Below are 144,179 nucleotides of genomic sequence, written 5' to 3' on the forward strand. Positions count from 1 at the left end.
ACTCCATTACCTCTGCCAAGAAAACCCCAGATGGGGTCACAGAGTCAGACATAACTGAAATGACTGAATAACAACAGCATGCCAGACAGATCTCTTCATTCCACTCACTGCAGAAATTTCCTTTAGACCCAGCAGATGCCTAGTGCAGTTAACAATCCATAGACATTATTACACGTCATGTTTGGGTTTATGTGGGTAATCGGGAGGTCATCTCATTCTAGGCTGTCCTCTAATCCTTTTTTGTTCCTTTCTTTTTCTGTAATAATCTTGAATGAGGTTATGGAGGCAGAATAAGTTACTGAAGCCCAGATCTGTATTGCTATAATTAACTTTTAGGTACTTTTGTGAAGATGTTGACTTTAACTTGAGAACCAACAGCAGTGGTCTGCTTATTTGCCGATTTAACAACTTCAGTCTCATGAAAAAACACATCCAGGTTGGAGGACAAAAGGACTTCAACGTCAAACCAAAAATCAGTGTAAGTTTTTCAAGTTGGAAAGAGCAAATTCTTTTCTTGGGAGTAAAGACAACAGTGTGCCTGTTAATATCTTTTATATTAAATGGTTGTGTTTTTTAACAAGTGAAACAACAAAAGGGGAAATTTCATTACTATTATGGAGACACTGAGCAGTATTTCCAGTTTCCAGTACAGATTAATATCATTCTATGGCAGATTTTTACTGAGATACAAAATATTTGCTACCAAAAGTCCTTCCTTCTGACACTGCTTTCTTCTCAGTGCCTAGTCCAGGCCCCTTGAGCTTCAGAAAACTGCTATGATGGGGCTGGACTGACTGTGGTAGAAGATTTAAATGTGACATTCTATTCCTTTCCTTCCTGGACAGAAATATGATAAAATATGAAAGAGAGAGAAGGCAGAGATATCCAACTACCATTTTATTTCTGTGTTCTTTACTGAAAAGGAAAGCAGTCTTCAGACTGAGCAAGGTGTAGAACAGAAATAGTTTCACAAGTAATTGAAAACAAAGGTAAATGAGGAGATGGTCAGGGAGTATCTCTCTGCCTTCAGTAATCTTAAATCACTGGATCTCTATGCATTACATCCTTGGGCATTGAAGGAACATGGGGATGTGACTAAGGGACCATTATTGGTGATCTTTGAAAAATCATGGAGAATTAGAGTTAAAGGTACCACACAACTAGGGATCAGCAAATGTTTCCATTTTCAAAAAAAGTGAATTGCCTGATTTGTGGCAAAATTCTAGAATGAATTATTAAAGGGATGATTTATGAACACTTAAAATGGAAAATGATGACCGCTATGAAGCAGTATATGTTCAACAGGAACATGCCAGTCTGATTTCATTCATGTCCTTTTGACAAAGAGGTGACTCTGATAAATTAAGAAAATTCCATAGACATGGCAGTCTGAATTTCAGCAAGGCCTTTGGTGGCATCTCATGATATCCTGATGGATAAGATGGAGAGATGTGGGTTGGAGGATCATAATACTGTTAGATGGATTTAGAATTGGTTTGAGGAGCAGTGTGACCTCTGAGGTCCCACAACTGAGATATAAGGCAGCTTGGGTTATGAAAAGATTACTGCTCTTCAAATCACAAGATCTGCAGTCAGTTCTTTGCTATTACACTTGTGACATTATGGAGATGTCACCTCTCTGAGCCTTAATTGTCTCACCTGTAAAATGGGGGCAATAATATTTCCACTACCTATCTTATGGTGGACAGTTTGTAAACATCATAGTACTCTATCACTGTGAGTCATTACTGGTAGCATTGCCGTGGTGGGATCAGACGTGAACACACATGGTAGAGGGGCACACCTCCCTCTGTACTTGGTCTCTACTTAATAGACCTTGTTGGACATTCTTGCTTGATACACTCTTTGTAGATTACTACCAAATGCAGTACTTTTCGAAAAAACTGCCTTTTTGTTACCTTTCTCCCCTCACCATTCAGCCCACATTAAGTCCCATTCTTCCCCAAACCCAAGAGCACAGAGTTGCCCTGGACAATAAGACTGTGCTACAGTTGGTATCTGGGTAGGTGATCGCGAGAGGAGTATTTCTTCACCTATTCCATCCATTTCATTGAAGGGACATCTGATGTATTTTAAATATTCCTGTTGCATCTGATTACAGCTACCTGAAAGTGTAGCACCCATCTTGCCTCTTCAGTACGTCTGCGCTCCAGACAGTGAGCATACTCTCCTAGCAGCTCCAGCCCAGTTTCTCCTTGAGAAGTTCCTTCAGCATGCCACATACAAACTCTTCCCAAAAGCCATCCATAATTACAGGAGCCCCATCTTGGCCATCGATTGCTACCTGAACGTTGGACCAGAGGTAAAAAACGCTCTCCTTCCATCCTCCCTCCCTATCTCCGTTCCTTCCTTCCTCATGACTGTGAGGTGGCCAGGCATCCTTCCCCAAAGTTCCTATTATCTGGAATGATGTGGACATGAAGATCACTGGAATCTTAGAATTCTCTAGGATGTTACTCCTGTGCCAAAGGTTCTGGGAGGCTACCAAGATGCACCTGAGACTGCTGTTGTGGTACTAACCCACCCCCTACACTATTTCCTTTTCTGTTTTCTGCTTTTCTCCCTTTTTAGTTTTCTTTCTGCCTTCTCTCTTCCTGTGTCCCACTCTCCAGCCTCTCTCAGGCCTTCCGGGGGGACCTTGAGGCTTTGCTTAGTCTCAGCAGCGTCCCTCAAGTAGTAGAGGTGACTGAGCCTTGTGTGGACACTCCCCATGGCTTTCTCATCTAGCATTTGGTAGTTTTGAGGTTTGGGAAACAATCTACATTATGAGTGTGAATCATAGAATGGTAAAGCTGGATGGAGGCTTAGAGATCACGTCTAATCCAAACCTTTCATCTTACAGATGTTATTGAAAAGGTAAAGCCAGAGAGAACTTGGTCAAACTTACACTGAAAGCTAATTGGTGGCAGGGCCAGGACCAGAACCCGGGACACTGGATTTCAGTTCATTAAGTGTTTCATTCCTAGCTGCCAGAGAGAGGCAGGACAGTCTGCAAGCTGGGGAAGCATCCACTAGGAGCCCTGCACTGTGCCTCTTTGCCTCTGGTGCTTCTGCAGAGTTCATCAGCATTCTCCGAAATCCCTTTTCTAGAGTTTGTAAGAGTTTGACATTCCATTCTCATGAGAGTAGAGCAGTCATAACATTTTAGTTCACACTTCTTTCTGTCCATATGAAGCATCCTTCCTTTACTCAGAGTGATGTTTAAATTTTATTTGATAGCTTTCAGATTGTAACGAGGCATTTCATTTTACAATTTCTCAGAAATTGCCTTTTTTGGGGAGGAGGAACGAGGAAGGAAGTTACAGAGGAAAACAATATTTTAACTCTTTGCTTACAGTGATTTAGGTTTTTTTCCTCTCCTGAGTCCTCTATTTCCCTCACACTGGTTATACAGGGTATCCCAAAGGTCTTAGTGTGGTTTTAATCTATTTATTTAATAACTTACAACCACACTAGAAGTCTGGGTCACCTTGTATTACATGAAGCTGAAAATGTCGTGTGTCCCTGTGAATTCCTCTCTTCGAGTCTTTCTTGGGAAGAACCAATCCTGATTTTCTCTACTCTAGAAATTTAGTGCAGGCAATACTGCTCCATGCCATCTGAGCCCAAATGGCATATATATACATACATACATACATACATGTGTGTATACACACACACCTTAGTTATTTTTTGAAAGTAAAATATTCCTCTTTCTTTTGGTGTTTCAGGTGGCCATATGCTATGTGAGCTCAAGACCACACTCCATCAATGTCAACTGTGAAGGGGTATTTTTCAGCGGACTTCTTTTGTACCTCTGTGACTCTTTCGTAGGTGCTGACCTTCTTAAGAAATTTAAGTTCCTCAAAGGTAGGTCTGCTTTAGTACTTTGTAAATTATCTCCTCCCCTGCCTTGTCCCTCTCTCCCCACAGACTAATTTAAAAAGACTAATTCCTTCTTTACAGTTTCTGAAGTGTTTTACATACTTTATCTTATCTGAGTATATCAACTCTGTGAGTTACCAGCTACAAGTGACATTATTCCCATTTTACAGATGAGAAAACTAAGGCTCAGTGAGGGTAAGCAACTTGCACATGGCCACACAACTAAAATATTCAAATCCAAATTTGTTCTGACTTGAAGTTTAGCATTCTTTCCATTTCTCTGTATTTCCTCTTAAGACGAGGCCTTCCTTATAAGAAATATTGATCTTGGTCAGTAACATTTTGTCCAAACCCAGAATGTAAATTGTTTGTTGTTCAGTTATGTTAGACTCTCCATGTCCCCATTTGGGATTTTCTTGGCAAAGATACCAGAGTGGTTTGCCATTTCCTTCTGTGGCTCATTTTACAGATGAAGAAACGGGCAAACAGGGCGAAGTGACTTGCCCAGGGTAACACAGCCTAGTAAATGTCTGAAGCTGGATTTGAACTCATATCTTCCTGACTCCAGGCCCTGCATTTTATCCACTGTTCTATCCTAACGGCCCTGGGATATAAAAAATAATGTGTTTATTATTGAACTGGAGAAGGAAGGACTGTGACAAAAGATAATGTAATTTCTTCCCCACTGTATGGCCCCTACATTAGTTTTAGTACTGAAATAACCTGACTGATCTGACTTCCAGTCCATGCACCACTCTCAGATTGATCTTTCTAAAACCTAGCCACAATCATTACTCTCCATTCAAAAACCTTTGGTGAATGCTGTTGAAAGTAATGGCACGTGATGGAGGATAACTAGCAAGCATAGCATGACCCTCTAAGTCTAGTGCTGGGGATAATAAGGACCAGGATGACCTTAGACTGATGAGGTGAGGTTTAGCTATAGTGGGGAAGAGAGGGAAGATTAAAGAAGAAAGAGGAAGGCCACTTCAATTGTATAGAATTATAATGGTGGATGACAGAGAAAAGGGTCAGATCTTTGGTATGCTTTTTTTCCTCTGCCAAGAAAAACTATCTTTGGAATTAGAAAGATGTAATAAAATAAGTAATGAGAAGATGATACCTAAAATAGCAAGGAGATAAATAAGAGAGCATCTGGTAGCCCTGAATGAGTTCTAGTGACTTAATGCAGATGAACCACAACTTAGGGCACTAAAAGGCTGGCAGGTGTGATGAGGAATCACTATTATTGACCCTTGAAAGATCATGGAGAATTAGAGAGGTACTACAAGTTTAGACAAGGGCAAATGTCCTGAGTTTCCAAAAGGGGGAAGGGAATGGAGCCTGCAAATAGTAAGCCAGTGAGCTTGACTTTGGTTCCTAGAAAAGTTCTAGAGTTATTATTAGAGGGATGGTTAGTGAACATTTAAAAAAGGAAAGCATAATCACAAAGAGTCAACATGGCTTCATCAAGAATAGGTTATGTCAGACTAACTTTTGATGAAGTTATTTAGATAAAGGCAGTAGTGTAGATGTTGTTTACCTAGATTTTAACAATATACTTGCTAAAGTCATTTACAGTTCTTCTGGAAAACATGAAAAAATGAGAGCAAGTACACTTACGTAGATTTGGGACTGTTTCAATGCTGGATCTAAAGAAGTCATTAATAGATAAAGCGTAACCAGCCCAAGACCAAATACAGATTCTGGAGACAGGCTTCCAAGCTGACATTTATTAGTGACTTGGATAGAAACATAAATGGCACAGTTACCAGATTCACAGGTCACACAAAGCTAAAAGGGATAGCAACATCTGGGACATGAGAGGGAAGATTCAAAAAAGATTTTGACAAGCTTGAATGAATCTAATAAGATTAAATTTAGTAGAAATCATCTTACACTTAGGTTAAAAAAAATCATCTTTACAACTTGAAGATAGAAGATACATCTGTACCACAGTTTATCTGAAAAATGCCTGATGGTTTTTATGGATTACAAATTCTATATGAGTCATCAGGATGGTAAGGCACCTAGGAGAATTAGTTTAATCTTAGAGACATAAAGTAAGGAGATGCTGGTCCTGCTGTGCTCTGCCCACGTGAGTGTTGTGTTCTGTTCTGGGCACCACATTTGAGGAAGACATGGAAAAGCTAGAAATTGGCCAGAGGCGGGCAGCCAGGATGGTTCACCTCAAGTTTGTGCCACATGCAAATCACTTGAAAGAACCTTGGGAATATTTAGCTGGGAGAAACTTGGGGCATATTATGCGTTCCCTCTTCAGAAAACTTTTGGTGACTTAGCAGGTATGTCAGGTGGCACAGGAAGTAAACAGAACAGAATAAGGAGCAGCGGGCGGGGTTTGCTCTTTTCTTTGCACCCTCCCTGTACTTTGTGTACCCTTCATATGGCACTTACAATATTTTACATTATATCATAGTAAATTTTTGTACTTGTCGTATCCTCCTGCTATATGATAAGCTTATTTCTCTTCGGATCCCAGTACTTAGCACAGTGTCTTTCCATACGGTGTGAGTGCAACAATTAATTTAAGTTGCCAGTTATGGCCATAACTTCAGTGAATGCTACTGCTTTTAGAAAAAAAAAAAGTCATATTGACTCCCTAGGATTCTTAAATCTGCTAAGTAAATTTAAGAGAAATGAGACTGGCACACTGCCATACAGAAATCCACCGGTAATTCTTTTTTAATACTGTTATTGTAATATAGTAAAGCATAGGTGCCAGGTGTTCAGTGCATACAGTTAAGCGTTGAATAAACATTTATTGCTTGCCAGGGCAACTAGGTGGTGCAGTGAATAGAACGCTGGACCTGGAGTCAGAAAGACCCGAGTTCAAATCTAGTCTCAGATGTTTATTAGCAGTGTGACCCTGGGCCAGTCACTTAACCCCAGTTTGCCTCAGTTTCCTCATCTGTAAAATGAGCTGGAGGAGGAGATGGCAAGCCACTTGAGTATCTTTGCCAAGAAAACCCCAAATGGGTTTCAGACAGGACTGAAAGGACTAACAACAAAACATTTGTTACGTGCTACATTTCACTGCCTTTATACTGTTCAGTCATGCTTTTGCTTCAGTATCATGTGTAACCCCAAAATGGCTTCAAGGAAGCAGGAAATAAGAATGTAAATATGCATAGTATGACCGGGTCAAATGTTACTGAATTTCCTTAATAACACACGATGGTTAGCAGCCTAAGTAATCTTGTCAGTGGAGAGAAATACTTAAAGCCATGAGCTAATGGTTCTGCAGTTCCAGGGAGGAAGTGAGGTGCTTTAAAAGAGGCCTGTTGATTCAAATACCTGCTGTCTAACATCAAGTTTCTACCTTTCCTTGAAGGTGCTACCTTGTGTGTCATCTGCCAAGATAGAAGTTCTTTACGGCAAACAATTGTCCGCTTAGAACTAGAAGACGAATGGCAGTTCCGACTTAGGGACGAATTTCAAACAGCCAACAGCAGCGAGGACAAGCCTCTCTACTTTCTTACTGGACGCCATGTCTGAGCGAGAGAAGGACCAGAATTGAGGTGTGGGAGGGAGGAGGCAGATGATCAAGTGGGATTTCTTTTTCTTTCTTAAGTACAATCACTGTGGAGCAAAGTGCAACTGTTGTGACTTTAGGATGCCCTCCAAAGACCCACACACACCTGACCTGGATACCCCAAGGGCATCAATGCCACTTCAGCTCCAATACCAGGACCTGGGATTTTAGGGTGACTCCACCCTAGACAGTTATGCAAACTACTTAGAAAACGGCCTGCCAGCTGTGACTGAAGTGACACACTTTGGACAATGAAGAGCTTGAGGCTCTCAGAGTCGTTTTGTTTTGTTGTTTTTTTGAGGGGTGTTTTGTTTCATTTTTACCTATCTGTGCTAGGAGAAAAAAAAATTGATTTTCAGCATCAGCTAGCCTGAATGTGTTACATGAGACTCACACCAGGGGTGTGATGCAGTGAAGATTAACGTCCGAGGCCTGAATCCTCAGTTTCTCTTCAAATCTGTACTTTGGTACAGTATTACTCAGGGGTTTGAAATGACAGAATGTAGAAGATACTTGTATTTAAAAAAAAAAAAGTAGCATTTGTTCTCTCTGTGCAGTGTTAGTTTTAAGATTTGTAATTTTATATGTATGAAACTTTTGGCAAAATTTCCACAGGAGTTAAAAGTTTACTACTTAAACCTGAACAAATAAGGCAGTAAATGCAGAGCAGGCGTCCTGTGCACGCCCATTTGTGCAGCTTCTACTAATCTCGTTGCTTCGCTCGTCCCATTGGCTTTAAATTTTCAGAATCCTTTGCACGTTGCATTAGCATGGATCTATAACAAGCTGTTTGGTTTGACAGTGATACTACTTCCTGTGCAAAGAGTAACCTGAGAATTTTTTGGCGTCATTGAGAGACTTCAGCTTCCCCATTCATCCTCTTCTCCCCCTCTCCGCCCCCATCCCAAACTGCTGTCCTTCATGGTTTGAGTTTCTGTATAGTTGGGCACCAGCAAAACCAATTTTACTTGACTTTGATTTCTTATGAAATGTCATGTTTTAGTTTTGTACATAGCGGAGCCAGTGCAATTTTGTTTCTTCTCACATCCTCATACATAGCAAGACTTAAAGACAGGTTTGATTGAATGTATCAACTTTATGCTAAATGGAAACTACTCCCTCACTCCCCCCTGCACCCCCAACTACAAATACCAAAGCAGAATGGCTGTTGGGGAGCCAGGATTCAGGCAGGAGGAGAGGGCAGCAGAACGGCTAAGTCTGCTACCCCTTTTCTCCAGCTCACAGAAAACCCCACTTCCATGGAAGCAGTAACCCCAAATGGCTTTGTTCTTGATGTGGAAATGAATGCTTTATTTTTAAAAAAAAAAAATCCAATTTGCTCAGGTAGTGGTGAGATATGTCTGTTATCTACATAAAGATTTCCGCAGTTCTTCAGATTCCTGAGTCATCCAATTATCCATTTCTGGGTTCTAGAACAAAGTCTTGGGGGTTAGTTAATAGTTCTTAAGCCAAGGTGCTGTGGAAAATAAAGACTTCTCATTTTACAGAATCAGTTTGGATTCAATCTCTCAGAACACCCAGTTGCTACTTTGTCCTGCACACATTTTTTGCTGTTTGTAAAGTGATAAAAGTAAAAGTGGCAATCTTCCTTTGAACACACCGTTTGTAAATGGCTATCTCCCCTTAATGAACCCTTGATCCCTGACCTGAAACTACTGAGAAGGGCCTGCTACAACTGCATTTACTTAGAACAAATAGTGTTAATCAAGCAGCTTTATTACTTGTGAGAAAGAGATGTTTACATCACAAAACAAAATGTATTTGATTGAAGCCTGAGGAAAAATAGTTTGCAGATCTTTGGGGTTTAATAGAGCTAACTGCAATGCTGCAAATGTAGCACATTTCAAATGAACAATTCTTTTTAAACATTTGTTTTTAACTGTCCTTGAAAGAGGACCTGCCTTATATATGCTTAAAAGATACACCTTAATTTGTGCATGGCAGAATTTCTGATATAAAGGTACGTTCTGAAGAGTTTTCAGTGTAGATATGAATGTATTTCAAAAGTTCCAGTTTTGCTGGCAGGGCTCGATGCTGACCAAATCAAGTTAAGCTGTTGTTGTGCAATACTGCATTTCGAATATTACCTTATTTTTACTTTAGGGTAAAGTAAGAAACCATTAGAAATAGTCTTACCTGGGAAGAACCTCTCATGGTTTCTTCTGGCTCCAAGATCTTAGGACATTTTCCAGAGTTATTACTGTACATGTAGGACTCCTTAAATGTTTCTAATATGGGCTGAAAAGTCCAAGCAAATAATCGCAGCCCTGTAGCGTCGCCAGAATAAAACCAAAAATCAAACCATCCCAAGAGGAGAATGCCCTTACACATCCAACTTGGCCTACCTTCCCTTTCCAAAAATTTTAAGCTTTTGAGCCTTTAAAAATTTTTTTTAAATGTCCTATTATCATTAGAATTGTTTAGTGTTAGATCTTAGTAGATTAGGGAGAAAATTGCACAAGCACAGGACACCATGATCTTATCAGCTATGGTTTGGGTTGCTTGGTGTGTTTAGCTGTAAGCCTTGCCGTCACTGAGAACACTGATGTGGTATGAATGTATTAAATAGGCCAGCAAATAATACTTTACCTGTAGACATGTTAAATCTCGGCATGTTTGACAGTTCACAGGTTAATACTGAATGTAAACTAAAAAATCAGAATGAGAATCATTGTATTCAGTTTTTTTCTGTAATTTATGTAATTGCTTTCTGATTTTTTTTTCTTTTGGAAAGGGGGGCACCTGTGTTACTTTATTACTGTAAAATTTTCTTAACCAAAACTTGGTGAATTTCACTAGTCAGTCTACCTCACATTTTATTGTTTATGATTTTAAATTGTCTGACGTTGTGCCTACAGTATGTTTATAATGTGCTTTCATTTAATTTGGTGAATGTATTAAATTTTCCTTTAATAAGATGTTGCATTTTCTTTAAATTATAAGGCCCCCAGAATAAGTTAATCAGAAAAAAAATCTATTTTTACTTTTACCACAAAGATTGAATGCATTGTCTGAAGGAAAGAGAACCACCCTTTATGTAATTCTGCTAAATTTTTAGAACAAAGGGTTTTTATATATATAAAAGCACTGGTATGTGTGTAATTCTGGCTCAACATAACGAATTTAAATACTGTCAACTCTGAGAAGTGATGATTCTAATTTAATAGCCCAGTAGGTCTCTGCCAAGGTTTATTATATATCCATGTCCATTTGCGTATTTGAATAACTCCACACATATAGATGACGAAGCCAAAATTTATTATATAGATTAGGGAAATTCCAAGTCTGCCTTCTGAGGCCCCTTGTCATAAGGAAAAGTTAGTGTCTGTCACGGCCCCGTTGAGGCTGAATCCCAGGCTGAATCAAACATGGGTGGATTTATCGATAGATTTCTGTAACTTTCAAATATGAAGGCACACATTCTCAACTCTGGCATGGGAGAAAAAAAAACTTTCAGGGCATCAATTTTCTGACTGGGTAAGACAATGGTAGTTTTTGGTTTTTTCCATAGGTTGCATTGCAGGTGAGTGTTCTTTTCTAAGAGTCTTAATCATTTATCATTTCTGGTCTTGGCCTTTGCTTTAGCTCTAAAAGGTCAAATAAGGTCAGTCGTTTTGGAACGTGTGATTTTACTGAAGGATGGCAAAGTTTTGTATTTAACTAGAATTAGTAATCCACTCTAGATTAGCTACAAATCTGTCCAGATTTTGCCTAGGTACCTTTGGTCCTACCCTACCCACTTAACTTTATAACCATGGGCATCTGCTTTTTCACCAGAGGCATTGTTCTGAGGACAAAGGAATTATCTTCTATTTAGGTGTACATAGTGAAAGTTGGGGGTTATAGAAAAAGAGCCCATTTAGACTTCTAGGGTGAGTGGAAAAACAGCCAAGAGACTGTGAATTACAGGCACAAGAGAAATGCCCACAATATTCTAATTCCTCAGCCTAACAAATGCCTAGCTTCCCCGGCCCTACCTACCAACCTAGAGTCACTGGGTGGGGTAGTAGTTGTGCCCAAGTCACTGGAAAAGGCCTAGGATGATAAGCAGTGAGGCAAGTCAGAGCACACATTTATACAGTAAAGTGCATTTTCCAAATGAGCCTGTGATTCTCCATTTGGAGGTAACTGAATTGTTTTATCCAGTCACCTAATTAGCTAAGTGGTGCAGCTGCAACACACACTCCAGTCTTCTGACTCCTGCCTGATCATGTTGTAACATTGGCTGTAGGTACTTATTTGCATCAACATGGTACTATGAGTCATTTTCATGAAAGTGGAAACCACGCAAACTTACTCCACTCAGGGATCCTTTAAGGTGATACTTGACTTGAGTACGTACTGCCTAGTCTTCTGGCCCATATGGGATTGAAGCATATATGATGTTGGCTTAACACGATGTTCTAGGCACAAATGCATATTTTATATAAAACAAATTTCAGTCTGTATTTAAATGGATATGATTCCCAGCTAGTGAGGTCATTAAGCCAAAGAAGGAGTAATTTTTCCCCATAAACTCACTGATCCTCCAGGAATCACTTAAAAGGGTCTTGTCTCCTAAATATCTTTACTTCATCCCTATACCTTAAGACCCTTAGAAGATGAATGTGTTTCATCATTCTGTGAGGCAGCTATGTGGCACAGTGAAGTCCTGAGTTCAAGTCCAGCCTCGGATACTGACTGACTGGGTAACTCTGGGCAAGTCATAACCTCTCCATCCCCTAATTTCTTTTCTGTAAAATGAAGATATATGAGGATAAAATGAGACAATATTCGTGAAGCCCTTTGCAGACCTTAAAGTGCTATATAAATGCTAGCTATTACCATTCCTGACCTCTCTCTCCATTCATTGAACAAGTGTTTGATTACCTACTACATTCAAGGAATTAAGAAGAGTGCTTATTCTATTAGTTTACTTCAACAGGAACATAATAATAGTTGGTATTTATATGCTCTTTGAGGTTTACAAAGTTTTTCACATACTTTTCTCTCATGGGACTCGACTACCTTGTGAGGTATAGTACAAGCATCATCCCAATTTTACAGAAGAGGAAAGGGTGGCTTAGAAAGATAAGGTATCAGAGCCACAGAGACAACTAAAAAAGCAGGAATGAAAATACATTAAGACACAAATATCTTAGGGAGTTCAAAAGAGGCAGAGAACCCTTCCAGTTAAGTGACATCAGGAAGTTGCACTGACAAGCATTTGAGCCGTGCCTTAAAGGGTGATTAGGATACACTTTAGATGAAGGGACAGTGAGCAAAAAAAAAGGTCAGGAAAGCAAGTGAGGCATGGTGGGAGATGGGCAGTTGGATTCCAGTTTGATCCAACATTTGAAAGGCAGAGAAAGCTGACAAGATTCAGTAAATTAAGATGTGAGCTGTGGATTACTTCATGCTGCAGCACCTGCACTTGAGCAAAATGGTGGCAAAGACTTTGAATCATCGAATTTCAAGGGGTTGAACTCAACCACTCAATTCAAAACAATGACAACATATATTTAACATCATGCCAGCACCGGTATGATTTAGAAAAGTCTATCAAGTTATTTATTCTTTTATTCTACATTATATACAGATCAAGAAAGGCCACAGCAGTTTTTCAACATATAAACCCTTTAAAAGTGGAGGGCATTATACAGACAAGTATACAATTGAAGTCCAGTAATAAAGGCATATATCCAGTGCAGTATTTCTGAGGAAAAAAAAAAAAAGCAGATACCAGGGCCATTCTTACTTAGCTTCAACCTTATTAATAAACTACAAAAATCTTTTCGAGAATTTGGTAAATTTGACATAACTGGACTTTATCTTCTTGTAGGATATGCAGAAATGCACAAGTGGGAGCAAGGTATACAATAGTCTGCTCCTACAGCTTGTTTTTTTCCCCATTAAATTCTACCCATAGGAAACTTTCCAGAGGGAAAGGCCCAACCCTCTTTTGACCAACTCCAACTTCACTTTTCTTTACCATCAAGGAAAAAAAAAAACCTAGCATCTCACATACTTCCTATTTCCTCGGTGCATGTGCAAATGACAGCAAGTACACACAAACATCCTGGAGCTTTTAACTGCCACTGTTTTCTAAAAAACAATGTTGTCCCTCCTTTAATAATATCCCAGAAGCATTTAAGTTTCATTAAAATACAATCTTTAAACTCTTATGCTTCAAAAGCAAAACTAGGATCAGCAGTTCAGTATAAAAAAAGATACAGTACCAAGCAGCACTGATATATTACCATATTAGGAACTTCAATATATACTCATCACTGAGACCATAGTCCTTGCATTAGTTTACAGTCCACTATGAACAATTAATTATCTGCTGCATGTAAACATGACTAAATAACTATAGATAAAATACAATCATAAACTTCTGTAAAAGATAACAAAATATCTTCTTTTAAAAAAACAAAAAATTAAGCTATTACTGCATTGTTTCCAATTTTATTAAAATGGAACAACCTTTTGGTTGTTACCAGTCCTGAGTTCATTGTAATAAAAATGGCCCTAGTTCCTGGTTAAAGTTAGTAACCAATCCATAATATCCAGCAGATGTAGTCAAATCAACATAGACAAGATTCTATTAAGAGTTCTTTTGTCCATTAATAAAATTATATACCAGAAACTGGCCAGTGCCACAGTACTGTGTTGCAAAGAGTTTCCCATCAGGTGTAGGATCTGAAAAAGCAATTTCTTCTTTGCTCAAATATGAGCCATATATAAAGTTGCTCCTAATTTAAAAAGAAAGAAAGAAAAAAGGGGTGAGGAAACATGGTACAGCATAAAAAGTACTATATTATAAAAAATCATAAAAACTTTTTTAAAAGAGCATATAAATACCTACTATTATTATGTTTCTGTTGTACTGTAAACTAAGAGAGTAGGCACCCTTCTTAACTGGGAGACTCCGTAGATAATAGAATACAATTCCAATTCCAAAGTAACTGCTACAAATGCATATTCATCACACATATTATTCACCTCTTAAATACTTAACAAGTTTGCCTAAATTTATTACTTTCCAATTAGCAACAATTTTCTGTCGTGTGCGCAGCCCCACAGAATTGTTAAGTGTGCATGTGTAATTGCAGCACTCGATAATAACAGGAGAACTAGCACAAGAAGAACAAGGAATGGTTTAGCTCAGGGCTTCATAAACTTAAACTACAGTTTAAGAAGTGCTGAGGGAGTTGCAAGTGGAAAACATCTAAAAAGCCCTGGTTTAGCTGAGAAAAGTGATAGTGAGAAGAGGGAGAAGGGAAAAGAGCTTGTTAGCTCATAACTGTTTGGAGGTCTTCTGACTGCACCTGCATGATTTCCAATTTTAATAAAATGCAACAACCTCTTGGCTATCACCAGTCCTGAATTCACTAGTATAAAGGAAAGGCAGGATTAGTTAACTCCCTCAGAATAGGCATCATGCCATTCTAATGAACTGGAAGAGACCTCAATTTTGAGAAACTAGAATGAATATAAATAAGACAAATGGCACGCGAAAATATCTGTGGAAATGAACATCAAGGATAGTATAAATGAAATCCATAATAATTCTAAAGAAAAATTGAGCAGAGTGAACACATTTGGAGTGAGAGGAGCTGGATTCAAATCCCACCAAAATCACTACTCCAGGGGTAACCGTGGACAAGTCACTTTCTCTCTCTAGGCCTGCTGCCTCATCTGTAAAATGAGGAAGATGGGCCACGGTTTCCACAATCCCTTCCAACTCTAAATCTATGATCATTTTAGTTAACAATTTTATCTTCTTAATTCACTAAAGCTGTTAAGAGAGCAGACTTGCCTAGGAGTTCTCTCTCCCCTATCACTGCTACCCTCAGAAAGAGATTTTAATGAATAAAGCTATGCACGGTAAGTAGAGCAAGGAGAAACAGAATGAGCAAGCAGCTAAGATAAATCTAAGACCAAGTCTGCATTCATTTCCACCAAGTGGATTCATTCTCAAAAGGCAAAAGTACAAGCAACAATTCTGTGAGTACCATGACTCTTGCAGTATCTACACGTTTACAGGTCTACTGTGATCAGGGAGGCAGAAATTCTGTGCAGGTGACTAACTGCCAGCCTTTTCTTCCTCACACTTTTCCTTCTACATCTCTACCAATAAAAGAAGCAAGCTAACATAATTTGCTTCCTAACTCATCTTTCTGAGCCTTCTGAATGAGCTGCATCTACAAGTCAGTGTGGAACAGAACAAAACAAAAGTCACTACTTTTGACCAAATTCACTCAATTCCACCCCCTTAAATTTACTGACATCAATAACAAGAAGGTCACAAGCTGATTTCCCAAATTTGGAGGAAATAATGTTAGACTTCAGGGATTAAACCAGTTGGACCTTCCAAGTGTAAGACCCTTTGGCCCTTTGGAGTTTATTGAGAAGGAGGTGACAGCTATTCACATGTATGTCCTGCCCCATGAGGGGAAGACCTAGCAGGAAGGGGTAGAATTGAGTTCTATTGAAAGCTCATGGGTTCGCTTGTACACTTCTGTGGTCAGAGCACGGTGGTTAGGTGTTGAGTGAGAGGAATTATTAGCCTTTTCAGTTGTTATTTCATCAGATTTTTATCTTGATTGGGTTCTTGGTGTCCTACACTATGGAGACAGCTAAAATCACTTTCTTTTTTGAACAATTCCTCTTTTGTAGAGATGTGAAAAGTTGTAAAGACTGGAGAAAATGTCTAGTCCTCCATCTCTTTGGTCATGTGACCCAGAAGTCTTAACTTTTATTTTCTTCTAGGGTGTATTTCTTCAGAAACTGAGACCCAGTAGGAATTTGTTAACTCTTGGCAGCAATCTAAGAAATACATGGTTTTTAAAAGACATGGAAACCACTATCTAAAACCACTTATTTCAAAATAAAAATTCACTAAATATGGCATAGAAAATATGGACTATTAGAACTGTACCTTGGCAACAAAAGGGTAGATTTTCAGTCAGTAAAAGGGAAAAGGGTGTGGAATAGTCATTTTTCATTTTGGCCCACTGAATCACCATGACCACAAATTTAAATGGTATAAAGTTTATAAACTGATCGAGTTTACATGTTTCTATATGGACAATAAAAAGAGCATCATTGAGCTTTTTTTCCTCTGTGTATTTCAGAAATATTAATTTAATGTGTATATACACATTATCTAGATGAGTTTTAAAACAAGGCATTACTGTTCTCATAAGGGCTAAATTACTTATTTTGGAAATTAAATATCTGTGTTGTAAGTGCCATGAGCAACAGTAATGATGGGCTGGAACCTTCCCAGGATAATAACAAAAGCTAGTGTTTATGTAGTACCTTACGGTTTGTAAAAGCACTTTACATACTACTGGTAGGTGCTATTATTACCCCTATGCAGAGTGCTATTATTATCCCCACTTCAAAGATGAGGAAAGTGAAGTTAAATGACTTGTTCAGGGTCCTACAACTACGAAGTATCTAAGGATAGATCTGAACTCAGGTCTAACTGACTCCAAGTCCAGAACCCTCTATCTACTATGCCACCTAGCTGCTTAGAATTAGTAAACCTGGTTTACATAACTTTAATTGAAATTTAAATGTTCCCATTACTTCCCAAGTCAACAAAATTTTAAATTAGCTAGCTTGCTTTCCTTAATTCCAAAGACTTTTAAAGTATAACCTCTTAAATAACTTTCAAATGTTGTTTTGTTTTTGTACATATCAAATATCTTACTTACATTCTGAAGATTATTTACTATGACGGTTTACTATTTCAAAATATTAAATTCAGAGGCAAATGTACATTAAAAAAAGCCAAACAAAGCAAACAGAGTATCCGAAACAAAGAACTGTGAGTTGAAAATTGTACTATTTTAAGTTCATAAGATATTTTATAGGATTTTGGTAAATACTTTTTTTAAAAAAACTTTGTAAAGCAAAATAGCTTTTAAATGAGACTATTATTTCATTCAATATTTTGAACAGAGCCTAGTATGAAGTCTAAAGCTGGTTTTACTCAGGACAGCCAATATGTTTCACCTGCCTCAGTGCTGAAACCTTTTGAAGAAATATTCACCTTTTTTTGGTTCAGATACAGAGCTGCTTAGCTTTGCAGGACTATCTGAGAAATGACCTTAGTATCGTAACTTTATAACAAAGCAAAGAAAGTCTGTTGGCCTTAGAAGATAATTCAGAATTTCCTGACAGAAAAAATGTCTCTCTTAAAAAAAAAAAATGTCTTGAATTCCTGCACATAAGTAAATGGACACTTTTATGCTCTACTTTGAAAGATGTATGTTCTTTGAGATTCTGCTATATTGTGTTTGTCCTCAATGATTTGATTCATAGTAACTACTTTCATGTTATCAAACTGATTTGCATTGAAAACAAACTGTAAATAATAAGAAATAAAAATAAATACTTTTCAGATTCACATTTCTAAATTATTTACCTTAGACATTCAATCATTCGAGAAGCTATTTTTCTTCGACGCATCATGCTGAATACCCAAATGCGACTAATCCCACAGACAGCAGGTTCAGGAGAGGTTGAGCAGCACCAGGCTTTTTGCCGTTCAAATATAACTTTCTCATTTTCCGAATTAACATCTGGGACTTTATCTTCTATAACTCTATAGCCCTATAATTAAATTTAAAATACATTATGACATGTCTCATTTTGACCTAGCTAGGTTTACAAAGTAGTGTGTCTGGTATCTTGCCAAATTCCACTAAGTTTAAAGACTACGTTTCCATCTCTACAATCCCCAGCTTCCTAACATAACTGGGCTATTGGATATAACTACTATGTAAATAATTATTATCTCCTCTGTTCAAGAGCTCAATGGAATATTCCCTACCCCAAACTAACCAATAAATTTAGAACAATGGGGACTAAGTTCTTAAGAATCTAGAAATTATTCCTTTTTTAAAAAATCTTCCTTCACAATCTTGTGAATCATAGCAGCCCATACCAGCCCAACTATAATGATGGGATAAGGCAGAGTACATACAACAGTAATTAAAGTCATAAAGCACAGAAAAAATTATTTTTTTTATTAAACTTTTTTCAAAGTACCGTACAAGCAAATACACACAGACACACACACTCGCGAAAATACACTCATACATGCAAAAAATACACACACACACACACACACACACACACAGAAACAGATAATTTCACTAAAAATAGTGTTGAAAGGAAGGAAAAGTAAGGACTGGTCAATGAAATTAAAACATAGCTTTTCAAAGAGAAGTGGTCCTCAGAATATTTACACATAATCCATCATGTTACAACTCTTTTTGCCCTAAGACTATTACTAAGTTAAGAGCCCTAAACCTCAATAAAGGGAGAAGTATGAGTTCCCTTTACAAAGAATCCTCATGGTGCATAAGGGGGGAAAAAAAAACTGTATATGAAGTCAGACCTGGCCTGTAGTACTGGCTTTGCCATTTGACTGAGTCACTTGGATTTTTAAATCATTTAACTTGAGTTTCACCTACAAATCCTGTATATATCTTGTATGTACCTAGTTATTTCACATGTGTCTCCCACTAGAATGTAAGCCCCTTAAAAATAAGAGCTGTTTTCACCTTTTTTTGTATTCATAGTGCTTAGCAGTGACTAGAACAGAGTAAGGGATTAATTAGTACTTGTTGACTGATTACTACTTGAATTATTAGTCTCACAGCATTATTATGAGGAAAGAGATAATTTAACCATAAAGCACTATATATAAATGGGAGTTACTTATTTTAGGTCAGCAAATTGATAGCTAGAGCAATATGTTTAACTGGTCTGCCTTAAAAAGCATTTAATAACCAGAAAATGAGCCTGGAAACCAAGAAGACCTGGGTTCAAGTCCTGCCTCTGTCATATAACAGCTGTGTGTCTTGGTGCTTTGGGCAACCCTTTAAGGCTTTAAGATGCAGAGAAGGTACATACACCTGAGGGTTCCAAGACCAATATAGAACACAGGTCCACTGTTTTTTTCCTACTCCTATCTTTATATCTTTATGTTCAAGACATAAGCTGTATTCTAGATTTGTAAAGGAAAAAAATGCGATACACTGACTGCCCTCAAGGAGATTATATTCTACAGTGAACACATTCATAGATGATTAAACACAGGGCATTATGAGCAGTGGGAGTGCAGCACCAACACCGGGGAAAGAACACGTAAAGATTCACAGATGAGGTGGCTCATGAGGTGAAAATGTGATAAATAGTGAGTGCTTAACAAATGCTTTTTGATTAAAGACAAACATTCTACTCAATATTTAATAAACCTAGTAGTTTAAACAAGTTTTATCATTTAAATAATATCTAGAAAATCTTGGAATTTTAGGTTAAATAGTTTTTAAAATATTCTAACATCTATTATAATCAAATCAAGATAGAATTCTGTTTCCTCATGCTGTAATATTTTACCAAATGAGTGTTTTTACCAACTTGATGTAATGTATTATTAAAACATTAAAAGAGCAATGACATATTGTATAGGATATTTAGTTAAACTAAAATGTCTAAGCAGACACTTTCTCGAAATATAGCAGGTTTATCTAAACTGTACTGTTCAAAATAATCTATAAATTAGTTCATTATACTCTAAATTACACATAACCAATTTTTAGCAAATTACTCACCCACTGGATATGTTCTGCAATTAAGCAGCCAACAACTTTTTTGTCATTAGAAATAAAGAGAAGAGTCTTAATTCTAGAAGAGCACATGAGTGGAGCTTGTTGGAATCCCAAGTCATTGTCTACCATCTCTCTAATTTCTTCAACCTGCCAAACAGAGAAAAATTTTTTTTAATTGAGAAAGTCAGCATGGTATACTAAAGAGTGCTGGGTTTGGAGTCAGATCATTTGGGTTCAAATCTTGGCTTTACCTCTCACTACCCACATGATCTTCATAAATCTCTTAAAGCAGTAGAATTAACATTCGCTGTATCTTAAGGATCACAGAACTTTTCCATCTTACTTGCAGCTGAAACTTTCCATGTGTTGTCCCTCCCATCAGAATTCAAGTTCCTTGAGAACTGAGCTCATCTTTTTTTTTTCTATTCGTACCCTCACTGCTTTGCACTGTTCTTTACACATAACAACTGCTTAATAAATGCTTTATTCAGCCAGTCATTCAAACCCATTTAATTTTTCTGAACCTAAATCTTCTAATCTATAAAATGAAAGGATTAGACTAGATCAGAGGTGTCAAACTCAAGGCCTCTCCAGTGGGTCCACAACCAGATTAAAATGCAATCAGGAAAAGTTTAACAAAACAAATAAAAATACAATACAATACAGATAATGCTAATTTGTGATTTGTAAGTCAATATGCATGTGCAGGGACTGGTTTCTATTTGAGTCTGACACCAATAGACTAGATGATCTTTAAAGCTCCTTCCAACTCTCTATCGATGAACTTAGGAACTTATATGAAAATATCACATGTGTACAAAGGAATACTATATTGAATTCAGTAAGTCATGTATAATTGGGATAACTGCGATTTCACTGGTATTGGGAAAGTCCCTCTATTAATGTATCTAGGCAGATAAATGCTATAGAGGATAGAAGGCCAGGCCTGAGGTTAGCAAGTTCTGAGTTCAAATCCAGCTCAGATACTTACTAGTTGTGTGACGTTGGGCAAATCACTTAACTTCTATCTGTCTCATAATATCACCTACAAGATTGCTGTGAGGATCAAATGAGATAATTATTTATAAAGCACTTTGCACACCACATGGCACATAGCACACAGTAGGTGCTATATAAGAGCTATCACTATTATTATCAGTATTATTATTAGTCAGCACTTCTCTGCAACTTACAGCCTTACAGCTGGAGTTCTTAACCTTTCTGTGTCACAATTTTGGCAACATAGTGAAGCCTATAGACCCCTTCTCAGAATAATGTTTTAAAATGCATAAAATAAAATACATAGGACTAAAAAGGAAACATTATGTTTAATTATCAAAATATTTAAAAAGCAAAAACCTCTTGCCCATTAGAGTTACCTAGACCACTGAAAGTATAACCGACTTGCCCAGGGTCCCTAGGTTATGGAGGTTTTCTATTTCTGTATCATATATAACATGTAATTTGGTGCTTACTGCTTAATGCAACAGTCATACATAAAGAATTAAAGGGCTTAGCATATAACAAAATTTTTTAAATTTCCTTTTTTTCTTGAGACAATGAACACACACACACACACACACAGTTGAAACATCCTTAGTGAGCATAGCCTTGAAAGTTACATTGATAGGCAGGGAGAACTGTGAATTAGTCCAATCATTCTGGAAGGTATTTGGAATTATGCTAAAAAAGTGACTAAAATATCTATACCTTTAATGTGGAGATCCCATTTCTAGCCATATATCCCAAGGGAGTCAAATATAGAAAGAGAAGTCTCATATGAACAAAAATATTCAAAGCAGCGCTTTTATAGTAGCACAGAATAAAAACAATATAGGTGCCCAGCAAGTGGCAAAGTGTTGAACTGGTGGCAAATGAATGTAACAGAATACTAATACACAGAAAAAATATGAATTCAGAAAAGCACAGGAAGACATATGAACTTATTAAAAGTAAAATAAGCAGAACCAGGAAAACAACGTAAATAAGGACTATAACAACGTAAAGCGAAAGAAAAAAAGAGAACTCAGTGCTATATAATTATAATGACCAAGCTTGGCCCAGAAAAAATGTTGAGAAAATACATCTCCCTCCTTACAGTGCAGAGGTATGTGGAATAGAGTATATGCTTTCAGATGATCACACCTGATCAAACATGTATATACAAAATTCCAATGTACTGATTGGCTTTAATGAACTTCCTTTTTTCTTTTTCTTCTAAAATTTTTGTTACAAAAGATGGCTCACTGGGTTAGCAGGGAGAGGAGGTGGAAGGATTATATTCAGGAAGAAAGGTGATGTAAGAACAAAAAGCATCAATAAAAAAATAAAAGTAAGGAGGTTATTTATACCATATAACTTTCAAAGTTTCCTATAGCCTTCTAATTGGTCTCTCTGCCTCAAGTCCTTCCACTTTGCTCCCAAAGTGATTTTCCTAAAGTATATGTCAAACTCCCTCCCTTCCCCCACCCCAGGCCAAACTCCAATGGCTCCTTATTATCTCTATGATCAAAAAAACAAATCCTTTATTTGGCATATAAAGCCAAAGGTCCCATTTGAACAAGAAAGACCCTTTCCTTTCCAATTTTCTTACACTGAGCTCCTTTCCAAAAACCCTAGAATACAGCTGCACTGCCCTCCTTACATATGATGATCTATCTCCCAATCCTCCACTTTTTACAGGCTGTGTCTCATGGCTGGAATGCTCTCCCTCCTCACCTCTGCCTCTCAGCTTCTCTGGCCCCCTTCATGATTTAGCTTAAATCCCACCTTCTTCAAGAAGACTTCCTTAGTCCCCATAGTAACTAGTTCCTTTCCTCTGAGATTACCTTCCATCTACTCTGTTTATAGCTTGTATGTGCAGTTACTTATATGATGTCTCCCTCTTTAAAACATGAGCTCCTTTAGAGGCAAGACAGCATTTCTGCCTTTTTTTTTTTGTATCCTCAGAACTTCACACAGGCCTTGACACATTAGTAAGTGCTTTATAAATGCCTGTTGACTATTACAAATCCTTTTTATCTGTGTATCCCCAGCACCTTGCACATAGTAGGCAATGAATCTGTGAGAGGTGGCAGTAAAGTGTGATGTTCGTGAAGCCACAAAAAGATATGTATCCAGAATTAAGAAAATAATCAGCTTCTCCACTATTATTTGATATAATTCTGAAAAATGCTAGCAAAAGAAATAAGACAAGAGAAAGAAATTAAAGGAAGACAGGTAAAGAGGAGATAGAACTATCCCTATCTGCTTACAATACAATGGTATATTAAGAAATTTCAGGAATCAGCAAAAATATTAATTGAGACAATTAAAAGTTTCAGCAAAGTTGCAGGCTACAAAATAAATCTTTAAAAATCAATTGCATTTGTACATAGCAACAAAGTCCAACAGGCAATAACAGAAATGGAAATTTCATTCTAGATAACCATAAAATGCATAAAGTATCTTGCAAACAATCTACAAAAGCACACAAAAACTTGTTCAAATTCAATTACAAAGTGCTCCTTACAAACATAAAGAACAACTTAAACAGCTGAAGGAATATTCAGTGCTCATGTCTAGGCTGTGCCAATATAATAAAATTGACAATAATATCAAAGTTAATTTACATTTCTAATCCTACACCAATCAAATTATCAAACAAATGCTTTAGGGAACTTGATAAAACAACAAAATTCATTTGGAAAAGCAAAAGATGAAGAAAATCAAGGAAAATGGGATAAATGGTGAAAGTACTTCAAGATCTCAAATTGTATTATAAAGTATCAACAAAATCATCTGGTGTTGATTAAAAAAGAAAGGCAAAGTCAACAAAACAGACTAGACTTGGGAGAATTAGAAATTATGGAACTCAATCCATGTTTGGTAAATTGAAAACATAAACTACTCAAGAAATCACCCTCTAGTTGATAAAAACTACTGAGAAAACTGAAAAACAATCTGGCACAGAGTAGGCTCAGGCTAACACTTTACCCCATATTCCATAATATGTTCTAAATAATAAATTCTAAATGTGACCATATGTCATGTATGATTAAAGATCATACTATAAAAAAATTACAAAAGATATTAATAAAAATTTTTTTTCTAAAAGAATACCTCTCAGAGCAATTGATAGGAGATGTATTCTTAACCAAACAAAGAATAAGGCAATTACAGAAGATAAAATAGATAAATAACTTTGATTACATGAACCCAAAAAGCTTCTACTTAGACAAAATTAATGCACCTAAGATAAAAAGAGATTATCAATAAATTTCTCTAATTAGGAAATGGTATGCATGATACATAAACAATGGATAGATACACATAAAAGAACAAGTCATTCCCCAATAGAGATATGATCAAAGAGTATGAACAAACAGTTGTTAAAAGAAATGTGCCAAGTATTCACAACCATATAAAAGAATGCTCCCATTAGTAATAAGAGAAATATAAATTGAAACAATCCTGCAGTTTCACCTTATGCCCTGCAAATCAGGGAAAAAAATGACAAAAAATAGCAATAATCAACTGGAAGGGCTATGGAAAAATAGACACACTAAAACATTGTTGGTAGAGCTATGAAATGGTTAAATCATTTCAGAAAACAATTTGGAATTACGTAAATAAAGTAACTAGAATGTCCATACCCTTTGAACCAGAGACTCCATTATGAGCTTACACACAATGAGTCCTTTAGTAAACAGAAAGTTTCCACATAACACCAAAAAATTTGTAGTAAGACTTTTTGTGATAGCAAAGAATGGGAAACAAGTAGACATCCATTGATTGGGGAATAGCTAAAAAAAACTGCAATGCATAAATGCAAAGAAATATTCCTGTGCTCTAAGAAATGAAGAAAGTGTTGAAAGCAGAGAATCATGGGAAGATCTACATGAATTGATGCAGAGTGAAATAAGCAGGGCCAAGAAAACAATATACACAGTTAAACACAACAATGTAAATGGAAAGAAAAACACACATACAAATCAAAAGTGAGTGTTACAAAACTATAAAGATAAATATGGCTCAAAAAGAAGAAACATGAGTGAACGATCCCAACCTACTCCTTCACAGAGGCAGGGGGTCTACAGGTGGTTACACTTAACAAATTTTTGGACTTTTTCAACATGCTAATTGGTTGTGCTAATTTTTTCCTCTTTTTCTTTTCGTCTTTAATGACAAATACCACTTGTTATATGGGATGGCTCTCTAAGAGTGGAAGAGTATGGATAGTAGGGTAAACTATGACAATGTAAAAAACAAAAGATATCAATAAAAACTATTTTTCTAAAAGAAGGTAGTCAACAGTGTCTAAAGCTGCAAAAGTCAAAGAAAATGAGAAATGGGGTAAAAAAAAAAAATAAAGGCCACTGGATTTGGCTACCGGGGGGCCAATGGTGAAATCTGAGAGAATATTTTCAGTAGAATATTAAGGACCAGAAACCAAACTGTAGGGACATGGGAGGAGAGAGACGGCACTGGCCAATATGAGTGGAAGAAATTGTTGCATTCAAGAAAAGGGATGGCTGCTAGAACAAGGCCCAAGAAAAGATAGGAAGGAATGGGATCAAGGGTGTAGATGGGGGTTTAGCCTTAGAGAGGAGAAAAGATACTTCTCATCATCTATGACCATAAAAGAAGGGAAAGTATATAATGATCCTGAGAAGTTCTGAAGAAAAGAGGGAACTAAGGAAGCTCTTGTCAGATAGCTTCTATCCTCTGCATGAGTAAGTGGGGTAAGCACATGACTAGAACTACAAGAAGAGCTGCTAGGGAGAATGAAATAGAGAGCTGATAGGGACAAAGTAATTTGCACTTCAACAACCAATAAACACCATCAGTGATTTTTTCAAAAAGAGAGGCAGAAGGGCAGCTAGGAGGCACGGTGGATAGAGCACCGGCCCTGAAGTCAATCCGGCCTCAGACCAAACACTTGACTCGTACTAGCTGTGTGGTGACCCTGGGCAAGTCACTTGACCCCAATTGCCTAAAAAAACAAATAAACAAACAAAAACAAAAAGAGAGGCAGAGAGACAACAGAGTGAGTTCATAGCTCTTTTGCTTTTGATGCATCATTTAGCTGCTTAAAGAAATTGGAAAGCAAATAGAAAAAAAGTCAGTAAGCAGATACATAAAAACCTAGTTACTATTATAAAACCACAAAGGAAAACATATTGCCTATTCAACAATAAATTATAATGAAAATTTACCTTTTTAAGTGCATACTTTGGGTCTTCAGGAAGAACCATTATTATCTTTCCATCAGGGTATTCAGCTAAAATTCTTTCCTTTTTCCACCCCTAAACAAAATGGATACATTCATATACTTTATTCCACATAGCCATTTAAAAAGAAGATAGTAGCATCAATTTATCTGGAAATTTTCACCAATATCAATTATCTTATACATTAACATTTGTCTGCAAGGGCATGGCATAATTAGTTTGCCCATTTAAACACACATATTAAGCACAATGCAAGTTCCAGTTAAACTCTACTTATACAAACATACCCTCCCACTTCCTGATATAGCTAAAATATCAATATATCATTTCCCACTTCAAAATAATTCTGAAAGGTCTCAACTCACATTGCATGAAGCCCCTTAACAGTTACTGGTCCCCCAATGTAAGTTACCCTTCCCCAGATTCTTGTGAAAAGAACTTAACTCTTAAATTTATTTTGAACATGGTTACCTCCACAAACACACACTCATGGTTTTATGTCTGGCATGCGAAAGACCTCCAGGAGGTTTTAAATGAACTGATTTGCATGCAGTAGCCCAGTATGTAAGGTATAGTTTTTATTCTTATTGATCACAACTATCAAGAGTCACAAGAAGGAGACTATAAAAAATATAACTACCTTCTAAGAATCTAATGGGGAAGGAGGCTACGTTGTGTGTATCTGAAGTTAAACATACTCAAAAAAATAGAGGTAATTAATTCTTCTTCAGATCCACACTCGTGGTGATTAATGAGCAGAACCTGCATGAAAAAAAAAAAACAAAAAGCCACTTAAATCTAGTAAGATGGGACTGAACCAGAGGTTAAACTAGGAGCTTTGAAGTTCGAAATAAATACAGAAGGAATGAGCTGAATGGGTTGTTCCACTTGTCTTACCCAAGCAAAAAGGCCTTTGGAGAAGCAATATTAGTATTTCCTATAAGAATAAACCATCATCTTCTTTTTGAGATCTGTACTTTCTAAAAATGTTAAAGCTGAATGAAACCAAGATAGAGGCAAATGGACTTTTTCACTTAATTTCATTTAATACTGTTGACAAAGATTAGAGTAGTTTTGTTATTTAATGAATTGGGATGTTTTGTTATGTTGGTTAGAAAGATTCTGTTAACAAGGCTTGATGATATGACCATTTGATCATACATGAAATTTCTGGGTAAAACCTAATATTTCTTTGCTAACTTTAACAGTATCTGTAAGGGCTATACAAGTTAAGATCCTGTAACTCTGCCTGGTATGCTGTCCTCAAATTTTAATTTAAGGAAAAAAGAAAAAGCAGAAACAGTTTTAGAAGATTTTCTTAAAGAGGAAACTAAGAAAAGTTACATCACCACTATACTACTTTCTCTCTCTGTCCCTCTCATCCATCTATCTATCTATATATATATACACATACATATATACATATATATACACATACATATATATACACATATATACATATATATATCCCAATACAAAGAATCAGCAAATCAGATGCATCACTCTTTATTAACACAGCATTTTCACAAATAGCTTGATAAGTTTTATGAATTTTGAAAATAAAGCTCATTTCCACCAAAAGCTAGAAGTTTTTCACTTGATTAAACAATAAATTCTTTACTAAAGAACAAATAATTTAAATAACTTTTTTTTAAATGCCACACTTTCTAAGCTATCTGAAGATAATCTAACCTGCACTTTTCTCATTTGGTTTGTTACTTCAATGTCACTCAACTGCTATTATATGATTTGATAAGCCCTTTTAAAAAACAACATTAAAAATATAACACATTTTATGGTGTTATTTTTCCACATGTATTGAGAGCTTCTTAAAATAATTTCATAGTTAAAATGCAGACCAAGATTAGTATAAAGATGAAAAGAATCAGAGCTGGAGTAGACCTTAGAGGTCATTTAGTTCAAGCTTCTTCTTTTATAATATATGTGGAAAACTAGGTCTAGTTCTTTCACAATGAATTTGAAGGGGTTATCCAAATTATTCTCTCATTAGAATCTTATACAGATTTAATGGAATAAGTAGATAGAAGTTTTATCATATTGAGATAAGACTTTATTTATATTTTAAGAGTATAATTTTTCCTTTCCAGGTATCTGACAAAAAAGCCTTTCACAAATGAAAAAGGGAAACAACAGAAAACAATAAATATACACTACCACCTATATGACCAATGGTTTTATCTGGATTAAAGAATATTATATTATTTGTATCACTAATTAATATTTTGAAATTAGAAAAAATAGAATGTCATCAAATATATCAAAATAAGAGTAAAAAATACTAAGAGAATGGATAAGCCTAATCTCAAGGCTATGAAATTGCCTGCCTCTGTGCTCTAAGATCATCCTCTATTGCTCTCTTTTCAACTGATTAGTCATATATTCATAAATACATACATACATACACACACACACACACACACATACATACAACTACACAGACAATGAAGACTGAAAGTTATTAATGGTCTCCAAGTAAAACTGTGAGTTCAACTCTGCTGTCCAAGATTATCTGGGGACCGTAAAAGATGTGAAGGAAGGACAGCTCTGAAGGACACAGACACACAAACACAGACACACACAGACACACACACACACACACACACACACACACACACACACGTTTAAAAGGAGATTGACAAGGACTTTAACAATTTTAATACCTAATCTGAAATAAATTTATTTAAGGATTTAAAAATCATTGTCTCTGCTAAGGGAAAGGAGTGAGAAATGATGTCAAAGTGTCTTTAAAATGAAGACAGAGCTCATGTCAAATAGCCTGAATTTGAACCACATATACAATGGCAACAACACAAAAACAATTTTGAACGATTCTGGTCAATCTCTGGTCAATCAAAACTCTGATCAATGCAATAAGCCACAAGTCCAGAGGACTGAAGAGAAAACATGCTCTACACCTCCTCACCAGAGAGGTGATATGCTTAAAATGCAGAATGAGACACACATTTTTGGACATGGCCAACACAGAAATTTGTTTTATGGGTTTTCTTTTCCTTTTTATTGTTCAATGAGGGAAGAAGTGTCTGTGGAAGGGAGAAACAACAAATGCTAATAAAATAAATTAATAAATTTGAAAATAAAATCAATGTAGCTAATAATTAGCACATTCTGGGTTAAAACTGATGTTTATATATTCACACAGTTCAGAATAATTGTATTATTATCTTTCCTTATAATGTTTAGGGCTTCAGAAGTCAGATGCTGTAAGCATTAAATTCTGTCATGTCTTATTTGCCAGCAGTTATGTCAACTCATTGGTCATATTTATAGTCTAAAAATATGCAATCCTTAACACTCTGAGCACCTTTTTGAATTATTCCTCCACAATCACTACAAAAGCACAAAGAGGTCACATAGGACTGATGGTAATATTTAATTTTTTGTTGTAGAGCAGTGAACCAGAAATAGCACTACAAAAATTATCAAAGAGCCAAATGATCAGAAAAGGAGGTGGGCCAGACATGTAGAAAGAGAGAAGAACTAACTAATAGCGTGCATTGTTGCTTTGAAAGCCACATAAAGCAGAAAAATCTAACCAAAGGCCTCCATATAGCAAAGAGAACAAAGAAAAACTGGGTTTGAATTTCAGCTCTGCAAGTTTCCACTTATGTTGACCTGGGCAACTACATTATCCACTCTCCTAGGGTCTCAATTTCCTCATTAAATTAGGGAGTTGGACTAAATGGCCTCAAAGCCCTTCAAGCTCTAGATCTATCAATCGATCAACAAACATTTATTAAGTGATTACTACGTGCCAAGCCCAGGGGGGTAGGTAGTGGGGGGGTGTGCAAAAATAAAGAATGATATATCTATAATCTCAAAGAACTTTCATACTATATGATCCCTATGGAACATTTACAGGATACAAACAAGCATCTCACAAGAAGTTAAAGCATGGATAGCCTGAGAGCTACATAGCTGGAAGAAATACAGATCCATCCAGCTATCTATTTTGAAGATAAGGCAGAAGCTAATATATAAAATAATTACACTAAAACTGCCTGTTAGGGGCAGCGAGGTGGCAGAGTGGATAGAGCACCAGCCCTGGATCAAGGAGGACCTGAGTTCAAAACCAGCCTTGGACACCTAACACTTACTAGCTGTGTGACCCTGGGCAAGTCACTTAATCCCACTGTCTAGCCAAAAATAAAATTTTTTTAAAAAAAAGAGAGAGAGAGAGAGAGAGAGAGAGAGATAATTGGTTAAGTGACAAGGTCAGAACTCAACTAAGAAACCAGGTGTTCTTTCAACTACCCCATGTTACTTTCTCTTGAATAAACAAACCAGAATGTCTTGTTAACTTAATCATCCAAATATAAGTGCCTCTATTTTATGGCACTGGTATATTTTAAGTAACTCTGATTCTCTCAATATTAAAGATATTCAATAATCTTCAAATATCAGGTATATGATGCTAGAGAAAACACCTCTCTATGGCACTGACCTTTCATGTCTCTGATCACAAGTGATCAGATTTCAAATGACCAGAATTTAAGAAATGACATGTTAGATCAAATGAAGGATCCATCAAGCTCATTTTCTATCTGAAGTAGTATTAAACATCTATTGGGAAAGAATAACAGTACGATATTTGCGAAGTCACACTGAAAGGTAAGGAAACTATAATAAAAAGAACTCACATTTCTACATCACTTTAAAGTTCACCAAGTGCTTAGCTTACAATTCTTTCACGGCTCTATGATCTACAATTAATTACTATTTGGATGCTCTTAGCACTTTAAAAGAAGACAGGAACCAAGTTAAAGCAATGGGCTGAATATAATAAAACACAATTCAATAGGATAAATGTGAAATCTTATACTTGGGTTCCAAAAAATACAGCTTCATAAGTATAAGATGGGGGAGGCATCGTCCCACAACAGTTTGAATGATAAAAACCTAGGACTTTTAGTGGGCTCAATGCTATAGTAGCCCAAAAAGGTTACTGCATCTTAGACTGCACTAAGTATAGTTTCAAGAAATAAGGAGGTATTAGCCCTTCTTATCTGGTCAGTCCACAGTATTCAGGCAGATCAGGGTACCAGAGTTTAAGATGGATATTTATAAATCAATCAATCAACAAGGACTATATTGAGCACCTTCTACATGCCAGTAGACACTTCACTAGGTATTGGGGATACAAGTATAAAGGATGAAAAAATCCTTACTCAGAAGTAGCCTTACATTCTAATGAGGGAGATAAACAAGTACATATGCAACATAAATAAAAAGTTAATCAATTAAGTACGTACAAAGTAGTTAAATACAAAGTAGTTTGGGAGAAAAGTCACTTGGAGTTTAGGACAGCAGGAGTTGAGGACAGCAGGAAAAGCTTCACACATAAAATGGTCCCTGACTTGCATCTTAAAGAGAGAAACACTCAAAAAAGAAGAAAAGGAATGAGAGTCTGAGGGCAACCAGTACAATTCTAGAAAGAAGAGTGAGAGTGTCTGAAGTAAGGAACAAAGAGAAGGCCATTTTGGACCACAGAGAACAAGAGGGGCAATAATGTCCAATGAGACTGGAAAGATAGACTACATAGGCCGCGGCAGGCCAAAGTGGGTGATATCACCCCCTGAGTGGTGCTTGAACAATGGGGGGGAGGGGCAGAGCAGTGGTAGCCTCAGGTGCAATTGGGGGGCATTGAATAAAAGTAAGGGGGCGGTGGAAGCATAAGGAAAGAAGAGAAGAAAATTTTGAAAAACCATTCATATATGTTTCATCTGTTGTGTAACAGAGTGAAAGTTGTACTGAGTATATTTTTTTCCAAATACATAAAATGGAAGTTACAACCGATCAATGCTCAAGTTCACTGACAGGTCTTAAGCAAATGTTGGCAGGTAAGCATGTCATGCATTGTCACGAAGTCCAGCATGCATTGGCAGAAATATGTGCATGTAATGACTTGTTTACAATATGTTACTATATGGTTACATGACACAATATTGTCATCAAAATTTCAATGCAGGAAAAAACCACAAATTTACAATAAATTATTAAATTTAAGATGTCATTTTTTAAAAAAGTATTTTATATTTTTTGAAATGACACAAATCCCTCCCCCCCCAAATAAAACCAATCCATTAAAGGATTAAACAAAGGTTTGGGGGAGATGGGCTGGTGATGAGTAAATTTTTTTTTAAAAGTGGGCAGTAGGCCAAATAAGTTTGGGAACCTCTGGTATAGTAGGGCACTGAAAACTAAGAAGAAGAGTTTAAATTTTAGCTTAGAAGTTGATTAAGAGACTCACATGGTGAGATCTGTGCTTAAAGAAAATTACTTTGGCAGCAATGTATAGGGTGGACTTAAATAGAAAGACAGTTGAGGCAGGAAGACCAATTAGGAAACAGTTGAAATAATGTAGGCAAGGGATGATAAGAGCGTGAACTAAGGCTGCTGTGTGTGAAGACAAGGGGTTAGATTCAAGAGATGTTATGAAGGTAGAAATGGCAAGATCTGGCAACTGACTGGATATGTAGGGCAAGTAGATGGAAAAATCAAGGATGATACCAAGATTATGAACCTGAAACATTGAAAGGTTGGTGGTACCTTCAAGTAAAGTAGGGATGTTTGGAAGAGTGTAAGATTTAGAGAGGAAGGTAATGAGTTCCGTTTCAGACATAATGAGTTTAAGATATCGCTGGGATATCCAGTTTGAAATGGCAAAATGGCAAATGGTGATGTAGGACTAAAGCCAGGGGGACAAACTGGAGCTGGATATAGCAATACAGGAGTGAGCGGTATAAAGATGATAATTAAACTCATGGGAGCTAACAAGGATACCACAAGAGGGAGAAGAGAGCCCGGGACAGGATCATCCATAGTGAGGGGATACGATGTAGATGATGAGCCAGCAAAGGAAACTGAGAAGTGAATCAGACAAGTAGGAGGTGAACCAAAATAAACTAATGTCATAAAAACCTAGAGAGGAGAGACCACCCAAGAGGAGAGGGTGGTCAACATTGTCAAATAAAACACAGAGGTAAGAAGGATTAGGACGGAGAAAAGGCAAACTTTTTGGCAATTTAGAGACCAAATTGTAACTGGTAACTTTGGAAAGTAACTAGTAACTTCGGAAAGATTTCGCTGTTTCAAATGAGTGGTGAAGTTAAAAGGTAGATTCCAAAGGGTTGAAAGGACTGAAAGGTGTGGAACTACAGGCAATAAGTATAGCCAACTTTTTAAAGGGATCTGGCTGAGAAAAGAAGAGATAAGTGATGATAGGCTTAGGGGGAGCTAGGTGGTGCAGTGGATAGAGCTCAGGCCTTAGAGTCAGGAGTTACCTGAGTTCAAATCCAGTCTCAAGACACAAGATACTTATTAGCTGTGTGACCCTGGGCAAGTCACTTGACCCCCATTGTTCACCCAAAAGGAAAAAAAGGACTTAGATGTATAGGCAGTAGGGAAAGAACCAACGGTTAAAAGAGGTTGAAGATTCAAGGAGTGGATGAATAAGGATTCAATCTGCTGGAGAAGAAAGGGTCCAAAACAGTGCGACAAAGATAGTGAAAAGGTCTTGACAGTTTAAGGAACTAAAAAGAACTTATTGAAGGAATTGGGAATAATTAACTGAAAAAGATTGGCAGGGGAGGGGGGAGGTGGAGAGTATGTGTGTGTGTGTGTGTGTGTGTGTGTGTGTACACACATGTACGGGGCACCTAAGTTTCACAGAGACTATGTCTATGGTTTCTTTGCATCCTCCACAGTACCCTACACACAAGTATATAAGTACTTGTTAATATGAAAGACTTAAGAAAGAAAAAAGTGTAAACCAGGAGCCTTCACAATGAATCCAAATGCTACTCTGATTAATCACCAGGACAACTAAAGGTGATTCAGGGCATCCAGTGGGAGTTTAAGATTACAGCTGAGAATGGGGATCTGGGACAAATATCTGACTTGGCCATGTGATGCAAAGCTAAATCTGTCCACAAGTCACCCTGAGCTCCTTTTCCTACAGGAACCAATATCTCCATATACTGAGGAAGCTCCTACATCTCTGTCAAAAAGCAAAGTCTCTCCTTGATGAGGGAGAAGCTACCTCCTAAAGAATCTCCAACAGTTTAGTCCAAATATTTCTCTCCAAATGGTATCCAAAATCAGGAAGAGAGTTTTATAAAGTGAAGAAAGGAACAATGAGAAGACTGCAATGATTTTCAAAGAACCTTTCTAGCTCTAAAGTACGATCTATTGTTTTCACAGAAAGGGATAAGAAAGGGAGACACTAGAAGCTTAATGTTTCAGTAGGCCAAAAATTATCAGAAAAACTAAGAATGTGTTTACAGGTCTTTATTACATGCACATGATTTAAATATTATTGATCTCACGGGAAAAAAAGCCTATTTTAACAGTACTAATCCAGCTTCTAGAGGAAATCTTTTATATTTCAACAATCCAAGATTTCACCAATGAAAAACACATCTACCTTTGCACTTTAGGAAACAGTTTTATTAGTTGCTATTAAAGAAAAAGAATTCAACACCTGGTGGCCCAATACCTGCTAAAAAGTCACTCTGGACTGAGCTGCGCTGGTCCTCAGACCACAAACACAATCTGTTGACAGAGACATACCTAAAAGCCTTTCTATTCATCTTGGTTACTATGTACAACTTACATTTACATAGGAAGCTTTAGGCTTTGCAAAGGATCTAGAAAGAGTATTCACTATACTAACATAACCTTAAAAAACCCAAAGCCACCTAGATCTATAACACTATGAGGTACAGTATAAGTTTAGGGGGAGAAATTCTTATCATAAGAATACTATTGAACTTCAATCTCCTTTGAAGACTGTTTTATTATGGCACTCTCATCAGTATAATATCCATAATCACTACTCTGGAGGACTGATGGGGACGACGGCTTCCCACTTCTCAGCAGACAGACAACAGGTGGAAAAGGAGGTCTAAATTAGCAGACATGGCCAATGTATTAATTTGTTTGGCTTATTTTACCTGTTACAAATAAGGGCATGTTCTATGGATTAAAGAATGAGAAGAGTCACTGGAAAGTGACAATATAAAACAGAGGCATCAATAATTTTTAAAGGTTGCTAATTAAATAAAAATAATTGAATTATCCCTTTTAATTTATTTTGTATTTTAATATTCTTTAGTGTAACAAAAAACTGAATAGTTTGAAAAGTATTTTACTTTTAACATGACTAATAAGGCCAGAGCACTAAACTTTTTTTTTAAGCACACTCCACACCTGAATAAACACACAAAAAAGGCAACACAGAAGATAAAATAAGGACAAAATTATCTAAATTCATTTTGATGTTATAACTAAGAAATTAAAGCTGTGTGCTCCCCTTAACACATTTTGGGCATCAATATTTTCACCTTCCTAAAAGCTAAAAAATTAATTTTTATTTTTCAGACTACATATATATGAAATGGAAAACATACTTATAACATAAAAAGGTAAATAAGAATTTGGACTTCAGTGCAAAGGAAGACCATCTACTAAACTCAATTCCTTCTCTCAAGGTTAAAAACAAAACCAAACAAAAAATTACATTAACCAAAAAACCCAACAACAACAACCCTTAGCTCTGTCCCATCAATTAAAAAAAGAAGAAAAAAATATCCTTGGATTCTTTTTGGAGTCTTATCCCTCCCCCTTCCAAAAAAAAAATCATAACTTATTAAAAAAGTCAATTTCATTCCTTTTTACATAAGACAATCAACTTAGTTATTAATAAATTATAGGAGATATGAAATAACTATTACTAAGTCCAATTCTTGGTCCACTCAACAAAATGTTTTAAAGCAAAATCTTCAACTCTGTTCTTAGAAATGTACTCTTAGTTTTTACCTCAACGAGAATTTAACACATTGCATTAGCATTTGCATTTGATTGTAATGGCTTCAGCAGCAATTTATTTATTTATTTATTTATTTTTAAGGCAATTAGGGTTAAGTGACTTGCCCAGGGTCACACAGCTACTAAGTGTCAAGTGTTTGGTCTGAGGCCACATCTGAACTCAGGTCCTCCTAACTTCAGGGCTGGTGCTCTATCCACTGCGCCACCTAGCTGCCCCCTTCAGTAGCAATTTAAATCAAGTTGTGGCCAAACTTTAAACTACTTTTCAAAGCAAAATCAAGTGAAATATTTTCACTGAAAGTAAGCTAGGATTAACTACATCGCATATATATGTATATATGTGTGTATACATATTTATACATGCATATACACACACACACACATATGTATATTGTATGTTTTGCTTTCTTAGCAGGTTACAAAAAGGATTCTAGAACTGAGAAGTCCCATGCTAAAACATCATTTTGCTGAAGAGTATTGATATAAGCAAATTGGCAAACAGCAGGTTTCAAGAAATAAATCTGTATCTTTTAACAGATTTTCTGCATATATGAATCTTAAAATTTGCTTAGCATATTTCAGGAGAAAAATGTTAGAAGCAGAGACAGTCTGAAGTAACTTTAGTATCTTAGATAAAAAAGTGAAATTTTTATCTGAGGGAGAAAACTGGTTGACTGAAATAATGATAATAGGTCTTTTCAACTTAAGGCAAAATGGCTCTAACTTGGGCCAGAGTAAGAATATCTGAATAATTATCTAATGCCTATATGAAATGAGTTGGTGATCTCAGTTCAGATATCCTGGAGGTCTTGTCTATGTGAGTGTACAGTACTGAAGGTAACATGTATGTAAATATGAATTCCAGTTTGTATTTCAGATTATGTGGGAACACCTTTGGTATAAAATCGCTATTTTCACAAGATATCTAAAATAGTTCAAAATTGCTGAAAACTTTACGACATTAAACTCAAATTTTAAAAACTACCCAATAGACCTAACATGCATACAAATAAAGAAAAAAATATACAATTTCCGTATCCTTATACTAATATACAGGAAAAAAATAGGAACTTTAAACATACTTTTTTTAAAGCAAGGTTTCAGAGATTCAAACTATTAGAAAATTATTTTTCTACACAGTAGTCCTCTTATAAAGAAGAGAGAATATAAAAGAGAAATAAAAGAGAAATAAAAATTCAAAAATCATCTAGATGTCATTTTTCAGAATACTATTATGTAATTATAAGATACAAAGTTGTTCCAAGCCATTGGACTATTAAGTAACTCAGGATTTTGGTATCTTTCTAAGCTCATAAAGAAAGCAAGAATTGCCCAGGCAGAACAACATAATTTCTTCAGAGAAGTCCAGAACAAAGGTAATAAAAATGCTTATTTAAAACAAAAACTCCACCAATACTAACTGATTGACATTAAATAAATTTCTTTAAAAAAAAAAAAAGCCAGTTTATTCCAGAAATGTCATGTTTTATTTTATAAAACTATAACTGGAAAACGTGTAAAATATTATTTTAAAAACCATTCAAGTGAATGTTGAAAACTAAAAATAAATTAATAATTTAAAAGAATAAAATAAAAACCATTCAAGAATTATTCTTTTTGAGAACCCATCTCACTAAAAAATCTGGCCATTTACCCTTAAAGAACCATGAAATCTTCTTACCACATATTTTACAGCACTAATAAATTGGTTGTGGAATAGCAAATGTTGCGTCTCATCTTCTGGATTTGAAGCTGTGTAAAGCATCCCACAAATATTACAGGAAACTGCTCCAAATCTTTTTTGTCCTGCATCCTAAGAAAAACACGATATATTACTCAAATATTTCTGAAAACTGAACATAATTCATAAATCTGAATATAAACTACATATAAGATAAAATGTGGAGAAAAATCTATAATGTCAAAACTGAACTCTAAAATTAAAGAGTAATTTGAAAACTAATAACTGAACTGGCAGCTGTGACATTTAATATGTGTGCAATTTTGTACACAAAGAAAACCAGTTTTAAAAATATGATTTATCTCTCATCACACAGAATCCTGTAACAGTTTAAATGAAGAAATACAAATAAAAATTGTAGGGTTTCATCATCAAATTTTTTAAGTCCAAATATTTTGTAATGATGAGAATTAGTGCTTCCTGAAACAGTTTTATGCATATCTACAGTGCAAAAAATTACAATCAAAAGAATAATTTTACTACTACATTATGGATTCTCCATACAAAACACTTTAAACTTACTCCTTTTTTAATATTTTTTATCTAAAGGAACCTGTATGGAATGAAAAATGATAAATTCTGGAGGGGATGTGAAAGAGTTGTGAACAGCTCCAACCATTCTGGAGACCAATATGAAATTATGCCCAAAGGGTTATAAAACTTTGACCCAGCAGTACCACAACTAGGTCTGCATCCCAAAGAGATCAAAGACAAAAGAAAAGGATCTATATGTACAAAAACATTAATATCAGCTCTTTTTATGCTGGCGAAGAACTGGAAATTGAGGGGATGCCCATCAATTCGGGAATGGCTGAATAAGTTGTGGTATATGATTGTGAAAGAATACTATTGCACTTGCTATAAGAAATGATGAGCAGGATGGTTTCAGAAAAACCTGGGAACACCTGTATGAACTGATGCAGAGCAAAATAAGCAGAACCAAGAGATCAATGTACACCACAACTGTAATGATGACTAACTGTGAAAGACTTAGCTACTCTGATCATTACAATGATCCAAGATATTTCCAAAGGATTCATTATGAAAAATGTTATCCACCTCCAGAGAGAGATCTGATGAACTCTGAGTGCGAACTGAAGTATAATTTTCTCATTTTATTTTTCTTGCCTTTTTCTTTCCAACATGGCTAATAAGGAAATATGTTTGCATGATTTCACATACATAACTGATATACTGCTTGCCTTCTCAATAGGTAGGGGAAGGAGAGGAGAGAATGTGGAACTCAAATTTTTTTTTAAAAAAAGTGCTAAAAATAAAGAAATAATTTTATAAAATGTGATTAAGAAAATAAAAAAATTAAAGGAAAACTGCATATATTCAATAGTTTTCCCATGTAAATTGTACTCTGATATCACCAGAAAAACTTTCATTAAATATATAAATCAATTAATCAACGAGTATTTATTCTTTGTATTTGTATCACCTGGATCTACAACAGTGCCTGGCAGTAGATATATAACATTTGCTGGTTGGCTGACTGAAACAATCCCTACTCACAAAGGAACTTACACTCTAAGGGGGAGGTATCAAGTGGAGTATATATCAAATATATATACATATATACATACATACATACATATATCAAATATATATATATACATACATATATATCATAAGATAAAGTAAATAAATACAAATATATGCAAAGTAGTTAAAATACAAGTTAATTTGAGAGAGAGGACAACAGCAGCTGGAGAGATCAGAAAAGGCTCCATACTGATGATGGTGACTGACTCATCTTAAAGGAAAAGTGAGATTCTGCGATGCAGGTAAGGAGGAAGTGAATTCTAGGCATAGGGAATGGCCAATGAAAAGACATGGAGATATGAAATGGAGTACCCTGCGGAAGGAAAGCCAGTTTGGCTGGATCAAAGAAAGGCTGTACAGACAGGCTGTACAGGCTTCAAAAGTTAAGCACAGGAGTTTGCATTTTATCCTAGAAACAAAAGGGAACACTGGAGTTGGATGAGACTTGAGTAATGATTCAATTACAAACCTTACACAATGGAAAGACTTTTGACAAAAATAGGGAGGTCTGGAAGAAGGAATTCAGAGAGAAAGATAATGAGGTCAGTTTTAGACATATTAAGTTTAAGATATTTGTAAGATAGTGCTTACTATACATTGTGCTAAGTACTAGGAATACAAATACAAGCAAATATAGTCTGTGTCCTCAAAGAGCTTACATTCTACTCGGGGAATAAAACATATAGAAAGAGCTGATGGGGAGCTGAGGGAGCTAGAAAATAGTTACAGCATGGTGTACAGCACACTATAGTGACAGCTGGGAAGTGGTATGAAAACCTAGTCCTGGGCAAGATAAGGTGAAAGCTCACTTGTCATTATTTTAATTTTTAACCAATGAAAAGATGGGCCAGAAAAACCCATAAAAGCTCAGACCGCTCACCTGGTCTATTGTGGAATACAAATCATTACATACTAAATTTTTCACTGCCCTCTTTAATTCTATCAGGTAAATTTCAATGACAAAATCAAGTCGTCAAAAAAGTAAAGTAAAACATGCTGGAAGGAATATGAGAAAACAAATACATAAATGCATGGTTAATGAAGCTATGAAATGGCCGAGCTATTCAGGAAAGCAATTTCGAACAATGCCTAAAAATTCACTAAACTGTACATCTTTTACAATAGCATTACTGGGCCTATACTACAAAAAAAAAAAATCAAATAAAGAAAAAGGACACATATATACAAAAATATTTATAGCAGTGCTTTTGGTGGTGGCAAAAAATTGGACAATAAAGAGCTGCCCATCAAATGGGAAAGTGTTGAACAAATTATGATACATGAATATAATAGAATATTACTATGCTGTAAAAGATGATGAAAGTGAAGACTGATAAACTTCAGAAGTCTTATTTGAACTGATACAGTTAAATAGGCAGAAGCAGAATAAAAAATTTATAGAAAAATATTATAAAGACAAGCAACATTAAAAGACTTAAGAACGTCAATCAGTCCATGATCAACCACATTTCCAAAAGACTAATGATTAAACATGCTATCTACTTCCTGAGAGAGAAGTAATAAGACTCAAGGTGCAGACTGAGACATCTATTTTTGGACATGCCCAATGCATGAATTTATTTAGCTTGATTATGCATATTTGTTACAAAGTTTTCATCTCTTTTTTTCCCCAATAAGAGGAGGTTTGGAGAGGTAAGTCAGAGAGAAAACAGATTTCTTCCTTGAAAAAACGAAAATTTTTTAAAAGAATCAATAAAATAAACTTTTAAAAATTCAACCATATCTGAATATGTATTTATTGTTACAAGGATTAGCTGGGAAAGTATAGAGACATATCTGGAAATGACTAAGATATAAAAAGGTAATAAAATTTTAAAATAACTTACTATGATCAACTGCTTATCACCATCCTTCTCTGCTTCTTTTAATTTTAAATCTTTTGAAATCTTTATTTCCAAAGGAGAATTGCACTTTATTGATGATGAATGGTTCAGCAAACTCACCCTTCAAATTTAAAAAACAGATTACACTGAATTATGTAATAACTCCAGGTAATTTCAAACTTTTTTAAAACAATGTAGCATTTACTATGGTGTTCATATTAAATAATGAATTCTAAGAAAAAAGATTTTTCTAGACAAATTAGTAAGCCTGAATGAGCATGCTAATTAAGAATCTGAAAATGATACTGTGGATGTTTTAATCCTGTAAATTGCTTTATACTTATTTATTCCTTCAAATACGCGAGATAGTCTTTCAAAGTATACATACATTTATATATGCTTATAGCACAAAAATAAATATGCTATAAAAACTGAAAAAAATTCTACAAAATCTGCAACACTTTTTATGTTTTGAGTTTTTAATGAAAATTTTCTTTCCCTTTTCACTGTGATCAAATACATTAACTAATAATGAGCTCAACCATGACTTTTTTTTAATTGAACATATGGGTTTAAATGGTACAGCAAGATGATAGTTAAGAAACTCCCTCTACCAATGCAGATCAAGAAGTCTTCTTAAACTTCTAATTTTAAAAGAGTTACTTGTTAACACTACAAAATTAAGTGACTTGCTCAGTATCACCCCAGCCAGTCTGAAAGGGGTCTGGGTTAGTTTCAACTTCTTTTTTTGAACGTGATTTTTCATTTACCTAATCTGTCAATTTGCTACGAGTATTTTCTTGTCAAATACTATTATTATAATTTTTTTTTTTCTGCAGGAATTTACACTGATCTTGGGGGGAAAAAAGAAAAAGTCTTGTCGAATAAGCTAAATGGTAGTCTAAACTCTAGGACAGGAAGAATGGTATCAACTGGAAAATAGGTTTGGATCAGTTTCTCCTCTGCGAATTACCAAAATACAGGGTTAGAGTTGGAGAGTTACTCAATTTTTCACTTTTGTTTGATTCTGTAATACATTTTACAATACATAACACAATGATTTATCAAATTTTAGACCATACAAGAGGCAACATGGCATAGTAGATAAAGAACTAATTCTAGTCAAGAAGAGTTGATTCACATCCCACCTTTAACAAATACTGGCTCTATGAACCCAGGTTAATCCTGGATTAACTTTGTAGACCCCTTTATCTTGTCAGTGACCTGGTAAGACGATAAGATACAGGGCAGCTATAGATCTCCATTAGTGAAGGGAAATTACTTACTAGGAGTTCCCTATAAAAGTAAAATAAAAAACCTAGTTGTGTATAAGACACATTCCTCCACCACCCCAAAACTTCAATTTCTCACAAATATCTTAAGAATTCATCATTTCATCTAGATAAAGGTAATACCATACCTGTTATCACTGGTCTTAGATATTTGGTTATTAAAAGTGCTTATCAGCTGTTTAGGAGTTATATCTGTAATTTAATAATAAAAAAAGATCACACTCTTAGCTATATAACTGGTCAAACTTGGACATACAACGTCAAAATATGATAAATTTATTACTGTTTAATAAATTCATTTAATAAAAACCAATTAAATTCTCTTCCTCCCTACTTATAGCCAATAAAATTATCCTTGCTTTATACACTGTGAATTTTAAGAAAGGAACAAAGGGTAATAAATACAAGATTTTATCCCAAAATACAATACTTAATTTATTATTGAGTTATTTACTTATTGAGGAGTTTAATACGCAATTTTACATGCTGATGCACAATCAGTGGAATTGTAACCTGTACCAACTGTTCTGGAAATCAATTTAGAATTATGCTCCAAAAGTTAGTTACTTAAGGCAAGCCCTTTGACCTACTGATACCACAACTAGGTCTATAACCCCAAAGAGCAAAAGATTATATATTTACCAAAAAAGGACTTATAGCAGCTCCTTTTGTTGAGGTAAAGAACTGAAAGTTAAGTGGGTACCCATTACCCAGGTAATGGTTGAACAAATTAAGGCATATGAATGTAACAGAACATTATCGTACAGTAAGAAATGAAGACTGTTTCAGAGAAATCTGGGAAAACTGATATGAAGAGTGAAGTTTTTTTTTTAATCAATAGTATTTTATTTTTTTCCAATTACATGTAAAGACAGTTTTCAAAATTCACTTTTGTAAGATTTTGAGTTTCAAATTTTTCTTCATCCCTCCTCCTCAAGCAATCTGATATAGGTTATACATGTATAATCATATTAAAATCATATTTCCACATTAGTCATCTTGTGAAAAAAGAATCAGAACAAAAGGGAAAAGCAAGGAAGGAAAACAAACAAACAAAAAAGGAAAAATAGTATGCTTCTATCTGCATTCAGATTCCATAATTCTTTCTCTATATAAGGATAGCATTTTCCATCATGAGCCCTTTGGAATTGTCTTGGATCACTGTGCTGCTGAGAAGAGAGAAGTCTATCATAATTGATCATCACACAATGTTGCTGTTACTATGTACAACGTTCTCTTGGTTCCACTCACTGATGAAAACTAAAGTAAGCAGAACCAGGAGAACAATTTATATCCTAACAAAAATGAGCTATTCTGAAAGATAACAACTATGGTCAATGCAATGACCAACCATTCCTCCAGAAGACTTATAACGAAAAATGTTGCCAACTCATGTCACACTTGTGAAATAAACACATTTTTGGACATAGCCAATGTGGGAATTTGTTTTACTTAACTATGCCTATATAAGAGATTTTGCATTTCTTTCCCCGCCCCACCCTGGGGTGGGGGTGGAGGGAGTACATAAAGAAAATAAATGCTTAAAAACTGGAAAAAAAAGTATTAAAAAAAAAAGCAAATGGCAATGGGAGGCAGAAGAGAAACAAGGATATTTAAGCCATTAAAAATACCAAAAAACTAAACAAAAAAGCTACAAGTTCAGTTTTACATATATTCTTTTTCTATTCTTTAGAATGAAATGTATTTGTTCATCATATTGAAGTTCATAATAAAAAATAAAAACCTGTCTACTGAACTAATGTACCAATTTTTGGATTTACTCTATATTTTTTATGAGAACACATCAAAAAAGATGAGAGATAAGAAATATAACTGCAACTGCCTAGGTCTTATCTTTAGTACTTTCCTTTAGCAGAATTTCTTTCTCTTTATCTGCCAATACAGTCAAGAAAACAATGACGAAAAGTTTCAAATAAGATTATTTTATAAATGGAAATAGGTTTCACCACAAGTCTTTTGTAAGATGTCATGCACATTTCTATGATAAAAGTGGAATAGATGGCAACATTTCTTAAATTGATCAGGAACCTAATACTGAGTTAGCAGCGTTAATCAAATAGAATTTCAGTAACTGAAGGTTATGAGTGAGGAGATGAAATAAAGAAAAATAAGGAAGTCCTTGTATTCTTAAATTGCTATTGACTACCTTTAAGAGTATTAATCAATTCTTGAAGATGTGAGCTATGGATATCCTGAAATAAAAACAAAATAAAAAGCCACTACAATAGAGGCTAAGAAGCTCCAGGAAAAGAATCAAGAATAATAAATGAGTTATATTAGAACTCTTTAGATAAAACCAAATCACCACATTCTAGGAATGCAAAGGAACAGATAAAATGTTTAATCTCCTGGAAAATAAAATCTCACTATAAGAGACTACACTTTATCTAGAAAGAACTTGCAAGTCTAAAAGATTTGAACAATGCTTAGTGAAATGAACAATTATTATGGAGGAAGACTTTTTTTCGTATTCTGACAAAGTATCTCTGAACCTTGACAAATTCAAGTAACTTAATTTCAAAGTATTACCTGGAGATTTATTTTCTCCTGTATCATTTTTGGCTTGATTAAGAAGAGGTGGCACTGCTGCAACATTTTTCATTGGAGTGTTTTCTGGGCTAGATTCCAAATACAAGCTGAAACTCTGAACATACACAATTCAAAATTTTAATACATTCTGAATCAAACCATTTCTCCCTCTGCATTAATTTCTGTCCCCTAATCCAAAGCACTAGATGCTAAAACTGATGAAAAGAGAGCACATAAAGAGAAAATTACATTTTATATTCACAAGGGACTTTATTTGCTAATATTAAGGAGCTCCCTCAAAAGTACATGGTTCATGAGTTACTCTTACCTTAATAAACTACAAGTTCAGACAACTGATTCATTCAAAAATTACCAGCCATGGGGGCAGCTAGGTGGTGCAGTGGATAGAGCACCAACCCTGAATTCAGGAGGACCTGAGTTCAAATCCGCCCTCAGACACATACCACTTACTAGCTGTGTGACCCTGGGCAAGTCACTTAACTCCACTGCTGGCAAAAACAAAAACAAAAATTACCAGCCCTACAAAAATTCAGCACAGCCTACAAAATTTACTTCAACTTTGGCCAATGTTGCCTTTTCCCAACTATCACTTCCTCTTTCTTCAAGGGTTAGTGGTCTATTGCACAAGTGACAAAGGACCGCATTTGAAATAACCAAGTGATTCTGTATAGGTTGGACAAGACTGAATGAGCTAGCCTTAGAAGTTAAGGGCTGACTTAACAAGCCTTTATCATTATTAAGAAAGCAGTTTGTCTCTGGCATTTTTTACTTTCCTATCCTTCCTGATGCCAGCACATCCCATTCCTATCCTCTTTCTACCTACATACTATGTGCCAGTCTTACTTCTATCTAGCTGAGGCACTACTATGGAGTCAGATGATTCAGATTAAAATCTCAGTTCTGACACTTCATAGCTGTGTGACTTCGGGAAAATGACAAAGAATGCTCTTTGAGACCGTTTCCTTTTCCATAAAATGGCAAATAATACTTACACAAAATAATTAAAAAATTGAGAATAAAAAGGTTTGAGTATGTTAACTACAAAACCTTCTTGTGAATGTTAGCTGATATAACCTGTCGGCTTATAAGGTAGTGCGACAATTTACACAAATATCTTGAAAGATGAGAGTAAGACTACTACAATGCAATCTAGCATGGTAACTTTTGTGATGAAGTCATCAATGAATAACGATCCCATTACCAAAGTAGAATGGCCACCACTTGCGTATCTCCAGCTAGCATCCATTTTTTAAAGGTTGTACTCTACTTCCTTACTAATTATGATGGAAACTAAAAAAGGAACAGAAAATAAGAGTATATATTATGTTCCTTTTTGTCCCTTTGTGAAGCATCTTAGGGCACACTGATTTATATTTCAGGTTTCCAGCAATAAGACTCAAGCTCTGAATTACAAAGCCAGATGAATGTACACAGGATTTGAAATGACATGAACTGAAAATCAGATGAAGGAAATGGAAGATTATTTCACCTGAAGAAGAAATGAGTTAGGAGGAAGTAAGTTCACCCTTCACAAACAACATCTGGACTAGATGATGCCACTTATTTTGCTTGGCACCAGAGGTCTGAACAAGGACCTTTTTTCTGTCATACGACAGTGCTATCTGTATCAATGAGGTTTTTTAAACCACTTTCTACAATATAACTATGTAAAAATTTTGACAAAAATAGGCTTGTCCCAATTTATATTAGGTTTAGACAAACAGGGTTAAAAACAACAGGGATTAAGAGTATGTGGGAATGTGTTAAATGAAGCAGGAAACAATCAGGTTTTCTGCAGAAAATTGATAAATAAGGAACCATCAAAAAAAAAAAAAAAAAGACTGAATTTCCACGGAAACTTAAAGACTATAAAGGAAGTGCCTTATATTGCCTTCCACTGCTTTTATGATTATCTCCCCAAGTTAGTAAAGACCTTTACCTGTCCATATCTTAATTAGCAGTTGGTTTATACTTCTCTAATGTACATAACCTAATCTTAACAAATGACTTTTTAAATTAAAGCATTTTAGCTAAACAAAATCATGACATGATTATTTGGGCCAAACTACTTTTTTACAAAGTACCCGTATCCCTTTGAAATTATACACAATGAAATTGATTACCTCATCAAGTGTTGGTTCAAGTGAATGTTTCATCTGATTATCCAGTGATGGCTTGGGAGGAGGTTTAATTTGATTATCCTGTTGACCATTTTCAGTAGCCCTTTCTGTAGTTCTGTTCTTTTCAGTTGTTTTACCACTTCTGACTTCTTGAAAATAAATCTCTTTTTGTTTTTCCTCCTGGCATGCTAAATTTTTATCAGCACACGATTTCAGCATTAGTGACTGGCTTTGACTTTTTGGATGATCCATTTCTGAAGCTGTCAGATGAATTGAAGCTTGTGGAAGTTTAGGTTTAGTTTTTAATGGGTCCACTTTAGGAGCATTTGGAGAACCTAAACTATTCTGACGTAAATGATTGGCTTTTCCTAGTTTAATTTTGGTCCATTTGGATTTCTTACTAGCTAGTCTGTTTAAACCATTTAATACACATTTTACAGGATTGGCTTTTCTACTGGGGAAGAAACGTTTGCACTGAACATTTTCATCTGGTTCCTTCTGAGTAATCACTTGTGTTTCAATTTCAGTCAGCTCCAACTTTGTTGGCTTCTCATCCTCTTTTCGACCTTCAGTAAATGAAGATTCTCTCTTCACCTCAACTGTATCTGACTCAATTTCACCTGCAATTTCTTCACATAGTTCAAGGATGCTAACACGTTTCATCTTTACAACTTCCTCTGAATGTTTATCCATGTTTCCTTCAGTTATTATTGGTTGTGAATTTTTTGATTTTGTTTTACTTTTCATTTTTGGATGAACTAACTCCTTCTTGTTAATTTCCTCATTCCTTTTTGAAATCAGAGAAGTGGCCATTTTTGCTTTTTTGTCTTGGGAGGAGATGACAGGCACTGAGTTTTTTCCTTCTTTTTTAATTTCGTGCTGATAACATTTTTCAGATCCTTGTTTGCGCTGAGGACCACAGGCACCATCTAATGTATTATTTACCCTGCATTTTTTTCCTTTTGGTGAATTTGATACTTCACTTGCTGTGCTTCTGTCTTCTTTAGAGTCAGAGCTCACGAGTTTTCGTTTCAAATTTTTCTGCACAACTGTAATTTGACTAGGTTTAGTTTTAGCTTTGCTACAGGTCTCTGCTCTATTAGTTGATGTACTTTGCTTTACTTCTAGAACTTGACTTTTAATTTCTCTGTTTCGCAAGGTCTTTGTTGAAATATCTGCTAACTGTTGTAGTCTTTGTGATCTCCTATTAAGCTGTTCATTCAACTGAGTGCTACATTTTGATTTAGCGGTTGCTCGAGCTGATTTTTTCTGAGGTTTCCTATTTTGTCTTGGTTCTTGTGAATGTTTCTTCACAGTCACCTGTGTTTTGTGAATGCAGTTGGTAGATTTCTTCTCATCAAAGAAAGCCTTTGTTGACCTGGTGGCCATGTGTGTTCCTAGTTCAGATTCATTTGTGCTACAGTCACTGAAAGATTTAGTCAATGGTTTTTCTAATTCCTTGCAAACTGATTTTGTTAGAGCCCTCTGAGAATTTTTAACTCCTTGTCCTTTTTTGTTGTTATTTTTTACTGTTTTAGTTGATGTAGCAGAATTGTTTTCTTTTGATTTTCCCCTTGCAGATTTCATTTCTGACTCAGGAATCTTTTGAGTAGTTTTAAATGTCCTTGTAGAATCTAATACTGAATGCCTACTATTTTTGACGCTCTGGATTCCAGAACTGTTCATAAAATCTGTTTTCAACTGATGTTGACATTCATTTTCAAAATCAATTTTAGTTTCACTCAAATTAGTTTTCTCTGTCTTTCCTGGTGCATTACTAGAAATAGTATGATTGGACCCTGAAGGATTCTTATGTTTTACTTTGGAGGATTTGGGGGAAGCCTGAAGAGAATTTATCCTATTTGGAGATTTTAGTGCTGATTTTGTTAAAGGCAAAGTTTTATGGGTGGTTCTATTTAATTCAGGTTCAGATTGTGACTTTTCAACTAATTTAGTCTGATAAGAAGACCTAGCAAAATTATTGGTGGTTTTATTGGTCACTGACCTGTCGGCTTTGACAAAGGTTTTGGGAGATTTTTTCTTCTGTACTTTACAGTTATTTGACTTTGATTTATTTGACACATGTCGTGTTTCGAAGTTTCTCTCTCTGTTTGCTGAGTTTGTCAGTTTGCTGTTGTTATCTAGTTTCCTCCGTTTAGCAGAATGTTCTACCAGTGTAGATTTCCTTTTCTGTGCTGCCATTTCTGCAAGTTAAAAAAAAAGTTTATAGCTCATTCTAACCAAGGCAATGGACATAAATAGCCTCAATTTACCAACAACTGAAACTTTTAATTTTGACTTACTCTATCCATACAGGGTTACATAGATATTATATATACTGATGACCCTCATATTTAAGCTATAACTTTTCTGATTTGAATACAATTTGGTTTAAGTTCAATATATCAAATGTGCTTTACTTACAGTTTCTCCCTAAAGGATGTAACTTCAGCCACCTTAACTTCTGAAAATACGACAAAAGCATTCCTTATAAATTTGCTCTTGACACATTACATTTTACCTAAAGGAAAGATCAGGTATGAAAACATTTAAATTTAATGAAAGAAGACAATAGCAATATATCTCCTAAGACAGTGGGGAGTTGGGGGGAAGCACTAGTTTATGAATTACCACCTGGCTTCTAGACCCAGGTCTGCTACTTCATAGCTGTAAGATTTTGAGGCAAATCCTCTATTTATCTGAGCTCCAATTATCTAGAAAATGAAGCTAATACCTTCATGATCCAACTCACAGATTGTGAGAATCAAAAATGATCAAATATGTGAAAAGTGTGCTCTGTAACCTGTATCACAGTATTAATAGTAGCACTATGTGGTTCCACTAATACTGTTACTGACTTCTACATGACTAATTAGTTAGTATCGGATTTTTTTATGCTCATTTAGAATAATAATTTTTTTGCTATGGAAATTCAGTTAATGAGAGGCAGTCGTGTAGAATGGAAAGAGCACTGAGTTTGAAAAATCAGAGGAAACTGGGTTCAAATATCCTACTTCTATAACTTACTACCTGTGTGACCTTGGACAGGTCACTTAACCTCATCTTTAAAATTATAAGGCTAGTCTAGATAACTTCTAATGTCCCCATCATGTCTCTCCTGGTCTTCCTCCTATCTGACTGGTCTTTCTCAGTATTCTTTGCCAAATAATTAATCCAAGTCACATCTGCTAACCATGAGCACACCACAGGGTTCCTCCCCCACAGATTCAATTAACATCTGTAAGCTAATGATTCTCAAATCTATTAATCTAACCCAAACCTCTCTGCTAACTTCTAGTTTCACATCTCTAACTGCCTATTAGGTATCTCTAAGTGGATGTCCCACAGACATCTTAAACTCAACATATCCAAAACGGAACTCATTATCTTTCTTCACTTCTTCCAAACTTCCTTATTGCAAAGGCACCACCATCCTCTCTCGACCCCCAAGCCAACAATCTAGATACTATCTTTGACTCAATTCTCTCTCACCTTTCCATATGTAATCTGTTGTCAAGGCCTGTCAATTCTATCTTTGTATCATCTCTTACAAATGTCCTCTTTTCTCTTCTGATAATGCCATCCAGGTACAGGTGCTCATCTCCTCACACCTGGACTACTGCAATAGCCTGCTTGTTAACCTTCCTGCCACAAGCCTCTCCCCATTCCAGTCTATCCTCCACTCAGTTATCAACCTGATCTTCCTAAAGTACAAGTGCCATCATATAAACTTCCTACTCAATAAACTCCAGTGGCTCCCTATCATCTTCAGGACCAAATATAAAATCCTTTGTGCGGCAGGACATAATCCAATGATATATCAACAAATTTTGTTCTCTGTTTATGCCATGCTAAGCAGTACATCCTATTCACCATCAGTCAAATGTTCAGATTGGGTTCAGAGGAAGGGAGAGGTCCTGTTGAAAGGATCTGGTCTGGATGATGCAGTATTATGTCAAGCCTTGGGAAGAGGGTACAAGAATAACAAATTTATTTACCCCACAACCCTCTAAATAAAGAATCAGGAAGTTTTCATTTGAGTAGATGTAGGACCTACAAATATTTAGTAATTACATTAACATCTCCTGGTCTCTCAAAAGCATCAATCTGACATGATTTTTCCTTGTGACCAGCAAGGACAGTAGTGAAAAAAAAATGCCAAAACATCTGATGAACATGGGAATCACTTCCATGATTTAGGAACTTAAGAAATCCTCCAAAACAAATATAGTTAATACAACAAACATGTTCAGAAAATTTCATGATAATGATTCAAGGTAAAAGAAATACAAGTTAATTTTAAGATGTCACCAAAGCAACTCATTACAAAGAAATAGTAAGTGCTTTTAAATCTTTCTCAAGAGCTAAAAGCTCTCAGGAAATACTCTATATGTTTGTATGCCCATTTGACACTAAATCCTCATTTGATAGCTATACTAAAATTTTCAACAACATTTTTTTAGAACCACAAAATTTCATCATCGGGAGGGACCTCTAATGTCACTTAATCCAACTCATCCCTGAAGCAAAAATAGTCTAATCAATATCCCTAATAAGTGGTTATCCAATCTCTATTTAAAAGATATCCAGAGACTGAGAATGACAGATTCTGTGCCTTTATGCTAATATTTTAATAGCTAAACTACTCGAGACTAAAATTCCAAATAATGTGGTACCTTATAGTTAATATTACTTTTCATATTTGTTTTAGTAGTTCTAAATTATATCTGTCAACTATCTATAGAAGTACAACTACAAAAATTGTGTTAACAGTTTATTCTATTTCAGTGGTGAATTGGTTAAGAAGTGAATTTTTCTTCTCTGAAAATCTCAATAAAGTAGTATAAACAATATATAATATATTATATATAATATAATAATAAGATATAATAATATACCTGACCACCAAATAATTCGTCCTGGAAAAGACAATTATTAGCTACTTACCTCACAAAAGGGCTGGAGATCACTTTTTAAAAACTGGATAGCCAATTTTTTTTTAACAATTCTATAAAAAAAAAATAACAGAGGGGAGAGGGTAATTATTAATGTACATCAATGAACTCTGTAAAAGAAAGCCATCATAAAAATATTTGATAATTTTCATTTAAATGATTCACTAAGGCCCTTAAAAACTAAGCTGAATTGCCCATTGGCTTGACATTGTCTACCATAACTGTGCTCAGAAAATATAAGCATATTTCAATCAGACCCAATGTCCCATTTTTATACAGCACTGCCGTTTTTCCCCGGAGGTTTTCCCAACTTAGCATAGACTAGACTTCAAGGGTAGAATAACTTTGGAAAATGCAGAAAAAGTTCATTTAAATTTTGCTTCAATAATTACATTACTACTAAACATTTAATACAAAATGCATTAATTTGCACATTGTTCTATATGAAATATTTCTGGTTAAATTAACTCATCTAATGGCTTAGAAATTCGAGTATTTCTAGACTAAAGAAATATGGATAATTCCCTAATTATCCATCAAAATTGTTAGTTACATAAATTTCACCCCACATTTTAGTACGTTATCTTCTCTAATTTATTTAATATTTAATAGCCTTCATTTCTTTTTCTTTTCTTTTCTTTTTTTTTTTGGTAAGGCAATTGGGGTTAAGTGACTTGCCCAGAGTCACACAGCTAGCAACTGTTATGTGTCTGAGGTCACATTTGAACTCAGGTCCTCTTGACTGCAAGGCCAGTGCCTCTATCCACTGCGCCACCTAGCTGCCCCAATGGCATTCATTTCTTTTACAGAGTATGTTACATTCAAGAAAGTCAAATTGTTTGGTAACTAGATCATGGATCGATAGCTGTCAAAAACAATTCATACCTACCAAAACTTATCCATGACCATTTCTCCAATCAAAAAACTACACAGAAAGTGAATACTACAGGAAAGTCATGATACTATAGAGTCATTTTAAAAAGCAGAAAAAAAAAGTATTTTCTCACAGAGTTAACAAACAGTTCAGGAAACAGGGCTGAGATTATCATGGTCTCTAAAATTCTATGCTCATTAATTTGATGCTCTGTAAGTTTTATAATAAACAGTGCTAAAATTTATTATAAACTGTAATTATTATGGCAATAATTTAAATGAGCTGCAACCACCCACCTCTAAGGCCAACTGTTTACCAAAGATTTTTAAATTATCTTGCTGCAAAGTTTCTGGTATTGCTCTAAATTCTTCAATGATAATAGCACTTCTCTGGAACCAGATGCTTTTACGCTTCCTGTCCTCACCCCTCATCTATTGAGTAATTGATTATCCACAAGCCTCCTCTCTTCTCTACAGGACGGAATTTGTATTAACGCTATATACTAGCTAGTATGTTCAAATATAACCTTCTTTCATTTTTCTTAATGAACTCTCTACCCATAGAGAACAGAAGAGTCTTCTTTTCTATTTCTCTACCTTCCTCTAAAAATTACTATGATGGGAGCTGATAAATGCCTAGGAACTTGGATTTTTCATCTAATTTGAGGACCTACAGATCCAATACTATTATGTAACTATTTAAATTAACTTCCTAAATGATCATCTTTCAGTTCACTTATACATACATCAAAGTTAACAGCAGTTGCATTGTAGACTAGCCTCAAAACTGTCCACTTATAAAACTACATTTCTAGCCAAGCATCTGATTGGTAATAAGTGCTCTCACTAAACCTTAAATTGACTTACTAGAACACACAAGCAAAGTAATGTGAATTGTGCACAATAATTTTTTTAAAATTAAGCTATAGGTTGACTGCACCCAACATCTTACTGATACAGCTCAATGATGACTTACTTTCTTTGTCAATGATGACAAAGAAAATAACTAAATAAAAAGTTAATGAGAAATACCATAATTAAATCTTTTAGTTTATCAGCTGCATAATATTCTCTACTTTATTAACATTAATTTGGTATTGCTACACAATAGCCAATATGTAGATTACAAACAAGTAGCCTAAAATTTACTCATAAACACTTACATAAAATACTCACATCTGAAAAGAAGCTCCACGAAGAAAGCTCAGCAAAATATGAAGTATCTAGTTTAAAAGCATAAAAAAAGTCAAAAATATTCAGACCTAGTTTAAAATGCACAAACTAAATTCTATTTTATAGTATACAATCAGCATGAATACAGTTATTTTGTTACTTTGTGGCTTTGCCCAGGCAAAGAAAATGAAATTGTTAAAAATAATTCATATTAAACTTTTGGAAACATTTATTTATATTGTGAGCCTTAGAAAAAAGCAGTGTTTTTGGTTAATCCATTTTCAACAACTAGTATGTGGCTCCAAGTTAATGAAAGAAAATAGAAAATAGAAGCAATTGCTAAACGAAGGATATCAGCAAGGAAAAACTCGCCAAGAAAATGCCACTTCAACTACAAACACCTGACAGAAAGTAGTATCCAACCCAATCTGGATCTGGACAAAAATGTCTTAAATCCTACCCTCCAATCACCCAGAACTAAGACCCCCAGAACTCTAAGATGATTCCATGGACAATCACAGCTTTCAGATCTAATTCTAAACCCCGGATAGGATGACAGAGAAAGAACTGACCAAACTCCTGAGACAGGCCAAAAAATAATTTGATATCTCAGAGGGCCTTTAAATTTAAAAATGTTTTTCAAGTATGCATTGAATTATTTCTAAGATTCATTACAGTGTGAACTAATTGTCGTATTATGATTTTAGGAAAAATAAATAGGTGATACATACTATTCAGTTTTTAATAGATTCATATAACACCATTTACCTGGAGTAATAGATTTGCATTAAGAATAAGCAACTTTTAGGTGCCCCGTTCTAGGAGCACTTCTCACAAGAAATGTCTTTTTTTATTCATTCATTATTTCTTTACTTTAAACTTCTGATCCAAAAGCTAGTTGACATGGTTCTGTTTTCCTAAGGGTGAAGGTTGTAGAAAGAATGTAATAGACACCATAATTCACATCTAGTAGTAATTATGAGGAGCTTTTACTGTACTGTCAAATTCAAATTCTGGTTCAAACCAGAAAACAACAGATCTCAAGGCTCAATAACCTGACAGAGGTTGAAATTGTGTTGTTTCAAGTTATATGACTTTGAAATCCACATAAGGGTTTTTAAAGGAAAATAGACTTTTCTAAAAGGTAATAAAGTAAATGTATCTGAACTCAGAATCACAGACTCTAGGAGCTGGAAATATTCTCAAAAGGCTATATATAGATCTCCAACTCATATCTGAAAATCCATGAATCTCCTTTTACAATAACTTATGTCAATGAAAAGTGATAATTCATCATCTCCTTAAAGACCTGAGGAAAACAGCGTACCCTCTGCTACTGTGGACAGGAACTCTAGAGTATCCTGTAGGCTACTCTGGAAAAAGCTCATTCCATTCTTTGAAAAAAGGATAATGGTTAAGAAGTGGTTTTTTTACATTAAAATTAAAGCTACTTCTCAGTACCATCCAACATTACCACAGTACCTGACACATCTTAAGCACCTAATAAATGCTTATTGATTTGATTTCCAGTCTTTTTTTCCTATTTCTGCCCTCTGGGATGAAGCAAAACATGTGACAATCTTATTTATGTGACAACATTTCAAATACTTATTGTGAAATCCTTGTGAACAATATGGAAGAATGTGGGCTGAATCAAAGTACAGTGAGGGGAACTGAATTCACAGCTGGTTGAAAACTGTACTGAAAGTGTTGATTAATGTTTCCATGTCACCCTGTAGGAGAGTCTCTAGTGATATGCCACAGGACTTCGTCATCTTCTCTGACCTGTTCAATATTTTATCAATCACTTGCATGAAGACAGAAGACACCTCAATCAAAACAGGAAAGGAGACAAAGCTAAGAGGAGTAGTTGGATATCTGTATGCTCTTGACAGTGATTCATGTTAGATGGCAAAATCAAGATCTAAATTATCTTAGCAAGCTAAAATGGTGGAGAAAACTAAGAGAAAATGTAATTGGCAAAAAACAAAAAGCACTTTACTTCAATCCAGACATTTTATTTAAGTACAGAATGATGGAGACGTGGTTTTACTACAGCTTGTGTTGGAAAAAGTTAGTTCAGGTTTGACTGCAAGCTCAGTATGGATCAAAAAATGTAGTGTACCTAACAAAATATTAAAATCATTTTAGCCACATTAGAATATTTTTTGAAATCCTGACTGAATTTTAAATTATTTGCATTTTGAAAGTAACAATCAGCTCAAATGAAGGTTAAATGTGTGACCACAGAGTTGTTTATAATTAAAACTCAGGGGATGTGATTGCTAAATATCTATGTTATAGCTTAATATTTTTAAATACAAGCATGTAACTAAAGTATATATCTTTTTCTTTTTCATGCGAATAAAATAGAGAGACTAACTTCTACCACATGGAAACATGTCCTCTGTTCAAGTTATTTATATAGGAAAAATAAAATATGCAAATACTATCAAAACATAGGACTTCAAAGACCATCGAGGTCAACCGTGAAAGCATCTTCTTTACAACATCCCCTTTACACTTCAAAATCTCCAGAGACAGGAGCTTGTTTCCTAAAACAAGGCAAACTATTCTGGGGTTTTTTGAACAGCTTTGCTTATTGTGCAGCTTTTTTTTAAATTACAGAAAATCTACATCCTGTAACTCCTACCCATTAGTCTGAATTTTGTTCTTTGAGCTGTTAGGACAGAATAAGCATGGTTTATCAACAAGAATTTATTAAGTGCTTACTATAGGCCAGGCACTGTGCTCTGCAACTGGGGATACAAAGAAAGTCAAAAACACAGTCCCTACTCTCAAGGAGCTCATTGTCTGTAGAGGAGACAACTAAATATATGCACAAGATTAATCCAGTGTAAATGAAAGGAAATCTCAAAAGGAAGGCAGTGAGCGAAGAGAGGGGGAAGAGGGAAGAACGGCTTCCTACAGAAGGTGGGACTTGAGCTGAGTCTTTGAAGGAAGACAGGAAAGTTATAAGTCTGAAGATGATGAGGAAGAAGCCAATGCAAGTCTTAGTTCCCAGCATTTTCTCTGGCTGTACCCTAGGATGGCAATGTTCTCTCTCCCTGCTCTGACTACTGATCTCCCTGGCATCATTTTAAATCCAAACAAAAATCCCATCCTCTGCAAAAAGCCTTCCCTAGCCCCTCGTAATTCTAATGACTTCCCTCTGTTAATTATTTCCTATTTATCCTATATATAGCTAGTTTTGTATATACTTGTTCCCTCGTAGTCTCTCCCATTAGATTGTAAGCTCCTTGAGGGCAAGGACTGTCTTTTGCCTCTTTTAGTACCCCAAGCTCTTAGCAGTCTCTGGTACGTAGTAGGTACTTACTGAACGTTTGCAGATGGTTGGGGGGGGGGCCTCCTCCCCCCCCCCCCCCCCCCCGCGGTGTAACCCAGTGTAGCCGGATCATAGAGTATGTGGAGGGAGTTCAAATTTGACAGGACTGGAAAGGGCCCAGATCTGAGAAGGGCTTTAAATGCCAAACACAGAATTTTATATTTCATTCTAAAAGTTACTGGGAGCCACTCAGTAGAGCTGGGAAGTGAGATGGCAGAACTGTACTTCAGTAAAATCACTTTGGCAGGATAGTTGAGGACAGATTGGAGACAGAGAAAACAATTAGAAGGCTAATACATGAGGTCCAGGCATGAGATGTTGAGGGTCTCTACAAGGGTGGTGGCTTTGTGAATGGAAAGAAGAGGACAAATAGGAGAGATGCTGTGAAGGTAGAAATGACAAGATATAACAATAGATGGAATATGTAGAATGATAATGAAAAGTAGAGAATGACACAGATTGTGAGGCTGAGTGACTGGGAAGATGTTGGTATACTAGATAGTAACAGAAAAGTTGGAAAAAGCACGTTTAGGGGAAAGTTAATGAGTTGTTTTGGCCATGTTGAGTTAGAGATGCCTATGCAACATCAAATCTAAGATGTCTAAGAGGTAGTTGGTGATATAAGATGTGAACTCAAGAGAGATTATAAATACCCATAGGAATCATCTCCATAAAGATGCACCCATGGGAGCTGAGGCAATCAACCAAACAAGATAGTACAGAGTAGAAATTCTTTACTATTTTTGTGTCATGAACTCCAACTGTAGTCTGTTGAAACCCATGTACTCCTTTCACAGAATAATGTTTTAAAACGTATAAAATAAGCATTGTGGGATGTAAAATGGATAATTTTGATCAAATGAAATTTACAAGTTTTTGTACTAATAAAACCAATATAGCCGAGATTAGAAGGAAAGTCAAAAACTGGGTGAAAAAAATATAGACAGTTTCTTGGATATCTCAAATACATAGAGAACTTCATCAAATTTATAAGTATATGTGTCATTCCACTGTTGCTGCAGTTGTGAACTGATCCAGCCATTCTGGAGATCAATTTGGAACTGTGCCTAAAGATCTATAAATCTATGCACACCCCTTGACCCAGCAAAACCACTACTAGATCTGTATCCCAAAGACACTCCACCACCATCCAAAAAAAAAAAAAAAAAAAAAAAAAAGGAAAGGAAAGGAAAAGGACCTATATGTACAAAGATATTTATAACAGCTCTTTTTGTAGTAGCAAAGACTTGGAAACTGATGGAATGCCCATCAAATGGGGAATGGCTGAACAAACTGCGGTCTATAACTGTACTGAAGCACCACTGTGCTATAAGAAATGAAGATTTAAAAAAGAAGAAGAAGAAGAAATGAAGCTTTCCGGGGCAGCTAAGTGGTATAGTGGATAGAGCACTGGCCCAGGAGTCAGGAGTACCTCAGTTCGATTCCAACCTCAGACACTTACTACCTAGCTGTGTGAACCCTGGGCAAGTCCCCCATTGCCTCCAAAATTTTAAAAAAAGAAAAGAAAAAAGAAATGAAGCTTTCAAAAAAAGCTGGAAAGACATAATTACATAAACTGATGCCAAGTGAAGTGAGTAGAACCAGAACATCGTACACAGTAACAGCAATATTGTACGATGATTAACGATGAATGAATTAGCTAGTCTCAGCAATATAATGATCCAAGATAATTCCAAATAGATGGAATATCTATTCCAAAGGACTCATGATGAAAAATGCTATCCACCTCCAGAGAAAAAATGGATGGAATCTGAATGCAGATTGAAGCATACTATTTTTCACTTTCTTTATTTGTGTGTGTGTGTGTGTGTTGTTGGTTTTTTTTGGTCTGTGTTTTCTTTTACAACATGACTAACATGGAAATATGTTTTGCATGACTGCATATACATAATCTATATCAAATTGGTTGCCATTTCAGAGAGGGGGGAGAGAATGGAGTGAGAATTTGGAACTCAAAATTTTTTAAAAAAAGAATATTAAAAACTGTTTTTATATATAATTGGGAAAAATATTATTTTTTAAAAACTAGGAGTTATTCCTCAATTGATAAATGGTCAAGGGATATAAGAAGGCAGTTTCTGGAGGAAGCAATCAAAGCTATATATATAATCATAAGAAAAAATGCTCTGAATCACTACTGATTAGAGAAATGAAAATCAAAACAAATTTGAGATACCATTTCATACCTATCAGATTGGCTAAAGTTATAAAGGGGGAAAATGACAAATATTGGAGGGGATGTGGAAAAACTGGGACATCAACACACTATTGGTGGAACTGTGAACCAATTCAACCATTTTGGAGAGCCATCTGGAATCATGTCCAAAAAGTTACAAAACTCTATATACCCTTTGACTCTTTCAATACTACTATTAGGTCTGTTTCCCAAGATGATCAGGAAAAAAGAAAAATAACATGTATGTTCTAAAATATTTCTAGCAGCTCTCTATTTCTTAAAAGGGACTTAATCTCATCATTTCCACATAATAACAGAATGAAAGAATGAAGTCTCATGTAAACTAACAAATGATAACCTTTCTTGTGGAAAAGTCATATTTATGACCTTGATTCATAAATGTGCTAATTATCCTTCCCTTTTACAGTTGTTACAACCAGTGACATTTTCATTCTTTTCTTACCCATATCAATTTAAGTCCATAGTATCGAAGAGAAATCAGAAATAACAAACAGATCTAGGAAACCTAGACCACAGAACTTACTGAAAAATGCCATGGACAATTCCCAACAGAATGTTCCCAGTATTTATCAATGGCCCTTATTGCTACCTACTCAAGGAATTTTAGAGATTTCTCTTTAAATTTTAACTTTGAGGATTGCAGCCTGGCTCCTTATTTGGATTTGGTATTCTACAAAAATGTCGTTCAGAACATTACAAAGAATATGACAAAGAATATGACCATTTGGAATATGCAAACTAAGAGATGGCATGATGTTAAGAGTGCTAATCAGAAGACCTAGGCATTAGAATCTTAGCTGTTACTAACCTTGAGCACAAAACATTTTTTCTCTGGGCCTGTTATCCTTTGTAAAATGAGGTAAATGACTAGTTGATTACTAAGGACCATTCCGAATCAATCTAAAGACCATTCCAAATCTAAAGAGGCATTCAATATATGTACTCAATATAATATATGTCCATGAAAGCACACAATAATTCTTCTTAGAAGTTGTCCTAACCTCCAAAGAAGGCATAGCCATAGTAACTATTTCTGGTTCACTTAGACTACTTCAACAAAAATGTTTTTGCAGGTTGAAAACTAATTTTTATACATTATTTAACCTACAAATCTAATCTAAAACAAAGAGAAACAGAACTACATAAATTTCTCTATAATTAAATTTATTTAACTTTAGATTTTAACCAAGTGTTTGGTACATAATAGGCACTTAATAAACACTTGCTGACTGAATGAATGACTGGTTGATCAGTATATTCCTAAATGGAAGTAACTTTTGACCAGCAGAATGGCTTTCCCAAAACTGCAGGTGTGAACTGAATTCACATTGTACATTCTGTCTGCCCAGCACAATATTATCTTCTTCCAAAATACCTCAAGAATACTGGAAAGTGATGATAAAGGGAAGACTACAATGGGGGGGGGGGGGAGAAGGGGAAGAAGGGAAAAAGAGCCCTTGGCTGTTGAGAATGTTGAAAGGTATATTCTCCTTATTCCAATTCTCAAAAAAAAAGAGATATGGCTTATTTTCAACACCAAACATAACCTTGTTTTACACTTCTGAAAAATATCTTGGTTCAATTCCTAATTCTCAATTCTTAATCTGGCACCTGCAAACACTTCCAATACTATTCCCATTCCTAATTTCAATGGCACAGGCATTATGTTAGGCACCCAAGTAGGATTCCAGTCAAGTATATTTAATTGAAAGGTTGAGTCTTCAAATGTAAGGAAGGGAGATAACCATAGTTCTAACTTCTCTACTCTCCTCCCCCCAGTTTTTAAATGCAGGAGCAAAAAATACCTATAACACCAACTACCAGCCAAGTACACTTCCTTCCTATTTTGTCTTCTGAAAAAAATGTTCTTTACATACTTTCTGCACGACTAGCAGTTATTCAGGAAAATCGTTGCCAATCAGCCACACAAATACCATTTAGATGCCAAGTGCTGCAACCGAATATTGCTGAAAGATGTTACTCAAGATACCCAATTCAGCCACAAAACAATCTAATCAGAATGCCTGAAAACTAGTGCCCCGTCCAAGCTTTTTAACTTTTAAGTTTCAGAGGAGAATGTGTATGCATTGGTCAGCGGCATGGTTCTCCTAACTGCCATTCCTTAGGGGTAATGGGGGTAACCCCGTCTGAAGTGTGACCAGCCCTCCATTCATCAGGACTACCCCGCGACCCCAGGTAGGAGGGCTCTCCCACACCCTCCCTTCCCCACCGCCCCGCCGTGACCTTGGCCCAGCTCTCCCGGGCTCCTTAATCCCCCCGCCCCCATCCCAGCCAAGCCGGGAAGCGTCCTGACCCGCAGAGCAGCAAAGGCCTCCTCGGGGCTCGGGACGCGGCCCCGACACCTCGGGCGTTTGGCTGGGCTGGGGGCCAACACCGCGGGACGGAGGCGGAGAGAGAGCCGGGAAAGGAGCCCGGCTCCTCGGCCGGGGTCGCCCCCATCCGGCCCGCGGCGCAGCCCCTGGTCCCGGGCCCCTTCCTGCCCACGGCGGCGGCGGCAGGTGAAGCGGCCGGGAGGCTGCCTACCTCAGCGGCAGCGGCGGCCCCGCTCCACCACCACCCCCGGAGGCAGGCGCGAGGAGCCGGCGACCGCGGGGACACGCGGAGGGGCGGCGCCGGGCGCTCTCGCGGGGCCCGGGGGAGGGAGTTCGGGAGGAACGCGCACCTTCTTCATCCTCGGCCGAGCTTCCAACGGGAGCCGGAGGGTCACCTCACATCCGGGTACCGCGAGCTAGCCCCGGGGGCGGGGGTGGCGGCGGCGGCGGAGGCTGCTGCTGCTCCCGCTGCGGCTCGTGTAAGGCGCGGAAACCCCAAACTTCCGGCGACTGCGACAACGACGGCGACGGCGACGGCGAGGGCACCGCCTGGTTCGCTAGTCAGATGGAAAGCTACCTGCAAGTTTCCCGGGTGCGCTTGCGCAGCCACTCATCTTCGCCTCCTAGACCTTTCTCAGCTGACTGCCTTGACTAGGGGCTAAAGATGGCCGCCACGCGGGATGCGCGTCAAACCGATTTTCGCCCAGTGCCGGGCCCTTTCGACACTCCCCACTCTCCCGCCACCCCCGCCCTCGGCTTCGAAAGTCCTGGCAACGGGAGACTTCTCTCCGCGCAGGCGTACCGGGGAGACTCTCTGAGAGCGCCCCCAATTGGCGGCACCTGGGAAGGAAGTAAAAGTACAGGGGCGGGGCGAGGCGGGACACCCCACAGCTGCGGGACAGCGTCCCCTGTAGGTAGAGTTAGGTAGCTGCTCTGTTTTTTGAGCCAGACTTAAGCTCTTGGGCCACTGCATAGATTTTCCGCTGAGAAAGATTGTCCGGGACCTTCCGTTTCGTCCCATTTCCATTTTTTGTTTCCCTGCATCTTTTATCTGCCCCAATCTGATGCGTTTTACTCCTATCACGGCTTTTGGGCTTCCATAGTCCACTGTCACTACATTATTAAAAATAACAACATTTATATAGCGCTTTTTAAGGTTTGCAGAGCACTTTCCACGTGCTATTTGCATTTGGTTGTTGCAACAACACTGTGAGATAGTTGCTATTATTACTCCCGTTTTACACATAGAAAGTATTTGAACTGCATTTGAATTCAGTGTTCCTGAGTTTAAGCCCTGTTCTGTCCACTGCAGCACCTAGCTGGCTCATTGGACTGGAGATGGTGGAGAAAAGACATGCATACATATATGTACATGCATACACACATATGTGCATGTATACATATTTATGCTCACCTCTACACAATCCCAGAGTTTTTAACTTTAACAGAGTCTTTAACCCAGAATTACCACTTAGTTCCCTTCCTGACAAAAGTAAATGTGTTTGTAACCTCCTCAGTCAGTAGATGTGACCAGACTGGGTCTGAGTTCCTTCAGTTGAAATTAGAATCCAGGATAGAATTTTCATTCTGCGTCTTTTTGTGCCATTAATTACCAGCTCTGCTATCCCCATTTTTGAGGCATACATGACCTAGCATAAGGCATGGACCTGCCCTAAGTTACTTATGATGTTAGTTTAAATGAAACATACTGGTATAATGGAAAGTCTAGATTTGGAGGAAGAAAGGACATGATTTTTCTCTGGCCAAATCATTTAATTTCTCTGAGCTTCAATTTCTTCACCTGTAAAATGGAGATAATACCATTGTGATGCCATAATGAGATAGAAATAATACACGGAAAGGGCTTTGCAAAAATTAAAGTGCTCAAATGCCAACTGTCATATATTAATATAATATTGATATAATTCATATTCTAATAACAGTATTTTGCTAACATAGTAATATTATACATATTATATAAAAGTACAAATAAGATATGAAAATCCCAAAGATTAAAGATGTCTTGACTTTTTACTTCTTCTCTAAGTTTAATAGCTTGAATATTTTTCTTTTAAAAAAAAACCACCTCAAATTACTTTCAAATGTCTCATTTTTCTCACATTACCTTTAATAAATGAATAAAATTGCCATAGCACTTATTTTCACTTATAGTCTTTCAAAATTACATTTTATATTAAATCTCAGGAATAAATTATAAGCATTAAAACATAGTTGATGAATTAGTAATTTCTGTTTCTTTGTAACAGATTTTGACTCTGTATTCATTATTATTTTCCCTACAGGACTCTCCAATCTCTTTTATAATTAAAAAATTATTCACAAAATCATTTAACTGTCAGGCTGTTCTTAATTTTATCAACACTGGATCTTACTAGTCAGTCAACAAACATTTATTAAGCAAAGAGCTTAATAGCACAAAAACTGAGTTCCTGCTCTCAACGAGCTCACTTTTCAATAAGGAGACAATATGCAAATAACTACTAATACACACGTGTTCATATAGTATAAATGAGAGCTAATTTTAGAAGGAAGGGAGGGGGGGGGGGAGACACCAGGAAAGGCCTGCAGAGAATGTGAATTCAAGCTCAGTCTTAAATATTACATGAAAAGCAGACTAAACCATACAAATGTTAATGATTATAGGAAACGTTCATAACATAGCACATTATTAGTGTGGCTACATTATTAATTCAAAGTTAACTCTGCGCTTTACATTTACAAAAATACAGGTATTAGCCACGAATATGATATTCATTTAAAGCTGAGATGTAAATGTCATAATTATGTGAAAAATCTCCGTATTATCACCGAAGTTCTTGGCAATTTTCAATAACTTATCCAACATTGTTTTGGATTATATACATGAGAACTTCAAATGCTAGATGATGATGATAAAATGATCGTTGTCATATTTTCTGAAATTCCTGGGCGTGAGTCCTGCTTCCCCTTCATGTTATATGAACTGAATCAAACACAATACTCTGATCCTTAGTTTTCTCATCTATAAAATACAAATTGTACTTATAATGCCTACCTATTGTACTATTTTGAAGCTCTATTCATAAAGATCAACTAAAAGAGATAATGTATGTAAAGCATCATGTGACAATAAAGCTCTATATACTTAAATATTTCAGTGGATTCATAATCTTGCAGTGTGCATTTTTATCAATGACATAGTTAAAGTCATAGATGGCATGCTTATCAAACTTATAAATGACACAAAATGACACTGAACAATAGAGTTAGGATGCAAAGTCTTAAGAAGCTAGGGCACTCAGGCATCTAAGGAGATGAACTCCAGTAGGGCTAAATGGAAAGAAAGTCTTACACTTGGGTTCCAAAAGCCAACTCCACAAGCACAGGATTGGGGATGATGCACATTTAGCAGTTTGTCTGAAGAAGATCTGGTAGGGAGTTAGTGGGCTGAAAGTTCAATCTGAGTCAGTTGAATGAGATGGGGCGGTCAAAAAAAGAGAGTAGCTTAATGCAGCTTAGGTCTGCATTAAGAGCATCGTAGCTTTGAGGAAACTACTGCCCTGGTTGGTCCATATCTGGAGAACTGGGTCCACTTCTGTGAACCGTTGTTTAAGAAGGACGTTATAATCTAGAGAGTCTCCAGGGAGAGCAGTCAGGATTGTGAGTCCAAATCATCTGAGGATCAGCTGAAGAAAACAATGACATTTAGCATGGAGAAGAGAAGGCATAGATGTTTTCAAGTATTTGAAGGGCTGTCATGTGGAAGAAGGGATTAGGCTTGTTGTGTTCGGCCCCAGAGGGCAGAACAAGGAGTAGTGGGTGAAGCAAATTTAGGTTTGGCACTGCAGAAAACAGCCTACCAACTAGGTACGTCCAAGTAGATGGGCTACTTGAGTGGCAGTGAGTTCCCCGTTATTAGAAGCTATCAGGCAGAGACGAGATGGTGTGATCTGTCAGGTATGGTGCAGTCTGGATTTTGCTTAGGTATAGATCCAACTGGATAGCTGGTGGGGTTCCTTTCATGTCTCAAATTCTGTCATTCCCTCCGATAGCACTGATCCATTAGCTCTCCCCTAAACTCATCCTGGGTGACTCAGGGAGACCAGAGTTCTATTTCTGCCTCAGGCACTTAACAGGCTCTGTGACTCAGCAAGTTACTTAATCTCTTAGCCTCAGTTTCCTCATCTGTAAAATGAAGATAATAGCAGCTACTTCAAGAGGCTGTTGTGAGATTCAAGCATTTTGCAAAACTTAAAGCACTATCTTAAGACTAGCTATTATTATTATGCAAAACTAGAAAATATCAATAAAAGTTTTAAAAATAAATTGTTGCTAACTTTTAGTGAATGGAGGTTACCTTCCAGATGTTATAAAATAAATAATTCTGAATTAAAATATACGATTTATATATTGTAGTCCTACGGACATTTTAAAAATTTCTTTGGTCAAATATTGGATACGTGTCTACTGCTTTTCAAATGCCAAGTATTTTGGTTGCCCTATTATCTCTGTTTACATAGATAACATAACGGCATATCCAGGATTCTACCAATACTTGTTTTATCTTCTCATCACATTACATTTTGGATTTTATTAAATGATTGTCCATAATTCCAATACAGGTAGTCCAGGATAGGGTAGTCCATTCTTATAGTTAATATTTGTCTTCGGGGAACTAGAATTTATTTTTATTAAAGTAGAAAAATTAAAATTTGCTTTTCCTGTCCTGACTTCTAAAAAATACAGATCTATAATTATTCAGAATATTCCATTCATTTTTCCTTAAATGTATTAATTTCCTTGTTTCATGAGTTATGTTGGTTGGACACCCGTACCAAATTGTTTAGAACACATGGACAAGGCAACACAAGATAAGCCACTATGAATGAATGAGTTTCCATCACTGTCACTGGAGGGAACACCCTCTTCAATAAGGTTTCCATCCATTTGAATTCAATCCATTTTTCTTTCCAGTGATTTAATACAAAATGATTATCTTAGTAAGTTGCATATTCTCTTTGATTAGTTTTTGTTTTGTGTTGATTAAGCAATACTAGATCCCTTCTCAATCTGCTGATTTTGGGTCCTAGCATTCCTTTTGTACATGGAACTTTTCTAACAGGATCAGATAGAACCGTCTCTCTCATGCTGAAGCTGGGGATGGCTGGAACTCATTGCTATCTATTGGCTTATTTACATGTGACTGTTTTCAGGGTTTTGAAGGAAACGGTTGAGAAATTATAAATTGCAGAGCTGTTTGCGAACTGTGGGAAAATCTTCAGTTTGTGCCACATTTGATAGAATTGTGGATTTTGGTTTTTTCCCAACCTGAATTAGAGATGGGTCACTACTCAGGAGGACGGCCTGATTAAAAGCCAGAAGTAACCAGAAAAAAAGCAGAAGGAGACAGAAGACACAGAAAATGACAAGGGAAGCAGCTCGCAGAAGATCTAAGGAAACAAGTTTTGAGCCCAGCTAAAAGAAAAACTTTGCAGTTGACACAGGCCGAATTTGAATTCAGGTCCTCCTGACTCCAGGACCAGTGTTCTATCCACTATGCCACCTAGCTGCCCCAAAGAAAGGGTTGCTTAACTTTTTTTTCCTCTTCTTTTGCTTTTTGGTGAGGCAATGGGGGTTAAGTGACTTGCCCAGGGTCACTCAGCTACTAAGTGTCAAGTATCTGAGGTGGCATTTGAACTCGGGTCCTCCTGACTCCAAGGCTGGAGCTCCATCCACTACACCACCTAGCTGCCCCCCAAACCCCACATGTTTGCTTCGGTGCAGTGGATAAAGCACTGGCCCTAGAGTCAGGAGGATCTAAGTTCAAATTCGGCCTCAGATATTTACTAGCTAGCTGTGTGACTCTGGGCAAGTCACTTAACCCCCATTGCCTCCTAAGGAAAAAAAACTCTTGCATAAAATTAATTACAGAAAGCACTTGCTTTTGCTCAACTTATCCAAACTTTACCTTTGAGCATCCTGTGCAAGACGGTGCTATGGCCAATAACCTGATGTTTTTAACTAAAGAGAAGCCATTCTTTTCCTCAAGTTGTAAAATTAACACCCCGCAGGAGGAGCTCTGGTAAGGTCTTCCATCCTGTGGGCGACATTCGCACCGCCGCCCTCCAGGGGGAGCCGCAGCAACACCGTGTGCCTGGAAAGTACCCACTCCACCTGCCTCTGAGCAGTCTCGAGTTTTCCTCCAGTCGGCTTTTCTACTTCCGGTTCCCTTGGTGGAAGTGCTTCCGGCCATTCATTCCCTCAACCCGTGTTAGCACCGTAGTGGTCGTTGTTTTGCGGCCTATCGGACCGAAAGGTTGACGGCGCCGTGAAGGATGAAGCTCGTGAGGTGAGGAGACGGCGAGAGCGCCGGCCGCCGCGGCAGGGTTTGGTATGAAGGTTTGTCGCCAGGCGCCGTGTGGCCACGGTCAGAAGAGGCGCCAAAGTCGCGTGCGCGCGCGAGATAGGCCCGGACAACGGCGGCCGGGTGTCCCGCCCGCCCGCCCGGTGCCTCGCGCTGCGGCTTGTGCCCCTGAAAACGAGCGCCCTCAGGGCGGGGTGGGGTTTCCCTTCCCGCTCCCGGCAGGGTGCGGCCGTTGTCCAAAGCGGGCGCGCGGCCTGGCCGTTTTTTTCTAGGCTCTCGCGAGACGCCGCGGCGTGTCTCCATCCCGCTTCCTGGGACCCGGGTCCCCCTCCCCTCACTTGTAGGGCCCTCGGGTCTGCGCCCCTTTCTTTACCCTGTTCCCAAACCTTTTGACCGGTTTCACGTGGTGGAATCGTAGGAGGAGAGCTCGAAAGGACCCCATCCCCTTGCCATTTTGCGTTTGAGAGGCCTGAGAGTGACGGGCTCAGAGCAGGGACTTGCCTCTGATGCCGACCCATCATCGCGCCTTCCACCCTGGGAAGCCGGGGGTGCTCGGCTCGGCTAAAGCCGGATTCTAGAAGTACCTGAAAGCTCAGTGGGGTCCTCACTACTGAAATTTTAAATTCCCTAAACGTGGGCCTACATGATGGACCACTTTACAAAATGACAGTGCTGTGAGGTCGACTCTTTACTATTTGGAAACCGATTATACAATTAAATTTTCTCTCTCTCCATCTTTTTGGTTTTTTCAACCCTGCTTCAACCCAATCAAACATTTGCGATAGTCACTACTCCTTAAATTAGAGAATTAAATTCTACTTGAAGTAGTTCTAGTTAAAGTTTGGAGGAGTCATTGAAACCAGCTTATTAATGCGAGCCAGCCATACTATTCCAAGCATAAATGGAGAGTTATGGTGTTGTACGCAGACCCAAGTCTTAGCCTACGTGGTCCAGGTTTCCAAATCCCAACTCTATACTGTTGAGAACTATGAAGTGATATGATAGGTTTTACTGTTCAGCGAGTTTCTCCTTGTCATCTTGCATTAGAGCACAGTAATTACCTCCCAGTTGTATTTAAAATAATTGCTACATTTCCTTAAAATAAAGGTTTGATTTAGATTAAAGCAGTTAACTCTGAATCTCTCAAATTTAGAGTATTTGGGTTGAAGGTAATCTTAGGGAATTTTCTTTCAACTTTAGTACTCCAACCTTACTTAACCCTGGGAAATATAGAGGATACTTTTGTCTTAAAATATCTTTTAAAAGGAAGAAGACAGGGTTCAATTTAGGGAATTATGCATTCATTCAAGAGAGTAACTGAACAAAATCTATCTCAAAAAATCCCAAGTCCAAAAATGTCTATATTTGCCAACTCTGGAAGTGGTGTTTATAAGTTCTTGTGTCTAAAGTAATGGGGATTATGAATCAGAATTTGAAGTTTTGGAATATAACTTTTGTTTAGTAGCTACCCAGACTCGATTAAATAACCAAATGTAAATTCAGTAGACATCTTCTGCAAGATGAGTATACTTAACATTACTCTTTCTGCTTACCCCCAAATATTACATCGGTCAATAAACAATCATTTATTAAAGTGCCTATTATGTGCTAGACACTGGGGTTACAAGGCAAAAAAACCAAAACAAAACAAAACAGGCCCTGCCCTCATGGAGTTTATATTATACTGGTGGAAACCAGTTTGTGTCCAGACAAAGATGATGAAAGTTCCTTCAGTAAGAGAGGCAATGGCACTCTTTGGATTTAAAAGAACTTAAGTACCATGCTGGCTTTGCCACTTTCTGCAGCTTGCATGCCTTTGGCCCAGTCCCGTAAGCGATCTCAGGATCCATTCAGTCATCTGCAAAACACAGAAGTTGGACTAGAATTCCTCTAATGCTCTTTCCAGTTTTAAATCTATAGTTTTTTTAATCAGACAACAGATAAAGTAGAAAAAGATGTGTGGAATTTAGTGTTATGTGGAATATTCAAATGGATCTCTAATTTCATTGAGTTAGATGCACCTTCCATCGCTGCAGATTACAACCATCCATTCCTGTTGATACTGTGTACCTTTTGTCAGTGTCCTTTCATAAATTTGACACAGTGTCTAACCATTATGCTGGAGACCCTACTAAATTTCTCCTGACTTAAGGTGTCAGTGGAACACTCTGGGCCGGGGTGGGGAACCTGTCCCCTTGAGGCCACATGTGGTCCTTTAGGGCCTCAAGTTCGGCCCTTTGACTGAATCCAAACTTTGCAGAACAAATCCCCTTAATAAAGGGATTTGTTCTGTAAAACTTAAGACTCAGTCAAAAGAACCGTTAGGCCACTTGTGGCCTCTGGGCTACAGGTTCTCCGCCTCTGTTCTGGCCTGTCTTTCTGTCATGCTGCCACTCACTTTGTGACCAGCCCACCTTCTCTTCCTATCGTAATTCTTGAAGACATCTTTTATTCCTGTTCTTAGGAGTCCCTCATTGGTGGTTTTATGTTGTTAACTCACGGTGTACCTCTGTGACACCCATTTAAATTCTTCATAAACTTCTATCCCATATGACTCCTAAGGCTGTGAAAATTACACTGATGAACAGAGAAACCTGTACAGAAGTACTGAGTACACAACAGCACCAGTATAATTCACCAGTATAATTAAGAAAAATGGGCCTTTGCTTTCTTTAGAAGCTTGGGGTTATTAAAGGAGCTTTGCAACTTTGCAAAGACAATCTGGCCTTCTCTCCTTGGGCCTAAATTAATTTTCCATTTGTACTGTCATGATCTACATGAATAAGTAGGGGGAAAAACAGACTAAGCCATCCTCCCTGTAAAGGTGAATCTTTTAGATAAAATGCAGTAATCAGTACTAGGCTGTAAATGAAATTTTAAAGTAATAATATTAAACATGTTTTTCTGACATTTGAAAATCTTTCTAAAATATATTGTGTACTTTTCTACTTTCTTAGTTTTCTGAACATAATTTAACTTCTCTTTGATTAAGTTACTCCCTAAATATGCCAGGGAAATGTGACATTACTCAATTTGATTTTATAATGTTAGGAAATCAAGAAACGGTGAGATATGTTAGTGTGTATTTGCGCTGCAGACTAAAAAGTTCAAAGCTATTGTTTTTTAGGTTCTTATGTCTTCTTTATGACTGTTCCCTACCTTGTAATGTCTTGCTGTTTTCAGTGAGTCTGCCTATAGCCTTTTTTCTTTCCCCTTAACACATATTGCTTCTGATCTACTGTCATCTTAGAAACCAGATATCCAAGCTTGTAATTCACATGATCATAGATTTAGAACTGGAAAGGACATTTTGTTCTTTTACTCCAGAAGAATTACACATTTTGAGTTTAAAATGATTAGCCCAAAGTTACGTAACTGGCAAAGATGATTTTTGAATCCAGGTTCCTTCAGAGCCAGTTTGAAATAAGAATAAATAGGCTTAAGAGTAAAGAACATAGACTTTGTAAGATCAGTATTAGTTTACAGAGATTTTATTCACTTCTTGATCTTTTCTTTTGTTTTAGATAGTTGAGGTTGCCAGATAAATGACCTTTGGATAAATGAAGTGGTGTGTTTTTATACCGCTAATCTCCTTCATTAACAAAGATAATCCCACTATTCACTGTCCGTAATTTCGCATTGTTTTGATATCTAGATGTATCCAAACAGATTTTGTAGTTATATAATATGTGTATTTTGATGGATATCTGGTTTCATTGATGTGGATTGTGCCCTGTGCTGGGCAGCTAGGTGGCACAGTAGATAGAGTACTGGGCTTGGAATCAGAAAGACTCATCTTCCTGAGTTCAAATCTGGCCTTAGACACTTACTAGCTGTGTGACCCTGGGCAAGTCATTTAACCGTTTGCCTGTTTCCCCTGGAAAAGGAAATGGCAAAGCACTCCAGTATCTCTGCCAAGAAAACCCCAAATGGGGTCATGAAGGGTTGGACACAACTGAAATGACTGACCAACAACAATAAAATTACCTGTACTGCAATAGATGTGAATTGTACATTACCTTCTCACTTTCTACGTGATTATTGCTCCTCTTCCTCCATAAATCCTTCATAGAAAAGCCATGCTATGCATTGGAAGCCTTCTTCTGTGTCTTTTAATGTTTTCTTCAATATTGATTATCCCTTGCTCTTACTACATGACCACCCATTTCCTTTTTATTTATACATGGATCATAAATTTAGAAATTCAAGGGATCTTAAGAGGTCATTGAATCCCAACTTCTAGCCCCCTTATTTATTTATTTATTTTTTTGATGAGGCAATTGGGTTTAAGTGACTTGCCTAGGGTCACACTGCTAGTGTCAAGTGTGAGGCTGGATTTGAACTCAGGTCCTCCTGACTCCAGGGCTGGTGCTCTATCCACTGGGCCACCTACCTGCCCCAGCTCCCTTATTTTTAAGAGGAAGACCAAGGCACTGAGAGGTTAAATGACTTGACCAGGTTCATAGCTAGTAAATATGAGATTTGAACTCAGGTCTTCCTTACTCTAAGTTCAGTGTCTTATCTACCATGTCATTCTTCCTCTCATCATATTTGGGATTATGTCTTTTATGCTTCTTGCATTTTGGTTATTTCAAACTAAAGCCTCTTTAAATCTAATATGTTTATTTTCATTTCCTTATGAGTCACCATTTTGATTCTTCTGTGAATGTCACATTTTATGAATAGCATTACTGAAGAATATTGGTGCTAAGATTTGCTTTGGTGGCAGGGAGTAGCTTAAAAGTGTAATTTTCCAAATGTGATTCAATCTCTTTCTTCTTATTTAATCCTGATCCTACTATAACTGTTCATCGTTTATCTGTAACGCACATATATCTGCTGCTAGAATAATTAACTCCACGAGAGACATTGTGGTATAATGAGTAGAAGACATTTGGAATCAAGAAGACCTGGGTTAGAATCCTGTCTCTGACATTCAATAGTATCACCATGAGCAAGTCATTTGATCTGTCTTAGCCTCAGTTTCCTCATCTGTAAAATGAGGATAATAACAATAATAATAATAATAATGATCCCTGTACCACCAATCTCACAGGGTTTTGTGAGGCTCAGTTGAGTTATAAATCTTGTTTTTGCAGTGTTCTCATGGATCAGAGATCTTAATCATGTTCCTGCAATAATGCAGACTATAAATGATCTATGCCTGTCTCTCCTGTCTTCATATAAATTCAACCAAGTGGTCCATTCACCATGGACTTTATATTCTTTAGAGTATTTCCTCTAGGATCAAATATAAAATCCTGTTTGGTTTTTAAAACCTTTCATAATCTGGCCCCTTCATGCTTTTCCAGTCTTACCCAATGATTTCTGCAATCCAGTGACACTGGCCTAATTGCCATTCCTCCTGCAATACTCTATCTCTTGACTGTACATTTTTACTGATTCCATGCCTGGAATTCTCTTCCTCCTCATCTCTTGACTCCTGGCTTTCCTGGCTTCCTTCAGGTCCCACCTAAAATTCTACCTTTTGCAAGAAGCTTTTCTTGGTTCACCTTAATGCTAGTGTCTTCCTTCTAAGATCATCTCTAATTTATCTTGTTTGTTTTAATTGTTGTTCCCCCATTAAACTATGAGATCCTTAAGAACAGGGACTGGGGTTTTTTTGCCTGTCTTTTTAGCTCCAGTGCCTAACCTAGTACCTGTCATGTAATAAATGCTTGTTAACTTCACTTTTGCCATTACAAGAATACCAGTGGAATTAACACTTAGCTCTTCATCCTACCTGATTAGGCCATGCTATCTTGGTTACATAGTTTTTTCTTATTGCTGTTGTTTTAAACTTTTATTTATGTGTCATACTTTCACATTATAAATATTATTTATAATAGAAATATAACATTATATTCCATAATATTTATAATTTAAATATTTATAAATATTTACAGATTACTCCTACTATATGAGGTGTCTTGTAACAAAGAAGTGACTCAGTAAGTCAACAAGCATTTATTAAATATCTGCTATGTTCCAGACAATGTGCTGAGTACTAGAGATTTAAAGAAAGAAAAAAAACAATCCCTGTTCTCAAGGAGTTAAAAAATTTAGTTGGGGAGACAACATGAAAACAGCTATGTAATAAAGAAGATGTAGACAGGATTAAATTGGAACTAATCAACAGAGTGAAGGCACTAACTAGTATTAATGGGAATCAGAAAAGGCTTCTCACAAAAGGTCGGTTTTTGTTATTTGTCCTTTGTTTCTTTTTTTTTTTTTTGGTAAGGCAATTGGGCTTAAGTGACTTGCCCAGAGTCACACAGCTAGTAAGGGCCAACTTGAACTCAGGTCCTCCTGATTCTAGGGTTAGTGCTGTATTCACTCTGCCACCTTGCTGCCTCTTTTGTTTTCCAAGAGGACCATGATGTCATAGAAGTGATGTCATGATTTAAGTCTCCAGCCTCACTTTCTCCTCTGGAGCTGTCTGGGTCCAGTGGCAAGATATAGAGGAATGGAGATGGCCCTGGATGCAATGAGAGACCTTAACCTTTTTAAGCTAAGGTCTTTAACAGGTCTGAGTTTGAGAAGCAATGCCCATTCAGTGATTAAGCCTACGTCTTTACCCCAAAGAGAGATCAGAGAAAGAGGAAAAGGAGCCATGTGTACAAAATTATCTATAGCAGCTTTTTGTGCTGGCAGAGAACCAGAGAATAAAAGTGTGCCCATCAAAAGTATGTTTTTTATATATTTTTTCGATTACATGTAAAAACAATTTTTAACATTTTATTTTTTTAATTTTGAGTTCCAAATTCTCCCCTTTCTTTCCCCTCACCTTTAGAAGACAATTTGATGTAATTTATACATGTGCAGTCATGCAAAACGTATTCCATGTTAGCCATGTTGCAAAAGAAAATACAGACCAAAAAAAAAAACCAAGAAGAATTTTTTCTTAAAAGTATGCTTTGATCTGCATTCAGACTTCATCAATTTTTTCTCTGGAGGTAGGGAGCATTTTTCATCATAAATCCTTCAGAATTGTCTTGGACCATTGTGTTGCTGAGGATAGCTAAGTCATTTACAGTTTTTCATTGTACATTATTGCTGTTACTGTGTACAATGTTCTGGCTCTAATTAACTTTATTTTGCATTAGTTCATGTAAGTCTTCCCGGGTTTTTTTGAAATCATCTCGTTAGTCATTTCTTATGGCACAATAGTATTCTATCACAATTATATACCACAACTTGTTCTGCTATTCCCCAATTTATGAGTATTCCCTCAATTTCTAATTCTTTGCCACAACAAAGAACTGCTGTAAATATTTTTGTACATATAGGTTCTTTTCCTTTTACCTTTGTTTTTTTTTGTTTTTTTTTTTTTAATTTCTTTGGGATATAGACCCAGTAGTGGTATTGCTCAGGGTATGCACAGTTTGATAGCCTTTGGGGCATAGTTCCTAATTGTTCTCCAGAATGGTTGGATCAGTTCACAACTCCACCAGCAGTGCCTTAGTGTCCCACAAATTATGGTATTTGAATATAATAGAATACTGTTGTACTATAAGAAAAATCAAAGGGACAATTCAGAGAAACATAAGACTTGTAAGAATTGATACAGAGTAAAGTGAACAAAACAAGGAGAACAGTTTATAGAGTATCAACATATATACAGTACCAACATACAGTGTAGTTTATAACATAATAAAGATAAACAGCTTCAACCACTTAACTCTCTTTCCCTCCCCCCATATAAACTGTTGCCAATGCCTGCCAATTTCACCTTCGCACATCTCTTCTGTCTTCTGACACTGCCCCTGCTGGTGGGTCTGCCCACCTCTAGTATCTCCCCACTCCAATCCACTCCCCATTCAACCATTAAAGTGATTTCTCTAAACATAATTGTGATCAATGTCAACCTCCATCCCCCACCCCCAATAAACTCCAATGACTTACTGTTGCCTCCAGCAGCAAGTAAATACAAAATGTTCTGTTTGGCATTCAGTTTCCTTCATAACCTAGCCTTCTTACCTTTCCAGTCTTCTTAAACTTTACTCCCCAACACATATGCTTTGATCAAGTGTTACTGGCCCTCCTGGCTGTTCCGTGAATGAGATATTCCATCCCTAGGCCCCAGGCATTTTCTCTGGCTGTCCCCTATGCATGGAATCCTTCCTTCTTCTGCTTTTTGCTACTGACTTCCCTGGCTTCCTTTAAGTCCCAGCTAAAATCCTATATTTTATAGGAAGCCTTTCTTAACCCCTCTTACTTCCACTGTTTTCACTTTTTTAATGATTTTCTATTTATTCCATTTATAGCTTGTTTATATATATTTATTTGCATGTTGTCTCCCCCATTAGATTGTAAGCTCTTTTCTATCAGCAGCACTTAGCACAGTGCCTGGTACATAGGATAGGCTTAATAAATGTTTATTGAATTGAACTAAATTGATTCTGTAATAACCAAACACTATTCCAGAGGACTTATCAACTTATCAGAGATGAACATGTCCTCCTCCTGAAGAGAGGTGGGGCATGAGACATATTTTTGGACATGACCAGTGTTGGAATTTGTTTCACTTCATTCTGTATATTTGTTAAAAGGGTCTATTTCTCTGTCTTTTTCAATTGGGATAGAGGAGGGAAGGAGAGCAAATAGATTTTTGTTAATTGCAGAATATAAATTTTAAAAAGGTGAGCCTTTTTTTCAGCGAGAAGTATGCCATTATTAAAAGAATTTTGCAATTTCTCAAAAGAAATCCATCCTCTCTACTTCCTGTTTCTGGGGCTAAATTCATTATCCATTTGTAGTATGTATCCAAAATATATGTGAACAAGCACTGTAGTTTTTGGTTAGGCCAAACTTTTATATAAAATACATTTCTATATAAACATTTGTGATAATAATGCACATGGGTTGAAGGCATCCTTTGTAGGAGGAATTTGAAAGAAACCAGTAAGATTTCATAAGCATTGTTCCACAGTAGATCACATCTTTACCATCACATAATTGATTGAAAGGTGCAAAAAATTACACGATCTTATTGTACTTATCATTTAATGACTCTAGAAAAGCATGTGAGTCAATAAAGCCTGACATTTCCTTAACAGCTCTTCTCCTAGTGTTTCAAAATTACACAAGATTCATTGAAAGATAAAACAGAAGTAAATGTGTTGGATGCTTAAATATTAATATTAAGTGAGGTATAACATAGATGTGTGCTCACTAAAATGTGTTATGATCGTGAAGATGATCCAGTGTTTTATCAGCACGAAATTTCCTGTTACAGGGAACCCCAAGTGCTGCATTTTTGTAGGTAACATTGTGCAAACAGAACGTTTTTAACCACCAGTCTTTATTACTTCCAAAGAATTTAACATCAGAAATAGGTATGGTTTGGAGATCACGTTAAGGAAGGCACATTACCATCTACTCTTCATTGCCCCCTAAGGACCACTATCTTTTTCATTTTATTTGCATTTGAGACTTCCTGTCTGTGCTGGCTACCTCTATTAAAATGTGGGCTCCTTAAGAGCAGGGATGGTCTTAGCTTTCTGTGGTATCCCCAGCACTTAGCACAGTGCTTAGCAGTTAGTAAGTGATTGGTAAATTTTTATTAAAGATAATGAGCTGCTTATCTATTATTGATCCATAGATTCATGTAATTGATGAAAATGAAAATTAACAGTGGTTCTACATGTTTTAATTGCAGGTTTTTGATGAAGTTGAGTCATGAAACTGTAACCATTGAATTGAAGAATGGAACACAAGTACATGGAACAATCACAGGTATGGAGATTTGAGCAGGTGAAAAACTTTTCTCAAGTACTAGATCAGTTGTACTTTGTAAATGTTTTTAAATGTTACCCATTCCACTTGCTAAAGGGGACATTCTTTTTGTTACTTAATAGTAATAGTCATTTCAGTTAAGTAAATGATAGGATCAAAGATCTGTAGGTGAAAGGGACCATTTAGTCCAACTCATTCATTTTATAGATGAAAAATAGTCTCATGGAAAATAAATGACTTCATTAAGGTCACACAAGTAAGTGTTAGAGACAGGATTAAAAAAATTAAAAGCATTTATTAAATGCTCGCCATATGCCAAATTTGGTGCTTAGTGCAGGGAATACAGATAGAACAGTGAGAAAAGTCAGCTTTCAAGAAGCTCACATTCTGATGGGAGAAAATAACATCATAGATGGATTCCACCAAAGATTTGAACTCAGGTCATCAATTTCCAATTCTTTGCCGCCACAAAAAGAGCTGCTATAGCCTAATTCTAATTTTTAAGGAGTTATTTTCATCAGTGAGTTTTTGTGTTTCTTTTTCTATCTGGCCAATTCTGTTTTTAAGGTGTTTATTTGCTTTAGTATTTTTGTGCCTCTTTTACCAAAGTTTTAATTGTCTTTTCATAATTTGATTCCTTTGCTTTCATTTCTTTACCTAATTTTTCCTCTACTACTCTGATTTTGAAAATAATTTTTTAGCCCTTCCGGGAATTCTAGTTGGATTTGTGTCCAATTCACGTTTTTCCCCTCTTTGAGGCTTTGCTTTGTAGTGTTTTGACTGCATTTTACTCTTCTGAGTTTGTGACTTTTTCTTCCCTATCCTAATAGTAACTTTTTATGATCAGGTTCTTTTTTTATCGTTGTTTGCTCATTGATTTGGAATTTTATGTTAATGTTGGGTTGTATTGGGGTCAGGGGATATCTGTCTCAAGCGTCAGGCTTTTTAGTACTCCTGTTTTCAGAACTAGTTCTAAGAGTTTGAAAGTATTAGATGTTTCCAAAGTGGTATGATATGGAGAGAGGTGTGGTCACTGCTCTCTTGGTCTGAACTCTGATTTTTACTCAGGATGAACCCATGATCCCTTGGGATTGAAATCCATACTGTTCCTTAGGTCCCCTCTCTTCCTCTGGGACCTGAAACAATACTTTTCCTTAGGGTCTTTGATCCCTTGGGGCTAGAAGTGATATTGCCCCTCAGGGCTTCCACTCCCTCTTGACAAAAAGTGTTCCTCTCTGCCCTTGAAATGTGACCCAGAAGTGGGTATAGGCAGTGGATTTGACAAACCGCATCTAATCCTGTGTCCAGTGCTAGCACTGGGGTACTCCATATTCTTTTTCTGGACAGTTGCCAAGTCCCCATACCGTCTTTTACTTGGCGCCTTCTGAAGCTGCTGTTGCTGCATCTGTCTCCACCACTGATGTGTCATCCACTCTAGGTCATTTCTCTTTCCAGCCTCCGTTGTCTTGTGCTGTAAGAATGACTCACTGACCTTTTTTTGACTCTGCCATTGCAGAATTAAATTTGAGGTGTTATTTAAAATTGTTTGCTGGGGAATGTTGGGAGAGCTCAACTATGTGCTTCTCTACTCTGCCATTTTGACTCCACCCTATCCCATCCCCTGTGTAGTTTTGTGGTTTTTTAGAGTAGCTTGTAGTGTGTCAGTATATATCATCATAATGATTTACACTTATATAGCACTTTGCTGTTTATAAAACATTTTCCTTGTATCGACTATGCATTATGCAAGTATTATTGTCCCCATTTTTTAGATCATGTAAGAATAAGAGCTTAAATGACATGCTCAGGGTCAGGTAATGTCAGGACCAGTACTGAAACCAAGGTCTCCAATCCCTATGCTTTTTCTAGTAGGGTTCTTTAAAGTGGCATAATATAGGTTACAATTTATCTTACTTTTCCTTGTTTCTCTGTTTTTGCCATACTTGATAATTTTTATTTTTTTTCCCTCAGGTGTGGATGTCAGTATGAATACACATCTTAAAGCTGTGAAAATGACCCTGAAGAACAGAGAGCCTGTACAATTGGAAACACTGAGTATACGAGGAAATAACATTCGGTACTTCATCCTCCCAGACAGCTTACCTCTGGATACTTTACTTGTTGATGTTGAACCAAAGGTGAAATCTAAGAAAAGGGAAGCTGGTAAGTTGGTGAAAAGTTGAGAGAGCCTTGTTTTAGAATTACAAAACTTATTGCTTTTTAAAGTTATGGTTTTAACACACTTTTAAACCTTTACAAATTTCTGAAAACCAAAAGATATTATCCACTTAAAATTCCTTTCCTTGGTATATATAAGTGTCCAAATTGACACTTATTGTACAACAACTATAGCATATATATAAAAATATAATTTTATAAATCATTATTGTCATCTGTCTGCCTGAGGAAATATGTGGCATGGAGAATATTTCTTAAAGTAATCTCGTCTAGATTTCAGCTTATACTTTTGTGCTATGCCTTAATTTTTATTTTTAAACTTTAGTAAACATTCAAACAATGTTATTGATGAAATTCTATTGCATTTCAGGCTCTCCAGAATAATGACCTGCCCTATTTTACCATCCTCATTGCGTATAACTCCCCTCTATTAATTATACATGTGTTATGATAGGCATTTAAAAATCTTTTACAGATATGTGCTTGTTACCTGTGACAGGACGTAGTGTATATATTTTTTTAAATTTTCTCAATGAATTTTCCCCTTAATGTTTTAATAGGAAAATTATAATTAAAGTTGTATATCTAAAACTGCTGTGCCAAAGCTGTAATATACAAACTTTGCATATTAGTAAACTTCTAATTACTTTTTTTATGTTTATTGTGACGGTACAAAGATGGACTACTTTAAAACTACATTCAAATGCTCCTACCACTTAATTGGATTTCCTTGCTAGGCAGTGAAAATGTGACACAGCAAACTTGTTAAATGTTTAAAAAGACTGACTTACAGGGCATTGAGGTGGCAAAGTGGACAGAGCACCAGCCTGGGTGTCAGGAGGACTTGAGTTAAAAAAAAAAAAAAGACTTACAAGTTCCATAGAAATTTGAAGACACTAGGGACAGAATGAATAAATTTTGCATTTGGAGAAAAGCAAGGAATTGTAAAATAATATTGAAGTTGGGCTGTGAATTTTAAGAGAGGAGATATTAGCTCTACTTATTTAGGAATCAGATTTCTTTTTTGATTGCTACTTTTGTGACTTCAGGCAAATAAGCTTTCACCTTTAGTTTTTGTCTTTAATATGCAGTAATGCTGGGGCAGCTAGGTAGCTCAGTAGGCAGTGGATAGAGCATTGGCCCTGGAATCAGGAGGACCTGAGTTCAAAAATGGCTTCAGACTCATAATATTTACTAGGTGTGTGACCCTGGTCAAGTCACTTAATCTCAGTTGCCTCACATAAAAAAAAAAAAAGTTGCAGTAATGCCCTATGTTTCTTTTGGATAGTTGTGAAAGTTAATCTCACAGATCTTTTTTTTTTAATAGACATATTTAATTATGTCTCTGTTACTGCACAGTTAGGGAAGTCTTTGAAGTTAAATGACGAAAACAAAGAAAGAGACCTTTAAGAATAACTTTCTTGAGGGGCAGCTAGATGGCACAGGGGGAATAGAGTACTGGCCCTGAAATCAAGAAGACCTGAGTTCAAATCCGGCCTCTGACACTTACTAGCTGTATTACCCTGGGCAGGTCACTTAACCCTGACTGCCTCAAAAAAAAAATAAATAATAATAACTGTCTTGAATTGGGATTTTAGACCTACTGTTTTGCCATAACCATTAACTTCAACTCAGAACAATAGTGTATCCATCCTGTTTAATATAGGTCCATATATTAGTAGCCTGCAAACGTCCATGTTGCTGTGTGCCTGAAAAACAATACCTGTTGAATGAAAAAAAAATATGTCATGTATGTGAAGGCCATGAACAGGAAATAATTTTCTGAAAGTATATTTTGGTCTTGTCTCCTTATGTGTGGTGCGTATCATTGAGGTATGCAAACACTATAATCCTAAACAATAGTATTTTAATGGTATTTTGCTGTATTTCCTGGTCCTTTTTTTGGGACCCTGCATAGAATAAGCATATGCTATTAGCAGTTTAGGGAAGGAAGAACAAAATTCAGTGTATTCTTTATTTTCTGTAACCTTGATCCACAAATGCAAGGACTAGGAAGAAAAAATGTGTAGTGAGATGATGCATCTACAACTCCCTTCTGTTGAAGTGGAAATGGATTATAAAAGTTTTTTTCCCTAGCTTAACTGATTAGATTGATTTAGTTCAAGTAACTTTTAGAACATGAGAAAATTTAACTTTATCGTTCTTTTATCTGCTCAGTTGCAGGAAGAGGCCGAGGTCGGGGTAGAGGACGAGGACGTGGTCGTGGTAGAGGAAGAGGGGGTCCCAGACGATAACTTCTTCCATGAATACTGTTATGCAATTCCACAAAAGTCAGAATATTTTTTTGTACAGGTTTTGTTTATGATGTCAGTTTTTAATAAACACGAATGTGGGAAAGAATTGTCTATTGAATGTCATCAGTTAAGATTTCAGTATTGTTAGATCTACTTCTTAGTATTAGTACAGTTGTTCCAAATGTAACAGTTGAGCTACAAGGCTGTTCGTAAATGCAGTTTAAATTCTGACTTAACTAATCACGTTCTAATCATACTTTTTTCTAACTTAAAAACATGATTTCATGTATGTATGTGGAAGATTTTGAATCCACTGTAATCCTTTTGTCTTCTTTGGGACCACCTAGAGGTGAAATAATGAGTTAACGTTTTATATAACTAAAACCCTTTGGATTGTCCAAAATGAATTCTCTTTTTCTTGAATTTCTCTCTATGGTGACTAGACATATAAGGAAGTTCCAAGCTACTAGTATTTTATAAATGAAAGTCATCTTTTAAATTAAGAATTGCCTTTATTATAATCAACATTTATTATATGTTTTCTCCAATTTTTTTATAAGAATTCTCAACAGAATATAAAATTTTACATTCTACTCTCAAATTTAAGTTATAAATACATTTATATATCCTCAGTTGTGAGTTTTGTTTAAATTAGTTTTCTGTTTTGTTTGAAAGTGTGGTCATCAGTCACTGCTTTATCAGGTAAATTCAGAATGACCCTTTAAAGAAGACTCAGGGGCAGCTAGGTGGCGCAGTAGATAGAGCACTGACCCTGGAGTTAGGAAGATCTGAGTTCAAATTCGGCCTCAGACACTTGACTCTTACTAGCTGTGTGACCCTGGGCAAGTCACTTAAAAACCATTGCCTAGCCCCCCCCCCCCAAAAAAAGGGGGGGGAGACTCAGAGGAGAGACGTTTTTACTCCTACAGGGTAATCTGATTATCACAGATAAAATCCTTATTGTCTTGTTTTTAAACGTTTGCGCTTGGTGTTATGGTACGTGCCTGATCCCTGCTACAGAGGGAAGGCTGAAGGTAGTGGATCCATTGAGTTAAGAATTGCTGAGCTGCAGCAGGGCTAAAACAGAATTTGGAGTCTTGACCAATATGGTGAGCCCTGGGATTGGAGTGTAGTTGGGCTAAGAAGATCTGCCTAGTCCATGTAGGAAGAATGGAGCAAGTTAAAGTTTCCATACTGATCACTATTGGGATTGGGCCTGTGAGTGTCCACTGCACTTCCAGCTTGGGCAAGATAGGGAGACCTAGTCTCTAAAAGAGCTTGGAGAAAAATTGCTCGTTTTCATTATTCATAATTCCTTGCAAATACCGGTGCCATTTCATTTGTGTGATAGGAAGAAATAAAAATAGGAAGCTAAACTAAACATGCAGCTTGTATTGTGTCTGTATGAAATTATAATTTCCTTGTAAATGAGAAGGAAGTCATCTGCAGCACTTTTAAAAAGTCTAAGAATGAATTCAGTTAGCCAAGAGCATTGGTGGGGTTTTTTGGTTTTTTTACTTTTTAAAAAGAGTTTCCTAGAGAAGGTACTATAATTTGGGAATGTGAAAGTATAGAACTGTACACTCAAACAATTTTATTTTTAAAAATGGATTTTATTGAGTTAATCATTATACCACAATTAGCATGTTCCTTAAATGTGTTCAGAAGTGACTGAAGCAATCCAAGTATCTACTATGTAATTTATAGACTATCCTTGGATGTAGAAAGCCATCATTAAGACAAATTTTCTGTTTAATCTTTATTATCAATGAATGTTATGTGAAAGTTGACCTAATATGAAGGTGACTGTAATTTGACTTTAGAAAGTTTATGTATTTTCCTATTAGCTTATCATTTGAAAAGTCTTATCCATCAAAAACTATTAGCCCTGAGGACAGGCCTACACAACTTGTGGCCCACCAAAGGATTTCAGGCTGCTTGCCAAAAAATGTAGAAGAAAACATCCTCTACATCTTTGGGGGGCTGCCCAAAATCCTTTGGTTGTGCAGGCCTGCATTAACACTTTGAGTTTGTACCATTGACTTAAAGGAGTATTCTGCTTTTCACTAATTTACCACATGGTTCTTATTAGAAAAATTAGCCAAGGAGACAGAATTCACAGGCTATACAATGAAAAATATACACAGTGGGTCCTTTAGAAGTCATGTTCGGTGATAGGCTATTAATTCTATCAAAATTCAGGTGAATATTTTATGGGATTTTAACCTACAGCATAAATGTAGTATAATGAATATTTAATACAGTAAATAAGTGTGATGCTGTATTAAAGTAAACCACAGTAGTATTACTGAATCATCCCACTAGAGGGCAATGTTTTTTTATATTTATACACATACACACATATACATAAATACACACAAATATGTTTGTGCGTGTATTTGCGAAAAGGTTGGCAATGGTTAAAAAGTTTATTGTAATCCGTGTATTGTGAACTACTTTTTGGACTTTTAACACCTAGCCCCATCCATTCTAATCCATCTTCCACATAGCTACCAAAATGATTTTTCTAAAGCCCAGGTCTGACCTTGTCACTTTCCTACTCAATATTCTCTAGTTCCTTGTTACTTAGTCCTGGACACCCTGGAACACATCACTTCCTACTCAAGGCTGTTGTGAAAAGCTTCTGGAAGCTCCCTAAGTATACATCAACACCATTTGCCAGGAGGCTCAGCAGAATCTGCAAATAACATGCCTTTATCCGAGCACCTCTTTCAGTCCCTTGTCTTTGGTTTCCTTTGCTATCATATGTATTTTATTTGATGCATTTTAAAACATTATGATAAGGTAGCCCAGAGTCTTTACCAAACTGACAAACTGATCTATAACAAACGTTAGGAACCCCTTACTCTAAGATTACTTTTCATCTACTCTGCATATCTTTTATATACCTATGTATGTACACATTATCTCTCCCATTAGAAAGTAAACTCATTGGCTTTTTTCTGCCTCCACACTGTTATTTCACATATAGTCTTGTGTTTTGCAAAGCATTTTCATCACAACAGCCCGGTGAGGTAGGTAGTACAATTATTTTTGTCCCTATGTTACCGATCAGTAAACTGAGGGTTTGAGTGATTTAATGACTTGAGAGATTGTTCATTATTCCGTTTTATGAGGCCTACTGGATAGAAACTTGGCCTGGGAGCCAGGAAGACTTGGATTCTAGTCTCAGCTCTGATACATGCTCTGTGACCCTGGGTGCTCGGGCAACTATCTGAGAGTCTGCCATTTTGGTGAGGTGGTTTTTCTTTTAACTTTTTTCCAAGGTCGGTTAAAATTTAAAAGTAACCCTTGAAAATGTCTCTAAATTGATTTCAACTGGTGCTGTTGAAAGAGTAGTCTGGGTTGAGATGATCCAGTTGCGTCTAAATAAAATCTATCAGTTTTTCAAAAAGAGTTTTAAGTAAAACTCCCTCTTCGAGGATTCAGAGTTCACGAGTTGAGTCGTTTCCGACGGGAGAGAGGGAGAAGAACGATCCCGCTCGGGCCCGGGGTCGCACGCTATTTACTTCCGGGTCAGTGGGCTGGGCGTTTGGGGGCGTGCCCTTCACTTTCGCCCCACTTAGTGGCTTGCTTACAAAGACCGAGCCGCCGCGGGGATGAAGCTCGTGAGGTGTAAACTAGTGGCAGGGTGAAGTAGAGGTCCCCGGACTGTGGACACACAAAGTGGCCCAGCTTAGAAAAAAACCCGCCTTGCAGGCTCTCAATCAACGGTCCGTCCGGCAGCCGCGGGCTCGTGCTCCTGCCCCCCCCCCCATCCTCGGGCTCGCGCTCGCGCCTCTTGGTCCTTCCCTTCTCCCGACCTCGCCTTTTTTGGGGGTCGACCGTAGGCTCGGTTTGTAGAGCTCAACTCGCGGATTCGGCCGCCCTATCACACCTCCTCGTGCTCTGACCCTTGCGCCGGGGCCCGCAGCTGCGCTAGCGAGCGCCCCCAGCAGGTTCGCGTGCGGAGAGTGACGAGACCGAAGGTGCTTCCAAGCATGGTTTTTGCTTCTCGAGCCACTCTTTAAAAAAAAAAAAGTTCTTATTGATAGTTTCTGTTTCTGGCATCAGTTGCTTCACAAGCCACTCTTTGTATTTTTTTTTAAGTAAGTGATTTATTTTTAGTTATCAGCAATCACTTCCACAAACTTTTGAGTTAAATTTTCTCTCCCTCCTTTTCTTCCCCTCTCCCCAAGACGAAATGCAATCTGATATAGGCTCTACATATACATTCCTATTAAACATACTTATTTTCACATTAATCATAAGCACTCATTAAAAAAAATTATGTTTTCTGTTTCTGATATTAGTGGCTTCACAGTCCACACTTTAAAAAAAAAATTTGATAGTTTCTGTTTCTGACATAGTTCCCATGCATCCATCCCACTCCCCAGAGCCATTCATATGCAAATAGTGGTTTTTACAGACCACTGAATTCAATTTAAAAAAAGGTTTTTTAATCACTGTTTTGTAGAGGTGAAAAACAGGCCATAGTTGACTTATCTTGGTGGCTGCAGTTGTGGAGTGGTGCTTTGATTACATTTTATGTATTTAAATTTTCAGGTTTTTGATGAAATTGAGTCATGAAACAGTAACTATTGAATTGAAGAATGGAATCCAGGTGCATGGAACAATCACAGGTATGGAGGTGTGAACTCGATGCCTTAGGTTAGACAAGAAGTGTCTCTGCCTGTCAAATCCATCACCAAAGCTACTGAAAGGTTGTGAAGGACATGTTTGTCTAAACTTCAGCTCCATTTCACGTCTCTTTTTATTAGGGATTAATGATAAAATAGACAAAAGATAGGCAGGAAGAGGAAAGAAAAGCAAAGGTCTAACTTGGTTGGCTATTTGACTTAGATCATTGAAACAGAAAATAAGATTTAGACATAAAGAAATAGGACAAATCATATTTCATTTAGTCTATTCCTGGAAATGCTTTAAAGGTTTGATGGTAGTTTTTGCAATCCAGCTGTGTGGGGTGCAGAGACCCTTATCAATGAATCGGAAACTCAGAGATATTAGCAAAAAGAAAATTTCATTTATTAGCTTTCTCGAGAAAGGGCTCCCTCAGAACACCAAAAAATTAGCACCAACCAAAGAGAGCAGGGGTGTGTTCAGATCAACAGGTTATATAGGTCCTAGCGCAATCCCCTTCCCCGCCCTTCCTCAGGGCTCATTAATGCAAGCTCTGAGGGTACAGTCTATTCGTGGCAATCTACCCCAGCAACAAAGAACAAGGACACTTTTTACAACTTGCCTGGAGACAGGAGGTTTTCGTTTTCTTTTTCTTTTTTAGAGTAAATAGTTTTAGAGAGGGAGGAGGAGGTCTGATAAAGTTGAAAAGCATGTTTCTTTACAAGGTCAACCAGCTGCAAGTGTTTCAACAGAACAAGAAGCAATTAACTCCCTGAGGAGGCTTCATTCCTGAGAGATTCTCTGAGATCATCTCTCACAGACGAAAGTTTGATCTCTGGGTCATAATTAAGGACATCATAACAGGAGTAGGACATACTCAGAAGTAGTAAAGTTAAGCAAAGAATTATTTCCTGGTTAGAAGAAATTTTGGTTTTACCATACTTATGGTCTTAAACATACAGCTCAAGACAGAGCAAAATCCATTAAAGTAAGAAAACCAGAAAGGGGCAGAATTGGTCTTTGTTCTGATCATCTGCTTCTGTTTTGGTTTTCCCAGGAGTGGATATCAATGTGAACACACATCTTAAAGCCGTTAAAGTGACCTTGAAAAATAGAGAGCCTGTACAATTGGAAACACTCAGTATTCAAGGAAATAACATTCAATACTTAATTTTGCCAGATAGTTTACCTCTGGATATACTACTTGTAGATATTGAACCTAAAGTTAAATCTAAGAAGAGGGAAACAGGTGAGTTTTTTGTGAAATCCTTATTTTTCTGAAAGCATCAAGGAATATTGTTATACTGCTGAGGTTTTTAGATGCTTGGAGTACTGAGTTCCCAAAATCACAACATGTAGGTCCTGCCTAAAGAATTCAACTCAACCCTTCTTTTTAGCCAAAGACTAAGTTTATTAAAGATCAGCCATAGAGGCCAAACTCTTAAGGAATCTGACCATTTGTGACATCCATAAAGATGGGTGGGCATGAGGAAGTCTCAGCTCCTAAATGGTGGCCAGGATGGATCTTATATACAGAAAGACTATAGGAGGGATCTAGGAGTGGCCAAGTAGTTTGGGGTAACTGGGGGGCTGGGAGAAGGGGTATCTTGATGGCAGTAAGCTGGGATGACTGGAGGAGGAGTTTAGGGAGGATCTTGAAGCTGGGGTGACTGGGGGAGGGTCCTGGGAGAATCTGGATGGGAATGTCTGGGAGGTTGAATGGGGTCTGGATAAGAACAAGGATGGAAAGTATAACCCTGGGCCATCAGGCCAGTAATAGACCTGTGGAGAGCTAGACTTCAATTGGGTTAACAAAGAATTGGGAGATTGGGTGTAGGTGATAAGGAAGAGCCAGTTAGAAATGAGAATAACCTCTGGAGACTGCTAGACTTCCTTGACTAGGTAAAAGTTCAAATAAAGTTTAAGGAAGGGTTTATTTTTTTTTTATTTTAATTTGTTTTGAGGGGGGTGTTGTCTTGGGCCTATACCCCATCAATACCAGCCATCTAGATGAGTCTATGTGATCTTTTTTGTGAAAATATGAAATCACAGTATCATTTAATAAAATTTCCCTGTGGATTTCTATAAACCATGCCTGTACAACCTGCCGGCAAAGGATTTCCTCTACATACAAAGGATGTTTTTCTCAACATTTTTCGGGGGCCACTGGAAATTCTTTGGCATGCTGCAAGCTGCCCAAGGGTTGTGATTGTCTGTGGGCCACAGGTTGCGCAGGCCTTCTGTAAACCAATAAGCAGCCTTTCCTTTAAATTCCTCTTGTTAGTAATATCTATGAAGATGAATGACCTTGGGCTGGTCATTTGATCTCTGTGGACCTCATCTACAAAAGGGAGAAGTTATATTAGTTTATCACTAAGGTCATTTTCAGCTTTAATATTTTATACTGTTGGGTTTTTTTGTTTGTTTTTTCAGAGAAATAGGCAAGGGTTGGAAAGAACAGTGATGGTAGGCTAAGTTGGGAGGCAGTGTGGTAGAGTGAAAAGAGTCTTGGATTTGGATTCAAACAACTTGGGTTCAAATAGTGGCTCTACCACTACCTATATGACCCTGGGCAAGGCACTTAATATCTTAATCAAGGGTTTTGATTTCCTCTGCTGTAAAATCAGGGGTTTGGATGAGATGACTTGGAAGGTAGGCCCTTCCAAATCAAAATCTAGACTCCTATGATTTTTAAGGGTAGAGCTACTTCTGTGTACAGTACAGCACAACATGAGTTCTGTGAGCTGCTAAAAAGGCTTAGTTTTAACTTCTTTGTCTCAGCAGGAGATTGAATTTCCTAAGTATATTTGAATAATACATGCTTTCATTCATTCAAGGGTCCAATCAACATGTTGAGAACCTTCCCAGGTTCCACTGACATTAAGAAAACCTATGCCAAATGACACAGAATTTGTCCATCTGTTATGGACAGGATTTGAAAAAGGATTTGTTCTGTGAAGTTTAGATTAAGTCAAAGTGTTACACTTGAGGCAAGACCTAGAGGGTCACATGTGGGCTCAAGGCCAAAAGTTCCCTACCCCTGGACTCTGGACAATAGACATGTTTCATTTACTCGGTAGTTGGCAGTGTATTGGACTTGAAGTGAAGAAGACTTTGGTTTAAATCCCCCCTCAGACACATACTAGCTATGTGATCCTTGGCAAGTCATTTAACCTCTCTATGCCTCAGTTTCCTTGTCTGTAAAATGTAGAAGTGGACTCAGTTGCTTCCCAGGTCCCTTTCATCTTTAAACCTATAATCTTGTGTAAATAGGCCAAACTTTTCAGTGGTTACATGTTTACTACAGCTCCATATTTCTGAATGGACTGAGATAAGATAAATGAAAATGTGAATGCTGAAGAAATGAATTCAAATCAGCTCTAATACAGAGATAACTTGCTCCTTGCCCTCGCTTTTCCCTTTACATATCTCAATTTGTCTATCTAAAGAGGATCAGACAAACCAGAGAAGAATGGGTAGGTCAAACAAGGCAATGTTGTATTGAAGAGGTTTACCTACAATTCGCAGAAAAACCTTAAAACTTTTACTCACTTATCTCTCTCAGACATCTTTCCTCCCCGGCCCCAAAAAGAAGCTGGCTTCAGTTTTGTTTACGGGTCCCAGGAAACCCTTAAAGTTTTAGAAACTGCCTTATTTCCCTTTAAAAGCCCTTTGAAAGCAAACTTCCCCTTCCAGCTGCCTTGATTATCTATTGTCATTGTCTGTTCCAATCACTCAGACATTCCAAACGGAAATTCTCACCTGGACCTTTTTCCAAATGGTCCAAACCCCCCCCCCCATCAACTGGCTTTCCCATTGTTTTGTCTTCCTGGCCATTCCCACCCTTAATTCTAGCTAGGCCCCAGTGTTCCATTTGCCCCAGCTTGCTGGCCACCCCCATCCAGATCTCCCTAGATCCCTCCTCCCCTCACCCCAAACTGCTTGGCCACTCCTTGGACCCCTCCTCCCGTCACTCCAAACTGCATGGCCCCTCCCCCAGTCTGTATTTAAGACTCACCTTTCCCCCATTCTGAGGATGAGCAGTTCTCAAGCTTAGAAGCTGAGACCCCTCATGCCTGCACGTCCTCACGGGCGTCACGTGGCCTATTCACCCCAGCCCCCACTCAGATACTGAGCTTTCTAGACTGCCTCCCACCTCACCTGACCACTTTGACCCCATTTAGATCACTAATGTTTGGGTGCCTTTGGAGTCTGGCCAATATGCTTATCTTTAATAAACTTTTTCTCTGGCTGGAAGAAGATCTGAGTTGAATTCATTCAGGCAGATCTGTGCCGGTGATTTGGGCTTTTCCCCACGATCCTGGGGTGCCTCTGTGCCTCTAGTAGCACCTCCAACCCCACCCCCCTCTTCAGTATGTCTTAGTATTTGTCTAGATCAGTGTTTAGCAATATCCATAAAACTAAAGGTGTGTCATTGTGGACTGAAATCAGGGCAGGGAAGACAGTTGCCACAAAACCCTCTTTCCATATATTAATAACAGTTTCTTTTCTTTTTTCTATAGTCATCTATTATCTTTGATATCCCCACTCCCAGGAAGCAGGTGGTGAGAACCTTGGCATGCCCCCCCTTTTTTATTTTATAAATTTTCTGAAATTCAATTTTATTTTCAGTTCCGAATTCTCTCCCTTCTCCTGCCCCTCCGGTGCCCATTGAGAAGGCAAAAAATCAAATCCCATTACAAATATGTATAGCATAGTAGGTAGAGTGCTGGGTTTAGAGTCAAGTCATTTAACCCTGTTTGACTCAGTTTTCTCATCTGTAAAGGGAGCTGGAGAAGGAAATGGCGAACCACTCCAGTATCTTTGCCAAGAAAACCACAGTGGGGTCACAAAGAGTCAGACACAACTGAAATGACTCAACAACAACAAATAGTTATTGGCTTTTGAAAGGTTATTAATCCCTGATCTATTTTATATGTTTGGTTCTTTTCATGGTAGATATCAGCATGCTTCTAACTGAATTGTCATTTAGTCAACAAGCATTTTATTAAGCACCTATTTAATGTGCTAGGCACTGTGCTAAGCATTGAGGATACAAGAAGAGCATAAGATGGTCTCTTCTGTCCAAGAGCTCACAGTCTCATGGAGGAGATTTGTCATTATTTTAGTCAAGGACTATCTATTGGTAGAAGTTACACTGCTTTTTTTATGGTGAGAGGTCAATGTGACACTAATATGCAATTCTTATTTGGTTTATAAGTTTCTATATATTAGTATGTTTAACTTTTTTTTTGTTTTACCTCCAAAAAGTGAATCTGATATTTGGGAGGGTCAGTATAGAAAATGTTTCTCATCTGTTGAATTAACTCCACATCAGTCATAAAAGACAATCTTATCACTTCCCTAGCTTAACCATCATTGATTAAAAAAGTATACAGACACCTCATTTTGAGAAGACCCAAAATATCTAGTGAAAAAAATATATATATTAAATATAAATAAAATATAAATGGTTTTTGGGCAGAGCTGGGGAGGAAAGGGCTAGGAATAGCTGCAGAGTTAATAATAGAGGGATTTCAGAAGGGAGGAGATAGGCCAGACTGGATTGCTATGAAATCACTGGAAGAAGGGAAGAAATGAGAGGGACCTAAGGACCTCTACAATATATATAAGAAAGAAATCTGTCTCTATAACTGTTAAAAATTACACCCTACAAAGGTGTTAACTACTTAACTACTTTGAGGAGAATGGTTAATCATGTTTTTCAGCCAACCACTGGAGTCTTTTCCTTTTGTTATTGACTTCCTTGAAGTAAGTGCAAAGCAGTGAAATCTCTGGGTCAAAGGATATGGATGTTTTAGTCACTTTCTTAGCATTGTACCAATGGCTAGACTGATTCTTAGGTCCACAAACACTTATTAGTAGTGTGTGCATCTTTCCACAACTCTACTAAGATCAACTATTCCTCCTTTTTGTTACCTTTGTCCATGTGCTAGGTGTGAGGTGAAACCTCAGAGATTTTTTGATTTGCATCATTAATGACGTGATGGAGCAATCTTTATATGGTTGTTAATAATTTGCAATTCTTCTTTTTTTTGGCTAGGCAATGGGGCTAAGTGACTTGCCCAGGGTCACACAGCTAGTCAGTGTCAAGTGACAGAGGCCAGATTTGAACTTGGGTCCTCCTGACTCCAGGGCCTGTGCTGTATCCTCTGTGCCACCTAGCTCCCCCCTGAAATTCTTCTTTTGAGAACTATTTGTTCATATCCTGTGACCAATGGCTTTTAGCTTTATATATTTGTGTCAGTTCCCTTTATGTTTTAGTTATAAGATTCTGCATGAGAACTTCCTTATTTATTAGAATCAAACCTTTGGTTGTGAAGGTTTTGATTGAGTACCTCTCAGTTACAACCTTTTTTCTGGACTGGCTTAGAATTTTTAGGGCCTCAAACAAAGGAAAGAGAAAACTAAGAATTCTTTAGGATACTCCTCAGTAGTTTAGTTATAAAACAGTTGAACTAGGAGTCATTTGTCAAATTTTTATTATATTATGAGTAGTACTTTATGTGGCAAATTATTTTGTATTAAAGATCTCATCTGAAATAAACTGCTAGCTCTAAAGTTTACATTTGAGATCCATTTCCAAGTTCTAATTATATCTTTTTTAAAAAAAATCAAGCACTTTTTTTCTCTCATCCTACCCCTCAATCTAATTATACTACATGCATTACTCTATGTTTGTTATGGAAATAAGAATTTATTTTGAGTGTTACCAAAGTGGGCTTGATTACTTCCTGGTGCGCCTTAGAACATAGGGTATCATGATGTAGAGGTGACCTTAAGTGCTAGAGGACAGCTGGGTATAATCTCTGGAGCATTTGACCATGCTGAAAAGGCTTTGAGAGTGGTACTGGCCACAAATACTGTGTCTCCTTTCAGAGGGCCAGGCTGAGGTACAAAGAAGCTTATCACCAGCAGTTGGATCATTTGGTGATGGCAACATATAAAACAAAGAACAAATTTAAAAATGACCCCCATTCTTTGTGATCCTTTTCCATTTCTGCAGTAGTAGTGACAAAGTGGGAGAAAAGGGAGCAGAAGGGCACTGAGAATCTCCAGCCTCACCTTCTGTAAACATGAACTTAGCTATTGGTGCTAGATATGTAGCATCCTTGTCTCATGACCAAGATATAGATATTGTCATAAAAATAGGAATTGTCATAAAAATCTTTAATTTCTCACAGGAAACAAAAATACATGTCGAAATAGAGATGCAGCTAAATGGACAGATTGCTCACAGGTTATCTTTGGAGGGACAAATAAAGCAGTTCATAGAGTTGGTTTTATCATGCATTCAGAGGTTACAAAAAACATAATAGGATGCTTGTTCATCTGGTCTTGCGGTGTTCGCAATAAACATTTGCAAAAAAGAACACTGTGAAGATAATTGTGGCTTATGCACTAATTTCTATCGTAAAGAATGAAGAGAGAGAAATTCTAGGAAGAATTTTAAATTAAATTAAAATCAGCATTTTTTTCTCTTCCTCTTTTTTAAAAAAAATATTTGTTATATGGAATGTCTCTCTGGGAGGGGGAAGGATGTTGGGAGAAATTAGTGATATAAAAAGGAAAAATTATCAATAAAAATATTTTTAAAATCAGCATATATTTCAATATTTGGACACTGTGCCCACACTTCAATATGAAGGTAGGCATGGGGGAGGATGGTGAAAGACATGTTGGAAAACTTGATTCAGAAGTAAGATATGAGTCCACAGGCTTGTAGATACAGAAGTCTCATGCTTAATTAATCATGAATACTTTTTTGAAGAAAAGAGACAAGAAGTACTGATCATGGCAAGTTCCAAACAGGATCACAAAAAGTGAAATTGATTGTATTTTAACAAACAGGAAAGAACTGCTACCTTTGTGAGTCATTTATGAATCAGCTATCTGTTTGCAATCTCACCATCAACTTGTTATAGTAAATATCAAACTCACAAAGGAAGAATTGAATAGCATGAGAAAATATGTTATTCATTTGAAGCAAATCAAATTTTAAAAAGCTACTGATGATGAAAAATGGGGAGCTGGTGAAAGAACATACACTGACATTCTGTCACAATTTCCTACAGCTATTTAACTTGTATAAATCAAGTACCACAGTGAAGAGGCTTATAGAACCTAGAAACTATCTAAATGAATAAACATTTAATCTCCTTGTTATTTGAGGAGAGAAGGCGACCAAGAGCAGCATTTTTAGACTATAAATTATAGAGTATCTTCCAGATAGGATAGATTTCAAGCTCCTTGAGGGCAGGTACTGTTTTGCTTCTATCTTCATATTCCTAGCATCCAGCACAGTACTTGACTCTTAGTCATTGTTTGGTGAATTGAATTGAGGAAAGTGGAATTTTCTAAACAATGAGAACCAGGGAATAGGAGGGAAAACAAGTTTTCAGAGTATTTGGCAAGGACTTATCTAAGCCCTATCATCCTGAAGGTTTTTAAAGATGAAACTGGAAAGATGAAAAACAGGAAAAGATTGGTCAAATTTTTTATTAGAAATTATATTCTCCATCAGTAACAATGTAATCAACTTATTTGTACTCTACTATTACAAATCTCATTGTATTACATGAGGAAAAAGAAATGGCACTAAAGAAATCAGTGCTGATAAGAACGGCTGAATCAGACCCAGAAGAAGCCTGTGCTGAGAGTGACACTTGAAAGAGGGGAGAACACCAAGTGCTTGAGGGGTAGAAAGGTATAGAATAAATATTGATATTTCTTAAGTCTGGTAGTTATGAAAACTTTATTGATGGAAATGCCAACTTTTTCAGTTAAAATCTTTATGAAAGTAGTCTACTCCTAAATTTTTATGAGGTAGCTGGGGGCACAATAAATAGATCACTGGTTCTGGAGTCAGGAAAATCTGAGTTCAATTGTAGCCTCATACACTTACTAGCTATGTGACCCTGAACACATTGTTTGTCTCAATTTCCTCATCTGTAAAATGGGGATAATAATAGCACTCACCTTCTAGGAATGTTGTAACGATTAAATGAAATAATATTCCTGTACATAACTTGTTTGTGTATATGTGTTTTGTCTCCCCCATTAGATTGTGAACTCCTTGAGGACAGGGACTGTCTTTTGTCTCCTTTTGTATCCCTCGCACTTAGCAGTGTCTGACACGTAGTAGGCACTATATAAATGATTATTCTTTTTCCCTTCTCTTCATAGGGGACATCCTTGTTAAAGGTATGAGAAAGGAATAAGACTTTTACAAATGATATTCTATAGGATATCACACCTTTTGTCACATAATGATCCAAAGTGTAGGAAATTCAGTATTCTATGGTGATTATTGTTTGTTGACTATTTGAAAAAGCATTTGATTTGTAAAGACTCTAAGGCCCCTCCTCCATCAAAGTGGTTCTTATATATATCAGAATCACACAAAATACCCAGAAAGATGTCAACAGAGATAACTTTGTTTTTATGATCCTCTGATTACTGATGTCAAACAAATCATAAAACAGGGAGAGATGTGCTCAAAGGTCAGAATCTTAAATGGCAGAGGGATTCCGTGGGAAGTACTTAAGATGCTTCCATTTCCGTTTTGGCAGCTAGATGGCACTGTGGGTAAAGCACTGGATTTGGAGTGAGGAAGATGAGTTCAAATTCAGTTTCCAAGGCTAACTAGCTAGCTATGTGACCCTGAACAAGTCAGTTAGCTTCAGCCAGCCTCAGTTTCCTCATCTTCCTGCCTGCAGGCCCAACACTACATCTACTGCGCCATCTAGCTGCCCTAGCCAATCTTTAGATCCCTTTTATTAGTGAGTATATTATATACATAACATAGATATATACACACACAAAGATATTTTTAATCTTTGATGGACAGTTATCTGGTCTTGGAATTGAACAGGGAGAGGAAAGTGGGTTGTCTTGCCTTTGATGAACTCTACAATGTTTTTAGTGACCTCAAATTTTCTGAAACGAAGGGTCATCTTTTTAACATTGATATTTTTATGTTGATACTATGTCAAAGTCATGGAACACCATAGTGTCTTTGGAATTAAAGTTACAGGCCACACAAAAGACTATGACCAAACTATAACATGCTACCAGCAAACAATTTTTTAGGAAAAGCAACATTAAAAATGTCATCAGAGAGCTCAGAAGAGAAGATAGGCCAATCATGTTGTAGAGTGAGTGATAACTGATGGATAATTTATGTTTGCTATCCAGGCAATGCTAAGAGATCTAGGGGAAGGCCCCTAGTGCACTGAGTAGACATCCTATGGAGGATTTATGGAGAAAGGCAGAGTAGTAGCACAGGACTAGTAAGCATGAATGAGTTGCTTGTTACACCACTGGAAGAAGGACCCACGTTGGTGAGGTCACAGATTCAAATTATCAAAGCATGCTCCATAAAAAAGTATTAAGAAATATTTCCTTTGGCTTCCAAATCTATGTGTGCTCCTGTGCAGATATGTTGTGGATAAAGAAATCTTTTTTAATTCCCTCTAGTCAGAGGCCTTAGATCAAGCCCAGATATAAGGACAATAGAGGATGTAGGCTAAAAGTTTAAAGTTAATGATTAAAATTTGACAAGTATTGTTGTTAGCTATTAAGATTTTTTGTGCAAATTACTCTCTACATTTTAATAATATTGGAGGACATAGGGACAGCTAAGTGGCACAGTGGATAGAGTACCAGGCCTGGAGTCAAGAAGAGCTAAGTTCAAATTGGGCCTCAGATTCTTACTAGCTGTGTGACCTTCAAAAAGTCACTTAACCATGTTTGCCTCAGTTTCCTCATCTGTAAAAATGAGCTAGAGAAGGAAATGACAAACCACTCCAGTACTTCTTCCAAGAAAACTCCAAATGGGGTGATGAAAAGTTGGACACACTGAAACAACTGAACAACAAAAAGGTAACTGATAAACAAAATGGTTATCTTACCTCAGAAGAAGGTAACTGATTCCCCTAATTTCTTGTTAGGGACCTCATCTGGGTCTACAGATCCCTTTTGTGTACTACTTTAAGGAATAATGCAGCATCTATACCTCTGTAGAATGTTTATTGAGAAAAAAAAAATTCACTTGAGTGTTTTTCTAGGAGTGCTTTTCTTCATCATTTTGTTACGTTTGTGGTGAAAACATTCAATAATTCTGGTAAATTTGGAGTGATTTACTTGACGAGATCTAGGGGAATATTCACCAAATTCAGCTTTGTAAGTTTTTTTGGGGGGGGTGGGAGTGAGGACAGGAAATAAATTTATTTTAAAAGTAAGTTTATTTTATGCCTTTTATTTTTACATCACAGTCATTTCCAGATCTAGTTCCCTCAACTCACCTTGAAACCTTGTAACAAAGAAAAAGATAGTTTAAACAAAAACAAACTATAAAGAATATTTTATCCTTATAGTTTCCCACTTATGAAATACAGATTATTTAGATAAGATTCTTTCAATTCTGAAGGACTTATAATGAAAAATGCTCTCTACCTGCAGAGAAAGAACTAATGGAATCTGAATGCAGATGGAAGCATGCTTTTTAAAACTTTCTTTATTATTTTTTTTTTTACTTTAGACTCAAACACCAGAACTCAAATAGAGAATATAGAAAAGAAAAAGAAACATATCATAAACTTAAAAATTGAAACTTAAATACAAAGTAAGAAAAGGGAAAAAAACAAGCATGTCATGAGCACAGCAGAACATAGGAGAGGATTCAAAATATATAGCAATAAATTTTCATTTCAAGAAAGCCTGTATGATAAATACTACATGTTGTGTTGAGAGCTGTCCATCTTTTTTTCTTTGCTTCCTTGTAAGTTTTTTTTTGTCCTCTACTGTACACTTTTTACTTTGTTCTTTTCCCCCCCTTCCTCTCCCCACCCCCAGAAGGCTACAGTTAAGTGCGTATATATTTATATAAAGATATAGATATATACGTACACATATACAAATATATACCTACATACATGCATACATACATAGACATATGCTTTCCCTAACAAATTCTACACTGATCTTTGTTTTTATATTTGTGCATATCTCTCATTTCCTCTCCCTCCTGACTCCTCAACTTTACTTCTACCCACTGCCTTGTCCTCCTGTTACTTGGCCTACTGCCCCTCCAAGGATCCCTCCCCTATCCTCTCATTCCCATAAATCTAAACATCCGTCTATACCCCCCTTTAATCTATTTCTTCCCCTTCCCCTCTAGAGATCCCTTCCTTATGCTTGCCGTTTTATTTGTTCTGAATTTAAAAGATGTTTATACTCTTCTAGATATATATGTATTGTTCCCTCTTGAACCCATTCCCAATGAAAATAGGTTACCAGAACTACCAGCCCTCCCCCATCTAATTCCTCTGTCAGTTCTTCCTCTCACTCCTCATTTGTGTAAGATAACTGTTTGTGTAAGAAAACTTTTTTTTACTGTTCCTAGATAGTTTTACTTTTTTTTTGAAGTCATATACTCAAGGTCTACCCCTGTCTTTCTTACAAACTACCCAATTGCTAATGCCAATCTTAAACATATATTTTACACACATAAAAGGTAAACAGTCTGTCTTTATCATAATCAGTCTTTGGTATGTACCTTATGTTTTTCTTGGCTTTTATATGTCAAATCTTTTATTAAGTTCCTTTTTTGTTTTGTTTTTGTTTTTGTTTTTTAACAAAGTCCTGGAAAGTCTGACAGTTGACCAGTTGTCCATTTTTTTTTCATTCAGATTATGCTTAACTCGTTGAGTATGATATTTTCTGCTGGAACCCCAGTTCTTTTGCTCTTCAATATATAGTGTTCCAAGACCTGCAATCCTTTAGTGTCTCCACTGCAAGGTCTTGTATGATTCTAATTGTGGTGCCATCATATTTAAATTGTTTTTTTCTTGTTGTGTTTTCCTCATAGGATCTGTTTCAAGTGGTGATCAATGGATTTTTTGCATTTCTACTTTCTTGTTCTAATGTTTAAGGACAGTTTTTGTTAATTATTTCTTGTATTACTGTATTCTTTTTTTGATCATAGCTTTCAGGTAGTCTGATTATTCTTATGTTTTCCCATATTGATCTGTTTTCCAGATCAGTTGTTTTTATTATAAGATGTTTCACTTTCTCTTCTATTTTTTCATTCTTTATATTTTGTTTTATTATTTCTTGATCTTTTATAACTTAACTGTCTTCCCCTGCCCAATTCTAATTGTCAAAGTGTCATGTTCTTCCATTAGATTCTGAATCTCCTTTTCTAATTGGTTCACTTTCTTTTCATAATCTTGTTTTTCTTGGATTGTTCTTATTTTTTTTTAGTTTTTCCTCAGTCTTTCTCATTTGATTTTTAAAGTCTTTTTTAAGTTCTTCTATAAATTCTTTTTGGACAGGTGACCATTTGATGTTACTCTTTGGGGTAGAAGAGGGTTTCTTTGCTTCAATAGCTTCCTCTGAAGATGAACCCGGGTCTTCTGTATTCCCATAATAACTTTCTATGGTTGGATTCTTTCTCCTTTGCCTGTGCTTTTTTTCTTTCTTTTTCTTTTTCTTTTTTTTTTTTTTGTAGTAATAGCTTAATTTTTGCAATCATCTCTAGTCCTGGGGTATGGGGGATGGTGCCTCTTGCCCCAGATCTTCAGTTCTGCCCTCCAGCCTGGAACCAAAGCCAAACCTCCAGCATCCTGTAAGTGGCCAGGGGCCACAACCAGGGGCATTCTGCCCCACAGTTTCTGCTTACAGTGCCTGTGCTGGTTCCTTCTCACCCCAGCCACTCTCTACAGCACAGATGGGTCTGGCGTTAATTGTCAGCAGGGGCTCCCTCCATCTGCCCCAACTCAAACGCCCAACTCCCCTCACTATCCCAGCGGTAAAAAATCCTGTGGCTGGGGCTGAGGCGGCTTCCCAACTCAGCAACCCCAGGGCTCGCCACTTGTCGTTTAAGGGACCCTAGCCTGGAGGTGTTTACTCTTCACTGGGACCAAACCTCGTCCTGGGATTTTCCTTAGGATCTTCTCAGATTGTCCCAGGAGGACCCCTGTTGTGCCCTATGCTTGTTTATTTTTACCCTCACTTTGTTCGCCCTGAGGTGCTATTTTATCTCTTTTGTGGGGGAAAATCTTGAGAGCTTGGAATTTTCTGACCTGCTTTGCCATCTTTCCAGAATCATCTTTCCAGAATCATCTCTATTATTCTCGATTTTTTTTTTTTAGTCTGAGTATTCTTTTGCAACATGGCGAATATGGAAATGTTTTGCATGACTGCACATGTATAATCTATATTAAATCGCTTGCCTTTTCAAGGTGGGGAGGAAGGAAGGAAAAGAATATAGAACTCAAATTTTTTTCAAGCGAATGTTAAAAATTTTTGTTAAGATGTAATTGAGAAAATAATATAAATAAATAGTTTTTTTTAAATAAGCTAATAATTTATGGTGATAGAGCTGGAGTTGTGAAGAATTAAAAGACTTTTTAAAAAGGCAGTTGAAAACCTTCATAAAAAGTAGGAGTTAGGTGGCACAATGGCTAGAGCACCAGCCCTGGAGTCAGGAGGACCTGAATTCAAATACAGCCTCAGACAATTAGTTGCTGTGTGACCCTGGGCAAGTCACTTAATCTCAAATGCTTCCAAGAAAAAGAAGAAAAAAAACTAGGAGTTTGGAAAAATGAGAGAATTTAGGATAAAGAGGAGTAGAAGAATGGATAGAGTAAATAGCCAGACATGAAAGCATTAGTTAAAAATTAATTTTAAAGTATTTACATAATGTATGATACATGTTGTTTCATTTGATCCTCACAACTATGGGAGGCAGGTGCTGTTGTTATCTCCACTTTATAAATGAGGAAACTGAAGTTGAGGTGCCCAGGGTCACACAGCTAGTCAATGTCTGAGGGAGGGTTTGAATTAAGTTCAAATCCAGTACTATACTGTTCACTACACTGCTCAGCTATGTAAAGGATAAAAGAGAAGAAAGAAGCTGGGGATATTCATATCCATGAGAGGGTAACTTGATTCCATCCACGTGCCTGTTTCATTCCACCTTGCTACTTTATCTGTTGGTATTTTTCTTCCTATCCCTACTAAATGAAGTAAGAGTGTCAATAGAAAGGTTAATCAGAGTCCAGGGGACACCAATTAAGTGACCTGGTTAAATGATAAATAAGGAGAACATTTTCGAATTGGAGCCCAGACAGGAAAGAACTCAGGTACCCCACAGAGGGAGGGAGTACCTGTTGGCATGGTTATGAAAGTAGGATAGCCTTTCAGAAAAGGGAAATGAGAGCAAGGCAAAATTTAGTGATGAAAAAAAAAATGTAATCAGGAAACACCTGGAAAAGATTATTTAATGCTTTAAGTGTTTGCCAAGAAAAATAAAGTGGAAGCTTTATATACTTGTAAACTAATTCAGCTGAGTGTAGTTTGTACTCAGAAATTCCCTCATATTGTAATAAATATTAGTTTTGCACTAGCGTAGTCTGAGATGCAGTGAGAGAAAGGAACTACCTTTGAAAACAGGGAAAGAGTCTTTGGAGGAAAATGTTCCCTCATGATTGCAGCCAGAAACTAATCAAGACAGGCAATGAGAGGAACTTTGCACTTGTTGCTTTATGATTAATCATTCAACAGCATTTATTATAAGTACCTGCAGTTGGTATAGTGGAAATAGCATTGACTCCACAGCCCAAAGACTCGGATTCAGATTTCACCTCTAATGTTTGTTTACTACTGGGGTGGACTTGTTTGGCTTCAGTTTCCTCATTTGTAAAAAGAATTCCATCTAGCTCTTAATCTCAGACCCCATGTGTGATTGGGATACAAATACAAAGTGATACAGTCCCTAAAAGGAGTTTACATTCTACATTATTTAACTGCAGTAGCATTACATTTTATGCTGTGAATAAAACAATAATAACTGATATTTTTCTTTGTGAGGGATGGGCAAGGAGATGACATCATTTCAATATGTAGCAAACCTTAAATGTTGTTATTTTAAATAGGAATTACTGTATATTATAACAGTGAGTGTCAATTTGGGAAAAAAAACAACTAACAAGGGGATATTAAGGTGAAGGACTGTGGAATTAACTCAAGATAAGAGCAGATCTGAAATCAGGGATTAAGGGTGTATAATCTTGGCTAGAGTATTACATTTAGTTCTGGACATCTCTTTTAAAAATAAGACATTGATAAATTGGATCATTTCCAGAAGAAGGTGACCAAAATGTTGAAGGATCTGGAGACCACATTATTTTAAGAAGGGTTAGAGGAATTAGAAATGTTTAGTCCAGAAAAGAAGATATGGGGTGAGGGGTGGGGAGTAGGGGAAGGAAAGAAATGGTAGCTCCCTTCAAATATCTGAAAGACTGGAATGTAGAAGAAGAACTTGACTTACTATGTCTATTCCAGGGTAGAACAAGGACCAGTATTATAAGTTACAGAGAGGTAAATTTTATACTATATAAGGAGGAACTCTCCAGCAATTAGAACTAACTAGAAAGAATGAGCTGCCTTGTGCAATGATAATAATAATAGTAGTTAGCATTTATATAGCCATTTAATAAAGGTTTATTATCTCATTTTATCCTCACAACTCTGAGAGATCAGTGCTATTGTTATCCCAATTTTACAGATGAGGGAATTGAGGCAGACAGCAGTTAATTGACAAAAGGATCAAACAGCTAGTAAATATCTAAGGCTGAATTTGAACTCAGGTTGTCCTGACTCCAGGCCTATTGCTTTTAACATTTTCTACCTACAGTATTTTTTTTGTTTGTTTGTTTAGGCAATTGGGGTTAAGTGACTTGCCCAGGGACACACAGCTAGTAAGTGTCAAGTGTTTGGTCTGAGGCCGGATTTGAACTCAGATCCTCCTGACTTCAGGGCTGGTGCTCTATGCACTGTGCCACCTAGCTGCCCCCCTACAGTATATTTTAAGAATGACTTTATATTATTGTATGTGGAATCCCATTCACCTTTAATCATTATTGCTTGGCAAGAGTGTAGTGATTTTCAGAGGCAACATTTTGTTCCACCAAATTTCTGAAAAGTAAATCATACCTTACCTTTGTACAGGACTTACAATTTACAAAGCATTTTCTCCTTTGCTAATTACACTGGATCCATGTAACACCTTGAAATGAGCAAATTATCAATACTATTTTGCAGCTAAGGAAATTTATGAAGGCCCAAAGAGAAGTTAATTTATTTGAAGCTAGGACTAGAGACAGGTATTTCTACTTCTAGTCCACTGAACTATGATGTCTGGGATGCTGTATATGTGTTTGTGATGTACTGTGTTCTCTAGAGAGCATTGTCAAAAATATTTCATCATATTTTAAAATACCTTAGATCTCAATATACATGTTCTTTTCTAAATGATTTATTCAAAATAGAAGCACATTTAATTTGTGGTTTGAATTTGTAGTTGCAGGAAGAAGTCGAGGACGAGGACCAGGAAGAGGAAGAGGAAGTGCAGGTCCATGTACATAACTTTCCTTAGAACATAGCTGATGAGTATGGGGGATGTTGGGATTTTTAAAAATAAATTTTATTTATGAAAATTTAAATAAATATACAGATAGAAAAATGTTGTCTATATCACAGTTAAGTTTTTAATGACTTTGCTATTTTCATATGTGCAACAGTAAATTAATAATAGATAAAACATGACTATTGTTGCTTTGTAGGCTGCCTGCTCACCACACCCAATTCCTGTGGTCCTTTGGTCTTTCTATAGGAATTTATCTCATTTTTTTCTAGAGATTTATCTCATTTTTTGCATTCTAGAATTGTTTATTTAACCCTACCTCAGTGTTCTACAAAATATTCTTCTCAGCTTCCTGCTTCTCTTAATATTTAGATTTTTTTCTGAAAAACATTAATGTTCCAATGGTGTGAAGAATTGAATCCAGCATGATAGAACCTTACACTTGCTTTGACTTTCCTTTCTTTGTCAGAGAGTATAAGCTCTTAGTTTTAAAGAAAATGTTGGTAACAATTTAAAATGTTCTTTTCTCCTATTAAAATTAATGATTGGTGACACATTTATATTAAATCAAAATACCTTTGGGAATTATTATTTTCAGGTCATTCATGTTAGGTTAAATTCTCAGAATGTCTATCTGAATCATTTATTGAATGCCTACTGGTTTGTTTGTTTGTTTTAATATCCATTAAGTTTGAATGTTATTCTAGGAACTAAATTATCTTAGCAGTAATTTTCAATTATACTCCTTCAGAAATGTGTTTCTTATTAAAGGTCCATTGAGCAAAACCTTATAGGATTCAGTCTTCTGAATTAATGAGAAGAGTTATCTCTCTAGTTATTTTGAATTCAATAAATATCAACTTATATCTTTCTCTATTTTCTTTATGGGAGTCCACTTGCCTCTTAGAAAGTCTCACCCAACCTTCAGACTTCAAAAAAAATCATTTGATCATATGCTTTTTGAAGTTGCTTCTTTGACAGCTCTTAATTTTATTCATTTCAGAAGCGTGTGTAACTAAGTGTGTAACTAAGAGAAAAAGATTTTTTCCTACCCTAAATATTATTTTGTAAAGAAGTGGAATAAGCTATATTAACCATGATTCCAAAATTTTGATTAGGAACATGACATTGACCAAAGTGAGTGCCCATTAGCAAATTACTAATTTTTTTTTTTTAGGCAATTGGGGTTAAGTGACTTGCCCAGGGTCACACAGCTAGTAAGTGTCAAATGTTTGGTCTGAGGCCGAATTTGAACTCAGGTCTTCCTGACTTCAGGGCTGGTGCTCTATCCACTGCGCCACCTAGCATTAGCAGTGCTTATTTTAGCAAATTATTTAGCAATACAAATGCAATGGAGAATTTTTTTGCAGAGAGTATTAGTATTAATTTCTAAATTATAAAAAGGTGATGCAATTGAAGAATATTCCCCTTAGAGAATATAAACTAACTGCCAAGTCTCAATTATATTTCCAATAGTAGTCTCACAATTTTTTGAAAGGAACTTGATGGTTTAGAAAAATGACCTGATCCCTTTCTTACAGGCTAGGTTGTAATGTTTCCACTGGGACAGGCATGGACAGAAAAAAAACCACTTAGGGTCCCACGAATTCAGAAGGCCATAACTTGGTCTAAGAACCAGATTGAAGGAAATCTAAAATGTGGCTTATCTATGTAGCTGATGACAAATGTATCTACATGCTCTGTGAAGCACAGAATGGGCTAATAGTGTGGCCCAAAATTTTCAAGCTTAGAGCTGGTAACAGTATTCTAGGTATGCTCACACTTTTTTTTATCCAAAGCTTTTCATACTCTTATAAAACAAATATTAAATAATTTATTAGTCAACTATTATATGTGTTATCTATCTATATACACATACATATAGATTAGAAACATCTGATATATGTATATATATTTATATAAACACACAGATGTATGTGTATATATAACTCAGATATTTCTGTGTACATATATAGTTCAATAACACATTTATATCTGTATCTATATATGTATGTATATAGATGTCAATAACTTTAGTAGCTAAAAACTCTACCAAGACTTTTGGGACATTCTGTATAATGGCTACCAAGTACTACTCTGATGCTGCAATATGCTGTGAAGGTAACTGTGGATTCTCAAAGGCTTTGCTAGCAGACTGCAAGCTCAGACAGGGTCTCCTATACCAGAAAGTCCAGAAAGTACGGTCCTAGTAGTAGCCCAAAAGTCCAGCTAAATACTAAAGCTCATCAGCAGCAGGCTGGCCACTGGTGATGAATTCTTTGGCCGTACCCTTCTACTTCTGCAGTGGTGGTGGCAGAGTATTAGAAAAGTTGGCAGAGGGTGCAGAGAATTACATTGTTTTAAATATTCTATAAACTTTAACTTAGCTGTTCATCTAAATGTGAGATCCTTGTCTATTGACCATCAAGAGAACTAAGTACTAGAGGAATTGAATCATATCAATCTTGATATTCTCACTATAAAGTAAACTGGACGACAAAAGAAAGTTGTAATGAAGTGCAAGGATGGTTTACGGTTTCTCAGAGGGGTAAGGTATATAGAACTTGAATAACAAATTACTTAATGTTGAGTCAAAAATAAGGCAATTATAATTTTAAACTACCATATTCAGTTGATACTTGATTTTTTAATGGTAATTCCTATGAAGGTTCTTAAATTTGGTTTTAAAAATATTTCACATATAGTTTCCATAATGTAATCTTCAAAACAATTTTCACATTCCTCCTCTGAGGAAGGATATCCTTGGACATCTGACTTCTAGGATATCCTTCCTCAGATGGAACCAAAAACTGCCTTTCTGCAACTTCTACTGATGCTGCCCTAGGGGCCCAAATATCCTTTAATCCCTTTTCAACATGACATCCTTTTAAGTATTTGAAGATAGGTATTATGTCCCCTATAAGCCTTCTCTTTCTAGGCTAAACATCACTAATTCCTTCAACCAAATCCTTATATAACTTTCTAAGTTCTGCATCTTACCTGCTATAGACATTCTCCTTATTAATGTCCTTCTTACAATATACACCCCATAGTGAACATAATACTCCAGATGTGGTCTAATCAAGGTACACTACAGCAAGCCTATTACCTCCCACTGTGTCTCTTTAAATATCTAGACTCATATTAGCTTTGGCACTCATTAACTGTTGACATTATGGACGCCACAAAAAGCTTCATATTTTTCAGACGAATTGTTGTTTAGCTATGAACTGCTTATCTTATGGTGTCCTATTGCCAGTCATTTCTTGTGAAACCTCAGCCTTGAATTACTCCCATTGTCTTCCTTTTCCACTCCTCACTGTCTGCTAACAAAGCTAAGGGAAATCTCACAATCATGCTGACAACTGGGCCCTCACTGTAGGAAGGTAGTCCTTTCATTTCCCCTAATTGATTCCCTATTTCACTCCGTCCTTTAATTTCCCACACCTTCCTCTTACCCCTATTAGCTAAAGAACTAGCCTCTTAACTTTACTGGGAAAATTGAGGATATTTGATGTGAACTCTCTTTTTCTTAGGCAATAATTGTTTATTACTGTTCATTAAACACTTTCTACCATTCTCTTCACCTCAAAACTTCTTGATAGCCCCCATTCTCTCATTCTTTCCTCCAGTTTCTGACAAAAAGGGAGCCTTCTCCAAGCCAAGGTCAGCCCCTCTGTGTGAAGGGAATCCCTTTCCCTTCACACCTTCTCTGGCATATTGCAACTGCAATTATCTCCCATCTTAAATCTTCAACCTTTCCCTCCCTATAGCTTTCAAATATGTCTAGGTTTTCACCCTTAAAAACCTTCATGCTCTGTCTCTCCTTTTCTCAGCAAACTTCTAGGAAAAGCTATCAACATAATGTCCCCACTTCCTCTCCTCAGCTCTTTGTATCTGGCTTCCAAATCTGTCACTCAACTGAATCTACTCTTTCCAAAGTTACCAAGTCTCTTCATTGCCAAATCTGATGGCCTTTTCTCCATCCTTCTCAACCCACTTAACTGCTTTTGACCATCTTCTTCTCCCAGGTACTCTACCCTCCGTTTTCATGACACTTCTGTCTCCTGGTTCTCTTCCTATGCAACTCCTCCTCCTTTTTTTTTTTTTTAAAGGCAACTGGGGTTAAGTGACTTGCCCAGAGTCACAGAGCTAGTAAGTGTCAAGTGTTTGGTCTGAGGCCGGATTTGAACTCAGGTCCTCCTGACTTCAGGACCGGTGCTGTATCCACTGCGCCACCTAGCTACCCCGTGCAACTCCTCCTTTTACTCTATGGTTTGCTGGTTTATCACCCTTATCACACCATCGAACTGGAGAATTAAGTAAGGTTCTGTTCTAGGCCCTCTTTTCTTCTCCCTCTATACTCTCAGTAACCTCATCAGCTTCCATGGATTTAACTGTCATGTAGATGCCAGAGACCCCTAGATTTACATATCTAGCCTGAGTGTCTGTCCTGAGCTTGCTTCAATCCCACCATTCAGTGTCCATAGAATATTTCAAATTGGATGTCCTGAGGACATGTCAAACTCAACATGTTCACAACAGAACCCATTCTTTTTATCCCTAAACCCTCCCATTTTCAAAATTTTCCTATTTCTGTCAAAGGCACCACTATTTTTCTCGTTCTCCCAGTTTGTAACCTCCACAGTATCCTTGACTCCTCATTGCTAAATCTTGCCATTTCTATCTCTATATTCTGTCTTGCATCAGACCTGTTCACTTACATAGCTACCACCTTAGTTCAGGACTTCATTACTTCTCACCTAGATTTTCTTGACAACCTCCTAATTAGTCTTCCTGCCTCAAGTGTTCCCTCAATTCAGTACATCCTACACACTGCTGCCAAAGTGATTTTCCTTGAGTGCAAAGCTGACCAAGCCACTCCTCTACTCAGTAAATTTCAGTGGCTGCTTATCACCCTCTATTTAAATTTTAAAGTCTTTTGCAACCTGGATTCAACATATCTTTCCAAATATACCCTTCAATAAACTCCTTAGAAATATAACAAACATGCACTGGTCCCTCCTTTCACTTTTTAGTGATGTGGTGTTAATGCTTATCCTATAACCATCCATGTAGATGCCGCTAAAAGTTAGGGAATGAACAGGAGAGACCTCTTTGGTCTGTCAGAGAAGTATCAGAGACCTATCACTGTTGTACCCTTCATTCTTGAAGAGGACCAGTGACATCAGGAGGATGAAGTCTTGACATACAAGTGAATTGGAGTTAAGCGAGGCAGAACTGTGCAAAGTCATCAGCCTCACTTTCTCCTTCAGAGTCAGCTTAAAGTCCAGTGGCAAGACATAGGTCAAGAGTACTGTCTATGGTCCCAGAAGCAGTGGCTTTTTTAAGCTAAGGTCTTTTCCAGGTCTCAGTTTGTCTGAGGCAATGCCCATTCAGTAATTAAAGGCATGGTGAGAGTAGAAGCAAAAGATGACCTAGTTTGCCTTCACAAAAGAATCATTCTGGGAGGGGAAGATCTCAGAGTTTCTGGACAGAACAGGAACAGTTGCTATTTACCCTCACTCTGAGCCCTCAAAACCCAAACAATGAGTAAGTGAGGCTTGGCCTGTACAGTACCTGTTATTGGCCAGTCAGTGAAAGCCAAAGTGATTTGGGTTTAAAGGAATTGTCAAGTAGCCTCATTTGGATCATGATGGACTTTAACAAAGTCTGGTTTTCTAGAGCTGTATTTCGAGAAATCATAAATGAAAACTACATGAACAAAAGGGTTACTGTCCTAGCTTCTCAGGAAAAACAAAAAACAATGATAGAAAAAAAAATCTAATCCCCAAACCCCAAAGTACCTTGTGAAGTATAAGCAATCAAAATTCATATTCCTTTGGACAGAGCACCCACATGTAAGGGTATGACTCCCCAAGTGGATGGAGGTGGAAAAGGAGGAAAAGGAGAAGAAAAGAGGAGAAGGATAAGGTGGAGAATGAAGGGGAGGTGGAGGAGGAGGAAAAAGAAGAAAAAAAGAAAGAAGAAGAAACAATCTATCAGAGAAATGACAGACTACAAAGTGCAGAACGAGGCATGCATTTTCAGATGTGATCAATGTGTTGGTTTATTTTATTATATATATTTTTTAATTTTTAAAAATGGTCTTAATCAGCCCAAATCCATCTTCTTACCTTCCCATGACAACCTGACTAGGTTATGAAGGACTCTGAATGCCAAACAGAGCACTATGAACTTGATCCTGGAGGCAATAGGCAGTCACTGGAGTTAATGACAATAGTCCAAGGCATGAGGTGATGAGGATCTGCACCAGGGGTGACAGGGTCAGAAGAGAGAAGGAGGCCAGATTCAAGAGAAGTTGCAAAGGTGAAATGGATAGGCCTTGACAACAGCTTAGACACTGGGGAGTGGGGTGGGGTGAGAGATAGTGAAGAGGCCAGGATGACTCCTAGATTGTAAGCCTGAGGGACTGGAGGATGGGTGCTACTGTCTATAATAATAGGGAAGGTAGGGGGTAGGGAGGTTTTAGGAGGAAAGTTAGTGATAAAGATAAATGTAAAGTATAGAATACATATGCAAACAGGTGAAAAAGAAGGCAAAAGGAAGAAATATCTGAATAAGGGACAAAGTATTCTGGGAGTAGGAAAACTAAAAAGAAAAATCTTTTGGACTTTCATACTGATTTCCCCCAAAATAAAGTTCTTATATATATCATAGTTCTCACTAAAACACTTTATTTTTCCTTTATTGTTGTCAGATAATTAGGAAACCCACATAGTAATAGTTTAAAATGGAAGAATTTATTTTAATAGATACATGTACATACACTATTTAAAAATAATCATGTAAATAAAAATAGTAATCATTATAAAACTGAAACCAGCCCTAATTTAATAACTCACACTGAATAAAATAACAAGTACAGAAGTCAGTTTAACACTGTTGCAATCTGTTTTTAAAGCTAAGACAATATACTGCATTTCATTTCTTCTTAATTCATTTTCACATTTATTATTAGACATAAGTACCCTTAGGAATGTGCCAACATGTAACATACTTCACATAGCATTGAAAATATCTTAGTAATTATTGGAATATTATGAAACATGTCATTTAAATTGGGTAACCTAAAAAAAAGTAGTAACCTAAATTAAAACCCTGAGAAATTAAAATCTGATTACACAATGGTTTTGGTTAAGTGCAATTTAATGAATGTAGAGTGCTACTTTATTTAAGGTCATTCTTGGTAAGGCATATTAAAAATAAGATCTACATAAGTGAATCTAATACACTTCATTTCCTGCTACAAAGTAGTTTTTCCTCAAAAAGTAGTTTTTGCACATAATTCTAGACCTCTTTATCCTCTTGCTGGCATATTTGCTTTATATACAGAAGTTAAAATTTGTGCACTAAGCTGAGCTGCCTTTGTCAGAACTTGCCACTGTGCTAAAATGGTGGTCTAGACAACATACACCTACATGCTAGAGTTCATGTCCATACTCAACTATGGCTTGTACAAACTGCTTGAAGACTCGATCCATGTAAGTGGACTGTCTTGGCCATATTCCTTCCAGAAAGCCAATATGGCCTCCATAAGATGTAAGGACCAAAGCAACATTTGGATTTTGTTTAGCTGTTTCTATTGGGATAGCTAAAGAGGAAGAGAAAAAATATATATCATTACCAACTTTTCCCAATTGGTCACATATACCTAGAAAAATGTGTACCTTTATCATTTTTACTCAATACCATTATTATGCATTACCATTAAAATATACCATCAAAACACAGTAATAACACCTACTTATATGATGTTTTAAAGTTCACAAAGTGCTTTCCTTACCACAATGCTATGAGGTACATAGTGTAAATATTATCATCTGTATATAACATGAGGAAATTGAGGAACAGAGGAGTTCAATGATTTGCCCATGATCATCACACAGCCAATAAGGGTCTGAAATGGGTTTCAAATTTAGGTTTCCTGATTCCCAAGTCACATTGTCTCTAATTAGAGCTCAAATGGAAAAATAAGTTGGGTATAGTTGTCTAGGTATTAAAGAGGTGAGAAGAGGGACAATCTCCAAACAATTTGATGTAGCAATTTTCTAAGGGAACTACCAGCCAGAAATAAAAAGGGCTCACAGCCTTACCTGCAGGAATTATAGAAAACAGAGAGAATTCTGCAGTGACCTACATATAATGTATGAGGTAGGTATTTTTGCCTTGATCAAGAGACTATTATCTATCCTCAAAATGAGGAATGGTCTCCCACCTAGAAGAGAGGGGAAAGGAGCTCAAGAAATGCCTCTTAATTCTCTGGCTTATCAAGGAAAATGAAGTTCTTTAAAAAAAATTTTTTTTCAATTTTTTAAGGGTTTCAATGTGAAAACAAAGAAGGATACAAAGTGGCAAAGGGAAATCCTGACCCGTGTACAGTGGAAGAATGTGACAGATGAAAAAGGGAAAAATAGGGCAAATGTCCCAATTTTTAAAAAAAGGGATGAGTGTTCAGTCAGCTTAATTATGTTTCCTGGCAAACTTCTATAATTTCATTTCCTTTTTTGACAGTCACTAGACCTGGGGATCAGGATAGTTTGCCTAGATTTCAGCAAAACATTTATCAATCTCATACTATTTTTCTCCATAAAAGATAAGAGAGATGTGGACTAGGCATTAATATTGTTATAATGGATTTAAAACTGGTTTAATGGACAGCCTCAAAGAGTATTCATCAGTGGTTTGATATCAGCTTAAGAAGATGTCTTAGGGGACAGCTAGGTGGCGCAGTGGATAGAGCACCGGCCCTGGAGTCAGGAGGACCTGAATTCAAATTGGACCTTAGACACTTGACACCTACTAGCTGTGTGACCGTGGGCAAGTCACTTAACCCTGTTGCCTAGGCGCGCCCCCCTCTCCCCCGGAAAAAAAAGATGTCATCTTAGGAATGTCTAAGGAGTTCACTTGGTCCTCTGCTGCTTACCATTTTTATGCATCACTTGGACTAAGGCATATATGAGTTAGCTACTGAATTTACAGATGATATAAAGCTAGGAGAAAGAATCAACATGCTGGATTAAAAAATATCTTGCAGGATAGAATGCTGAACCCAATGTAACAGGATGAAACTTACTAGAAAGAGAGAAACAAAGGCAAGATGGTGGAGTAGCAGGAAGAAGTATAGCAAGCTTTCCCCCTAAACAAAACAAAACAAAACAAAAAAAAAACCTCCCCCAAATAGATCTAGAAAATGTACCAGACTAAATTGGGACCTCAAGAAAAAAAATCCAGTGAGTCACTTTTCCAGCCCAGGTCAGCAGAGAGAGACAGACAAAGAGATCTGTTTACAAAGAGGGGAGAGTTACGGGGAGCAGGGGCAGGTCTAGCCAGGAACATGCTGCTTAGAGCACCAGGTCCCTAGACCCTTAACAGGGCATCTCATATAAGATGCAGTAACAGGTGCCAACTGGTAGCTTTGTTGCCTACTCCCCAGTTCCAGGTCAATGATCTAGGGTGATAGGAGGAAGGGCCATTTGCATAGGGGGGGAATTCCAGAGTAAAGAGCAGTCATGGGCGCTAACCTATGTAATAAAGAAGGAGTGAGTCTAAAACCAAGTAACAGCTGTATGGCTTCGACTTCAGGAGCACAGCAGGCTCTCATTTCTAGCTTCTAGTCCAGTTTAAAGTCTGCAAAAGAATAACAAGAACAGGAAATCCCGGACTAATGGGAAACTTATTGGTTTATCACTCTGAACCAGCAGAGCTTCCTAGCTCTGGGCTCCTGCCTCTTAGACTGGAGCTGATCCAGCATTTCTGATGAAAAGAGCAGAGCTATTTAGAAACTCTGAAGTGTAAACACAGAAATAAAAAGAAATACAAAGTAAATAAGCAAATAATTATAAGGGACTAAACAAGGATAAACTGCTTTACATTCTGATATTGGGGAGATGATACCTGTGATCCCTCTAAAACACTATCACATAAGTCACAGAGAGACTAATTAGATAGAAGACTAGAGAGTAGTTCTATTATGTCTGTAAATGTCATGATGATTTTAAAAAACAGAAATGAAAAGGAACAGGAAGAGGAATAAACTGGGGTTTGGAAGAGAAAGGAAAGTTAGGGAAAATTATCTCACATAATTGGGGCACACAAGTAGAAGTCGATACAAACAAGGAGGAAAGGGGAGGGGTAGCTGACACTTGAACCTCACTCTCATCTTAACAAGTCAAAGGAGGAAAGAATACGAACAGAACTGAGTAGGGTAATTTATTTCAACAGGAGGAAGAGAAGTGAAGGGAGAAGGGGGAATTAGAGGGAGGGTAGGTTAAAGGCGGTATTAGTTCAGGCAAAATAAACTCTAAGGATATCCAAAAATATTTACAGCTTTTTTGGGGGTAGCAGAGAATTAGAATCTGAGGGGTTGTCTATCAATTGGGAAATGAATGGCTGAATAAGTTACGGTATACTGCTGTGATAGAAAACTGTTGTGCTGTAAGAAATGATGATGGAGATGGTTTCAGAGACACCTGGAAAGTCTTGTATGACCTAACACAGAGTGAAGCAAACAATTTTTACAATATTGTAAAGAAAGGGGCAGTTTAGTGGCACAGTGGATAGAGCACCAGCCCTGGAGGCAGGAGGACCTGAGTTCAATATATAGATATATAGATTTATACATATATATATATATATATATATATAAAAGTACAAAACTCTGCTCCTTACTAGCAATGTGACCAACTCCAACCCTCCACTTTCTACCCCCCGCCCCTAGTTACTGATAACTTAGCACAGCTCATACTTGAATTCAGGAACTCAAACTCTAAACAGATTGTTCTTTTTTTTAAACCTATTGTTCTTGACACTATGACATCACTTCAGCTAATTATGCTTAATTTGTTCTAGGACTCCCTCACACTGTGGTTGTGAGTAAAAGGCTTTGAAAACTTTCAAGTCTTATGTAAATGTAACCTATTATTAACTTCACTGCTGGCTTGTACTAGTTTCAAGTCAATTATTCTTAGCATAAATCATATAGTTAAGGATGTATGAATTTTTGTTTTGTTTTGCTAGGCAATGAGGTTAAGTGACTTGCCCAGAGTCTTACAGCTAGTAAGTATCAAATGTCTGAGGCCAAATTTGAACTCAGGTCCTCCTGACTCCAGGGCTGGTACTCTATCCACTGTGCCACCTAGCTACCCCAAGGATATACGTATTAACTGGCTACTATAAATTTGATTAGCCCAGCAAAAGATTATATTCTTAAGGTTAAATAATTGCTGTAATTAATATAATTTAACTACATATATTATCTTGCTATTCTTTAAAAATCTGACTTCATTGAGAGTTAAAAGTTCAAGCCAATTAAATGGTTCTACATACATTATTAGCAGTAAAGCATGCATAGGACAAATTTGCCTGTTGAAAAAACTAAAGTTTCTAGGAATCAACAGGTTAATTCCAAATAGTTATGTGGAGAAATGTACCTGGAGAAAGTGGAAGGGAACTTAAAGAAAGCTGAGCAGTATATTAACTTTTAAATTTTTTTAAATTAACTTTTTTTCAATAAGCAAAAATTTGCCTTCTCCCCCCATTGGGAAACAGAAAAAATTAACATGTACAGTCAAACAAAAAAAATTCACATTAGATATGTAATATGTAAATATGTGTATCTATACATATATATGTGTGTGTGTCATTATGTACATACATAAATGTCTCATTCTGCTTTTTGTTTTGTTTTTGGCGAGGCAATTGGGGTTAAGTGACTTGCCCAGGATCACACAGCTAGTAAGTGTCTGAGGCTGGATTGGAACTCAGATCCTCCTGTAAATGTCTCATTCTGCACTCTTAGTCCTTTACCTCTCAGGATATAAGTAGCATGTTTCATCATTAGTCATCTAGAATTGTGGTTGGTCATTACACTGATTAGGGTTTCTAATTCTTTCAAAGTTGTTTTACAATATTGTAAAAATTGTATAAATTATTCTCCTGGTTCTCTTCACTTCATCAGTACCACCTCCTTCATCAATTCTTAGAGCACAACAGTATTCCATCATATTTATATACCATAACTTGCTCAACCATTCATTCCCCAACTGATGGACATTTTTTCAAATTCTAATTCTTTGCCACCTCAAAAAAAGCTAAAAATATTTTTGTATATCCTTGGAGCTTGTATTGCCTAGAACTAATCCTTCCCTTAATCTACTCTCTTTCTTTTGTTCTGTCATTTTTCAGTCACATCTGACTCTTTGTGACCCCATTTGAGATTTTTTTGGCAAAGATACTGGAGTGGTTTGTCATTTCCTTCTCCAATTTATTTTACAGATGAGGAACTAAGGCAAACAGGATTAAGTGACTTGCCTAGGGTCACACAGCTAGCGTCTCATGCCAGATTTGAACTCGGGAGGATGAGTCTTCCTGACTCCGGGCTTAGTACTCTATCTACTAGGCAACCTACGCTTCCTTCTAATTCTTCCTTTCCCTTCACTCCTTTCTCCTCTATTTCCCTTTTGAAAGAAATATATTTCTATACTTAACTCTGTGGGTGTATTCTTTTGTCCTTTGACCAGTTCAGATGAAATTGAGTTAGAAGCTGGAACTAAGACTTTGTTCTGCTCCTGAGGGTCCAAGTTACACAGGTGATGAACTTGCTCCTTGCTCAGTATACAGGTTAGGGCCCACATTCTCTCCTCACACTGGAGTCCACCTCTAGATGCATATCTCCTCCTCCATCTGCCCCAGATGTATGACTCAGAACCGGATAGTGAGTAACAAAGATGCTGGTTGGTACCTGTTCCTGCATCCTGCAGTGCAGAGGTTCCCAAACTTACTTGGCCTACCACCCTCTTTTAAAAAAAATTACCCAGTGCCCCCTTGGAAATCTACTTTATTTAACCCTTTAATATATTTTTAAAATTTACCCCACTTCAAAAATTATAAAATGTAATTTTTAAAATGACAGGCATCTTAAATTTAATAATTTATTGTAAATTTGTGGATTTTTCCTGCATTGAAATTCTAATGATGCAATATTGTGTCATGTAACTGTATAGTACCATATTGCAAACAAGTCATTAGATGCACATATCCCACCAATGTATGCTGGATTTCTCAACAACATGCAACACTCGCCTGCCAACATTTGCTTGTTAAGACCTGCAGGCAGACTTGACCACTGATTGGTTATAACTTGCATTTTGTGTGTTTATTTGGAAAATAATGTAATCACTGTTACACAACAGATGAAATACACAGGAACAGTTTTTTCAAAATTTTCTTTTCTTCTCTTCTCTTCTTTCGTTATGCTTCCACTAACCCCTTATTTTTATTCAATGCCCCACAATTGCACCCTACTACCTACTACCCACTACCCTCCAGATCATTCCAGCACCCCTCAGAGGTGATATCACCCATTTTGGAAACCTAAGCTTTAGAGGTTCAAGGCCCTCAGTGCTGGATCTGAGACCCCTTCATGTCTAGGTACACAGCCTCTTCTTGCTGTGCAATATTCGGTGGGATATTACACTCTTGGCCAGACCCTGGGTTTGTAGCACTTTCTGTCTGTCTTCCTACTGTGATATTTTTCTTGGATATCCTGATCAGGATTCAGTCTCTTGCATTTTTTAGATCTGTTTGGAGGAGTTTGGAGATGGAACTCACTGTACTGTCTTGGCTCTGCACCAAGCTATGTGAATGTATTAACTTTTCAAACAAATTTCAATTTACTAACATTACTTCTTTTTTTCGCTTTACATGTCTGAGAAGAGGCCTTTTACATCAATATTTGAAGCTAAGGGAAGGGCAACGTTTTGTGAACTATGCCTAATGTTTGAGAAAACAAGTTAGAAATCCAGATAAGAAGACAGCTAATATAAGGATCACAAAGACAGGATATGTGCAGAAAATTCTTAAGCTACTAACTGCAACTATATCAGGAAAATCATAGAATCACAACCTTTCAAAGGTAGAAGGGACATCAGCAGTCCATTACAAAAAAAAAAAATCTCCATTCTAATTTATCGTAAAAGTAGTCATCCTGCTTTTGCTTGAACATTTCCAGGTAAGAGGAACCTACAATTTCTCAAGGCAACCCATTCCACTTCAGGATATCTCTAATCGTTCAGAAGTTTTTCTGTCCATCATACTCAAAATGACCTCACTGAAACTTCTTCAGTTTTCCTACTTAAGAATAACAGGCTGATAAAGACTATTTAAAAGGCCTATTGGAATAAGAAGGTTAATAGTTTCAAACTTCTAAACTAAATTAAGTTTAGGCTAAATACTGATAAATTTATATTGATAAAAGCATTAGCAAAACATTGAAACAGTGGAGGAAATACTAAGAATGTTGCTTAATCTCTTTATTGCAATGAAAAACAAATTGATTTGGACAAACACTTGAAAGACATGGTTTTGTTTGACTGAAACACAGGGAGCAAAAGAACAGTCAATAGCTTAGTTTCCAATCCTGCTTTTCCAATTTGTGACAAAGGGTCAAATCTTCCCAACAAAAATTCCATTTTATAATTATAAACTAATAATAAATACAAATATCTGAATTTTGAGAGAGGTTTAAATTTTTGGTGTCAACTGCTAAGGGTAAAGTGTTTTGTGGAACTTGAAACACTCAAAAAATTATTTTAGATAGTAACTATTATGGTACTATAATTACTCCAAATCACCTTATGGTATACATAGTCTACAGTGCTTCAATCCATAAATACAATCATATATAAGGTTTTAAGTTTTAATAGCTTAAAATTGCACTAAAACTTTGGCGTCATTCTATGTGTTATACACACATGTAAACTTTGCAACTGATTTCTAAGCTCCTTGATTTAAAAGACAGAAATAAGAGCAAAGAGAGATGAAAAAGAGAAAATGGATTTTTGTTCATTGAAAAAATATTTAAATAATTTTTTTAAAAAAGAAGAACAAATAAATTTTCCTCTCAGTTATGTAACTTTTTAGCTTTTTTCACCTACAGAAGAATTAGTTTTTTGGCAGAATTCCTTCTTATGCTGTTCTCATAAAAAAAAAACCTAGGAATGTTTCCTTCTAATCTTATTTTTACAGTTCAAATGCATAACCTTCTAATTAATTAATTAAATTAATTTAATTTAAATTATTGTATAGTACCTTGGCACAGAGTGTCTCTTGTCATGATGGATCTTTTCTATACAATATTCCTTTCTGTAAGGTTTTTTGGCCTTTCTGTTTAACTAAGGAAGGAATCTTAAGGCATCCCAAGCAGGATAACTACTTTTACGATAAATTAGAATGGAGATTTTTTTTTTTTGTAATGGACTGCTGATGTCCCTTCTACCTTTGAAAGGTTGTGATTCTATGATTTTCCTGATATAGTTGCAGTTAGTAGCTTAAGAATTTTCTGCACATATCCTATCTTTGTGATCCTTATATTAGCTGTCTTCTTTAATTTAATTTAATTTAAATTAATTAAAAGGTATTTATTGTTATCCTGCATGGGATGCCTTAAGATTCCTTCCTTAGTTAAACAGAAAGGGCAAAAAACCTTACAGAAAGGAATCTTGTATAGAAAAGATCCATCATGACAAGAGACACTCTGTGCCACGGTACTATACAAGTACAATATAATCAGTTCAAAGAACAGTGTATTTTTCAAGGAAGAAATTGCAATAAAATGCAAATAGGCAAAAACATCAAAGGCTATATCTTTCCCTTGACTACTCATGCTGAACACAACAGAGGTTTAACAAAATGATAACATCTAAAAGAAAAACGTAGCAGTCAACATTGATATGCTTTATTGGATCTATCTGGTTCCTATTTATCATAATGTTCTTATGTATAATACATTCAAAACACCAAAATGTTTTAGAATTATTGTGATGTCATTAAAACTAAGAATATTTTGAAGATAGTTCACTTCTATCTAGACATATCTTAAAAGAAATTAAACTCACCATGACGGGGAGAGAATACATCATCCACAGAATTTAGGCAAAGCACAGGAATTCCTACTGACTTCAACCTACGATATGGACTGGCATCAGTGTAATAATCATCAATAGAACGGTATCCAAACACAACTGATGTGAATCGTTTATCAAACTCTCTGATGGATTTTGCCTAAAGAAATAGAAATCAAATAAATGACAGCTAATTTTTAAAATCAAAACATTAAATAAAATTGATATAAGGTTTCTCATACCTTCATGACAAGATCCATGTCAACTTGTTTCACAAACATATGTCGATGTCTAGAAACAAATAATTGCAAAAGAAAAAATAAAAACCATTCCCACCTTGCACCTCAACTAAAATACTATTATAATTTATAACTGGCTGAGCAAGAAAATGTTAACATTTTAAATCTACAGAATATATCAAAGAATTACCAAAGATGAAAACAGAATTCAACTCTTTGCATACATTTTATTTAATTACATAATTATGAGCTAAGAACATTTATATTATGAATCTGAAAAACTTAAATAATTTAAAACGCTAAGTATATACAATGGGCATAAGCAAACTGCAGAATGTTACCAACAATGTTCTACGTGCAAGAACTGATATAAAAGATATCTGAGAAATAAAGGCCAGAAAAGAAGGTGGGCCTGTCAAATAACAAAAACCAGGAATCGCATTATCCAGACTGATAGAAGACATAGAGGAAAGCCTCCACCATGTGGTAGAGATCCCCTTTGAAGGACGCTCATTTGGACAAAAGTCTCACAGTAACAGAAGGCATGGAAAGATTGTAATTTGGATAACTGGAGTGAGTACTCACATCAATATGATGATAGCCTCACTGGAGAATAAGTACTAAAATAAACACATTCGTTTTTCCTTAACCAATCAACTTTCAAATTACTTCTGACTAGCTGTGTTCTATATCTTGGTTATTTAATCAATCATTAGTACTAACCACAAAAGAACTTTTTGCCAGCTTTTCAGTGAGATAAGCTTATTCTAATAGTTAAGATCATGTTTTTAGGTAGTTATAATTTTCAATAAGTACTTCTCTTAATAAAGATAAGAATTGGCTTTATTTTGTGACTGAAGATAATAACTCTCTGAGCCTTGTTTTCCTCTATCTATAAAATTTAAAAATTTGGACATAATAGTTCTTTTTCTTTCTTTCTTTCTTTTTTTTTTTTTAAGGCAATTAGGGTTAAGTGACTTGCCCAGGGTCACACAGCTAATAAGTGTCAAGTGTCTGGTCTGAGGTCATATTTGAACTCAGGTCCTCCTGACTCCTGGGCCAGTGCTCTATCCACTGGCACCACCTAGCTGCCCCCCAACATAATAGTTTCTAAGGTCCCTCTAGTTCTAATATTCTGTGATTTAAAGAACAAAACTTCTTTGATCCCTTAGAAAAACAAATTGTGCTCATTTGGCTTAAAATATAAATCAAAGTTAAACTTAGTAGAAAAAAATATACACATATAAATATATTTTGAAAAAACAAAGCACAGAATGGCAAAAAACAGTATTTGAGTACTGTAAGAAATATAATTCTTAAAAGTAAATGACTCAAAGTTCACTATAATGTTTGAGTGATGTTTCAGAGAGTCCGGTCTACTATTTAAGTACACAGGGAGGATAATTATCAAGCCTGTATAAATACCTAAACCCTAACTTATTAAAAGGAAGTGACTTAAGACACTTTAAATTGAAAATTAGAACATTCTAACAATATCACATAAGAATTTTTTTTTTGTTTTTTGAAAGACTTTGAAGAGATGACTCACTTGTTAACAGATGACTGTAGACAGGTTGTCAAATAGTAATTAAAAAGCAGCCAGTTAAGTGGTTTCTCCAATGACTCTGTACAAGCAAAAGTATTCCAGCCAACAGAAAATGTCGCAGCTGCCATCAAAGGAGTTTTGGTGCCAATTTTGCCCAGATAATTTAAAAGTAGCATACTAAAATCAAAGGATAAATGGCACACAAATAAGTAACTCACTTAAATGAAATTAAATTTTAGTACAATGAACTACTTCTTGACCCTACATGACTGAAGACATCATAGAAATTCTAGGAAAATCTTTAGGGGTTAAGAAATCTAAAAGCAAATTCTGAAATTTTCTATCTTGGAAAAGCAAAATCCCCACTTAGGAAATATCGCATTTCCTTGCATGCATATAATCACACATCTTGCACAGAGCAAATGGGATAAGGAATGCGATAATTGCATAAGGAGGCAATATCATATAGTGCACTGAATGGCAGACCTTTGTACATTTGTTTTTGTTTTGGCAGTTGGGGTTAAGTGACTTGCCCAGGGTTACACAGCTAGTAAGTGTCAAGTGTCTGGTCTGAGGCCAGATTTGAACTCAGGTCCTCCTCCAGGTCCAGTGCTCTATCCATTATGTCACCTAGCAAGCAGACCTTTGTAAACTTAACCTATTATTTACTACATTACACGTACTATCAGACTGATCTTTTCAATGTTCCTCTATCACACCTGTACATTCCTGTTTCCTTGCATATGCTATTCCTCCTGTCTGACATGCCATTCCTACTACCCTATCTGAATCCTACTCCATCCTTCAAGACTCTGTTAAATTCCTACATGTTTCACTTCATGAAATCTTCTTTGACCACTCCAGTCCACAGTAGCCTCTTCTACCTTTGAACTCAAGATATTCTCTAACAACTAGCTATTCAAAACAAAAATGTGCTGCATTAGGAGGTAATGGGTTTCCCTGACTAGCAGTCTTACAGCAAAGATAGGATGTCCACTTGTAGTAGATGCATGAGTGGGGAGTGCCAAGAATAGTTTGGACTAAGTGGCTTCTGGGACCTTAACTCTGAAATTCTGTGATTATTGTTACATACTTTTACTTGGTACTTCCTTTTAAATTCTGTCTTTATTTGCTATTTTAAAAAATCCCTTTTTTCTTTCCCCTTTGTTTTTTCATTTCTCATTTTCCATAATTCTGTTTTGGTGAGAGAGGTATAGAAATCTGGCTTAGTGTTTAGGTACCCAATATGCTATGGGTAAGGCCTAGGGCAAAGAAAGAACTCCTTACTATGGAGCTGCCAGTGAGAATGTTCATAACTGATCTATAGAGGCTAATGAGAGAAGAGGGCATGGTAAGCGTGGTGTGGACAAAAGTCTGGTAGTCCCGGTAGACGAGAGGAACATAGGGTACAGTACATGATGAGCTACTGATATGTACCCATGATGTGTTCAGGATGCTGGGTATGTCATGATTACTGATCTGGGGAAATTAAGATGATGATGACAAAGCTAGATGGTCTATTTAAATACATATGCTTATATTGCATGTTTGAAGTGAAAAGATGGTTTGGAAAAAGAGGTCCTGAGAAAAAGGCTATATGCATAATCTAATTATGGGATTCATCTATAAATTCACTGACTAAAGGTACTATAGATGCACTGTGACAATATAGACATTGTATTTCTCTGTACATTTACTTTCTTTTCTCTTCAAAAATGTTTTATTAATTAAAAAATTATCATTGTCACTTCTCAATGAGTTCCTCCCCTCCTTTGTGAGGAATGAGATATTTGTAAACTACTTAGCACAGTGCCTGGAATGTAGTAGGTACTATGTAAATGCTTATTCCTTTCCCTTCCCTTCCCCCTAGTAACATAAGTACAGTTAAGGGAAAAAAATCAACACATTGGCCACATCTGGGAACATATGCCTCAATTCGCACCAGTAGTTCACCACCCCTTCCAAAAAGAGGGAGATATGCTTCACAATTGGTTCTCACTGATCAGCGAATTGATCAGAATTCTAATTTCTTTCAATGTTGTTTTCCTTGTGTACATCCTTCTTCTGGAATATATTAATAAAGAATATGTGCCTGTTAATGTAAAGATTTATAAGGGCATGTGATTCTTTGCTATATCCAGAAATTAACAGGGGATAGATACATATATAATAATTGCCAAGAATGCATTTCAAGCATAAGCTCTATGACACTGATGCTGATTTTGTGGGTTCCGAGTATAAGAGGGGAATGTAGATGGTATTAGAGTCTCACCCTCACTATGTGAAATTAGTTAAGTGAGGGAAAACAATGCATCATATATGCCCACTCCATGTTCTTGGGCATCCTTCCATGAAGAGTTCAAAAGGTAGGCAAGTTTCTATTAGCCACAGCAGAAAAGGTAGAACGACCAATAGAACAAAGATGAAAGGCCAGGTACCCTCCTAATCTGGACAGAATTCTGTGTCCTGTTGCTGAATGAAATGTCCTAGGGAATTGGTTGAGTAAGGAATGGGGATTATAATGGCTAATACATAGACTAAGATTTATTAAGAGGCATAGTCCCAAAGGAACTGTGTGCCTGTTAGCAGGATGGAGCATCAAGATAATCCTAACTTTCTTGGGGAGAGAGGTTGGTGTGGTGGAAGGAGTAAGGAATAATGGTTGCCACTAAGACTGATTTATCTAGGAAGAGGGCTTGGTCCTATAGGAACTAAGTGCCTAGAGCAGACATGGCCTTTCTCAGGAAACACCAACAATATGCATTTATTAAAAAAATGCTTATATGTAGTATTATTGATTACTATGGTTATTGCAAGGCTCTTCATTGGGGTTGGTCCTAGGAAGCCTAGGTCTGGTGGTACTAAGTCAGGTGAAGTTCAAGCTTTGGTGAAGACACACTGAAAAAAAATGGAGCCTCGATACTGAAGTCCAGGATGATTTATGACTCAATACTACAGTCCTGGGTTATATATAATCAAGAAGCAGCAGTTTTACATAATTTGTTGCTTCCCTGACACAGAGGGAGGCAACAGGCCAGTGTTTCATCAGTTCTTGAGGGAGTGGATTTTGATAACACTGCTTTCTGGGAAAGAACTCAAAAACCCAGATCCTCAGCTAGCCATAGCTGAAGTGGTTCAATCTAGCCACAAGCTGGTCCTTTATATAGGATTGTGGATTTAGAGCTGGAAGGAAACTCAGAGGTCATCTAATCTAACCCCTTTCTTTAACAGATCAACAGACCAAATCCCCATGCATGTCACAAGGTTTTAGGTCATACCACACACTGGAGGGTAGTACTATGCACAGAACAAGTACTCAATAAATGCTTGTTGGCCAACCTAATGTAAACAGTAGAAGCTGGTCAGGTTTCCCAGTTCCTGCATTGATCCCACAGGTTCTATGATTCACACAAGGTATTGGCAATTGCAGACTTGGGTAATATCCCAAGCTGGTAGCAACAACTAGTATTTGTATTCGGCCTGGAGATGCTCAATAGAGTAGTGCTTTTGACTGAAGTATTCAAATGAAAAAGTGTAACCCTATTTGGTGAATCCACATGGGAATGTGTCACAATGCTAGGCAACAAGAAAGGGCATTTTCTTCAAACCCATTACAAGACATTAACATTCAACCAGCTGCAAAGGCTAATGGTCAAGTCCTGCCTTCAGGCACTGCAGATTCATTGTGACATGAATAGACATTTCTCTTGAGCATATGAATAGAGAATCTAGTCCTGTTTATATAAGGATCTGCCCTACAATAATAAGTTCGACACTTATATGATTAAGGAAACAACTTTCAGCTGGCATCCTTTCCTTTAAAGTTCATATTTTGAGGTAAGGGAGAAAAAAAAAAAACAAAACCACCAAGCTGAACACTGTTGGTTAAGCACAATTCAGAGACTTTGCCCAACTTTTCGTCTTTGATTCAGGCCTCTTCTTTTTGTAGGTCAAGGCAGACTTTCCATGTTAATGCAAGATTCTTCCCCCTTTATTTCTTTTCTGAGGAGGAAAAGGTTTTATTCTTTAAGATAAACAGATGGTGAATTGAATTCTGAATATTACAGCTATCAGGGTACTGGTTAAAGAACCTATCTATTATATGCTTGGATGGATCTATAATCTATAAGATTATACATTCATAAATATATACAGCACTTGGGTGTTTTAAAAATCAAAATAAGGATATAGACAGAGAATTGCAAAATTAAGAAAAATATGCATTCAATCTCAGAAGTTCACCAATAAAACTAGGTTATGACCTTTAATTCTGAACCACAATCAACACTGGGAAGCACTTTTAGTTTTCCTAAACTCTCCTCTAAAAAATTTGAAAAATAGATTAAGTGGCAATAGCAATATTATGAATATATAAACACATGAAACGAGCAATTTTTAGTTTTCCTTAGCTCTCCCCTGGGATAACGAAAAACAGAATGATCAGTAATATAAAAATATAAACACAAATGCTCGTACTAAATCCAAATGCAATTTCAAACACCATGCATGACAGCTTTTAAAAATAAAACCGTGTAAAATAGCCAAAATCTGGAGTTTAGAGATCAAAGAGTGCAAAGCCAACAACACAAAAGCACTAGCCAACGGAATGGAAAAGTACAATTGAGGAGGAGGCTGCCAGAAGAAGGCAGTGAGGGAATCTAAGCCCAAGATTAGAGATGCTCTATTCTTGTTCTCACTTCCACTGTGTACTCGTGGCATCCAGCTCCATAGTAAACCTTAAACCCAAGAGTGTGGCCTTCTGATTTCAGCCACTGACAAATATTTATCAAGTGAACAGCACTGGGTTAAATGCTAAGTCCAAAAAGGGGTAGCAGCTGAGTAACAGAAGTCAATCCCATGGGAAATGAAAAAGGGCTGCAAGTCAGGCCTATTTAATCCATATGTCTATTTTACTGCAGGGACCAATGTAAATGGATTGATTTCACAGGTCCAAGCATACACACTGAAGGCACAATGAATGTTACTGAATGAATGAAGGAGTGAATTAATCAAAAGCAGTTAAGGAAAATCAAACTTTGAAAAATGCCTATGTACCTATGCTACTCTGAACATGAGGCATAATTCATATTATAATTCAATAAAAGAGCTTATAAAAAAAATCTTACCCTCCCATAGACACCCCTGCTGCCAGAAATGGGGCTGACGGGTATAGGCTGTGTACGTGGTGAATAACAGTTTCCAAATCTTCAGTATTAGCACAACAATAAGTCCTTGGTGTCTATAAGCAGTCATAGATAAAACAAACAAACAAAAGATTTGCACTATAAACTAGAATATAAATAATAATTAGTTCCACAGTATATAATAAATAAAATTTTAAAACAGAAATGTATTACAAAATAGAAATACCCATTTCTTTGTGTTTCGACATGCTGGCTGTTGATTATGGTAATTTTTCATTTGTGGATGTATGAAATATAGTCTGCAAAGGTAAAAATAACAGTGGCTGTTTTTTAACAAGACTAATTATTTTCAACAGTGGCCCATTTTTTTTGTCTATGAGGAAAATATAGTTTAAAAACCTCAGTAAATTGAGACTCAGTATTTAGCACACAGTAGGCACCTCATAAATGCTTGTTCACTTGACCGTAGACTCACCCTTAAATTTCTTTTCAGTCATCTATGATAACAGTTTCAGTCTAGGAATTAGAAAACAAACTATACTTTCATAGAAACTACATAAAAATAAGCATAAAATACTCCCTTATGAAAAATACAAAATAGGTGCCACGACAAACTTTTATTATTAGGTAGTTTTAAAATAAGAATTTCTTATAAATCTTTTAATTTCCTTCTGGCATTAAATCCTGAAAGAAAAGTGGTATTCTGGGACAGTTCTTTTGTTAAAGTAATCCTTGCACACGAACTGAATTTCTTTTGCTCTTCAGAAATATTAGAACCCTCTCTGCTTTACATCACAGTAGATTCTTATAATGCTAAAACATGTAAAGCTGATTATTTTCACATATAATACACTAAAACAAGTAATCTTTTCATATGTTGAATTTGAACTTAATCAATAAGGACTCTGTTCATAGCAGAAGGGCATCATTGAAAGCTCTCTCAAGATATGCAAAAAACTAATGCATGAATGGAGTATATCTTTGGTTAACAGATTCAGCAACTAATCCCAAAAGAAAACAAGTTATAAGACCTTCACTTAAGTCTCTGAAACTAACTTTGTCGAGTACATCCATTAGTGCCAGTGGTATGTCTCTTTTTTTTTTTTTTTAACAAAAGGCAAACTATCACTCTGCTATTGACCAAAAAAGTAGGCAAGGCTTCACAAGCCACTTCCCTGCAATCTGGTGAGGTAAAACTCCCTGGGATGGCTCCAATTCAAGTTCAACCACACAATAGCTCCACTGTCACCTTTATAAGAACCTAAGTGGGGGATGGAGGGGGGAGGTTTCCTTGAAGGGCAGATACCAGCTTGACAGTCTGTATATAATACAATCCAAATGGTTTAAGATAAAAACCAGCTAGAGCATTTTTGGCTTGAAGTCAGGGGAAAAATGCAAACAGAACAATATCTCCTTTTATGCTTATTCATAATGGCCACTGAATTTGTCAGCAGGATTTATGTAAAAAAAAGGACAACTTATTCAGCATTTTTTTTCTGCACATGTAGGTCTATTTGTTTTAAAAAAAAACTTAGCTTTAAAATTTTGAGTTATTTATGGGTAACCCCTAATATCTCTTACTGCTACACAGATCTTATATACATAAAACTCTAAACTAATAGACAAAAATTATTACATACCTCTTTAAAGTAACAGCATATTTGATATTTGGCATGGTAGAAAAGCTAATTTAAGTAAATTAGGTGGTACATGAGTCAGTTCATTCTAGATATATGAGTATTTTACTCCCTCAAAATGCTTTATTCTCCATGAACTAGCAGATGATTAAGCTACTACCATATTAAGTTACTGAGAGAGATTAAAGAGAAAGAAAGAACTGCATGTGAGAAATAATGTGGAAATAGATAAAACCTGGCAATTGATTGGATGTGTGGGATAAGGAGGAGAGAAGAGTCAAAGATGCTGTAACTCTTACAAACCTGGAAGCCTGGAGAGATGATGGTGCCATTAACAGAGAGCTATTGTGAGAGAGGCAGGTTTCATTAGGTGAGCTCCATTTTAAAAATACTGAGTTGGATCCCGACAGTTAGAGAAGGTAAAGAGAAATAAGGAAGTGGAAGTCTGGGGAGAAGTTGGGGAGTAAAAATAGATTTGGAAATCAATTGCATAAAAAAGGGAAAAATGAAGCCAGGAAATGTGATGAAATTCCAGAAAATGAATGTCAAGAGAAAGTAAAGGGCAAAACCTTGGGGAACGTAGTCGGAATAAGATAAATTCAATTCAACAAACAAGATCCAAATTTAAGATCATAGATAACCAGAAAGGACCTTATAAGCCATCTAGTTTAACCCCATTAATTTCACACATAAGGAAACTGAGGCTAAGGGAGGAGGCTAAGTGATGTGCCCAGGGTCATAATAAATACCAGATCTGGGTTTTGAACTCAGCTCTTCTGGCTCTAAATTCAGTGCTTTCTCACCTCCCATTTATTAAGTATCTGTTATGTGTTAGGCACTGGGGATACAAAGACAAAAATTAAACAGTGCCTAACATCAAAGAGATTACATTCTATGACATGTATAATACAAGCAAATACATAATAATTTGAGAAAGAAAAAGCACTAAAAACTGTAGAGGTAGCAAGAGAGACAAGGAATATGAGGAGAGCTTCAAAAGTGCAACATCACAGGAACCATGTAGGAGAGGCATCAATAAAGATGGTAGTCTCCATTGACAAACACCACAAAAGTCGAGAAAGATGTGGATGTAATGAAGAGCACTGGATTTAGTGACAGAAAGTTCATTAGTCACTTTGGAGAGAGCTGTTTCACCACCATGGTGGGAAGGGAAGCCACACTGAAGTTTTAAGCAAAGAATATAGATTATTCTTTCTAAGAATTTAGCAGTAGAAGAGAAGAACCACAGATACAGTTAGGTAGATGGTTTAAAGGCCACAGAGTCACAAGAAAGTATTTTAATACACTGTAAGATAGATTAGATTTTAGGCCATTCATATTCTACTAAACTAAACTTTTTAGCTCTGACCTTACCTCAGGAATTAAGGGAAGGTGGGTTTACCAATGGCTTGGTCAGAGAATAAAGGGGAATGGTTAAAGTTCAATTAAGGTCAAGGTTCTATCATCATTAAGCTGATGATAGAAAGTGAAAGAAGGAAACCTTTGGGCTAGATCCAAAGAGTGATCATTAATGGATTAATCTCAAATTGAAAGAAAGTCTCAGCTCTGTGCTATTTGACATTTTTATCAGTGCCTTAGATAAAAGTGCAAATGTTATAAACCTAGAAAGGATAAGCTAACATCACCAATGACAGAGTCAGGATCCAAAAAGATTGACATAGGCTGGAACATAGGCCCAATCTAAAAACATGAAATTCAACAGGGAGAAATGTAAACTCTTGCTTAGGTTCAAGAAACTTAACAAGTAGAAGATGGAAGCCATATGGCTAGATAGCAATTCATCTGAAACAGATCTAGGGATTTAAATGGGACTGCTAGTCATGAGTCAACAAGAGATGGCAGCCATAAAGTGAAGTGTTCTTTCTTAGGCTCTATTAAAATAGTCGTGGCAGTCAAGACTAGGTAGAAGTCTTGTTGAACTCACCACCATTCAGAACCTATCTGAAGTAATGCGTTCAGTCACATTTTTGAAAGGGCATTAATAAATTAGAGCACATCCAATCAGGATGATGAAAAGCCCTGAGACTGTGCCATATGGAATTCAACTCAAGCATCTGTGAAGTGCCAAAATAAAACATTCCTTGCTCTCAAGGAGCTTAATTCTACTTGGGAAAACAACATATACATATGTACTCTGGCCACCAGTGTCTGTCCTAAGGCCCACATCCTTCTCTTTTTCTGGGTTGGCTTGCTCAGCCTGCATTCACAATTGACAGGTCTGGGGTTTCCAAAGGGACGTACCAATTCTCCTACTATCAAATGACAACTCAACTCTCTCAAGGTTTGATGGATAACTCTGGTGGGGGGCAGGGAGAAGGGAGAAGGATGCCACTCCTACTACTCTACTCAGGACACTGTATGTCCTGAGTTACCATGGGTGTGCTTCCCATTTATACAAAATGAGTCACATCAACAGCACTGACTCTTAATCGTGAAACATTTACCAAATTAGAAGGCAAAAACAGCAATAATCAAAATAAAAGTCTACCTATAAACCTGGTTTACACCCTGTCACCAATGCACACCCAGTCCACGGAGAAGATTGGACTTAGAGAAACCTAGCAGGGAGGCATATGATCAGGGAAATTTATGTACCGAGAGCAAACTGTAATTCTGTATGGCAGGCCTTGACAGCCTTGATCTCTTTTGGGAATGGTCTGTACCATCTGTCAACTTCTAGGCAAAACTGCTTCTCTGCTTATCTGCTGGTCCTTCTCCTCCTCACAGCTCTACTACAGGGCAAAGCTGCTGAAGCAGTATCAACCTCTTTCAGCACACATCCACCCTTTGCAAGGTGTGGAGAAAAGTTACATTTTTTCAGCAAAATATATCAAAATTGTTCAAAATAGCTGCAAAGTCTCTCTTTCTCCTTCTCCCTATCTTCAATTATATAGGGCAGGAAAAGGCAATACAAGTACCCCTGAGAATTTTCTCCACTCTCAGGCTAGAGTTCAGTAAGCCCAGATAGATCTACACATAGCAATAGGATTCAGCTCTTCTCCAGTCATTTCCCAGCAACTGTAGCACCTATCTGGCTTCAGTTAGTTCTCTTAGCTTACACAGCCTTTCTCTAGTCAACTAGCAAAGTAATGCTTCATGGTTCTCAATGAAACAGCTGCAGAGCCTGCCTATTAGTTCAGTCCAGCTCCTGTATTCTATTTCTTCCATCTCCAACGTCTGTGCTCTCTTGCTCCCACCTTCATCTGGTCATCTCTTATCTCCTCTGTTGGCTTCTAATGCCTCAGATCAGGATGTGACTTTGCTCTAATTTATGATATGAAGGTCAAAAAGTCTACTTTTCTGTCAGGTATGACTCCATCAGTCTTTATGTAATCATCCCATACTTCCTGAAAAGTAACTTATTTATAGTTTATCAGTTATAACCTTCCAACCACTGAAAATAGTTACATACCATTGAGCTGATGGCCCGCAATGCTATGTAGCCATCTTTAAATTAGCCAGTGCTCTGCCTTCAAATAGGTAGTATCTGAGGGGCCTCAGACAGACTGTCTGTCTCAGGTCCTCAAAACAGACTGTCTCTCCTCAGCCATTTTTTCTGAGGGACCGTTTCCTTCTCAAGCTGATTTCGCAAATGTTTCTTATACAAATACTTTTTTTCTGTCCCTTTCAGCAACTACAATATCCACATAAGAAAGGGGCAGTACCTTCCACACATATAAGTAAAACTCTTTATGTAGAAAACAAAAATGATTCATTTTAGTTTGAGCCTAAAATCACTGACTGAAAATGGTATAAGAGCCTTGCATCAAATGGAAAAGTTTAACCTTATCTACTTTTTTCTTTGGCATAAGCAAAAGACATATGAATAGGTTTTGGTTTTGTTCCACAAAGCTGTTTTGCTCAAATTGTTCTTTAGGAGGCATGAATTTAAATCCATATAATATAATATCTAACCATAGTAAGGAAACAGGTTCTAGATCTTCTAGCTATATATCAAGAAACTTGAACAAACTCATAATAGATTTTGGTAACAAGCAATCTAAAGCCTGATGGCAGGTACATGACACAGTATCTAGGACACTAGATTTGGAATCAGGAAGACCTGAGTGTTAATCCAACCTCACATATTTAGTAGATATGTGATCCTGGGCAAGTCACTTAACCTCTGTCTGCCTTAGTTTCCTCATCTGTAAAATGAGAATAACCATAGCTCCTACCCGCCAGGATTGTTGTGAGGATAAAATGAGACAATGAATGTATAGGGCTACATATTATTATCATTATCATTATTGATGGAGGCAATCTACAGGATGTGATGCAGTCTCAGAAGAATTAAAGATGAAAGTCACCCAACGGGTAAGGAAGAAAAACATCTCAGATGAGTTAGCTACAGCACATTACCAACAAAGAACTGAGCAGAAGCAATGAGCATCTGATCAGAGGGCTGTCTGACTGGAAGAGGGGGGGACTACACAGGAAGGAAGAGTAAGGGGTAACTGATACTGCCTCCTATTTGCTCCACTAGAATCCACGCAATGCCAAGAGATCCAGGGCTGGGGTTCTCAACCCTTTTTTTGTCTGTCATGGACCCTTTTGTTTCATAGAGCCCTTTGGAAGTCTAGATCCCTTCCCAGAATAATGTTTTCAAATGTATAAGATAAAATAACATGAGATTATGATGGAAACCAATTATAATGAAACAGTTATAATTAAGAAAATGAAGTTCCAAGACCCCAGGTTAAGAAGTTCCAAGACCCTAGGTTAAGAACCCTTGATCCAGAGTATGGACCTCCCAGAATTATGGTTGGAAGATTTACAGAACAATAAGCTCATTAAAAGTAAAGGCTATTTCCATCTTTGTATGTTTATTCCCATTACCTAGCATAGGGCTTAGAATACCATATACACTTGATCAATTCTTGTTGAATGACTGAAGAGTCAAACAGAATGATGAGTTTGGATGGGTTGGGATCTCTCTTCTACTAAAGGAAATACCTATATTGCTTAAATCACATGTACATCTGAGTATCAGAGTATAAGGACGGACTTTCTGACAATCAGAGTGGTCCAGAAATAGAATAATAGGTTGCCTCATGAGGTAATGGGCTCTCTCTCCTTTACTGATGGTGTTTAAACAGAGACTGGCCAATCATTTAACAAGGATGTTGGAGAGGACATTTATATTCTGGACAAGCATCCAACTACTAGTGGTGTCCAAAAGAAATGAATGCCTGTAAGCCACATACTGATTTAGAAAACCACAAATTTAATTATCTATGTTGCACTATATATTTCTTTTGTTAAACATTTCCTGATTACATTTTGATCTGATTCCAACTACACCTGGAGAGTTTTGCAGGCTATTTCCAAGTTATGAGTTTGACACCTTTGATCTAGACCTCTAATGAGGCTTTCCCATTCCAAAAAAAAATTCTTATCTTCAGAGTAGTAGCATGATGTATAGGAAAAACATTAGGGGTTAAAAACAAAACAAAACAAAACAAAACAAAACAAAATTACTCTAGATATATCCCTTAACCTCTAAATACCCCAGGCAACTTTCTAACACTATAAATGACAGAGAAAGTGCCATCTCTGTATTAGTTGGGGAGGTTCCTCACAGGTATGGTAAAATCAGACAGTCCTAGTCCAAAAAAAAAAGGGGGCCATTAATCAGGAGATCTGGGTTCCAGTCTAAATCTGCCACAAACAGTTGCATGATTTTGAGTACAAAACTACTCACTCTGGCCCACAGGTGAAAGATGAGGCAGGAAAAAGTTCACAAAACATTTTAAACATCATCTAGTCTAACTTTCTTATTCTATAGATGAGGAAAGTGAGGTCCTGAGAAGTTACTTGTTTTGTTCAAAGTCACAGTGAGGTGTGGCAAACCTGGGACTAAAATACAGGTCTCCTAACTCTTCAAGTATTCTTTTCACTTAGTGGAAGAAAGGTTATTTCACATTTAGATCTGGGTATTCAAATATGTTCTAAATAGTAAGTTCTTCTATAGAAACATGGGCTCACATAGGTGTATTTAACACTCAATCAACCTTGATACAAAGTCATTTTCTATTCAAAGGTTAGAAGAGGCACTATTGAACCATACTTCTGAAAAATAGCTATGCATCTCAAAATAGAACATGCTTTTAAGAAAGTTCTTAGCTTCAAAAACTGAAATGCTACTTATACAAAATTTGACCTTTTTATTTAAAGTCATTCTTACCAGAAGATTCTCACCCGACACTCCTCTGTTGTTAAAAACCACACATCTAAAAATCAAGAAAGTAATTTTCATTATTTCAAACTTTTTTTGGTCACAAAGTGTATGAAAATCTTAATTAATCTGTATTTTTAAAGCCATTAAAGGTAGAGTGAAACAAATTGAAAGTAATTTCTTCTTTACCTTATGTAATTGTCTGCAAATCTCATCTAATTGAACTCATGTGCATATAAGGTATACCACTGAATTCATAGAATAGGCACTTAAATGTGTTTAGTATTCCTAGTAAAAGAATATACTTTTACTAATTTATTCCTATATTTATTATGTAGAGCCAAGCATATATACATGCTATGTATGTATGTATGTATATTTGTTAAAAACCATTATGAATGAGAGATTTAAGTTTCAGTTTCAAGTAACAAAAAAGTACTTATTATGAGAACAATAAATATGCTTGCCTGCTCTAAAAATATCTCCTGCTTATAGGCATGTAGTGGTTTTCTCCCAAGTTTCCCATGAAGGGGCAAGAACCAGGACAAGCCCAGCAATTCTGCAAGCTAAAACAAAACAAGGGAACCCCCCCCTCTCTTCTGCCTTTTGTCAGAGATGGGTTTTCCATGTGTTGTCAGCTTTTATTTACTGTGTATTTCTCTGGCCATCTCACTATTTTCCAGCTTCACATCAGCACAGATAAAGTGGGGCCTCACACTTCTCTGCTTTCTGACATAACTCAGGATAGAATTTTTTTCCCCTATTAGTAAGGGACCTTTTAGCTGCAAATATTTTTGCTTAAAGCCAAAATCATTCCACCTAGGCACATACTTTTAAAATTACAGATAATCAAACCATTATTTTTTTAAAAACAAAAATTCATTTTACAAACAAAATAGAAGCAGATTGGTGGGATGGCATGTGGGGAGGAGGTCTAATGATGATTCACTTGGACAGTCTGCCCAAACCTACAACCTAGTCTAAAAGTTTTATTGCAGTTGTCTGTACATACTAGCCAACACCTCTCTCCCCAGCTGCAGGCATTTTACAGCAGATGACACTTTGCTAATAAGAAGGATAGTAAGATACAGTGGAAAGAATGATGGATTTGAAGTCAAAGAACCTGGGTTCAAATTTTGGCACTGTCCCTACCAGTGTGGCTTTGGATAAGTCCCTTAACCTCTCTGGAGTTCAGTGTTCCCATCTGTAAAATCGAGGCAACAACACTTCAAATATCTACTTCAAAGCGCTGTTGTGAAGAAAGAATATTATAAATGGTAAAGCCTACATAACTATGAAAAACTATTTGCCATAAGCATAGTCTTTAAAAAGCCTCTTAGAGTGAAAGAGATTTAAATAAAGAAATACCCACTGAACCTACCATAGTGTCAATACCACTATCTAAAAATGAGACAAGACAACAGATGACTGGAAAAAAAAGGATTTTAGTACAGTAATAGTTACAAAAAAGACTTTCACGTTTCATGCATGGGTTAAAATCTCTTATATGGGAAGAACCAGGCAACTGCTACCAAACTAGCTCAATGCTTTACCATTTCTTCCAGGGTTGGAAGCACAATGGCCCCCTCCCTTCACCAAAAGACTTCCACACTGTGATGGGAGTACAAAAAAATGCAGTATTTAGTCCCAATCTTCAAGGAGATTACAGTATATTTGGGGGGGACAAAATATATGCACAAGAAAAAAAAATTTAAATGAAAGAATACAAAGCAAAAATAACAAAAACTAATCCTTACACAACTTTAAAGCTTACAAAGTAACAATACAATAACTGACACAAATACATTAAAATTCACATCTCAGACTTGGAAGGGACCTGAGACCATCCTAAAACCCTAGTTAAGGGAAACCCATGACCTTTTGAGGTATACTTTCTACTTCTGGATAGGCTTTTTTTGTTTTTTTTTTTGTTTTTTGTTTTTTTCTGTTTGTTTGTTTGTTTTTGTGAGGCAATTGGGGTTAAGTGACTTGCTCAGGATCACCCAGCTAGTAAGTGTCAAGTGTCTGAGGCCAGAATTGAACTCAGGTCCTCCTGACTCCAAGGCCGGAGCTCTGTCCACTGCATCACCTGGCTTCTCCAACCTGGAAAGGTCTTACTGATAAGAAGTAATGTGAGTTTAAAGAAGGAAGAGATTTTTGTGATCAAAGAAGGATATATGAAGCAAGGGAGACCTGAAGTAGGACAAGAAAGATAATGAAGACAAAGACAAGAAGAATATGGATGACCTTCTAGGTTGCAGAGAAGAGTGTGGGGAAAAACAAACAAACAAACAGAAAGGTAGGAATGTATAAGGCATGGTAGAGGAACAGTGAGCAGACCAGTCTCACTAAAGTAAGACTACAAAAAGGGTAGCAATGGCAGATAAATTTAGGGAGGTAGGTTGGAGCCAAATTATGGAAGGCCTGATTACCAGTCATGACAACAGGTTAACATTTCCAATTTTATTCTGTCAGAAAGCAGGAGAATTAAAATAAACATAACCATATGTAACTTTCCCCAAAAATGAGATCCAAGATATCTAACACCATGTTTGAGATAAGCATGTCACAAACTTTAATAAGTCAACTCTTGACTATCTGTCCTCCAGATTCATAGACTCACAATCTCTTAGAGTTCAAAGGGACCAAAGAGATTCTCTAATACCACTTTTCATCATTCCAGTTGAGGAAACGACAGATTCGTCAAATAGCTTACCTGTGGTAACACAGTAAGTCTATGGTATTGGGGGATAGCGACAGAATTTATCACTGACCTTCACAATACCTCAAACTTTAATTCCTCCACTAGCTTCAATCTTTTTCTCTACCAACTCTATTTCCAGTGCAGGAATCTTAACTGGTTTGAATTCATCTGTAATTCTTCTGTCTACCACAAAATGGCCAAAAGGAAAGAAGCAGAAAGAAGTAAAAGACTCAGATAAACTATACATTTTACAGTCAACTACTTGTTTTTCTGGGATTGATTATAATACCTAGGCCAGACTGTCCTGCCAGGGGGCAGAAAGCAGGTTGACTTTCTGTGGCATGGAATCCTTACGTAGGACTCACTTTACCTCATATTGCTTCAGATAATCCCTAAAAAAAATTTACATTCCTTCTTAATCATCTACAGTTTAGCTGAAATGAGAGGAGTTTTAACCCTTTCTTTGCAATTCACTTCAACAAATATGTATTAAATGCTCACTAGGCACTGGGATTAATAAATTCCAAGATAGAACAGGTTCTGCCTCAAGCACTAAGTACTTTAGCAATTATTTAGGTTGATTCAATTTAAGGCCTGAAGGAGGCTGGTATATAACAGATCTATTGTTTCATCAAGAATGGGCACTCACTCTACTTGATCTGCTTGATCTGCACAGATCTTAACCCACCCATTCCTTTTCATTTCATGGGATTCTTGTCCAAATAAGGGTGGAAGGAACTGATTGTGAGAGGTAGAAAAGATGAGGGAGGTAATGGCAAATAGCCTCTATTTTTTCAATAAAGTATGAGGTGAGATCCTCAGCTCAGCTCACGGGAGGAAGGTGGTATGGGAGGCTTGAGGAGAGAATCAATAAGGGAAAGGTAGAAGCATTGTCTTGCTACACTAAGGGCCCAGTTGAGATTAGATAACAAATTTATAGTGGATTCAGTCAGTATGGTTGGGTGTCTTTCTCTAGCTATGTTCAGCAGCATGTGAGTAGGAGCGGAGAAGGCAGATGGTGACACCAATCCAGAGCTGGAATTTGAAAGCATGAACGTGATAGGACAAGGAAGGGGGTCTCCAGCCTATGGAAGCCATCCTTCCACTTACTTCCAGTTCTTTATGTTTTCTGGCTAGTAGTGATGCCAATATGGATGTAGTTTAGTTTCTCCAGTAGTCTGGTTGTTAAGACAAATATTTCAGTCATAGAGTACCAATCTTTGTAAATGATCTATGCCGTATAAATCTCAGCATCCTCCATCCAGCCTCTATTACTGTGGAAGTGCACAGTCTAAGACTGTGGGCCATTATACATTTTTATCTGTCTGATGGTTGCTATGGCTAAAGAGACAGCAGACATTGTCACTGGTACTATAGTCAAAGCCTTTCCAGCTTGGTTGAAGCTGCCAGGGTTTTAACTGTGTTTGCTTAGCTTTTGAGAATCTATACACTGTATGTATCTTGTATATACCTAGTTGTTTGCATGTCTATTACCTAACTATTGTCTCTCTTGTTAGAATGTGAGCTCCTTGATAGCAAGTACCATGTTTTTACCTTTCTTTGTATCCCCAGTATCTCCAGCGATACTATCCATTGCACCCAACCCCTGGCTTCCATTCTCAACAATTTACTGAAACTAATTTTAAAGGTTACCAGGGAAGGCCTTATTGCCCAATCCAACAAGAATCTTGGGCAAACTAACCAAGAGAATCCCTTCTACAACATCCTAAACAAGTGGCCATCCAGCCTTACCTGAAGAATTTCAGTGACAAAATAACAAAAGCATAGATTTAGAGTTGAAGGGACCTAAAAGGTCATAGTGTCCAATTCTCTCATTTTACAGATGAGGAATCTGAGGTGCAGGGAAATTAAGCAGTTTGTCCCAGGGCAAAAAACTAGTAAGTATGAGGTGGAATTTAAACCTAGGTCTTTCTTACTCCAAGTCCAGTGCTCTATTCACTACCCGCAGGCTATCTTAGAACTCACCGCTTCCTGAGACAGCCCATTCCACTCCACTGTGCAACATCTCTAAAAATTATAAAGTTTTTCTTTAGATGGAACCTAAATCTGCCTTTCTGAAACTTATACCTATTGTTTATGTTTTTCTCTCTGGGGCAAAACAGGACATATTTAATCTCTCTTTCCTCTGAGAGTCCTTGAAATAACTGAGGGTTAGAATCTCAAAGATTACTGAATGTGCTTAAGAGTGATGGAAAGAAGCAGGGTAAATATGAGCAGTAGCATATTTACATTCACAGTGCAATGTAAGACACTGTCAAATAAAGGCCTCTTTTCTAAAATATATAAAGAACTAAGTCAAATTTATAAGAATACAAGCCATTCCTCAATAGATAAAGGGCCAAAGGATATGAACAAGCAGTTTTCAGATGAAGAAATTAAAGTTATCTATTAGTCATATGAAAAAAATGCTCTAAATCATTATTGACTAAAGAAATGCAAATTAAAACATCTCTGAGGTACCACATCACACCTATCAGATTGACTAACATGACAAAACAGGAAAAAGATAAATGCTGGAGAAGATGTGGGAAAATTGGCACACTAATGCATTGTTAGTGGAGTTGTGAACTGATCCAACTATTCTGGAGAGCAATTTGGAACTATGCCCAAAGGGCTATCAAACTGTGCACACCCATTGATCCAGCAATAACACTACTAGGTCTATATCCTAAAAAGATCAAAAAACAGGGAAAAGGACCCACATGTACAAAAATATTTATAGCAGCTCTTTTTGTGGTGGCAAAGGATAAGAAACTGAGGGGATGCCCATCAACTGGGGAATGACTAAACAAGTAGTGGTATAAAAATGTAATGGAGTACTACTGTTCCATAAGAAATTATGAGCAGGCAGATTTCAGAAAAACCTGGAAAGGCTTACATAAACTGATGCTGAGTGAAGTGAGCAGAACCAGAAGAACATTGTATACAGTAACAGCAACATTGTGCGATGACCAACTTTGACAGACTTAGCTCTTCTCAGCAATGCAATTATGTAAGACGATTCCAAAAGACTCATGATAGAAAATGCTATCTATCCATATCTAGAGAAAAACTATAGAGTCTGAATGTAGATAGGTGCTTACTATTTTCTCTTTTTTTCTTTCTCATGTTTTTTCCTTTTTGTTCTGATTCTTCTTTTACAACATGACTAATGTAGAAATATGTTTAATATGATTGTACACATATAGCTATATCAGATTGCATGCTATCTTGAGGGGGGGAGGGAGGAAGAAAAGTTTAGAACTCAAAATCTTATAAAAGTAAATGTTGAAAACTAAAAACAAATAATTAAAAAAGACATCTAAAACAAGGGAAGTGGACTGATCATGTAACAAGAATGAAAAACCACAGACAGAGTTTGAGTGATACAATGGTACCATCAAGATATTAAAAGAACCAGAGAAAGGACTATAGCGCATTTGTTAGGTATTCTAAGGATGATTTAGAGAAAGATGTAGATAAGAATCACACAGCATGATAAAGTGTGAAGAGACTGTGACTTATACAAGTGGTAGTACCTGCACTCATGAGATCATGAGTCTAAGTAGTTAAATGAATAGCTAAATGAATAGCTAAATTAAGAACAACAGCAGCCTAGCATCCAGATGCTACAAGAATTTCCTTTCTTCCCTGTTTTGGAGTGAAAATGTCAGCAAAATGTTCAAAGTAACTATATTACTTAAAAGTATATATGATAATATGAGTTAGATTAAGAGAACTCAATATAGTTTCTTGGGAAATCTGTTTTCATGATTTTCTAAGAATAACCCTGTCTGGAAAAGGAAATGGCAAACCATTCCAGCATTTTTGCTAAAAAAAAAAACCCCATGGACAGTATGGTCCATGAGGTCACAATCAGTCAGACAAAACTGAACAACTGAACAACAACAACAATAAGAATAACCTGTATACAAAGAGTGGCATAAGAACTGTCATTAAGGAAATATGACTGAAAAAAGCATTGGGCCAGTCATAGAGCACGAAATAACAAATGAAAAGGTCAAGTACTTAACTGGCATCCTTGTGATGTTAAAAGATCTCAGAGAAGGCTCAGCAACACTACCTGCAGAAGGTTAAAAGCCCTAAAATAGGTTTCTAGTATTCTGGGTATATCCTCTCTGGAGTATTTATGAGAGGCTATGAAAAGCTACCACATACAATTTGTAGAGGTAGATGGATTGCAGTCTACACTGGCAAAAGCGTATTTACATGGATAAGAGCATGAGTAATGAAGTTTGATTTATAACTAACATATCTATCAATTATTTGTAATCTAATTTGCTACAGTTGTTCTCTTATGTAGGCCAGACAGTCTACCTATAATCTTAAAATCAATGTTTAATAAACCCTTGTTTTTATTATCAGTGTGAAAAACTCAAGCCAAGTTCATTTAATTGTTTTAAGTTTCAAATTAGTAGAGTTCATAGGATCATAGAAATTTAGCATTAGAAGTTGAAGAGGCTTCAAGTATAATATACCTGAAAATAATAGGCATTAGCTTTTGTGTGTTTTAGTTAAACTATAAAGAATTTGTTAACTAAAAGAAGAAAAACTTTATTTTTTTAAAATCTAGTATTTTACTCCACAAGCTGAGCCAAACTATCTCAAGTACCTAAATTACATCTAAACAGTAATGAATTAAACGGTGCCATAAAGACAATCAAGTTCATAAATTTCCTTAAATGCTTTAAAGCCCAGTAACACCTCGCAACGAGATGAGTTGTCAGGAACATAGAAAATAGAGAGCTAGTCCCAGAATCAGAACAACTTGGGCCCTACCTCTGACCTCTACGGACTGTGTGATCCTGGGCAAATGACGTGACCTCTTAGTATCTCCAGGCAGCTCTCTAAGATCACAAATTACAGAAGAGTTGCCAATTTGCACCAGTACAGAGTATTCCACATGTCTAACAACAGTCCCTAGTCCCTCAATTTCAACAAGTCAGAGGCCTAGAACTTGTTTGTCCCCCTAGGTCAGTGTAGTACAATATCAAGTGCTGGACTGGGGATCAGGAAGACCTGAGTTCAAATTCTGTCTGAGACACTTATTAGTTCTATGACCCTAGGTAAATCACTTAACCGCTCTCAGCCTCAGTTTCCCCATCAGTTAAAATGTGGATAATAACAGCACCTATATCACATGGTTGTTGTTAAGATTAAATGAAATGGTTTAAAAATTTAAAGCACTATATTATTATTATTAATAATCATTATTACTTACAGATCCTGAGATTACCATCTCCCAAACCTCCAGCCTATTTTTAACTCAGTGACCTTTGAAACCCAGGAAGCATTTCTTTCTATTATGTACCTGGCCCTGACCTGGATTCTAAGACTCCTCAGAGATAATAGGTGAGGTTACTGAAGGCTAGTGAGTAAGCATGATGATCAAAGTCTATTCACTCATTCTGCTACTTTCAAGCTTGGTCTTGGATCCAAAGTCTCAATCTAAAACTAGCTTCTAGATAGGCTGGATCTGGAGGCAGTAAAGTATGGTCTAGTCCAATCCCCCCTATTCTATATGCCAAAGTATAAGCTTCTTAAGACCTGAGGCTATTTCTTACATATTTGTATATTTCAATTTCCCCCAGTACCTAGCACAGAGAACTGCACATATTAAGTGCTCAATACATATTTGGTGACTGGATCACAGTGTTAACACTGGAGATATATGCAAGCTAGGATCTTTCCTACACCTCGGAAACCCAGGGCAAAATTTTTAGCCTCAGGGTCCTGACAGTGGTCTGTGACAGTTCAGGTGACAGAAGGAAGCTTTGCCTACGAGCAACTTAAGGCTTATGTCCAGTCCCAAGAGACTTTTTTTTAAAAAACAGCTTTGAAAATGATTCAGGCCAAGCCTAGAAGTAGCAATTTCAACATTTACAAAAAGCCTTATTAATGCTTTCTGTCCAAGTCTAATGTTTAACAAAGACTTAGATCTGCCATTACAGTTCAGCCTGATTGACTAAAGA

General features: G+C 36.8%; 4 protein-coding genes across 6 annotated transcripts in view; 2 read left to right on the plus strand and 2 right to left on the minus strand.

Moving 5' to 3' along the window:
* The window catches only part of LOC114053759 (GREB1-like protein), a 148,257-nt gene extending 140,504 nt beyond the window's left edge, over window positions 1–7,753 (plus strand). Inside the window, exons 30-33 of the mRNA XM_027876896.1 lie at window positions 337–478; window positions 2,123–2,323; window positions 3,732–3,870; window positions 7,238–7,753. Of these exons, the coding sequence (XP_027732697.1) occupies window positions 337–478; window positions 2,123–2,323; window positions 3,732–3,870; window positions 7,238–7,401 (646 nt within the window). The 3' untranslated portion in view covers window positions 7,402–7,753. The remainder of the gene's footprint in view (window positions 1–336; window positions 479–2,122; window positions 2,324–3,731; window positions 3,871–7,237) is intronic.
* A 5,228-nt stretch (window positions 7,754–12,981) lies between these two features.
* Window positions 12,982–62,798, minus strand: LOC114054158 (N-acetyltransferase ESCO1-like). 3 transcript variants are annotated; one of them, XM_027877312.1, is made up of 13 exons: window positions 62,744–62,798; window positions 54,273–54,319; window positions 52,216–52,276; window positions 49,693–49,789; window positions 47,272–49,472; window positions 45,128–45,242; window positions 42,706–42,769; window positions 41,289–41,406; window positions 37,834–37,965; window positions 26,271–26,360; window positions 20,077–20,220; window positions 17,880–18,067; window positions 12,982–14,193 (listed from the first exon to the last, which is right to left on the minus strand). In XM_027877312.1, the coding sequence occupies exons 5-13, from the start codon at window positions 49,468–49,470 to the stop codon at window positions 14,046–14,048; spliced, it is 3,198 nt and encodes a 1,065-aa protein (XP_027733113.1). In that variant the 5' UTR covers window positions 49,471–49,472; window positions 49,693–49,789; window positions 52,216–52,276; window positions 54,273–54,319; window positions 62,744–62,798; the 3' UTR covers window positions 12,982–14,045. The 3 variants fall into 3 exon arrangements, with proteins under 3 accessions (XP_027733113.1, XP_027733112.1, XP_027733114.1); XM_027877311.1 differs by lacking the exon at window positions 62,744–62,798 and adding an exon at window positions 62,517–62,605; XM_027877313.1 differs by lacking the exons at window positions 12,982–14,193; window positions 17,880–18,067; window positions 20,077–20,220; window positions 62,744–62,798 and adding exons at window positions 26,926–27,047; window positions 62,517–62,605 and having other exon boundaries at window positions 26,276–26,360.
* A 5,579-nt stretch (window positions 62,799–68,377) lies between these two features.
* On the plus strand, window positions 68,378–82,807 carry LOC114054142 (small nuclear ribonucleoprotein Sm D1). The gene is made up of 4 exons (XM_027877286.1): window positions 68,378–68,515; window positions 78,192–78,268; window positions 80,240–80,431; window positions 82,625–82,807. The coding sequence occupies exons 1-4, from the start codon at window positions 68,502–68,504 to the stop codon at window positions 82,699–82,701; spliced, it is 360 nt and encodes a 119-aa protein (XP_027733087.1). The 5' UTR covers window positions 68,378–68,501; the 3' UTR covers window positions 82,702–82,807.
* A 28,801-nt stretch (window positions 82,808–111,608) lies between these two features.
* The window catches only part of LOC114053737 (phospholipase ABHD3), a 36,555-nt gene continuing 3,984 nt past the window's right edge, over window positions 111,609–144,179 (minus strand). Inside the window, exons 4-9 of the mRNA XM_027876874.1 lie at window positions 135,492–135,537; window positions 127,629–127,741; window positions 122,506–122,679; window positions 120,960–121,008; window positions 120,712–120,877; window positions 111,609–112,409 (exon numbers count right to left, since the gene is read on the minus strand). Coding sequence (XP_027732675.1) covers window positions 112,240–112,409; window positions 120,712–120,877; window positions 120,960–121,008; window positions 122,506–122,679; window positions 127,629–127,741; window positions 135,492–135,537 — 718 coding nt within the window. The 3' untranslated portion in view covers window positions 111,609–112,239. The remainder of the gene's footprint in view (window positions 112,410–120,711; window positions 120,878–120,959; window positions 121,009–122,505; window positions 122,680–127,628; window positions 127,742–135,491; window positions 135,538–144,179) is intronic.

This window comes from Vombatus ursinus, unplaced genomic scaffold, assembly GCF_900497805.2.
Source record: "Vombatus ursinus unplaced genomic scaffold, bare-nosed wombat genome assembly UNPS02014812.1, whole genome shotgun sequence".
NCBI lineage: Eukaryota > Metazoa > Chordata > Mammalia > Diprotodontia > Vombatidae > Vombatus > Vombatus ursinus.

What these genes read in the sequence shown, in the direction of transcription:
- LOC114054158 (XM_027877312.1), bottom strand. Translation starts at nt 49,470, where the DNA reads ATGGCAGCACAGAAAAGGAAATCTACACTGGTAGAACATTCTGCTAAA. An exon ending in AGGAGAAAATAAATCTCCAG is followed by an intron (nt 42,770 to 45,127) that starts GTAATACTTTGA and finishes ATTAAATTACAG; the next exon opens with ATATAACTCCTAAACAGCTG. An exon ending in GTGATAAGCAGTTGATCATA is followed by an intron (nt 37,966 to 41,288) that starts GTAAGTTATTTT and finishes TGTTTTTCTTAG; the next exon opens with GATGCAGGACAAAAAAGATT.
- LOC114054142 (XM_027877286.1), top strand. An exon ending in AGTACATGGAACAATCACAG is followed by an intron (nt 78,269 to 80,239) that starts GTATGGAGATTT and finishes TTTTTCCCTCAG; the next exon opens with GTGTGGATGTCAGTATGAAT. An exon ending in ATCTAAGAAAAGGGAAGCTG is followed by an intron (nt 80,432 to 82,624) that starts GTAAGTTGGTGA and finishes TTATCTGCTCAG; the next exon opens with TTGCAGGAAGAGGCCGAGGT.